This window comes from Panicum virgatum, chromosome 4N, assembly GCF_016808335.1.
Source record: "Panicum virgatum strain AP13 chromosome 4N, P.virgatum_v5, whole genome shotgun sequence".
NCBI lineage: Eukaryota > Viridiplantae > Streptophyta > Magnoliopsida > Poales > Poaceae > Panicum > Panicum virgatum.
This window is the reverse complement of record NC_053148.1, coordinates 23,841,890-23,986,068: the sequence shown is the minus strand read 5'-3', so window position 1 is coordinate 23,986,068 and position 144,179 is coordinate 23,841,890. Positions and strand designations below refer to the sequence as shown.

General features: G+C 47.0%; 3 protein-coding genes, 2 long non-coding RNA genes and 2 other non-coding genes across 10 annotated transcripts; 4 read left to right on the top strand and 3 right to left on the bottom strand.

Moving 5' to 3' along the window:
- The first annotated feature begins 23,334 nt into the window (after window positions 1-23,334).
- On the top strand, window positions 23,335-23,718 carry LOC120669244. The gene has a single exon (XM_039949025.1). It carries the CDS (start codon window positions 23,335-23,337, stop codon window positions 23,716-23,718), a length of 384 nt encoding a protein of 127 aa, XP_039804959.1.
- Window positions 23,719-47,761: 24,043 nt separating this feature from the next.
- LOC120669803 (elongation factor G, mitochondrial) lies at window positions 47,762-77,266 on the bottom strand. Of its 4 annotated transcripts, none has more exons than XM_039949643.1 (21): window positions 76,974-77,266; window positions 76,163-76,655; window positions 75,103-75,324; window positions 72,241-72,362; window positions 72,009-72,159; window positions 70,905-70,976; window positions 65,196-65,291; window positions 64,857-64,945; window positions 64,676-64,742; window positions 63,131-63,169; window positions 59,783-59,843; window positions 59,580-59,689; window positions 59,415-59,489; window positions 59,275-59,343; window positions 52,852-52,973; window positions 52,120-52,245; window positions 51,916-52,036; window positions 51,721-51,821; window positions 50,572-50,632; window positions 49,912-49,965; window positions 47,807-48,313 (listed from the first exon to the last, which is right to left on the bottom strand). In XM_039949643.1, exons 2-21 carry the CDS (start codon window positions 76,574-76,576, stop codon window positions 48,209-48,211), a joined length of 2,277 nt encoding a protein of 758 aa, XP_039805577.1. In that variant the 5' UTR covers window positions 76,577-76,655; window positions 76,974-77,266; the 3' UTR covers window positions 47,807-48,208. The 4 variants fall into 4 exon arrangements, with proteins under 4 accessions (XP_039805574.1, XP_039805577.1, XP_039805576.1 ...); XM_039949642.1 differs by having other exon boundaries at window positions 76,743-76,994; XM_039949641.1 differs by having other exon boundaries at window positions 76,739-76,985.
- A 2,069-nt stretch (window positions 77,267-79,335) lies between these two features.
- Window positions 79,336-81,257, bottom strand: LOC120669805. The gene is made up of 2 exons (XR_005672823.1): window positions 79,839-81,257; window positions 79,336-79,759 (listed from the first exon to the last, which is right to left on the bottom strand). It is a non-coding gene; the product is annotated as an uncharacterized LOC120669805 (long non-coding RNA).
- A 16,026-nt stretch (window positions 81,258-97,283) lies between these two features.
- Window positions 97,284-97,802, top strand: LOC120669243 (U1 small nuclear ribonucleoprotein C-like). Its single transcript, XM_039949024.1, has one exon. The coding sequence runs from the start codon at window positions 97,284-97,286 to the stop codon at window positions 97,800-97,802; it is 519 nt and encodes a 172-aa protein (XP_039804958.1).
- A 1,948-nt stretch (window positions 97,803-99,750) lies between these two features.
- LOC120668866 lies at window positions 99,751-100,489 on the top strand. The gene is made up of 2 exons (XR_005672603.1): window positions 99,751-99,931; window positions 100,018-100,489. It is a non-coding gene; the product is annotated as an uncharacterized LOC120668866 (long non-coding RNA).
- A 22,891-nt stretch (window positions 100,490-123,380) lies between these two features.
- On the top strand, window positions 123,381-123,484 carry LOC120671643. The gene has a single exon (XR_005673743.1). It is a non-coding gene; the product is annotated as a small nucleolar RNA R71 (small nucleolar RNA).
- Window positions 123,485-139,333: 15,849 nt separating this feature from the next.
- LOC120671774 lies at window positions 139,334-139,440 on the bottom strand. The gene has a single exon (XR_005673863.1). It is a non-coding gene; the product is annotated as a small nucleolar RNA R71 (small nucleolar RNA).
- Window positions 139,441-144,179: the final 4,739 nt, after the last annotated feature.

Genomic DNA, 144,179 nt, shown 5'->3' with positions numbered 1-144,179 from the left:
TGAAGAACGGGCAATGCCAGTGGTCGCTCACAGCCTGGAGCCTCCCCAGCGTTCTCCCCGCACGGTGCTCATACTCCTCCTCTTTCGATTCATACTGGCGATGCAACTTGTACTGATACTCGTATTTTTCAAGAAGCCGATTGGAAGCTGGGAGTTGAATGCGGATGTGACGCACTTGTTCTTCAGTAATATGTTGCTGCTCTGACTCATCTTCATCATGGGGCCATTTGCCAGAATCAGCCTCTCTAAACCTCTCTTGTCACGGTGGCATATGGGTCCCGCCATGTTAATCTGGAACGCAAAATTCTGGTCCTCAGGTCTAAGATCCGACAGCTCCACCACATTAGCCTGTGGGAACGGTTGACTGTCAACCTTCATCGTGTGTTCGGCCAGAATTAATCGGCCTTGCTCAATAGCCTATTGGATCTGCCGACGCAGGTCCTTGCAGTCATTCGTGGCATGGGTGAACGAGTGGTGCCACTTGCAGTACGGCCTCCCCTGCAGCTCTTGCGTCGTTGGCAGCTTGTGATTCTCTGGGAGCTTCAACTGCTTTTCCTTGAGCAGTAGATCAAATATCTGCTCTGCCTTGGCCACGTCAAAGTCGAAGCCCTTCACAAGCCCCTTCTGTTTGACCCACTTGCACGGGACGGAGTTTGCCCCCCGGGTCCATTCTGCCAAAGCCACTTCTTGTTTCCCACTAGAATCATCAGAATCATCTGCTTGGGCCATATTCACATGGCGTTTGAATTTTTCCTGGTACAGATCAGGGTGATAGTGTTCATACGTCGTGAGCTTTTGTACCATGTGCGCTAGAGAGGTGAATTCCAACTGAAAAGCCAGATCCTTGATCGGCTTAGCGAGCCCCAGAACTGCCAAATCGACTGCCTCCTTTTCTGTGATGCGCGATGAGTAGCATCGATTCTTAACCTCTCCGAAGCGCTGCACGTACTCCGACACACTTTCCCCTCGCTTCTGCTTGACTTGGGCGAGGTCGGCAATCCCGGCTTCAGCAGCCTCTGAGTGATACTGGGTGTGGAACTGATCTTCCAGCTGCCTCCAAGTGCGGATCGAATCTGGGGCCAATGATGTGTACAATCCAAAGGCTGAGCCCATGAGAGACTGGCAAAAGAACCAAACCCTCAGAGGATCCGATACTGAAATCATCCCGAGCTGCGTTAGGTATCAGCTCACATGCTCGATGGAGCAGGACCCTTCTGCCCGCTGAACTTGGTGAACTCCGGGAGCCTATACTTAGGTGGCAACGGGATCAAGTCGTAGTCGCATGGGTATGGCTTGGAATAGCCGATCGCCTTTCTCTTGGGCAGAATGCCGAACTGGTCCCTTAGTATTGCGCTAATCTACTCTACACTAAGAACTCCTGGGGCCGAGGGCTCAGAACTCGGCCCGGTGGCGTACTTCTCTAGCCATGCTTGTTTCTCTGCATCTGTCCCTAAAGCTCCTGTACTCACCAGCTGTCCCGCGCGTGTTGGGTTGATGTTGTCAGGTATGTACACGCACGTGTAGCCGTGTGGGATCTCCTTAGGCGACTCGCTCAGGAACTGTCCCTCCCCGGGATCACCGCCGATCCTGTAGATGACGTAGATCGGCGAACTCTGCGGCCCTGGAGTTGTGAGCGAGTATGGCAATGGTGGCCTAGACTGAAGTGGGGCCTCTCCCCTATGACTCCCCAGGATTGGTCTCGATGGGGAGTACTGGTTCTTGATCACCTGCTGGACGACGTGATGTGCCACATGCTCGAGCTCGTTCACCAGGCTTTCTGAGTGCCGATGAAGCGAGTGAGCCACCATGTAGTTCATCTCCTGGCGCAGGGCTCTGGTGCGCTCCTCTGACGGTACGGACAGGTCGACGTTATCAAGAGCACCTTCGGGTGAGAACCCCTTCCACCTGATGCCGTGGTTGCGGGTCCTCTCGAAAGAGCCGATGAGATCGGCTTCGAACTGAGCTTTGACCTCATCATACTTCTGCTGGTGTTCAGGGGTTAGCTCTTCATACGTGACAGGGTTGGTGGTCGGCGGAACCGGCGCTTGGTTCTGAGGTCCAGTCATCCCGGTGGTGGACGTTGTTGCTGATGAATGTCCCACCGGGCGTGTCAGAATGTGTTGTCGGTCAAAACCCACTGGCGAGTAGCGACAGGCAACACGAAGAGCCGGGAGGCTGCCGGGGTGCTGGCTGGCACCGGTCCCTCGGTCAACGGCCCAGATCCTGGCACACGTCGATGCTTTCGGAGATGCAGGGCGTGCCACCTGACCTATACCCGATCAGGAAGGTGCGAACGTGCTTTCGACGATTTGCCTGCATGCATAAACACGTGTAAATATTAGCCTGAGCCGTGGTCGGCTCCCCGGGACGACTCTTGCATCGGCTTTTAAAGAGCCGATCGAGTCCCGGTGTCAGATCAGATCTATATATATATCCAGATATTGACAGTTAAAACAGATAACAATAAAACTTGCTTTAATTAAATCTAGTTGATCCAATCCACGACGGTTAAAGCTTCACTACTAGATCGGATCATCCTACACGTAATTGGGCCTAATGAGCAAGATAGATGGCTAAACCCTAACCAGAACGGAGGCCTAAGAACTAGCAAGAGCCGATTCCCGGAACAAATCCCCATTAAGGCCAAAACAAAGCATCTGACATACCACCAGAACATCCAATCCGTTTGTAAGGCCTAATCTAGCAGATATTGAGCCAAATCTCATGGAACAAGAACAAACCGTAACAGATCGGATCTACTAAATGAAACAAAGCAAGGTATTATCTCCGCACGACTAACTCTATGTAGTGAGGATTAGTATAAGATTAGAACATGATCGTACAGAGATATCATGATGTTCACAGATGATAAACAAGTAAGTGCATAATGAATCTAATAAAACATGCTACGAAACATCAGGATAACTAGCATTACTCGCCATAAAAAATGCTTCAGCACGAGTAATACCAAGATAGAAGCAAGAACAATGGTGCCCTGATCGCGAGGGGCAATCAGGGCAGCATGGCACTTACTTGGATGAAATCCTAGAATTAGGGGCGGCGGTGCGCCGAGGTGTTGTTGCAAAACGTGATGATGTTCCTTCTTTACAAATGTCATAGGGTACATATTTATAGTCCGGAGACTTGGAAAACAATCTAAACTAATGTGTCCATATTGGACTCTATCTCTAACTCAAACTGAACTTAAACCTAAAGGTACATGGCCTAGGTGGCCCGAACGCCCACGCAGGAGCCGATTCGTAAGCCTCCTTTAACTTCTGCATTAAGCCCAACTCACTTGCGGCCCATTAATTAACCCTGTTAATTTATGGCGATAACACGTTCTCCAAAGTAGGGGGCATGGTAGCAGCCACTTGAGCTAGTTGAGTCTGAATCATCTTGTTGAAACTCAACTGATTCTTGATGGCAGTGGAGAATCCGTCCATCTTGGCATGGATGGTCTCCATAGATTTGTCTATAGCGGCCAACTTCTTCTGAAGGGACTCATTGATCTTCGCTTGGCCATAGACAAGATCTCTCAAGGTAGGCTGGTTAGGACCGAAACAATTCGAATTCCCATTACCTCCTTGGTAATATGGGTGTGGTTGATTCCACCCCTGACCTCCTTGTGGACGAAACCCATTGCTGCCATTGAGTAATAGAGCTTCTTCTTGGGTTTCTGGGCAATTGTTGCCTGAATGTCCAACATTCCCGTAGACCTCGCATGTCATCGGAGTTTCCAAGGCTTGAAGTGTTTGCATCTGAGCCTTATCATGGGAATAATCCTCAAATTTCTTGAGGAGGAGATCAATCTTCATAGCGAGAATGTCGGCCTCCTTGATGGAGTGCATACCTCGCTGGCGCAGTTGGAGGCGATCATCGCTCCAACCTTGGTTGGAAACCATCTTCTCGATCAATGATGTAGCTCTTTCAATGGTCAGCGAGAAGAAAGCTCCACCCGCAGCGGCATCCACATGATCACGGGATGACTGTCAACCCGTTGTAGAAGTTCTGTAGAATAAGCCAATTATCCATTCCATGGTGCGAACACGCCAGAATGTACTCCTGAAGCCTCTCCCAAGCTTCCGGAATTGACTCATTTGATGCCTACAGGAAGTTCGAAATCTGACCACGAAGAGCATTGGTTTTGCCTGTCGGGAAGAACTTCGAGAGGAACGCCTTGCACATTTGTCCCAAGTATCCACAGCAGCCTTGTTAGAATAAAACCATTGCTTCGCTCTCCCCAAGAGAGAGAACGGAAACAGACGAAGCCGGATTGCATCTTGCGATACACCCTTGATAACAAAAGTATTGCAGAGCTCTAGGAACTGCTGGAGATGAGCGCTGGCATCCTCATTGGTGTGGCGGAACCACCCAAACTAACTAGGCCCGGGTGCACTGATCTTCGTTGCTAGGCAACTCCGATCCAAATCGGCACGCACCGGTGGTTCCTCGAGTGAAGCCTCAATAAAAGCCACACTATTCCAGGATCGCACAGACAACACTCACACGAAGGTGAGCCCAGAGATTACAACACAGAACATCTCATACATCTCAGAGTGATTGCAGCGGAAAAATAAATTTATTACTAACCGGGTTCATAATGCCACTAAGTGTTGATCCTTACTTTCATATTTTACTTAGCCATATTCTAGTTGGATTAACCATTCTAAGTGTGCAACTATCTCTACTCAAATATGGTAGAGCAACCATTTAATCATACAGCAGTATTATCAACATTTGTTCCACTTGTTACTCTGTGTGACCGAAATCAGTAAGCAATCTCATGCCATGAGAGGCGGACGATTCTGAATCGAATTTCAACCTGGCCAGGGGAACCTAGACCACACGCATGGGGATCGACTTCGCTCCCGCCCACGCTACTTTTCCCCTTTCTTTCCAGGTCGTGGATCCGGCACCCCCCCCTACTACAGAGTCCGACCACTCTACACCCGTACGTCCGGACATAAAAATAAATCTACTTCTACCAAGGGGGTGTGAGATCGTTCCACTTGCTGGTCCAATCAGGTACTTAAGCTTACCGATTTCCATATTTCTCGGTATGTGGCTAGTACTATATAAATTTCAGCACCTAACCCTAAAGCATTTAATCATAATAATTCATGTAAGCAGATTACTCTAGTTACTTTACATTTTTGCACAGAAAGTTCATGTAAACAGAAAATTTGCAGATTTTATTTCCTTAAGCATCAGAGGTTATAAAATGGACAAAAATAGCAAGCTATTAACTAAGATTAATTTTACAGAGAGTTATACCAGGAATATGGTTCTCAAATGTTTACCAAAGCCTATATATGACCTAAACATGTTCCAAAAAAATTATCAAGCTTTATCTCAACCAGATAATATAATTATGCATTTAACTTTATATGAGTTATCATATTATTTCAAGGTTCAATCTGATCAGTACTGCATGTGAACTTTTTATTATAGCAAGCATATACTCTAACTAAGAACATGTCCAAAACTCATGATCAGATATGGTATAGTTTACTCAGAATAAAAATGGTAAATTTAATCAAGAGATTCTAAGCATGATTTTTATCTAAAGCAATATTCAGTAACTAGAGCTTAAACATTTTAGGCAAGCTTGTAGAACGAAAATGAGAGTTCAAAAATAAATATAGATTTTTCTAAGCATAAAAACTATATAATATGAATTAAGTTGATTAAACAAGCATTAATCATGGTATATAGCAATTCAACTCTAACAGTCCTAAAATTCATGGATTAGCATGGTTTCAGTTGCACATGCATGTAGGAAAAATTTCATAGCAATATCATGTACATGTTTTCCAGCATTAAATAGTGGAGTTCATTAACAAACTTGAGAATCTTGATTCTTCTAACAAGATAACAGTTTTAGTTGGGTGCCATCTTTTTACTATGAGCCTAACATTCCATCAGAAACAACATATCCAAAAATTATGGTCATTTGTTGAGTAGAACTTCCTGAACATGCATTGGTTGGTTTTCTTATTCTTTTTCATAGATTAAATTTGGTAGAGTTTCTACAGAATTGGTTGTTACAAAACTTGTAGATCTTATTACCAAGATTTCAGACCAGTTGAGTTTGCATTGTTACGATTTTTTTTGTGATTTGTTAAGCATTTTTGAAATTCACTGCCAAACCCTGGAAACCTTGCAAACACACCCTCGAAAGAGAAAACAAATTACAATTGGGTCCTTCGCCGGCCTTCTCCGCCGTTGCATCTTGCCGGTGGTGTTCTGCTAGGCAGGGATTACCGGGGCTGCAACGTGGAGGCGCATGTGAGAGAGGAGTTCGAGAACCCCCAACCAAGGTCGACGTTCGGATGAATAGTGGCCAGAAACGAGCTCGTCGGCATCGACGGCGGCGGTGGTGTTCGGGTCGTCGGCGGTGTAGGCGAAGGAGGGCTCGGGGTAGAGGAACGTCACACGCACGAGCATCGCGAGACTGTGAGGAAGCTCCTGGGGTAGCTGTCGTGCTCGGACTCCCTCGGATTTGGCCGGTTCGCGGTGAGCCCCGAGCTCGCCGGTGGCAGTGCGGAAGGGGAACGGCGACTGGGATGGGTTTTGGTGGGATTTCGCGTGCGTGTGAGCTTCACTGGAGTGTTGCGAGGCTGCTGGGGTGGTTGGATGAGGCAATGTGGGTCTGGGGTGCCCTGCCCGCGCGAGCTTGATCTCGCCGGCCATGGCTAACGGCGGAGGAAGGAAAGAAGAGGGGGTCGCGCGATGGCGGGGGCTCTGGTCCTATTTATAGGCTGGACGGCTTCGGGGCCAAGCAAGTGGCGCCTGGGGGAGGTCGGTCTGGCCTGGGACGGCTCGACGGCGAGGTGGCGAATGGAGCAGCAGCGGGTTGCACGGCTCGACTTTGATTTTCAATCAGCTTATGGGTGGTTTTTGGCTGAAAGCTCCAATTGAGCACATGTCATTTAAAGTAGCTCTTATGAGCCAAACTTATTTTTGTGCACATTTTTAAATTGGATTTTGAGTAGTTTTTCGCCCCTTTTTCTTTCTCCTTTTAATTTCTTTTGTTTAGTTTGACTTTTATTGGACCTTTCCTTTTTGAATTAATTTCCCACATTCTTCTTTTAAGTTTTATTTGGGTACAATGTTCTGCATTTAAGTGTACAGACACCTGAGGTGTCACAGCCTACCCACCTTAAAAAGAATCTTGACCCGAGATTGGATGATTGAATTGAGGTAGGGACATAAGATACCTGAGGTGAAGCTAAGAAAACTCGGATAATGTCGATTGAGATAATCTTCCGTCTCCCAAGTGGCCTCTTCTTCAGTGTGGTGTGACCACTGAATTTTATACATTTTTACTACTTTTCGATGGGTTGCTCTCTCTTTTTGATCCAAAATTCGGAGTGGATATTCAGTATAAGAGAGGTCGGGTTCAACCAATAATTCCTGTTGATCGATGATCTCAGTAGGAACTCGAATACATTTCTTGAGTTGAGATATGTGGAAAACATCATGGACGGTTGCGAGTCGTGAAGGAAGTCGCAGTCGATAAGCCACGGGTCCACATTCTTCAATGATTTCATATGGCCCGACATAGCAAGGTGCTAGTTTGCCTTTGACTTCGAAGCATTGAATGCCTCGAGTTGGTGAAACTCGTAAATAAACGTGATCGCCAACATTGAATTTCAAAGGTTTCCTCGGCTTGTCAAAGTAACTCTTTTGCCGGGATTGGGCAGCTCGGAGATTTGCTTGTATGATTTTTGCTTTCTCCTCGGCCTCGATCACTAGTTCGGGTCTGAATATTTTATGTTCTCCGGTCTGGGACCAACTCAAAGGAGTTCGACACCGTCGACCATATAAGGCTTCAAATGGTGCCATTTTCAGACTGGCCTGATAGCTATTGTTATAAGAAAACTCAGCTAAAGCCAAGCATTTGTCCCAATTTTTGTCATAATGAATGACACACGCTCGAAGCATGTCTTCCAGAATTTGATTCACCCTTTCGGTTTGCCCGTCAGTTTGTGGATGATAAGCTGAGCTTCGAATTAATTTGGTTCCGAGAGCCTCTTGTAGTTGCTCCCAAAACCTTGCCACAAACTGAGTACCACGGTCTGAGATAATGGTTTTTGGTACACCGTGTAGGCAGACAATTCGATCGATATAAATTTTAGCATACTTCTTGGCTCGATATTCCGTATGTACTAGAATAAAATGAGCGGTCTTTGTGAGCCTGTCAACAATAACCCAGATGGAATCATGGTGTTGAGAGGTGTTGGGTAAGCCCACAATGAAATCCATGCTGATGTCTTCCCACTTCCAGGATGGAATTGGCAAAGGTTGGAGAGTTCCAGCAACCTTCAAATGACTAGCTTTCACTCTCTAACATGTGTCACACTCTGCAATATATTTAGCAATTTCTCTCTTCATTCGAGTCCACCAAAAATTTTGCCTGAGATCTTGGTACATTTTGGTGCTACCCGGATGAATGGAAAACTTAGAGAGATATGCTTCATCCAAAATTTGTTTCCGCAGCTCTTGATTTTTAGGAACGACCAGGTGATCCTCGAACCACAAAATTCCTTTATTGTCCACACGGAAACACTTGTAATTATTTTCGCCCTCTAGCACTTTCTGTTTGATAATTCCAACACTTTTATCATGCAATTGTGCCATGATGACTTGGTCATGAAATGTCGGTTCCACAGAAATGTGAGTCAGTGAACCCTGAGGAATGATTTCCAAATTCAGCCGTTGCATTTCAGCACACAACGATTGGTTGTACATTTCTGCTGAAAGGCAGTTGCAGTGAACCTTGCGACTAAGCGCATCGGCGACGACATTGGACTTGCGTGGATGATAGTGAACCTCCAGGTCATAATCTTTGATTAATTCCAGCCATCTTCATTGCCTCATATTCAGTTCACTTTGAGTGAAGATATATTTGAGACTCTTATGATCAGTGAAGATGTTGCAATGAGTGCCCATAAGATAATGTCTCCAAATCTTGAGAGCATGAATGACTGCTGCTAGCTCAAGATCATGAGTGGGATAATTGAGTTCGTGTGGTCGAAGAGCTCGGGAAGCATATGCAATAACTCGATTATATTGCATTAGAACACAACCAAGACCAGTACTCGATGCATCACAATAAACATCGTAGGACTTGCTGTTGTCTGGTTGGGCCAAGACTGGTGCTGTGGTAAGGTGTGCTCTCAGTGTATGAAATGCTTCATCGCACTTCGCATCCCACTTAAATTTAACATCCTTCTTCAGCAGTTCCGTCATTGGTTTTGCTATTCTGGAGAAGTCCGGAATAAACCTGCGGTAATATCCCGCCAATCCAAGGAAACTGCGAATCTGATGAACAGAAGTAGGAGGCTTCTAGTCCATCACCTCTTGAACTTTGCTGGGGTCGACTGAAATACCTTCACTAGATATGGTGTGATCCAAAAATTTGACTGTGTTCAGCCAAAATTCACATTTAGAGAATTTTGCATATAGCTGATGATCGCGGAGGCGTTGGAGAACAATGCGCAGGTGTTTCTCATGTTCCACCTCATTTTTGGAATAGATCAAGATGTCGTCGATGAAAACCACGACGAACTTATCAAGTTCCGGCATGAATACCGAGTTCATAAGGTACATAAAGTAAGCGGGAGCATTTGTGAGACCAAAAAACATGACCAAATACTCATAAAGACCATATCTGGTTGAGAAGTCTGTCTTGGGTATATCACAAGGTCTGATTTTTATTTGATGATACCCCGAACGAAGATCGATCTTAGAGAAGATCTTTGCTCCAGCTAACTGATCGAACAGTACATCAATGCGGGGAAATGGATACTTATTTTTGATGGTTACCGCATTGAAGGGCCGGTAATCAACACACAACCTCAAACTGTCATTTTTCTTCTTTACGAACAATGCGGGACAGCCCCAAGGTGAAGCACTTGGGCGAATAAAACCTTTGTCCAGTAGTTCTTGCAATTGTATTTTTAGCTCCGCCAACTCTTTAGGTGGCATTCGGTACGGCCTTTTCGAGATAGGTGTGGTACCGGGCTGTAGTTCAATGACAAATTCGATATCCCGATCTGGCGGCATACTAGGTAAATCGTCCGGAAACACATCTACATATTCACGGACTACAGGAATATCTTCGAGGCGAATATCTTTCATGGCATAGGCACACGAAATGACATGCTCCGAATGAGGCAGATATAAAACCGAGTGGCCATGGGTGGGTGAATTAATTTCAACTGCTCGGGAAGAGATATCTAGCAGTACCCCATGTCTTTTCATCCAATCCATTCCCAGAATAATATCCATCCCTTCTAGTGGCAATAAGATTAAAGTGGTAGGAATGTTTCTACTACCCATCTTAAGTGGTGCATTATTAACGATTTGGTTTGATGCGACTTTACCACTCGGGGTAGATATCATGAATGATCCTTTAGTGTGACAAAAAATTAACCCAACCCTTGCTCCAAATTTAGAACTAATGAAGTTATGGGATGCACCAGAATCGAATAAGATAACTGCAGGTTGATGGTTTATAGAGAATGTACCCGACATAATCGGTGCTCCTTTCGGAAGCTCAGCAAGATTGGTGAAGTTAAGTCGGCCCTGCCTAAATTGAATAGTTTGCTTCTTGCCCTTATTCTGATCATTTCTGCGGGAAGCCTGCCCCTGATTTTGTCCCTCTTGCGGGCACATTTTGGCGAAGTGATTCGGGCTCCCGCACTTGAAGCAACGGTTGTTGTTGTCGGGGCGAGTGGGTTGCTGAAAATTCGGCCTAGGGCCGGTCGGCTGCTGCTGCGGTGGTGGAGCATAGCGAGTTTGCTGCTGCTGCTGAGGAGGTCGAATAACCCATCTCCCTGGCTGAGGGGCCTTCTGAGAGGGTGCAGCGGGGGCATTCTGCTCAATACGATACCTCGGTGCAGAAGCACTCGAGGGTCCAGTAGGTGCCTTGTGCTTCTTTTCAGTGCGGTGTGCAGAAATAAGATCGTCTTGGGTGATACCCAAATTCACCAATTCATTGAAAGAGTCCGCACAGACAAGATTCAGCCTTTCTTGTAACTTGGTACTAAGGCCTCGACGGAAGTGTTCACGCTTCTTAGCGTCGGTATCCGCGTGATGTCCAGCATATTGGCACAAATGATTGAAAGCCTGTGCATACTGCAACATAGTTCTAGTGCCTTGAGTTAATGCCAAAAACTCGTTGAGCTTACGGTCAAGAAGTCCAGCTGGAATATGATGAGCCCGAAAAGCAATCTTGAACTCATTCCAATTCACCACATGATCAGCCGGTAGCATCCCGTGGTAATGATCCCACCACATACGAGCTAATCCGCGAAGCTGCTGCGCGGCATAGCGAGTCTTGTTCGCTTCTGAACAAGGAGTAGTCAATAGAGAAAACTTGGACTCAATTGTGCGAATCCACGCGTCCGCGTCCAGAGGCTCATCCGCTTTAGTGAATAGCAGAGGCTGAGTACTGAGGAAATCTTCGTAGCTCGCTTCCTGCGCTTGATGAGCATGATGCCCACCCTGCGGTTGCTGCTGAGCTTGAACCAACTGCCGCAATATCTCAGTTTAGGCAGCAAGAACTTCGGCGATACCCATTGGTGGAGGAGGTGGAGGTGGATCGCCATTCCCTCTGGCTCCAAAACCACTAGGGGTACCTCAAGTTGATCCAACAATCTGAAATGTGAGTAATTTGCATTAGGCTCAACATTATCTTAATTTCAAATGGAACATACAACTCAAGATAATATGGAAGTAATAGGAATTGCTTAAATCATGTTGTGCAGAAAAACCGGTGAAATGAAAAGCGCATAACTGGAGTTCTGTACATGTTATAAACTTAAAATTTTTACAGGAGATAGATAATTTCATGAACTACAACTTTGGTAGTCAACGCAAAGTCAGATTCCCAGAGTAGTTTAGTCGAAAAATTCATTTACTCCTCTGGTTTTCTGCTCTTACAGAAAACATAGCTTCTGTAATATGCGATTATCTCCTGCTATACAAGTTCGTTTGAGCTGAAATTTTGTGACCATTTCAGTGATGAAATTTAGAACAACTTTGGTATTCAACTCAGGAGCTAATTCGGAAAGGAAATGAGGATAAAAATTCGAACTAGCTGCTGCGTTCAACTTTTCACAGATTACCGATATTTCACAGGAGTAGCATTAAGGGTTCATTACATCCATCACCTTCCCTTTTCAACTTGGTCCTCCCTAACATCTGTACTAGGAGTTACTCAACTCTAGGTTAGCCTAGTAGCCATGATCCAAAAGTAGGCTACACTAAGAGGAGTCTACAAAAGCTAAAAAAACAGCGCCTCGGTCTACATATTGACCGATGCCTCACTCGTCACGGGAGTGTGAACCTCAACCGGTGCAGGCTGTGGCACCTGGTCCTCAAAGTCCATCTCTGAAACACCCTGGATCTCCTGAGGCTCCTCCTCACCACCATCTACCTGCATCGGGCCGAGTGGTGCGGGCGGATCAACCTGCATCCGGTGGAGCTGAGCCTGAGCGTCGTCCAAGTCAAGCTGGAGGTCGTGAAACTGGTCCTCTAGGAAGGTGATCATAGCGTCACGATCCATAACTGTGTCCTGAAGCTCATGGATCTGGCCGTGGAGCTGGGTAATAAGAGCAGCCTGCTCTCGAGCTCGGCACTGGCCTCCTGAAGCTGCTCGTCCCTCAGCTGGACAGTCAGGTGCAAGGTCTGAGCCTGGTCCACCAACTGAGCGACGGCGTAACTCTGAAAGTTGTGAAGTCTGTAGAGACCATCTAAGAACAACGCTGTCATCCAGAGTGCCCCGACTGGGTCGAGGGTCGCGACTGCGTCCACGTGAGCCATCCGGTCTAGCCAAAGCGGGTCGGCCGGGTCGTGTGCAGGGAACAACCCACAAAGGGTGCAAGGAGCAGAATGTGGTTAGTGCCCTCATGGCGGTGAGCTCCCAAGTGTCCAGTAGATGATGTCCGACCACCTGAGTCACGATCAGCTCCCACCCATTGAGCGGGTGCTGCGGGATCACCATCGTCACACTGCAGTGATGAACTCCGTCCTCCACAAAGTCGTGGCCATCGTAGATCGGTGGCTGGAGGTAACCGGCTGCACTCAAAAGCTCCCAAAGACGGCGTGGAAGTCCATCCCAGTGCAAGAAAGCGGAGTACACGAGCCCCTACTCATCAACAAGCAACAGCTCATCCATCTGTCCCAACAAAAGACTGATGGATCAGCTGATGGCAGACAAAGAATAACTGATTCTGGACAGTGAAAGAAATTGATCAAAACGCTATATAACAAGCTCGGAAAATTCTCAAAAATTTACAGGAGATCCCTATGATAATAATGAACATTTCATATAATCATCACTAAGACAAATTCGGACACCAAGAGGGTGATATGCTCAGGTTTTCAGAGTGATGTCAACCAGGAAATCTGTGTGCCCAGAGAGGGTGTAATTTGACCATAACTACCAAAACATTTGACAAAGATAATTCAAATTTTTATAGTAAGTTTATCATTAAGTAATCTACAACTTTCGTGCTGAACGATTTTTCATTTGAGCAACTTAAGTAGGTCGAAAAATTAGGTTTGTGCAGACTGCTCAACATTGACAGATTTACAGAGGGTTGATCTAAATTCAAAAACCCCAATCTAAAAGGCTTAAAAAATTCTCAAATTTTTACAGGAGTTAGGTGACTTAGGTAGACTCATTTCATCTTGCTACCCCAAGTTGATTTGAGCAATTTATCATAGGGTTAAAATTCGTGGAAACAAATTTCCCTGAATTTGCAGACTATCTAGATGCTCCTTAGGATAGGGTTTTAGCCTTTTTGGATACGATTTCTTCCAAAGATTTCTTTGCTGATAATTTTGAGGATGAATGCAGAACCTATCCGTCCTCACCAAGGAAAAGAATTGCCAAGTAGTCATGGTCTTACGCAATTGACTTTGGTGGCATACATATTACGTCTCTCGCTATATAACTATTCGATATAGCTAGATAGCCTAAGATTCATTTTCGAGTTAGCGTACCTACAGAAAATTGACAGTATATAAAATGAACCTTTCGTGCCAGCACTCACGAAAGTGTTCCCATTCATTACCGATCACTATAGAACCGGCATCCATACACTTCCCGCCGTATGGACAACGTTAAGCATACGTTACTGGGATAACGTATTGACTGTGTACCGTCTTTGACGGGGAATTGAATTCCAATTTCAAACCATTACTCCCCATATAATCAACCGAAGTTGGTATATTGGCAGCAACTAAAGTAGGCCACTGCTTGAGCTCTAGCGTTCGGCTCGCATCACCGACGGAAAGGTCAGACTCCCTCAGCTGACTGAGTAAGCATATCTCCGCGGTGACGATGTAGTTGCTGAATTTAAATTCTGAATTTAAATATTGAAATGTAATGTGCTGGAAGTTAGCCATACAATATAAGCCACCTGATTATATACATAAGATCCCCTAGGGCTTTACGTTCTAGACTTGTCCTTGGAGATCCTAGACATCTTCAAAAACTTTAGTAGTTTTGAAGTCAAATTTTAGTTTGTTGTTTTGAAAACAGGGGTTGCCATCTCTAGTAGGTTGTCGGCGAGCTCTGATGCCAGCTGTGGCGGAACCACCCAAACTAACTGGGCCCGGGTGCACTGATCTTCATTGCTAGGCAACTCCGACCCAAATCGGCATGCACCAGTAGTTCATCGAGTGAAGCCTCGATAAAAGCCACGCTATTCCAGGATCGCACAGACAACACTCACACGAAGATGAGCCCAGAGATTACAACACAGAACATCTCATACATCTCAGAGTGATTGCAGTGGAAAAATAAATTTATTACAAACTGGGTTCAAAATAGTAAAGTACTACAGAGTTTCATCTACTCAATTATTCAAGTCTCATTGTTCAGCGGAAGCAGTAAAAGATAACTAACGAAATAACATGACGCATCAATAAAGCCCGTACGAAAGCGTTACTCAGCGGGAGGGTGGTCAGCACCGGCTGAAGGACCATCCCACTCAACAGACCAGCCCGGAGGCAAAGCACAAGGCCAAGTAAGACTCGCAATCAAATCCTCGAAGTTAGTACCAGAAAACAGTGCCAAAGCAAGGCTGAGTATACTAATACTCAGCAAGACTTACCCGTGACCGAATATAACCTAGTCCGATAACTAGACATGCAAGGCTTTTTGGTTTGTGGGGTTTGTTTGCCAAAAATGCCACTAAGTGTTAATCCTTACTTTCAAATTTTACTTAGCCATATTCTAGTTGGATTAACCATTCTAAGTTTGCAACTATCTCTACTCAAACATGGTAGAGCAACCATTTAATCATACAGCAATATTATCAACATTTGTTCCACTTGTTACTCTGTGTGACCGAAATCAGTAAGCAATCTCATGCCGTGAGAGGTGGACAATTCCAAATTGAATTTCAACCTGTCCAGGGGAACCTAGACCACACGCATGGGGATCGACTTCGCTCCCGCCCATGCTACTTTTCTCCTTTCTTTCCGGGTCGTGGATCCGACACACCCCCCCTCCCCCCCCCCCCCCCCCGACTACAGAATCCGACCACTCTGCACTCGTACGTCCGGACATAAAAATAAACCTACTTCTACCAAGGGGCTTGGCCCAGGTCTTGAGCTAAGTTAGTGCAGTTCAGATTAACCTCCTGAGCAAGAGAACCCGCGGGAACCAGCTCGTATTCACCGTCTGCAAGATTAACCGTTTCTATATGCAATGCAAGGTTATGAGTTACACATGAATAATGATTTCTTTCCTTCATGATAAAGTTGTAGTCTAACAAAATAACTTAGAGATGATCTTTGTAAACTTATTTACTGGGCAGTCATTCATGGAGTAGTACTAATTACTAGGTCTCTTCATAAATGAGTGTGGGGGTTGATTTTCATTTCCAACATTAAATATAGCATGTTTTCACAATTTCATAACAGTAAATCTACTCATAAGATAGTGATGAAAATTTAATATAGAACAGATCAGATACTTTAGCATCTACTATATAAATTTCAGCACCTAACCATAAATCATTTAATCATAATAATTCATGTAAGCAGATTACTCTAGTTACTTCACATTTTTGCACAGAAATTTTGACATGGCTTCTAGTGCTAAAATTTTTACTTAAGCATCTATATAGCATCTAATCAATACTGTAAAATTTTCAGATTTTATTTCCTTAAGAATCAGAGGTTATAAAATGGACAAAAATAGCAAGCTATTAATTAAGATTAATTTTACAGAGAGTTATACCAGGGATATGGTTCTCAAATTTTTACCAAAGTCTACATATGACCTAAACATGTTCCAGAAAAAGTTATCAAGCTTTATTTCTACCAGATAATTTAATTATGCATTTAACTTTATATGAGTTAGCATCTTATTTCAAGGTTCAATCTTATCAGTACTGCATGTGAACTTTTTATTATAGCAAGCATATATTCTAACTAAGAACATGTCTAAAACTCATGATCAGATATGGTCTAGTTTACTCAGAACAAAAATGGTAAATTTAATCAAGAGATTCTAAGCATGATTTTTATCTAAAGCAATATTCAGTAACTAGAGCTCAAACTTTTCAGCCATGCTTACGGAACCAAAATGAGACTTCAGAAATAAATATAGATTTGTCTGAGCATAACAACTATATAAGATGAATTAAGTTGATTAAACAAGCATTAATCATGGTATATAGCAATCCAACTCTAACAGTCCTGAAATTTATGGATCAGCATGGTTTCAGTTGCACATGCATGTAGGAAAAATTTTAGAGCAATATCATGTACATGCTTTCCAGCATTAAATAGTGGAGTTCATTAACAGATTTGAGAATCTTGATTCTTCTAACAAGATAAAATTTTTAGTTGGGTGCCATCTTTTTACTATGAGCCTAACATTCCATCAGAAGCAACATATCCAAAAATCATTGTCATTTCTTGAGTAGAACTTCCTGAACATGCATTGGTTGGTTTTCTTATTCTTTTTCATAGATTAAATTTGGTAAAGTTTCTGCAGATTTGGTTGTTACAAAACTTGTAGATCTTGTTACCAAGATTCTATATCAGTTGCGTTTGCATTTTTACGATTTTTTTGTGATTTGTTATGCATTTTTGAAGTTCACTACCAAACCCTAGAAAACTTGCAAACACACCCTCGAAAGAGAAAAACAAATTACAACCGGGTCCTTTGCCGGCCTTCTCCGCCGTTGCATCTTGCCGGTGGTATTCTGCTAGGCAGGGCTTACCGAGGCTGCAATGTGGAGGCGCGTGTGAGAGAGGAGTTCGAGAACCACCTACCCAGGTCGACGTTCGGGTGAATAGTGGCCGGAAACAAGCTCGTCGGCGTCGACGGCGGCGGTGGTGTTCGGGTCGTCGGCGGTGTAGGCGAAGGAGGGCTCGGGCAAGAGGAACGTCGCGCGCACGAGCACCACGAGAGTGTGAGGAAGCTCCTGGGGTAGCTGTCGTGCTCGGACTCCCTCGGATTTGGCCGGTCCGCGGTGAGCCCCGAGCTCGCCGGCGGCGGCACGGAAGGGGAACGGTGACTGGGATGGGTTTTGGTGGGATTTCACGCGCGTGTGAGCTTCACTGGAGTGTTGCGAGACTGTTGGGGTGGTTGGATGAGGCAATGCGGGTCTGGGGTGGCCTGCCCGCGCGAGCTAGATCTCGCCGGCCATGGCGGACGGCGGAGGAAGGGAAGAAGAGAGGGGGGTCGCGCGACGGCGGGGGCTCTGGTCCTAATTATAGGCTGGAGGGCTTCGGGGCGAAGCAAATAGCGCCTGGGGGAGGTCGGTCTGTCCCGGGACGGCTCGACGGCGAGGTGGCGGAGGGAGCAACGGCGGGTTGCATGGCGGGGCGGCGTGGCGCCTTGCCAGAAGGTCAGGGGCGCGTGGCAAGTGAAGGGAGAGCCAGCTAGCGTGCCAGGCGGCGAGTTTGAGGTCCACTAGGGGCCCAGATGTCTGTGGACGGCGTCCACCGTACGCCGGCGGCGGGTGGTGCGCCGCAGCAGAGAAACAGAGGAGGGGAGATGGAGGTAGGGGCTCATTTGTGAATTCTAAAAGTTCAGGGACCTCTCGGTAAACTAAAATTTTCTATACCTTCCGGGGCTCAAATGAAAAAGTGTTGAATACCAAATTTGCATAACTTTTCAAGATCTACAACTTTTGTTTTATGCAAATTTTCATTTGAAATCCATAATTTGAACTATTTTGAATTTCCTAATTTACACAAAAGGGCTTTGATTTTCAATCAGCTTTTGGGTGGTTTTTGGCTGAAAGCTCCAATTGAGCACATGTCATTTAAAGTAGCTCTTATGAGCCAAACTTATTTTTGTGCACATTTTTGAATTGGATTTTGAGTAGTTTTTCACCCCTTTTCTTTCTCCTTTTAATTTCTTTTGTGTTGTTTGACTTTTATTTGACCTTTCCTTTTTGAATGAATTTCCCACATTCTTCTTTTAAGTTTTATTTCGGTACAATGTTCTGTATTTAAGTGTACAGACACCTGAGGTGTCACAATTGGCCTTGCCACAGAATGGGTTGGCCTGCACCATCATAATGAGACCCATCTTGATCTCGAAATTTTCTCCTCCGGTGTTAACCTCGGGCCCGATGGGGACCTGGTTAGCAGATGGAGCAGAGTAATCACGGAGTGTCTTTTGGGCCATAGCTCTAGGAGCTGACGACGATGCGATGACTGGATCAACTGCCGAGAGTGATCTCCGAGGTGATACGAGACGAGCTCGCGTCCTCCTCAAAAGTGACTCTGGATCAGAATGAAAGTTTTACGGTAAGTCGAAACTGGTCATACACGACCCTGTTTTCATATCAACAAAGATAAGAAAACAAAGCCAAGTTAGCCTGTTTAGCAAGTGAATACCAATTTCGATTTTGTTCACAACTTTGTCTATATATTTCACTCTGTGCCTTCCCCGGCAACGGCGCCAAAAATGCTTGTTGGCGCCTACCAACATCACCAGCGATGACGCCCGCAGACGCCAATTTGGGGTGGGAGGATTTCATGAACCACGGATAAATCCGCAAGCGCACGGAATACCGCTGTAGCATTTTACCCGGTAGTATACCGGGGTGTCATTTATATTTCCGCAGGGAAGGCGATGAGTGAGAAGATATATAGATTAGTTGGTGAACTCTATTTAGATTGGATATTCTCATGCATAAACAGGGGTAAGATAATAATAAGGTAGGAGGTAGTGTGACACACACACAAACTACCCTCTTGGATAAATAAAAGATAAAAGAAAGATAAAAGATGCTTTAGGCCGAGAGCAAGGTAAAAGTCAGAGCTCAAGTCAGCTCTGCTAGGCTAGCTATATCTACACTTTCTCATTGGTTAGCTCGTCAGAGATTAAACTACACAACAGGGAGATCGGTATCGAAGTAACGGGAGGAGCCCGCACACCCCGGCGACTTTATGTACCTCCTACCCCCATATCGAACGTGGAGGATTACTAAAAGCTCGAACAGGGCTATGACCACCTATCGGTTACCTCTACAAACTGTGGGTATAGTTGAAATCCAGCAACTCTTAGCAAAACTAGACACCATGTCTACACTAGTAAGGGATACTCTAGTGTTCCGCGTGGAGCCCCCACCCTCCGGATGGACAGACATCACACTAGAGCAATCATACGTATACTGGAGCAGTTGATAGACTTCTATGAACAACAAACTAACCATCTCCAGCACAGGGCGATCATGCAATGCAAGTATTGAATAATAACGCAACCATGACAAGAAGCATATACTCGGTAACTCAGAATATACTTCAAGCAGATATCGGTAACCATAGTCTAATTCTATTACAAACGACCGAATATTACAAGCAGCTAGAGATGAACCCATACCAGACTCTCGAGCAACTCCGGCGACTCGATGACTCCTAGACTTCTCCTAAACTCCACTAAGCCTAAAGACTATGCAAGGAATGCAAGAGAGGAGATGAGAGGTGTGTGGTGTGTGTGTGTGTCCTATTCTCCAACCCCCCCCCCTTGTATTTATAGCAGGGAGCCATGGGGTGAAGCCTTCACAACCGACGTAGGAGACCAATGGGGAGACGCCACGTGCCCTGGTTGAGGCGGTGGGGCTCACAGGCCAGGGCGCCCGACCAGGTAGGTCGGTCGGCCTGCCCGGGCCACCAACCACCCCCAACTTCTTCTGGCAGGCTGTCTTGGGCCTCCTTGTCTGATCCACGTTGGGGTTGGCCTGTCCTGACTTGTTTGAATTGGGTTCTTGCGTCACTTTTGGTCCATCTGAGCCTGAATCGGTGCTCTGATAATTTCGGTGATTTTATGTCAGGTCAAAGTGTGCTTGTAACCTGCATATTAGCTTGAAAACACAACTTGCATATTCTAAAAGGTAAAGTGTGGTTTAGGGACTTTATTGGATAAGGATGCGTGTCATAAATGCAAACTCTCATGATTTTCTGATCAAGTTGACACCTGGAAATGGTCGTTAGTGAGCATCAACAGCCTCCCGACCGAGGACCCTCCGGGTCAGCGCCGTACCGAGCGACCCAGACCGTGCGCTCCAAGAATGCCGCCTAGTACAACAAGCGTGCTGGTCAAGCCAGCCCTCGTACGCCCGCACACGTTGCCCACTCCTTCCGCACGCTACGCTTGCACGATCCATAGGACCCCCTGACAGGGGCAAAGTGCAGGCTGTGTAGCCAGCACGACACAATGGATGGAAGATGGGGAGAGGGCGTCAACGAGCTCCATCCCGCACACCGTAATGATGGCTTCTGCTGAACGCCACTCCACTACACAAGCGACTACGACAGGGCAGCGCCGCCTGATTGTGGCAGGGCACCCCTCAACGGGCGTGCCATCCCTCGGTCAGAAGCCACGCAGGGAAGGACGAGCGGCAGCAATATGGACGGAGGCACCCATATAGACGGATAGAGAGAAGACGACCGCCGAGTGCCCGACCGAGTGGCAAAGCCACTCGGACTGACCAGACACGGGACAACAGCTTGACAACCCGTCACCCAAAAAAACCAACCTGACACAAGCCTCTCCACTCCTGACCGACCGGGCTAGGCCCACCGACTGACGAAGACGAAGGACCCGCGGGTGGACCAAGACACCACGATAGAAATATGTAAATAGGGGACCCACCTTGAAGTATAAAAGGGAAAGCCCCCCACGTAGGAGAGGGTTCGACTCCAAGAGATTCAAGCTCGAGCGAACATACTGCTTGAAAGCTTGTAAGCTCCCCTCTGAACTTTGACCACCTGGGCTCGAGCAATAGAGCAAGAGAACCACCCCCCATACTGGATGTAGGGCATTTTTCGGCCCGAACCAATCTAAATTCTCGAGTCATTGTGCGTTAGATCATATCCGATCCAACGCACGACACATTAGCAATTGAGTAGTTTGATAGTTGGCCATTTTTTGAGCCGACAGATTGGCACCGTCCATGGGGAGCGCTTCGTGCGTTCATTGCTTCATGCCTTCATCGATCAGATGGTTTCCATCTCCCCAATCGCCGCTCTGGTAGCGAGCCAGGGCGAGATAATCCACTTTGGCTCTCTAGAGTTCCCTGCATTCCCTCGTGACAGATTGTGGGCACCTCCACTGTTCCCACCTTCCCAGAGCTTCCACTTTGGGAGCCTGGAGTTTGTCACCAACCAGCTCGGTGCACTCCGCCTCCGCAAGGAGGAAGCCGCCCCGGCGGCCTCTGAGGAGTCCACTCCTCCTCCTAAGCTTCCTAGACTGAGGCGCCACTGGTCAATTTGCTAGCGCATCAGGAAGTGCAAGCCCTCGCAGCCTACCCGCGCGGTGCTCCGCCGCATCGCGCCCATTATGGCATCCAACCCGGCCGTCGAGGACGTCGACTTGGTCCTCTATTCCTTGGCCAACATTTCTCGGCAGCTCGTGGGTGGACCTCCGCTACCACTGCCATGCTCGTTCTCCGAGCGGCTCGCGATCGGCTTGCACAACTCCGCGGACACGTACGCCATGGAGACGCACAAGATCATGAGTGGGCGCCAGTTTATGCCCTAGTTCGTGGGCATGACAGGGAGCTACCCCGCCTCCATCCACGATGTCCTATGTGACGAGGATCCCCTAAGTGATGCCTCCAGCACGGGAGACAACTACCTGAAGGGAGCGTCAGCGCCGCCGCGCGTATGCGCCCTGGCCGCCGCTCTAAGCAAGCCGCCACTGCAAGCGGTGTCGTCCCAAGCAACGCACACCCCTTAGGATCATCGCGTGCAGGCTCACATCAAGGAACTTCGTCCCCAGCTCGAGCACACACCTCCACCGGCGAACCCACCTCCGCGTCTCACTCTGAGCCAAAGGGAGGGAACTCTGGTGGAGTCGTGCGGCAGCGTGCGCTTGGGGTCAACCATGACATCGACAACGATGCTCGCATGCGACTCCCACAAGAGTTCCGCGTGGGCCAAAACATCACGGCGGCAGCCATCCACCTGCAGACACTGCCCGAGCCGCAGGACCCAGCACAGAAGGATCTCCACCGCCAGATCATAAACCTGGTTGAAATCGCCGCCATCCAGTAAGCTGCAAGTTCCTCCCTACACCGCCACCAGGCCGCCTCATGCCCGGTTGGCGGCGCGGGCCACCCGGGTCGGGAGCCCTCCGAGGTGCATCACATCCCGCCGATGCCTCAAGCCGACGCCGGCGAAGCACCAGCCCCTGTGCCCGCACCGGCTCCTCTCCCGCCAAGACCACCGGTCCACTGCCGCGTCGGCCCCAATCACGACGCACGCAGCATGATCCGCGGTAGGCGGTAGGTGCGGCATGATGCCGATGTCGACTGCGCGGCCGCCCGCGCATAAGACGCGCAAGCATATGCTCCGAACCCGGAGCTCTTGCCATTTCGGCAAGAGGGACGCCCCTGCGACCCCAACATCGACCTCAACCGGAGCCCGAGCCTAGACCCTCCAGGACCGCGCGCCTGAACCAGGGCGATCCGCAGGGCGCACTTCCCCAGCGTTTCCGGCCACCGGCCAACGTCGTGAAGTACACCGGAGAAACAAACCCCGGTGTATGGCTGGAAGATTACCGGCTAGCGTGTCGGGCCAGGGGCGCTAACGACGACTAGTTCGTCATCCAATACCTCCCAATCTGCCTAGGGGAGAAAGTCCGCGTCTGGCTTGAGTTCTTGCCCGTCGACACTATCGGCAATTGGGCAGACCTTCGGAAAGTTTTCGTCGCAAATTTTCAGGGCACGTACGGTCAACCAGGCAACTCTTGGGACCTCAAGAGTTGCAAACAGGAGCTCGGCGAATCCTTACGGGACTACATCCGGCACTTAGAAACTGGTAGTTGATCAGGTCATGAAGGACTCCAACTGTGAGAGCCCTCTCATGGATGCATACTGCCAGGAAGTCCGAAAACTAGAAGGAAAGTTCCCGGGTTTGGAAAACCCCGACGCGGATGCTCTTGCAAAGATGGCCGCCGAGCGCAAGCCGGTCCCTAGTGGTGTTTTTGTCAATGACCCGAACATGCCATTGCTGCGAGAGAAGCCGCCAACTATGGACAAGACCCTCACGGAGAAAACAGAGCATGCACCCCCCGACCGGGCTCTCGAGGGACCACAATGCCCGGCCGCCGGTCAGCCCGACCCCAACCAAGCAAATGACACGGACTGGAGAGCCGACCTGCTGGCTTATCTCCTCCAGGAAGTCCTCCCCGAGGACCGAACACAGCTCGCCGGATAGCCAGGCGAGCTAAAACGTTAGTCGTAATCGATGACTAACACTACAAGCGCAGCCCCTCAGAAACTGGCATTCTCATGAAATGCATCTCTATAGCCCAGGGCAAGGAGCTCCTTCTTGAGATACACGCCGAAATATGTGGACACCACGGCCTTACGCAACGCGGAAGAAATTGTCCGCGCCTGCAAGGGCTGCCAGTTTTACGCGAAGCAAACCCACCAGCCAGCTCAGGCCCTTCAAACGATGCCCATTACGTGGCCTTTCAAGGTGTGGGGGGTGGATATGGTCGGGCCTCTGTGAAAGGCACCAGGGGGGTTCACGCACCTACATGTCGCAGTCGACAAGTTCACCAAATGGATAGAGGCGAAGTCGATCACTACAATTGATTCCAAGGAGGCCAAATTCAATCATCACCGACAACGGAACCAACTTCACGGGCATGTTCTTCCAGGATTTTGTGGAAGGATATGGATCCGGATCTATTGGGCCTCGGTCGGACACCCACGTATGAATGGGCAAGTGGAAAGAGCTAACGACTTAATCCTTCAAGGGCTCAAACCGCGAATCTTTGACCAGCTCAAAAAGTTTGCAGGCCATTGGGTGGAAGAACTACCGGCCGTACTCTGGAGCTTGCGCACCACACCTAACCGCTCCACAGGGTTAAACCCCTTCTTCCTAACGAATAGTTCCGAGGCAGTACTCCCTACCGACCTAGACTACAGCGCGCCGAGAGTCAAAGCCTTTGACTCAGCAATGGCAGCCGCAACCCAAAGGGGTGCCATGGACCTACTAGAGGAAGCTCGGTTAGAGACATTAAACCAATCGACACGTTACCAACAAAGTTTGCATAGGTACCACGAGACAAGGATACGAGAAAGGACGCTGCAAGTCAGAGATTTAGTGCTACGCCATGTCATGTCGATGAAGGACAAGCACAAGCTTTCGCGGCCGTGGGAGGGACCGTGCATGATCGCGGAGGTCATACGCCAAGGCACCTACAGACTAAAAGACTCCGACGATAACACTCTGACCAACATTTGGAATATAGAGCAGTTGCGTTGTTTCTTTCCGTAAAAGCACAACGGAGCGCTCTAGCGCCTGGACCCAGTCACTTACGGCTCGGAGCGCTCGGGGGCCCGACACCTGTCGATTTTTTTTCTCCCCACACAATACAGCAGCCCGTTCTGGTGCCCCGACCCGCTTACTTCCGGCTCGAAAGCGCTCGGGGGCCCGACACCTATCCTTTTCCTTTTTGCAACACACACTTTGTCTGGTTTCTAGCACCCCGACCCAACTACGCTTGGCTCGGAGCGCTCGGGGGCTGACCCATTTACTTATCGCTATTTCCACCTCTTTAGCCCCTTGACCAGAGTCCTCTCGGGCCAAGGTGCTCGGGGGCCCCACTGGGATGGACTACGTAGCACATACGCGTCATTCCTCCTATCACACGACACAACTTCTTTCTGTCGCGTCGCATCTTTTACCTCGCCCAAATATTTCTCCCGAACTAACCGATCGATCGAATCCGTGTAACGGTCTACGGTGACCAGCGACTAACGCCTCTGGGCCTACCTGTAACACCCTAATTTAAATTCCAGCATTTTATAATAAATTTAATTGGCTTTAATTATTTTTTTCTAAGGTTTATGGTGTTTAGAATGGCATTTAATCCATTTTTGTTCCTCAAGTAATTAAAATGTTATCATAGGTTTAAATTTGTTGTTGCATCATGCTGGAGCATTGTTTTAATTGTTTGAGTGCTAGAGTGAATTCAAATTCAAATTTGAATTCATTTGGTTTGAGTTTGAGTTAGAAATAGAAATAGGAAAATGGTTAGAAAAGAAAACCCAAAACTCAACCCAAACCCAACCCTCAGCCCAAAGTAGCCCAACCCGCGACCCCCCTTTCCCTCTCACCCAGCCCGGCCCGCTCTTTTCCTTGGGCCCACGCCTACGCATCCGGCCCAGCTCTCCCATCCTCTCTCACCGCGGGCCCAGCTTCCTCCCTCCTTTACCCCGCAGCAAGCAGCCCGCTCCCTCGCTCCGCGCTCGGCCTGCCTGTTCTCATTGCGCGTCGCCCGCGGCCCACTCACTCCCCACGCCGCGGCCCAGCTCACCGCGCGCACGACACCGCTCAGCCGCACGCCCGCGCGACCCCGCGTTCCCTAACGGCCCGGACCCACAGGTCAGAAGCTCCTTCCCCCTTTCCTTTTCGGCTTCGCGCAATCGTCGCCCGAGATCACCGGCGAGGCCGCCGGGATCTTTATCCCACAGCTCCACGCCGAGATTCTCGGCCTCTCTCCTTAAACCTCCACACCGCGGCCCTTGCGACCCATCCCCACCTCTGCAGCCCCTCGAACCCTAGCCGCCGCCGCCCTCCGAGCTCAGAGAAGAGCTCTGCGCCGCCGAAGACTCGCCACACCACCACATCCCAGCCACCGCCAACCGCTGCAGTAGCTCTGCCCCGTGCCCAGGACCTGCTCCGCACCCGCTGCCCTCAGTTTCCGCCTTGCACGTGCCGAGATTTCGCCCGGAGCTCAACTCAAGTGAGCCGCTCCACCCTGGAATTCCCTCGCCGCTGGTGGTCCTTGGCCCGCCCTGACCCACTGTCCAACCTCGCAGCACGACCCCGCATCGATCCGCGAGGTCCAGGCGCCCGGAGGAGCCCCGCCACGACTTGGTCCCGTGCGCAGCACCGTCCGCCGCCGCTCGCCATCGTCTCCGGCGCCGCTGCGTCACGCCCCACCAGTTTCAAACCCTCGGTGAGGACCCCTGCACCTTCCCGGTTGTTATGCGCTAGAGTTAGAGGCCCGTGAACCCTTTCAGAGGCCGGAACGGCGCTCGCCGGCGACGTTCCGCCATGCCCACCCGCCGCCGCCGATGCGCGCGCCGCCCCGGGCCATCCCGTGCCTCGCTAGAGCCACCACTGGTTCACGCGTGTCGCCTAGATGCGTCCCGACCCAATCCCCGCTTGAATCCACCCCGGGAAGGCCGAGATCGACCGTCGCCGGTGATCCCCCGCCGCGGGAGCACGCCGCCGGCGCGTTCCGCCGCCGCCCCGCGCCCAAACCCTCCTGAGCCGCCAGATCCCGCATAGACGCCCACGATTAGAACCCGATCCAGACAGATCTGGACCATCAGATCGAGATCCAACGGCCTAGAGCCTTAGATACCGGTTCGCCTGGCGTTTTTGTTAAAGAGCCCCTCGGCTTTCTTGAAATCAACCCGCGAACCCTGGTAGTTCAGAAATATTTCCAAACCGGCCCTGTTTTATTCACTTAGCCCCCTGAGCTCTTTAGAAATATAACCCGCCATCCAGAGCCGTCGGTTTTGCAGGTTAACCCCTGAAACTAAGGTTTATTTACGTTTAGGTCCTCGGTTTTTGCAGAAAACCCCCTGGAACTTATTTTTTCTCGCAGATAAGCCCCTAGAACTTGTTTGTGGCCTAGATTTTGCGTTCTAGCTCCGTTTTAGACGTTCTTTATATCCACGCGATTGTTATAACATGTAGAATAGTTTTAGACTAGTTTAGTGTGCTGTTTCTATGTATTGATGTACTGTTTCTTAGCTTTTGTTAGTGTTTGCTTGTATGCTTATTGTTGTGCCTTGTTTTGGCCATGTGTTCGTGAGTAGACGCTGATCCATCTGAGGAGCCCCAGTACCAGTACCCGGAGCAGCCATCTTCCGACCAGTTTGAGCAGCAGCAGGAGCAGTACGAGGAAGGCAAGTATAACATGAACACCGCCTATCACTTTAAATACATTTTCATACTGCATTTTAATTCTGTATGCCTATAAGAATTTTCCTAGCCACTTTATTATCTTATATATATCCTTTGGGTTGCATTTTGGTTAGTTGTGCTAGGTGCCGCGCTATAACACATAATGGTCCTTTTTAATTAATTTGATTAATGGTTTATGCAACTTAATTCTGGGAGTGGCCCTCTGTGCTTCGTGCTTGGGTGGCTCACATCTCGTTAAAATATGTTTTGTTAGAAAACTGGTTTAGGGGGCCAGCACGGTGCTTAGTGCTTGGTTGGCCACTCTCCATAAGGACCGGTTCATAGAGCGACAACCTGGGACAACAGCGCTACCACAAGGCTAGAATGGGATAGACTTGGCGTAATAATTAGGTCTTTTTGGTTTGGAGTAACTTACCTGCGGGGCAGGGGCGGTAAGCTTCTATGGCCCTCGTGCTGAGTGGCCTCGTCTGTGCTTCGTGTCTTGACGCCCACTAGACCTTCTCCATAGTCGCCGATCCACCCTCGCGGTTACTCCTTACCAACGAGATTCTTTGTAAAGGCCTCGTAGTGAGTTTGCTAGTCATCTCACCAAAGGAAGTGTGATGAACAACTAGCGTAGCTCACGACTTGTGGGTAAAGATGTGCAACCTCTGCAAAGTGTCAAACTGGTATACTAGCCGTGCTCATGGTCATGAGCGGCCCAGATCCTCCTTTTGATTAGTGGGGTTATCTCCTTCCGACGAGGGGGGTGCCTCTCGGGGTTACCTTGGTGGTTTCGGTTTGGTTTTCAGTAGTAACATGATTAATCTTGATTAATTATTATGTAACTGGGTTTATGGTAATTCGTCAACTTGTAGTCAATAGCTTTAATAAAATTTGCCAAGACTTAAAAGCTAATGCAGTCAGTCAGCCAACCTAGAGCCTCATAGTTTATGTTATACTTGTTGAGTACAAGTTGTGTACTCACTCTTGCCTCTTCTCTACTTTTTCCTCTTGGATACTCTACTGCTGCTCAGTTCCTGCCGACTCGAGGGAGTTCGCTCAGCGCTACCAGGACTACGAGGACTTCTAGGCGTTCGTCTCCCAGTCGACGTCCCTGTGGCGCCCTGCTCAGCTTCGGAGAGTTTTTATCGTATTTGTACTTCGCTTCCGCTGTATCAGACATTTTTGTCATTATTGTAATAAATAACATTCGTACTCGCTTTATTATATCTTTTTACGTGATATGTGCTGTGATATACTGTTCATTCTATTGTATATACGTGTGACTTGATCCTGGCACATATATGATTGCTCGGTTTATGTCCTTTTATAAACCAGGTGTTACACTACCCCCGGGCTATATGTTGCAACCTACGACCAGCACGCTGTTTCGAAAGATAGGATGCAGTGGGTGGAAGCATTCATGAGTAATTAGAAGGCGCGAGCAGTGGAACTCGTTTGGAAAAGCGAAAATCGCACTCGGCAGCCCGCGCGACGGCGAGCGCCGGGGGCAAACGGCAGCATAACATAGAAAATCAAAATCCAACAAAACCAAACGAAGACGAAAAGCGGAGTGAAAACGAAATATTAAACAAAGACAATAATAAGTTAAAAATGGTGCCGCACACACGGCGAGCGCCCGGTTGTTCACCCAAGCCGCACGAATGGCTTGGGACCCATCATTACAGCACAGACATTAAAACAAAACATGAAAGGAGGCCGGCGGCCGACCCCGTGCTCCGCCTCTACCCTATCAAGCCACTACAGACCATCCAGGGCCGGATCCTCGCCATGCTGCAGGATGTCGTCAATGTCCATCTCCACCGCGACAAACCTCCCGAACCCGGCGGATCGCCGCACTAGAAGTCGCCAGAAACCCAGGCTCGAGCCCTCCTAGGTGCATCCCAGAGCGAAGCTGAACCGAAGCCAACACGGCGGCACCACCACGACGAACCCCCAGCCTCACCACCGCGCAAATAATGTGGGGGAGGGCGTGGAGCTGGTCGACCAGCAAAGGCGCCCGCGGTTCCACCATGCGGAAGACGGCGAGCGCATCATCCTCCAGGGCTTCACTCCGGTCCTTGACCTCGCCGAGGCACTGTTGCAGATCTGTCACCTCGCGGCGCACCGTGTCCAGTTCCTCCTCCAGCCCTACGAACAAGGATCATGAAGTGCTGGAACATAGAGGAACGAGAACACGATCAAGAACGAAGCTTACCGATCGCTTCTTCCTCGGCCACGGCGCGCGCCACCTCGACGGCCCGTAGGCTCTCCTGCAGGTCGCGCGCCTGGTCGCAGTCGCGCACCAAGTCCACTTCCGGATTAACCTCCGGAGGATTGGACTCCGAGAATGTGGCGGACGACAGGGGAGAGCCTGGCGCAACAGCGACAGCGGCGGGCGGCACAGTGTTGCCCTACGCCGGGGGTGCAGTAAATGATGAAGCGGAGCCGGCAGCGGCTCCGGACGGCCCGGCACCGCCCTGTGCCAGGGGAGCGCCGGACGACGATTAGGGACCATAAACAGCGGTGGCAGCGGACGCCCCCCGCGCCGCCCTGTGCCGCGATCCACTCACGCGGACCCATTGACGCTACCTTATCATGAACACCATGCAGGAACTGTCAAGAAAGCAACAAGAGCAGGTGCAGAAAAACGAAAGAAAAAGGCGGCGATAGGTACCTCCCACGAAAGAACTCCCGGCGGAAGCGCGACAAGCCCCGTGGCGAAGCGCTGGATTCCTCGTCGCGCGGGCGTTTGCCATTGGCCATCGGGGAAGCGCAGCAACGGTGACGAAGGCGGGTGGCTTCTTCTTTCTTATTCTTCCTTTCGCTCCCTTGCTCTCACCGTCTTCCTCTCCTTTTGCAATCTGGTAGGCAGCAATGTCGACGAAGGAGAAGCGGTGAAAGGGGGTTAAAAAGGCATGAGCCATCACTCCGCGGCGGTTCCCGATCAAAGCGATGCCTTGGGGCATGAGCCAAGACATGCGGCCCACTCTGCGGCAGTCGGCGCGACGCTTCATCTTACGGGTGCGTCTCCCACGATTTCAACTAAAATCTCTTGCCGTCCATTTATTTCGAAATACAGGTAAAACAGCAAACCGTTTCAGTGCCTCAAACGAATCCTAACCGCACAATTCAATCCAAGGTTCAAAGGCCAGTCCGCTAAGGGCTCCGCGCCGCCTTGCGTAAAAGAGCCAGGGAAGAAAAACCGAGATGACCACCAGCGGACCAAGCCCGGCCTGCCCCAGCAGCAAACGGGTCATCTCAACATTTCTTGTCCGATCCAGCCTCTAGCATTCCCATAGAATCCCCACCAGGGGGGAGGCCAACTAGGCCCCCCGAGCTGGCAGACGGCTCGGGCATCTGCCAGGATGTGGGCCGTAGAGTAGTGGAGTGCTCCCAGCAGGCTTCGTCGACCCCGTCATCCGCGATGGGGGTTGTAACACCCTAGTTTAAATTTCAGCAATTTATAATAAATTTAATTGGCTCTATTTAATTTTCTAAGGTTTATTGTGTTAGACTTGCATTTAATCTAAAATTTTGTTCCTTAAGTAAGTAAAATTTTATCATAGGTTTAAATTTTGGTGTTGCATTCATGCTGGTGCATAGTTTTAATTATTTGAGTGTGGTTTGAATTCAAATTTGTATTTGAATTCAAACTTTGTTTGAATTAGAAATAGAAAAGAGGAAAGAAATAGAATAGAAAAGGAAAACCAGACCCAGCCCAACCCCTCTCCTAACTCAACCCAGCCCAGCCCGCTTCCCTTTTCCTTTTACCCCGGACGGCCCAACAAGCAGCCCAGTTGGCCCAACCACGCGGGCCCAGCTCACTTCCATTCCCAGCCACCTGCGCCGGCCCAGTCCGCAGCTTCCCGGCCCAGCCTCACTCCGCGCTCCCTCTCTCCCAGGCCGGCCCAACACCCCACACGCGCCCGCGCCCCCGCTTTCACCCACTCAGCAACGGCCCGCACGCGCCCCGTCCGGCCACCTGGGCCCGCACGACAGCGCGCTCGCACGCGTCCCGTTCGCCCGCGCAGCTCGCACCCCGCTGACAGCCCGGGCCCAGCTGCCAGTATCGTCTTCCCCTCCCCGCGCAACTGAACGCCGTGATGCTCGCCGAAGATTTCGCCGGCCTTCCAACCTCGGGCCCGCACGCCAAGGCGCTCCGCCGCCCTACAAATAGGAGCCCGTGCCCCCCTCCTCCTTCCATCCACCAGCGCGCCACCCAACCCTAGCCACCGCACGGAGTCGCCCCGCCGTGCCGCCGTTCCTCTGCGCCGCCGCGTCCACAACTGCTCCACCGCACCGGAGTCCCGGCCAGGGCGCGCAACAGCCCCGCCACGACCCCAGGAGCACCCAGAGGCCGCCATCCCCGACCCCGGACCTCGCCTGCCTCGGATTTCCACCGGAGTGCCGCCACGGTGAGTTTGCTCCTCACCGAAATTCCTCGCCGCCGGTCTAGCTCCGGTCCTCCTGACCTCCTTCCACCCCCGCAGTACCACGGCGCAGCGACTCGAGGGGATCCGAAGCTCGGAGGAGCACCCCCGCACCCGGACCGCGGAGCTCCCTCATCGCCGCTGCACGACCTCTTCGCCGACGACTCCCCTGCGCAGCTTCCCCGTCCAGTTCCGAGCTCGGTGAGCTACAACCAAAACCCTTCCTTCCTTTGTGCCAGTTCCCGTAGCCCGTAGCCCCTGGCATCGCCCAGAACACTCGCGCCGGCGAGCCTCCGCCGCGCAGACCCCCCCTGCCGCTGCGCGAGCCATCTTGTACCACGAAATCCCGCACGAACTGCACCGATGGATCACGCATCTCACGCTGAACCTTCCTGACCCAATCCCTGGTCGAATGGGCCCCTGGAACACCGGATTCGATCGACTCCGGTAAGCTGCCGCCGCTTGGCTCGCCGCCGGCGCTGCCAGCGCCGCCGCCCGCGCCCCAACCGCTTGTGGCCGTTAGATCCGGAGTCCACGGCCTAGATCAGATCGTGGCCCGATCCTTTTTGAACTGTTAGATCGAGATCCATCGGCTCCCAAGCGTAGATACCGGTTCGCCTGTCAATTTTGCATAAGAGCCCCTGTCTTTTATGGATATCAACCCGCGGTCCAGACCTTTTCAAAATTAATTCCAGTTAGGTCCCTGTTTTAACACTTTAGCCCCTGAGCTTTGTAGATTTCGAACCCGCCGTCCAGCACTAGTTCTTTTACGAGTTAGACCCCAGAGTTTTAGTTTAATTATGTTTTAGCCCTCAATTTTTGCAGAAAACCCCCTGGAACTTAGTTTTTCTCGCAGATAAGCCCCTAGATCTTGTTTTAGCTCTAGTTTATGAGTTTTAGCTCCGTTTTAGGCGTTCTTTATATCCACGCGATCGTTGTAACGCGTAGAATAGTTTTAGCTTCGGAGAGTTTTTATCGTATTTTGTACTTCGCTTCCGCTGTATCAGACATTTTTGTCATTAATATAATAAATAGCATTCGTATTCGCTTTATTATATCTTTTTACGTGATATGTGCTGTGATATACTGTTCATTCTGTTGTATATACGTGTGACTTGATCCTGGCACGTATATGATTGCTCGGTTTATGTCCTTTTATAAACCGGGTGTTACAGAGTGGTATCAGAGCCGTATCGACTGTAGGACGAAGCCTAGATAGAACTGGTCGAGTTGTAGGACTTCTTCTCTCCAATCCTTGCCTGCTGAAACTATTTTACTATTATACCCCTTGAATCCTATGACTTTTACCTATCTTGCCTTGATTTCTCTCTCTAAAGAATAGTTTTCGTAGATTTTGGCCTGAATCAGTCATCTGACCACCATGAGTATTAGCTAGGTGACCCTTTTATAATAATACGATAGCACGATCCGCGACGCGTTGTGTTAGTCGAGTCGTATGTTAAACTCGGCTAAGTCGTGAAAATTGTCTGCTTGTTATTATGCTACATGTTTGATTTGGATTTTTGAATGATTGCATAGCTTAGTAGTTTAAATTTGTTTATAGAAAATCACTCTTATGTTAAGTTAACTAATTAATAAAATGGATTAGATCGTTGGGGGTAAAACAGTCCACTCTATCCTGTCTACTTTATCATGGCTGAGTCTTTTTCCGCAAAGAGTTATCATATCCATCTGAATTTATTCCTGCAATATCCTTACTCGTGAAATCTTTTGTCCAAAATCAGATGGTGAACACCAGGCGTGGTTCTGACCAGCAGGGGCAGAACAACCAGGGTCAGAACACCCAGGGGACCGGGATCCCGATGCCTCCGCCTTTGACTCCGGAGCAGTACTTCCAGCTCCAGTTGCAGATGATGGCCACCCGGAACAACACTGTTCAGGCACTTCAGCAGGCTCACACTCAGCCTCCGCCTCCTCCACCGCCGCAACCTCGCGACAGGCGTGCTGAGTTCCTGAGGGGTCACCCGCCGACGTTTTCTCACACGTCCGACCCTCTTCAGGCTGACGACTGGCTCCATGCAGTGGAGCGCCAGCTGGACATCGCCCAGTGCGATGATCGTGAGCGCGTCTTGTACGCAACAGCACAGCTGCGAGGGGCAGCTTTGGACTGGTGGGAGTCCCACCCAGTTCAGGACCGCGAGGCTCTCACTTGGCTCCAGTTCCGGGAGCGGTTCCGCAGCCACAACGTCCCCGCAGGCGTTATGAAGATGAAGCAGAAGGAGTTCCTTGCACTGAAGCAGGTAATCTTAAATATAATCATTCAGCGGTTTCTTTTGAGCTAATGCCCCTTGTTCTATCCTTATGAATCTTGAGTTAATCTTTCGATATCTATCTGTCTTTGTCACTTCAGGGGACTATGTCGGTCACGGAGTATCGTGATCGCTTTCTGCAGCTTGCTCGCTACTCCCCTACCGATGTTGCGGATGACCGCAAGAAGCAGGAGCACTTCATGGAGGGTCTTGAGGACTACCTCCAGTACGCGCTGCTCAACCTCCGCTTCGACGACTTCAACCATCTGGTTGACAGCGCGCTCAACACTGAGCGCAAACACTTGGAGATGGAGGACAAGAAGAGGAAGATTGTCCCTGTTGCTTCCGGCAGCAACACTCGTCCTCGCCTCCAGCCGCCCCAGCAGTACCAGCAGAGGCCGCAGCAGTACCCGCCTCGACGGCAGCAGCAGGCAAGTCAGGGCCCAAGGTTACCGGCACCTCCGGCTCGTGCTCCACCAGCTCCGCCAGCACCTCAGGCTCCACGGCAGGCAGCTCCTCCTGCCGGACAGCAGGCTCAGGGACCCCCTCGCACCTGCTATCACTGCGGCCAGCCGGGGCACTACGCCAACACTTGCCCCCGAAGGCGCAGGCGGGACAGCAGGGGCGCCCAGCTCAGCCCAGGGCGCCACTTCAGGGCAGAGTGAACCACGTGACGGCCGAGTCAGCGGCCGAGGCTCCCAACGTGGTTATTGGTACGTTCATGGCTAATTCATATCCAGCTACAGTGCTTTTCGATACTGGTGCTACGCATTCCTTCATTACTCAGTCTTTTGTCGAGCATCATGGTATTCATACTAGCACATTAAAGAGGTGCCTGTTAGTATCTTCACCGGGAGGACAGTTGAGGTCTCACACTTACTACCCGAGAGTCAGTGTTTCCTTGCGGGGAGTAGAGTTCTGTACTGATCTAATGGTGCTAGACACCAAGGGCATTGATGTCATTCTGGGAATGGAGACTCTGGCCAAGTGGGGAGTCCGAATAGATTGTGCTCAGAGGACAGTCTTGCTATCAGCTTCCAGTGGCCAAGAGGTTGTTATCAGTGCAGTGGAGCCTTCGGGATTTCTTCATCAGATGAAGGCTAGACCCACGGACAGTATTCGCGTGGTGTCTGAATTCCCGGATGTCTTTCCGGATGATCTGCCAGGTATGCCGCCTGAACGCGCCATTGAGTTTTGTATTGATCTCTTGCCTGGCACAGCTCCTATTGCAAAGCGGCCCTACCGTATGGCACCTATAGAGCATGAAGAAGTCAAGAAAACTATTGATGAGTTGCTAGCCAAGGGCTATATCCGTCGCAGCTTCTCTCCTTAGGCTTTTCCATTGTTGCTGGTAGATAAGAAGGATGGCTCGAAGAGAATGTGTGTTGATTATCGGGAGCTGAATGCAGTTACTATCAAGAACAAGCATCCACTGCCCCGTATTGAGGATCTCTTCGATCTGCTTCGAGGTGCTCGTATATTCTCGAAGATTGATCTTCGCTCGGGTTATTTTCAGCTGAGGATCCGTCCTGGGGATATTCCGAAGACGGCATTCACATGCAAGTACGGGCTATATGAGTACACGGTCATGTCCTTCGGCTTGACTAATGCCCCGGCTTTCTTCATGCATCTGATGAACATGGTTTTCAGGGACTATCTGGATGTCTTCGTGGTGATCTTCATTGATGATATTCTGATCTTCTCCAAGACAGAGGAAGAGCATGAAGAGCATTTGAGGCTCGTGTTGCAGAGATTGAGAGAGCATCAGTTGTATGCTAAGTTCAGCAAGTGCGAGTTCTGGATTGACGAGGTTCCATTCCTCGGTCATGTTATCTCTCAGGGGGGCATTGCTGTTGATCCGATCAAGGTGAAGGATGTGCTAGAGTGGGAGACACCGCAGACAGTAAAGGAAGTCAGGTCATTCTTGGGCTTAGCTGGATATTATTGGAGGTTCATTGAGAATTTCTCCAAGATCGCGAAGCCTTTGACTTCTTTGCTAGAGAAAAATGTGGCATTCATATGGACAGATGAGCGTCAGATGGCCTTTGATGAGCTGAAGAAGAGGTTGACTACGGCGCCAGTCCTGACTCTGCCAGACCAGACGAAGAGGTTCACGGTGTATTGTGATGCTTCGAAGGATGGTCTAGGGTGTGTTCTGATGCAGGAAGGCAGAGTGATTGCTTATGCTTCACGGCAGCTATGTCGGCATGAGCTGAACTATCCCACTCATGATCTTTAGTTAGCCGCAGTTGTGCATGCTCTGAAGATTTGGAGGCATTACTTGTATGGACAGCGGTGTGATATCTACACTGATCACAAGAGCCTCAAGTACATTTTCACGCAGAATGAGCTGAACATGCGGCAGAGAAGATGGCTAGAGTTAGTCAAGGACTATGACCTGGAGATTCACTATCATCCGGGCAAGGTCAATGTTGTAGCAGATGCTTTGAGCAGGAGAAGCTATGTCAACATGGCCGTGGTTTTCCAGATGCCTCAGGAGTTATGTGAGGAGTTTGAGCAGTTGAGTCTGGGTTTCTTGCATCATACCTCCAGTGCAGCGTTTGAGGCAGTACCGACTCTAGAGTCAGAGATCAGGCAGCATCAGAAGGAAGATGAGAAGCTGCAGGAGATCCGCGAGTTGCTCAAGAAGGGCAAGGCTCCACACTTCAGAGAGGATGATCAGGGTACTTTGTGGTACAAGAACCGGATCTGTGTGCCAGATGTGAATGATCTCCGGAAGTTGAATCTGAGTGAGGCCCATGATACAGCTTACTCTATTCATCCGGGCAGCACGAAGATGTATTATGATCTGAAGGAACGTTTCTGGTGGTATGGGATGAAGCGTTCGGTGGCAGAGTACGTGGCTATTTGTGACACCTGTCAGCGTGTCAAGGCTGAGCATCAGAGGCCAGCAGGTCTATTGCAGCCTTTGAAGATTCCAGAGTGGAAATGGGACGAAATCACTATGGACTTCATTGTTGGATTGCCTCATACTCAGAAAGGGTACAACTCCATATGGGTAGTAGTGGATCGTATGACGAAGGTTGCTCACTTCATTCCAGTGAACACTACTTACTCCGGTGCTAGACTTGCTGAGTTGTACATCTCTCGGATTGTCTGCTTGCATGGTGTGCCCAAGAAGATCATATCTGACAGAGGGTCTCAGTTCACTTCTCGATTCTGGGAGCAGCTCCATGATTCGTTGGATACGAAGCTGCATTTCAGTACGGCTTATCACCCTCAGGCAGATGGGCAGACGGAGAGAACCAACCAAGTGTTGGAGGATATGCTGAGAGCCTGTGCCATTCAGTACGGTACTAGTTGGGATAAGTGCCTGTCATATGCTGAGTTCTCATATAACAACAGCTATCAGGCTAGTCTGAAGAAGTCCCCCTTCGAGGCATTGTTTGGCAGAAAGTGCAGGACTCCTCTCTATTGGGATCAGATTGGTGAGAAGCAACTCTTTGGCCCTGAGATCATAGATGATGCAGAGCAGATTGTTCAGGCTGTGCGAGAAAATCTGAGGATTGCACAGAGCAGACAGAAGAGCTATGCAGATGGCAAACGAAGAGACCTGACTTTCAGTGTTGGTGATCATGTATATCTGAAGGTGTCTCCGATGAGAGGAATCCGCAGGTTTAATGTCAAAGGGAAGTTAGCACCTCGGTATGTTGGTCCATTCACCCCAGCAGCAAACGGGTCATCTCAACATTTCTTGTCTGATCCAGCCTCTAGCATTCCCACAGAATCCCCACCAGGGGGGAGGCCAACTAGGCCCCCCGATCTGGCAGACGGCTCGGGCATCTGCCAGGATGTGGGCCGTAGAGTAGTGGAGTGCTCCCAGCAGGCTTCGTCGACCCCGTCGTCCGCGATGGGGGCTGTAACACCCTAGTTTAAATTTCAGCAATTTATAATAAATTTAATTGGCTCTATTTAATTTTCTAAGGTTTATTGTGTTAGACTTGCATTTAATCTAAAATTTTGTTCCTTAAGTAAGTAAAATTTTATCATAGGTTTAAATTTTGGTGTTGCATTCATGCTGGTGCATAGTTTTAATTATTTGAGTGTGGTTTGAATTCAAATTTGTATTTGAATTCAAACTTTGTTTGAATTAGAAATAGAAAAGAGGAAAGAAATAGAATAGAAAAGGAAAACCAGACCCAGCCCAACACTTCTCACCCGCTCAGCAACGGCCCGCACGCGCCCCGTCCGGCCACCTGGGCCCGCACGACAGCGCGCTCGCACGCGTCCTGTTCGCCCGCGCAGCTCGCACCCCGCTGACAGCCCGGGCCCAGCTGCCAGTATCTTCTTCCCCTCCCCGTGCAACCGAACGCCGTGATGCTCGCCGAAGATTTCGCCGGCCTTCCAACCTCGGGGCCGCACGCCAAGGCGCTCCGCCGCCCTACAAATAGGAGCCCGTGCCCCCCTCCTCCTTCCATCCACCAGCGCGCCACCCAACCCTAGCCGCCGCACGGAGTCGCCCCGCCGTGCCACCGTTCCTCTGCGCCGCCGCATCCACAACTGCTCCACCGCACCGGAGTCCCGGCCAGGCCGCGCAACAGCCCCGCCACGACCCCAGGAGCACCCCAAAGGCCGCCATCCCTGACCCCGGACCTCGCCTGCCTCGGATTTCCACCGGAGCGCCGCCACGGTGAGTTTGCTCCTCACCGAAATTCCTCGCCGCCGGTCCAGCTCCGGTCCAACTGACCTCCTTCCACCCCTGCAGTACCACGGCGCAGCGACTCGAGGGGATCCGAAGCTCGGAGGAGCACCCCCGCACCCGGACCGCGGAGCTCCCTCATCGCCGCCGCACGACCTCTTCGCCAACGACCCCCCTGCGCCGCTTCCCTGACTAGTTCTGAGCCCGGTGAGCTACAACCCAAACCCCTCCTTCCTTTGCGCCAGTTCCCGTAGCCCGTTGCCCCTGGCATCGCCCAGAACACTCGCGCCGGTGAGCCTCCGCCGCGCAGACCCGCCCCTGCCGCTGCGCGAGCCATCTTGTACCACGAAATCCTGCACGAACTGCACCGGTGGATCACGCATCTCATGCTGAACCTTCCTGACCCAATCCCTGGTCGAATGGGCCCCTGGAACACCGGATTCGATCGACTCCGGCAAGCTGCCGCCGCTTGGCTCGCCGCCGGCGCTGCCAGCGCCGCCGCCCGCGCCCCAACCGCCTATGGCCGTAAGATCCGGAGTCCACGGCCTAGATCAGATCGTGGCCCGATCCTTTTTGAACTGTTAGATCGAGATCCATCGGCTCCCAAGTGTAGAAACCGGTTCGCCTGTCAATTTTGCATAAGAGCCCCTGTCTTTTATGGATATCAACCTGCGGTCCAGACCTTTTCAAAATTAATTCCAGTTAGGTCCCTGTTTTAACACTTTAGCCCCTGAGCTTTGTAGATTTCGAACCCGCCGTCCAGCACTAGTTCTTTTACGAGTTAGACCCCAGAGTTTTAGTTTAATTACGTTTTAGCCCTCAGTTTTTGCAGAAAACCCCCTGGAACTTAGTTTTTCTCGCAGATAAGCCCCTAGATCTTGTTTTAGCTCTAGTTTATGCGTTTTAGCTCCGTTTTAGGCGTTCTTTATATCCATGCGATTGTTGTAACGCGTAGAATAGTTTTAGACTAGTTTAGTGTGCTGTTTTTATGTATTGATGTACTGTTTCTTAGCTTTTGTTAGTGTTTGCTTGTATGCTTATAGTTGTGCTTTGTTTTGGCCATGTGCTCGTGAGTAGACGCTGATCCATCTGAGGAGCCCCAGTACCAGTACCCGGAGCAGTCATCTTCCGACCACTTTGAGCAGCAGCAGGAGCAGTACGAGGAAGGCTAGTATAACATGAACAACCTATCACTTTTAAGTACACTTTCATACTACATTTTAATACTGTATGCCTATAAGGATTTCCTAGCCACTTTATATCCTTTATATATATCCTTTGGGTTGCATTTTGGTTAGTTGTGCTAGGTGCCGTGCTATAACACACTTGGTCCTTTTTAATTAATTTGATTAATGGTATATGCAACTTAATTCTGAGAGTGGCCCTCTGTGTGGCTTGAGTGGCTCACCTCTCGTTAAAATTGGTTTTGTTAGAAACATGGTTTAGGGGGCCAGCATGGTGCTTAATGCTTGGTTGGCCACTCTCCATAAGGACCGGTTCATAGAGCGACAACCTGGGACAACAGCGCTACCACAAGACTGGAATGGGACGGTCTTGGCTTACTAATTAGATCTTTTTGGTTTGGAGTAACTTACCTGCGGGGCAAGGGTGGTAAGCTTCAATGGTCCTTGCTCCTCCGGCTTGGTCTGTGCTACGTGCTTGTACCCCTGGAGGTGGGCCCCATCGTCGCCGATCTAAACTCTTCGCGGTTATGCCTTACCAACGAGATTCTTTGTAACGGCCTCGTAGTGAGTTTGCTAGTCATCTCACCTAAGGAAGTGTGATGAACAACTGACGTAGCTCACGACTTGTGGGTAAAGATGTGCAACCTCTGCAGAGTGTCAAACTGGTATACTAGCCGTGCTCACGGTCATGAGCGGCCCAGATCCTCCTTTTGATTAGTGGGGTTATCTCCTTCCGACAAGGGAGGTGCCTCTCCGGGTTACCTTGGTGGTTTCGGTTTGGTTCTCAGTAGTAACATGATTAATCTTGATTAATTACTATGTAACTGGGTTTATGGTAATTCATCAACTTGTAGTAAATAGCTTTAATAAAATTTTGCCAATACTTAAAAGCTAATGCAGTTGAGTCAGCCAACCTTAGAGCCTCATAGTTTGTGTTATACTTGTTGAGTACAAGTTGTGTACTCACTCTGGCCTCTTCTCTACTTTTTCCTCTTGGATACTCTACTGTTGCTCAGTTCCTGCCGACACGAGGGAGTTCGCTCAGCGCTACCAGGACTACGAGGACTTCTAGGCGTTCGTCTCCCAGTCGACGTCCCTGTGGCGCCCTGCTCAGCTTCGGAGAGTTTTAATCGTATTTTGTACTTCGCTTCCGCTGTATCAGACATTTTGTCATTAATATAATAAATAACATTCATATTCGCTTTATTATATCTTTTTACGTGATATGTGCTGTCATATACTGTTCATTCTGTTGTATATACATGTGACTTGATCCTGGCACGTATATGATTGCTCGGTTTATGTCCTTTTATAAACCGGGTGTTACAGGGGCGGACTTCACTCGGATTGTCCTTAATTGGGGTACCCATTAGCGAGCTCACCGAACCTCCCATTCTGGGCCAACGAGGTCAATTGGCAAGGGTTTACCTCCTCCAATCCCAGTGATCGCGGATGGAGGCTCCTAAATCATTAAGGCACGACAACGGCGACATCACGATAAGCGTACAAGCACACAAACAACATTGCGGAAAACATACAAACAAAATGAAAATGCCTCCGAGCGAAATGATTCATTTTCTTCTCAAGACAATCGACCAAGAGCCCTTACAACAAACACAAGCTAGTTGCTTCCACTCGGGAGAGCACTTTGTACAATGGATCAAATGCTGTTACCCCCACATGGGGAGCAACAAAAGGGGGCTAAGGCATCGGCTGCTACAAGTGCAGGCGGAAGACATGGCTAAAGAATGTCGCAAGACTTCTTCTAGCACCTCGCAAGCCTTCTCCTAGCATCAGCCGCGCCTAGAGACCTCAACGGCGGAGGAGGCACGCAACGTTGTCGAGGAGGGTCTTCGGTACCGATGCAGGCCCGAACTCCCCGCCAATGTAGCTTCCTGTTATCCTCCTCAGGATGTGGAAGACGGCCCAAGGCATTATTGCCCGAGCCGTTGACTTCCCAGTCGCCCCCGAAAATCCGCCCGCCTCCGGCCGGAGACGCGGAGACCCATCCTGGATGCAAGACCAGTCTGCCAGCAGAGCGAGGAGCTCCTGCCCGTATCCCACCGCTATTAAGCGCAGTGCCAAACCGCGCCGCCTTCCCGATGGAGCTGGAAGATGAGGCAGCGGGTCCACAGCTCCGCACCAGCGCCGCGTGATGCATCCATCCGCAGCCACGGAGGAGCGGCACCAGCAAGTGGGACGGACAGGGGCAACCCCCGTGGCAGACCAGGTCCACGGCCGCCGGGCCACCTGTCCAATGCCAAGGAGAGACCAAGAAGGCCACCAGCGAGGCATGGCACACCTCTGCCTGCTTGGCAAGGGAGCAGGCAGAACAGTGGCCTGGCTTGCCTAACTCCAGCAAGAAGCCTTCGCACTCCTTAGCTCCGGCCAGCGGTTGGAGGGAGGAACACAGTGATGTGCCCCCTCCTGAGGAGAATCCTCTGCCGCTCGCATGCATTCTTCTAGCACCGGAGATGTAGATCAAATCCGCCCTCACTTGCAGGACGGGCATGGGGTCTGAGGAAGAAAACTACTAGAAAAATCTCCATGGGAAACTATGATGTGGAACTCTGGATCCACGATGTCCCTATTTATAGGCAAACGCGGGCACGGACGGCCGCGGCACCCAATGGACCGGACAAACTTAACACACCGAAAGTCCTCGTGAAACCGCACACCCTTCTTCAATGCTAAAGGACCGGGCCCAGCATGCCGAGCAACTGTCGTGTCGGTTGGGGTTCCGCCGCCGTACGACCCACCAACGGGAGACGGCCTCCAATGGGGGGAAGCCGATGTGTCCACGACCAGGCGACGTGAAGTGCCGGCAGACCTCGAGATTCTGCAGAGCCAGTCCTCCGGCCGGTCATTGAGACCGGCGCGCCTCCGTCACGCCAGGCCTGCAACCCACCGAAAGCTAAGAGCACGAACATATGGATGGGACGCTCCGACTGGAACCATTGAACCGAGTCCAGCGGCTTCACGATTACTAAAATCGCAAAGCCACTCGGGGGCCTCTGATGGGGGCGTAAACCAGGGTCCCTAGCGGGCCTGACTTAAAATTGTATCAGCCCAACATCCTATTGGGTGCTTTCCAACAAAGCCCATGAAGCATACAGGCGAACGCCAAACTTCAGAGCCCAGCCTGGCCAAACTGCCGGGCCTCTGAGGGACACGTGGAGGCCTCCCGACCGAAGACCCTCCGGGTCAGCGCCGTACCGAGCGACCCGGATCGTGCGCTCCAAGAACGCCACCTAGTACAATGGCGTGCTGGTCAAGCCAGCCCCCGTATGCCCGCACACGTTGCCCACTCCTTCTGCACACTACGCCTGCACAATCCACAAGACCCCCAGACAGGGGCACAGTGTAGGCCGTGCAGCCAGCACGACACAACGGATGGGAGACGGGAGAGGGCATCAACGAGCTCTGTTCCGCACACCATAATGATGGCTTCTCCTGAACGCCACTCCATTACGCCAGCGACTGCGATAGGGCAGCGCCGCCTGACTGTGGTAGGGCACCCCTTAATGGGCGTGCCATCCCTCGGTCAAAAGCCACACAGGGAAGGAGGAGTGGCAGCAATACGGACGTACAGAGAGAAGATGACCGCCGACCGCCCGACCGAGTGGCAAAGCCACTCGGACTGACCAGACACGGGACAGCAGATTGACAACCCGTCGCCCAAGAAAACCAACCTGACACAAGCCTCTCCACTGCCAACCGACCGGGCCGGGCCCACCGACTGATGAAGACGAAAGACCCCCGGGCGGACCAAGACACCATGATAGAAATATGTAAATACGGGGCCCCACCTTGAAGTATAAAAGGGAAAGTCCCCCACGTAGGAGAGGGTTCGACTCCGAGAGATTCAAGCTCGAGAGAACATACTGCTTGAAAGCTTGTAAGCTCCCCTTTGAACATTGAGCACCTGGGCTCGAACAATAGAGCAAGAGAACCACCCCCATACTGGACGTAGGGCATTTTCCGGCCCGAACCGGTCTAAATTCTCAAGTCATTATGTGCTAGACCATATCCGATCGACACAATAACAATCAAGTAGTTTGATAGTTGGCCATTTTTTGAGCCGACATTTATAGAGGGGGTACATGATGCTTTCGGCTAGGGAATGAGGTGCAGTCACCTGGAACAGATATTGTGAGCAAATGAGGAGCTGCCACGTCGAAGACTGAAGGTCGGTTGTGCCGACACATGGTTCGCCGACCGGGGTAGTCGGCCGATCAGGTTCTGGCCCGAACCGGACTATTTTCGGTTGAGAGACTAATAGGTGGGTCCTAAGGTCGGTTATGCATGATTCCCTGCTGTCCTAGGTCGGTAAATTGCTCTGGTGGGCCCTCGAATCCATGTGAACGCGCCTGATTGGTCGAGTGGGTGTTGCTTTGGATTGAGGAATGCGTTTTCATGCTCTTAAGGTGTGTTTTCTCCCTTATTACACCTGCATACAAATATTTACCAACACTTTTGATGGTTAGTAATAGACCCCTATCACTAGGTTGATGCTCATCTTTTACGCATTTGTGCAGGATTTGATGGTCTAATATTGGTACTTAAGAACCGCTAACACAAATCCACTCAATGTCTCCTTTAGGAGAGCTCTAGTTGGTAACAAATTAATTGAGTGGCATAGTCATGTTTGGAAACAAGTACATGTTAACTTAAATGAGGGCATGGATTTATTTATGTGGAATCTCCATAAGAAAGGTTTAATAACAGTTAAGTCAATGTATAAGCACCTAGTGAATAACAACATTAAAGTTACATAAGAAATTTGTCATATGAAGATTCCTCTCAAAATAAAGATTTTCATGTGGTTTGTTAAAATGGGAGTGATCTTAATGAAAGAAAATTTAGTTTAGAGAAATTGGAAAGGAAGTAAAACTTGTTGCTTTTGCAGTAAACCAAAAACCATCCAACATTTATGTTTTGAAAGTCATTATGCCAAATTTTTACGGCGTGCCGTACATATTGTGTTTGGGCTTTCACCACCACAAAGTACCACTGATTTGTTTAATGGTTGGTCAAAATATGGTAATCATAATCACAATTTAATGCTATTGACAGGGGCTGCTTCTTTGTGTTGGGCAATATGGCTCACAAGGAATGAAACTGTGTTTGACAAATGCAGACCGAAAACTTTTTTGCAGGTTCTTTTCGGAGGGACGCATTGGCTGCGGTTTTGGCCTCTTTTGCAGCACACTAATGATAGAAAGGATGAGATTGTTAAAGCATGCCAGGGTCTAGAGTCAAGATCCATTGAGTTTTTCCCATACCATGGATGGCCATTTATTTTATGCATTGGTCAATAATGATGGACCATTATGCGTTTTAAATTTGTATGCGATGTAATAATTTTAGACCGATGCCCCTTCTATGAAGACGTTTAAAGCCGGATATTTTCCATTATCTAAAAAAAGCCATAATTTTAACTCTTAACACGTTCACCATAATATATAAAAGCAATGCTTTGAAAAGAAACTAAACAAATGAGAATATAAGGCCACAAGGCTACATCACCACTACATGACCAAAACAATATTCTACTCCCTCCATCCAAATTATAAAGTATTTGACTATTACAAATATGTGTCTAGACATAATATATATTTATATGCATAACAAAAGCTATATATCTGAAAATCCAAAATAACATATAATTAGATGGAGGGAGTAAATGACTGTTTGTGAAAAATAAAAGGTACCATGGCAACTCAAGGTATGCAACAATAAAAAAATTCAACCGATGGGGGAAGAACCGCCCCTACAGCATCGCCATTAAAAAGGCATTGTATGACTAGGGATGAAAATGGGCGGGAATGGGTGGAAAAACCCCTCAACCATTTCCGTTTCTATATTTTATTACGGGAAACTGGCTTGAGAGCGGAAAAGGAATATACAAGTTATGGAAATAGGCAGGAAATGGACGGAAACTGGAAACTTTACCAGAATGCATTATTGTTTAATCGTCATTCACCTTGCATGAATATAACACTGCACACTCTTTTATGCAAGCTATTTTTTCAAAATATGATTAAGGCTTCATGTTTCATATGTTTAAACTCGTGAAGTGCACCGCTTGATGTTGATGAACAAGAGAGGATATATGGTGTGTTTAATAGATCTTTTCTAGATTTTATAAATACAGGATCATCCCGGATAAACACGGGAAACCGCAAATACGGGCGAGATACACCCCTTCCCACTTCCCACTTCCCATCCCATTTTCATATTTTCCCGTAAATACAGAAACAAATGTGATAAATGTAGAAATGCAGGCGGGACGGGACATGATTTTTTCCATCTGTTTTAATCGTTATGTATGACCTATGGCTACACCTCCCGAACCCCAGCCTATGCCCATATATAGGCCAAACCCAACTTGTCCCGGCATATACCGTTACCTAGGCCGGTGCAGTACCGGAAATGCACCACAGCCACAAGCCAGCGAGGGGGGTTTTGGGAAAATCATATCCATCTTCCACTAGATTTTTAGTCCATACATCTTCCAGTGTTTGAGATTTGTACCGTGGCTATGATCACATATGAATAGACCAGCACGTGGGCGATGGGAGCCGACTAGTAGTGATGGGATGTCCACGTGTCTATGCAAGTGGAGGGAGAGGTAGGAAGTTAAACAGATTCGAAACTTCAATCGATCTTTTCTCTTCAACCATACATCCAGGAAAAAACTGTTTGAACCATAATATTCGTTGAAATTAATGCAAGAAAATAAGATCCAATATGCTATTTTTATTTTTTATGTAACAGTTCAATATTTTGATATACTAGTTCAACAATTTAATTTATGATTTAACATTTGTAACATATTGTTTCAACATTTTTTTAGAAAAATGTTGAATTAATTTTTTAGAAAAATGTTGAATTAATTTTTTAAGTTTTGAATTAGTTTTTCTAGAATGTTGACTCCATTTGTCAATAATGTTGACTCCATTAAAAGAGTTATGTAAAAAAATAAAATACTAGACTAGTCTATTAGGTATTAGCTTTTGCACTGGATGATAAAAATACCGTCACGGAGTGTCTGCTGACTGCTGCTTCTATTCAGCCATCACAATATACCCTCTCCCACTGTCTCTTTATTCGCTCTGGGCTGTGCGTTACTCAGCAGGTGGGCCGAGTTGGGCTGTCCGATAAGTTGCTTAACGATCTTATTGACGATATGGACATTTGGGTATTTTTGGGTGCAATACCGTTCGAACCATGGTCAGTGGGCACGACCACAACTAGCCACACCACTGAGCTATTGCTCGACCCTGTTTGGCTGCAAAGACCTCATTAGATTTGAGATTTGTCTCGCGAAATAGCTCAGAGGTTGTGAAGTTAATTTTATAAACTACCTTTATTTAATACCCTTAATTATTGGTTAAAGTTTGTGCTACATGTGCTATGAGCAAATTCCGACATTTGCTAATGGATGTTTGTATAATTGTACCAAGGGATTGCAGGCTATAGCAGCATGCTTAGGGATGGCAACGGATCTAAACCCATCGGGTTTTGCCGTCCCCAAACCCAAACCCATGAAAAATATTTAAACCCATTAAAAAACCCATACCCGTGACGGGTTTGGAATTTTGCCCAAAACCAAACCCATCAGGTTAGCTTGTACCCACGGGTCACCCGTGGGTCTACACTTTACTATACAATTTTTTCACATGATCAATAAGTTTAATATCGTAAATATCATTGTAGCGTATTATGAGCAAGACATCTATGTTTACTAAAAATTCCAAAATAAAATAAATATATAAATAACAAACTCTATATTTAAATGATCGAAACACCATAAAATGTTACAAATCCATCATATGCATATATAAACAATAAGGTGAAGTAAGAATTGTAGGAAAGAGATGTTAAATTTGTTATAATCTCACAAAATAAAATGACAATTGCTCTATGTTGGATCGGGTTTAAAAAACCCATGGGTTCACGAATTTGGGTATTATAGGAACAAACCCATGCCCATAAACCCAACGGGTAGGACTTTGTGCCCATTAACAAACTCACGGGTCTAAAAGTTGACTCAAACCCGTACCCTAATGGAGCAAAAATCCGTCGGGTTTCGGATTTCGGGTACCCATTGCCATCCCTAAGCATGCTTGTATATTTGCTTCAAACCATTTAGTATGAATCATTGCAAATTAACATATAAACTGTAAACAAAATTTGTTCCTCTGTAATCCAGAAGAGTCACTCTGTGCCCTTGGCCGCCTTGTATGAATTCACTAATTGCATCTGTACATCTTGCGAGACAATATTGTGCTCTAGATACTCCATTGTAAATTCTCCTTTCCCCTGCAGGACATGCAAAAAAAACAAATAAACTAAATAGGAAAGCTGAACATTTTTCTCCAGAATTTACAAACACTATTGTGCTACTGTGCAGGGGTTGAAAGGTGAACTTAAGGATATGGAAGTGGCATGTGCTGGACAACGGCTGGGAATGACAGGCACATGTCAGGACATTGAAAGAACCCAGCACCGCACATTTCACAGCAAGCTATTCTGAATGGAAATATAACTCAACATGACACTCGAGCAAACACTACAAAACCAGTGCCATTTTTAGTGATATTAAGTGAAACAATTTGGCTTGTATGGGAGATCGGGTGCCTTAATGATCTGAGTCGATATCACGAGCAAAAGAATAGTGTTTTGGCCATCGTTAGTTGCATGCTATGATGATTCAAGTCCTGATTGTATCCTGTTTTCACAAGTGATAAGGCTGTTGTTAGATGTTATCTCTAGACTATGCAACCTGCTTTAGGACTTTGTTACATCGAAGGTATGGTTTCCATTTTGTTAAATGGAATTCTTACTATGTTCTTATGGCGGCACTTGTCAGGTGTAATAACCCATAGTTTTTGCTCCATAAGTGCGAGCTAAAAACTACAGCCAATAAATTTCTCTTGTATCTAAGAATCCTAAAAGTGCTAAAGTTGTCTTGGTGAAAATTGTGGAGAGCCGTAGAGTCAGCTTCTCCATAAAACTAGCTTGTGGGGGAGTGGTGTGCTCAAAGAGATTTGACTTTTTATGTACTAATAAAGAAAAAAGTCACCAATACGAATGTCATATGTGGGAGCACACTTTACTCGTTTCATCATTGAAAGACCTAAAAGAAGCAGAACAGTATACTGTAAATTAATTGGTGTCTTTCAGCATGCTTGACGGTTTGGCAGACATCTACATGATTAAATCGATCCTGGTCTGTTCTTTGTCCTGCAACTTCCACTCATGATACTAACAAAATTCTGATAGTTTTGTAGAGCAAAAGAGATAAACATCCAACACGATGCATCAGTAATAACCATCATTTTTATCACTCCGTGAAACATACTGCACAGAGGAATTTAATGAAAAATTTTGGACATGTGTGCTATATCTCATGAAATAATCTCTTTTTATTTTTAACTATTGTGAATTGTGATGCAGTAGATTATATATTTATATACTTTTCTGAAATGCAGGTATGTGGTTATCCATTTGAGTAGCAAACTTGTAAATCATAGTTAACAGATTAGATGCATGAGCTGAGTTCAACAGACACTGTAAAACTAATAACAATATCAAAATAAGTTAACCGTTATACACCCTCCATTCCAAAATGTAGGTTTTTCGTTTTGTCCTTGGTCAAACTACTATAACTTTGATAAAAGTTTATAGAAAAACAATACCAAACAAATGAACTAGCAAGACATATTTCATGGTGCTATGGTGGACTTATTGGAACCAATCTGATGTTGTAGATGTGGATGCATTTTTCTATAAACTTGGTCAAAGTGGAGAAGTTTTACTTAGGACAAAACTAAAACAACCTGCATTTTGTAACAGAGAGTATAATCTTTTATAAGAACATAAAAATCGGGTAGAAATTTGAGAAAAAGAATATTGACCTGAGTCACTGATCGAATCGCTGTTGCGTATCCAAACATATTGTTTAGAGGAACCTGAAAGAGAGCAGGACATGATAAGTTTGTGAAAGTTGTCAGCATAGAATATGCACCAATATTATGAATCACAAAAGGTATGTTCCGAGTCAAGCCAGCTGTCACACCCTGTCCTGACTAAGATAAACATGATACAGGTTTCAAAATGACACCTATGGTCCCAAATTGTACATGACCACATTTACATTTAAGACTGTAACAGACGCCCATAGGGTATTGTGGGGTACTTCGTCAGTTCTTATCCCCGACACGATTGAAGCAGAACATACGAAATCAAAATCAACTCCTTGTTAACTTCTCCATCAGTTCAAAACACATGTCGTAATACATCAACATGGCCTACAAGGTGAAGCTTTGACTAACAATTCTATGAAAACATGACATTCTCAAGATAGTGGACAGAGAAATTTCTTCATAAAGATCAACAAACAGACTGTAAAAAAACCATTATTTGCTAATGATGAAATTAATCATAAAAAATTTGCAAGAAACAATTATTCCAAGCTTTGATTAGGATAACATGAAAAGCAAAAGGAAAAAACAACTGATTTCAAAAAGAAGAAAATATGAAACTGGAAGTCAGGAAGGAACCAGGCATTCACATACATGGCAAACTACAATTGTGTCGTCACCTTCCTGCTCATTTCCAACTATGATCCCTTTTCTCCTGTTTTGACATGAATAAAAAATGATCCGCATTGCAGGCATTGAAGAATGAAACAATAGAAGAAAAAATAATACTGGAGATAATCGCAGTAACAGTCTGCCAAATACAACTGAGGATTGTCATTAACAAGTGGAACTAGGGCTGGATAACGAGCCAGCTTGGCTTGGCTCGAGCCCGTTTACATAACGAGCTGACTCGGCTCGACGCAGCGAGCAGCGAGCAGCTCCGCTGGCTCATTTAGCTCGCAAGCTCGACCGCACAAGGGGGTGCCTACCACAATGCTTGGCTGTAGCCTGTGTACGAGGATGACAGAGTCATTATCTCAACCATGCATGTCTACCCCTTATTCAGAACTTTGGGGCGGTTAATCTTGCTCGCACTCCTTGTCCTCCATGGGCCATGGATGGCAAAGAATTCCCACCAGGGAAACAGGGGTCGGGGTCACATTGCCATCCCTATTTGCGTGTGGTAAGGTGACTGGTGGATCCGGAGATGTGGAGGGCCGAGGTGGCTGAAACATTGGAGCCTGAGATGTGAAGCTGACCCCGCCAGGGAAACCGGAATCGGGGTCACATTGTCATCCCTATTAAGAACTTTGGAGATGTGGAGGTGCCATCCCTAACCTTTTTTTTTCTGAGGACCAACAGGGTCATCTTGGGCTATTCACGGGCTTATCCCTGTTGGCCCAGCTTGGACTTGTGTGGCTGCTGAGCTGCTGGCCTGCTGATTGCTGTGTATTGTTTGCTCGTTTGTGTCGCAAGCAGCCCAAGACAACTCATTAATTTTGCTGAGGCAACTTGTTAGCAAAAGACAACAAGCTGAGCTGAGCCAACAGCAAGCCAAGGGAGCTAACAATTCACAAGCTTTTCATCCATCCCAAAGGGGAAGAAGGCCCAATCCACCTAGTTATCATAACAGAAAATGACCCTCTAGTGAAGCGTGATTTGATTGGCGGTAAAGAACCAAATCACCCCTAAGGAAACAGTAGATAAATAGCTGCATTTCTTAAGAATAAGAAGAATACTAATGCATGATGTGCTGGCCATGATTCAGCATAGATGCATAGCTTGTTGGAATAAAGAACTCACTTGTTCATGTCGCCAGTTACTGTTCCCTGGAACTCGGTCGGAAATTTCAGTTCAACCTTCATCACAGGTTCTAATATTACAGGTTTGGCAGCAGTGTAACACTGAAAAGGAAAAACAAATATTATAAAACACTTGACACTCATGTCCCAGGAGTTCACTAGAAACTGTGTTGTCCATGTCCAAGATATGGCTCACCTGTCTAAAAGCATAGATAGCAGCTAGCTTAAAAGCAAGTTCACTGGAATCCACTTGATGTGAAGCCCCATCAGTCAGTACAATTCTGATATTTTCAACAGGATGCCCAATCAATGAACCCCTACAGTATGTAGGATATACATTAATGTTATCACTCTGTGAGGAAAAGGAAATGCTTAAAAAAAGGCTAAGACATTGACTCACGAATTACAAGCTTCCCTAAAACCCTTCTCTATTGCTGGTATAAAGTTTGAAGGAATTGCTTGTCCGATAATCATGTTGTCAAATTCAAATTTACCACCAGAACCTGATGGAAGAGGTTCAACGTACCTGCATATTGTTTCTTGCCAATTTGTCATTACATTACAAAAAGAACTCAACAAAATATGCAACATAGCTATTTGGACAAAAGATCTCAGGAAGATATTGCATGAGGTCAGGTATTTGCTTGCCCTCTGAGCACATAACTATAAAATATATTATGTATCATAGACCCTAGAGATGGGAGCGATTCTCCAACACTCTTACAATACCATTATACAAAAAAAGGGAAGGAAAGATACAATTAATGCATCTACTTATAGATTGCTCCCTCCAGTCACAAACACTTGGTGTTTTGCAAAACGACACCGACTCAATCCTCAACTACCATTTTCTATGGGAAAATATGACATCCAATAAAGTTATGGGATCACGATGCATTTCAAGATAAACTGACAGACGTGATTTTCATATTCCCAGTGGATAAACTGACAGACGTGATTTTCATATTCCCAGTGGATCTATGTGAAAAATATTGGTCAGAGTTTCCCAGAGCTACCCCCATATGGCCATAATATATTAATCAGAAAGCATTATCATTTTGATGTATACAAACTAAAGATAAAAGCAAGTGATGTAAGCAGACTGTCAACGATTTGAGTAATATGAACTCACCCACAAACTCGTCCATATTGACCTTGACCACCAGATTGCTTTTTGTGCAAGTAATCAAATTCAGCGCGCTGAGTGATAGTTTCCCTGAAGTTAACACGAGGTTTTCCTACCTTCGCATCCACCTGTGTAAGTTTCAAAATTCCAACATTCATTACAGGAATGTGACGCACTGGGAGAAATTTCTAGTCATACAAGTATAAGAGCAGAAGCTCAATAATGCCAGCAGACAACAGTTCTTATGAATTATTAACATGCAGTGCCAAGTAGCACCAAGATCTGTACCAATGCCATGTTGTGAACACTAAAACCCCCTAACCAGCTATATCTTAGATGGTTTTGTTGTGGAGTTTCTGTTGGAGTATATTGAGCCCATGTGTATAGAGGCCCATCTAGAGGCTCATGTGTAGGTACTATATATACCCACCCTTCTAGGGTTGGAGGAATACAACAATTATTCTCTCCATCATGGTATCATTAGCCTAGGGTTAGCCTCTCTCTCCTCTCCCAGCCGCTGCCGCTGCCGCCGCCGGCAGCCATGGCCGGCCGTAGGGGCCCCCTCCTCTCTCCTCCTTCCCTTCCCTCACCTCCTCCTCTGCTGCCGCCGCCGGGCCGGCCGCTGGCTCCCCTGTAGCCGCCGCCGCCTGGATGGCCCCAGGCGGTGCCGCCTGGCGCCCTGCCGCCGCGTGGACCCGATCCGCCGCCGCCCTTCCAGGGCCGGGATCCGCCCAGGGTGCGGGCGCTGCGGGCTCTGGATCCGCCGCCGCCGCCCCTGCGGTGGTCCTTGCCGCCGTGCTCGGGCCGGATGCGGACGCAGCCGCCGCCGCAAGGGTCCTGGACGCCGCCCCCCTGCTCCAGGCGCGGGTCATGCCCCGGGCGGTCCCCTACAGCCGGCCCTGCCTCTGCAGCAAGCCCTGGAGCCGCCTCCCGTGGTGGAGCAGCCCGTGGAGGCCGCCACTGCCGCCGCAGGTGCCGATCTGGCCGCCCTGCGAGCCGCAGCACAACTGCTGCAGGCCGCGGGCGCCGATCCGGCGGTCCTGCAAGCCACAGCCCAGCTCCTGCACGCCGCGGGGGCTGCTCCAGAGGACGCGGCCGCCGATCCCGCCGCTGCTGCTGCCCACCGCGCCTGATGCCGCGTGGACCGGGCTCGGGATGTCACCTGCGGATGCACCGCTCTCCGCCGCCGCCCTCCGCGGGCCGCAGACCGACGCCGCCCTCGCCGCGGCCCTCCTCGCCGCCAAGTCGGAGGCTTCGGCGGCCCAGGAGCGTGTCCGCGTGGCTGCCCTCGCCTGGGAGCGCGAGCGCGCCGCGGCCGACGCCTCCGCTCTCCGGGTAGCCGAGGCGAAGCGTTTCCTCCGCGCCTCCTCCGGCCAGCTGCTCGTCGACCCCGAGCCAGGCACCTCTTCTTCCCGCAGTGCCCCGTCCGCTGGATCTGGAGCCCGGTACGACCCGACCGACCCCATGGTCGCCCAGCTCCACCTCCAGGCCGCCGAGGTCCAGAACATCAAGGCTCTGGTCTCCGTCCTCCTCGACCCCGCGTCCTCCTCCTACGGCCACTGGCGGAACCAAGTTTTGCTCGCCCTCCGCCGCTACGCCCTCGACGACCACGTCCTCGTCGACTTGCCGATCGAGGCGCGGGACGTGGCGTGGCTGCGCCTCGACAGCGTCGCCATGTCCTGGATCTTCGGGGCCATCTCCCTAGATCTTCAGGACCTCGTCAGGGTCCACGGCGGCACCGCGCGGCAGGCCTGGGTGGCGCTCGAGGGCCAGTTCCTCGGCAACGCCGAGTCCGGCGCCCTCCAGCTCGACACCACCTTCCGTACCTTCGAGCAGGGGGACCTCTCCGTCGGTGAGTACTGCCGGCGGATGAAGAGCATGGCCGATGCTCTTCACGACCTCGGGGATCCAGTGTCCGATCTGGTCTTGGTGCTCAATGTCCTGCAGGGCCTGAGCAGCACCTACGACCACCTGAAGGGCTGGATCGCCCGTCAGAGGCCCTTCCCCACCTTCCTGCAGGTCCGGGATGATCTCGCCCTCGAGATCACCAGGGGTCTCGCACCCGGATCGTCCTCGCCCACCCCCTCCGCGCTTGTTGCTGCTCCTGCCACCTCCCTGCTCTGTGCTGCTCCCGCCGGGCAGACCGGAGGAGGGGGGGCGTGGACGTTGCCGCCGAGGGAGAAGTGGTGACGGTGGTGGCACTGGTGGCCCTGTTTCTAGGGGTACCAGTATCGGTGGGGGCTGTCGGGGCGCGACACCGGCTCCGGCTCCCGCCCCCGCCCCTGCCCCTGGAGGTACGCTCTGGCCATCCTTCAGCAACCCATGGTCAGGGCGCATCTCGATGTGGCCATTCCAGGGTCCGGGAGGGGGGCCTCGTCCTCAGCTCCAGCCGACGGCCATGTTCACTGGCGCTGCTCCTCTCTTCGCGCCGTCCTGGACTCCGCCCGCTCAGCCCAGCCAACAGCCGACCTGGCCTGGGGGTGGGACCAGGCCGCACTGGCGCAGTCCTTCAGCACCATGGGACTGACGCCGCCGGCCAGCACCGAGTGGATCGCCGACTCGGGTGCCTCGTTCCACACCACTCCAGATGCTGATATTCTCTCTTCTTTCCGACCCCCACACCCCGCTTGTCCTTCTTCTATCATGGTTGGTGATGGGTCTTGCCTTCCTGTCACCGCCGTGGGTTCTACTCCTCGTCTTCCTAATGTTCTTGTTGCTCCTCAAATGGTTCACAACCTTCTTTCTATTCGCCAGTTTACTGCTGACAACTCTTGTTCTATCGAATTTGACTCCTCTGGTCTTACTGTGAAGGATTCGGCTTCCCGGCGTCCGCTCCTCCGATGTGACAGCCCGGGTCCCCTTTACACTCTTCGGCTTCCTGCTTCCGCTGCCTCGCCTTCGTCTTCTTCGTCTACTGCTTTTGCCGTGACGCCTTCTTCCACCACCTGGCACCGCCGGCTTGGCCACCCCGGCCGCGACGTTTTGGCTCAGCTCAGCCGTAGTACCGATGTTCCATGTACTAGGGCTCCTGCTGAGCACCTGTCATGCGTGCCAGTTAGGTCGTCATATTAGACTTCCATTTTCCTTTTCTTCTTCGCATGCTGCGCATGCTTTTGATCTCATTCACTGTGACCTGTGGACATCTCCTGTACTCAGCATGTCTGGCTATAGATATTATCTGGTCATTGTTGATGATTTTTCTCATTACTCTTGGACTTTCCCTTTGCGCGCCAAGTCTGAGACCTTCCCCACCCTCCTCCACTTCTTTGCCTGGGTGTCCACTCAGTTCGGCCTCACCGTTAAGGCCGTCCAGTGTGACAACGGGCGGGAGTTCGATAACTCCACCTCCCGGTCTTTCTTCCTGTCACGGGGTGTTCAGCTGCGTATGTCTTGTCCGTATACCTCTCCTCAAAACGGCAAGGCTGAGCAGATGATTCGCACGACGAACGACATTGTGCGCACCCTTCTGATCCAGGCTTCTCTCCCCCCGCGCTTCTGGCCTGAGAGCCTCCACACCGCCACCTACCTGCTTAACCGCCTTCCGTCCACTGCTTCTCCTGCTCCCACTCCACACCACGCTCTTTTCGGTACCCCTCCTCGCTACGACCACCTTCGAGTCTTCGGGTGTGCGTGTTACCCTAACACCTCCGCCACCGCTTCTCACAAGCTGGCGCCACGCTCGACTCGTTGTGTGTTCCTCGGGTACTCCCCTGACCATAAGGGGTACCGATGCTTTGACCTCACCTCTCGCCGCGTTCTGATCTCCCGACACGTCGTCTTCGACGAATCGGATTTCCCCTACTCCACCTCCTCCACGCCTTCTTCTGATCCCGAGCTGGCGTCTCTGTTTCCGACTGACCCGATGGTTCAACCACCGTTACCTGTCTGTCATTTTCCTGCAGGTTTTCCCGGCGCACTGGCACCACTTCCGGAGATCCCTGCTGCGCCGAGCGCGGCCCCGGTGCCCGCGGTCGGGCCACGCGCGGCACCCAGACCTCCGGTCGTGACGCGCGCGGACCCGGTGTCTCCCACTGCGCCACGCGCGGCCCCGGTGCCTTCCCCTGCACCTGAGCAGTATGCTCAGCCGGTGCAGGTGGACCGGCGTCGCTCGGCGCCGACCCCGGCGCCGCAGCGGTACTCTGAGCCGGTGCAGGTGTACCGGCGTCGTTCGGCGTCGACACCGGCGCCGCCTCCTGCTCTAGAGGCTCCTGCGACGCCGACACCGGAGCAGTCGCCGTCGCCGCCGCCGCCGCCTCCGGCTCCCTCTCGAGCCGAACCGGAGGTGTACCACCCGCAAGTCATCCATCGGGATCCTCGGTATATCCATCCCATGGTGACTCGGCGGATGGCGTCCCAGGCCGCGACTCTCCGCCACTGAGGGAGAGCCGCGGGTCTCTCCGGTACCCTCCTCTGTCCACGACGCCTTGGCGGATCCTCACTGGCGTCGCGCGATGGAAGAGGAGTACGCGGCTCTTCTTGCCAACCAGACATGGGACCTCGTGCCACGTCCGTTTGGTTGCAATGTGGTGACTAGCAAGTGGATCTGGACGCATAAGCGTCGAGCTGATGGCACACTAGAGCGCTACAAGGCTCGCTGGGTTCTCCGGGGGTTCACTCAGCGGCCTGTTGTGGACTATGATGAGACCTTCAGCCCGGTTGTGAAGCCCGCTACGGTGCGCACGGTCCTCTCGCTTGCGCTCTCGCGCTCTTGGCCAGTGCACCAGCTGGACGTGAAGAATGCGTTTCTTCACGGCACCTTGTCAGAGACTGTCTACTGCTCTCAGACAGCGGGATTTGTGGACTCGAGTCGTCCGGATATGGTCTGCCGGCTCAACAAGTCTGTCTATGGTCTGAAGCAGGCTCCTCAGGCTTGGTACTCTCGGTTCGCCACGTTCTTGCTGACATTGGGGTTCACCGAGGCCAAGTCTGACACGTCTCTCTTCGTCTACCGTCGTGGGGATGAGACTGCCTATCTGCTGCTATACGTCGACGACATTGTGCTCACAGCCTCCAGTCAGCAATTACTTCATAGTGTCATCTCCTCTCTACAGCAGGAGTTCGCTATGAAGGATCTCGGTCAGCTCCACTTCTTGGGCGTCACTGTTGAGCCTCGCCCGTCTGGTCTTCTCCTTCACCAGCGGCAGTACGCCCTCGATATCCTGGAGCGGGCTGGGATGACTAATTGCAAGCCCTGCTCCACTCCTGTCGACACTCAGGCGAAGCTGTCTGCTGATCTGGGTGATCCGGTGGCTGATCCTACTGCCTACCGGAGTCTGGCCAGCGCTTTGCAGTACCTCACCTTCACCAGGCCGGACCTCACCTACGCTGTTCAGCAGGTCTGTCTCCATATGCATGATCCCAGGGAGTCACACATTGCTGCGCTGAAGCGTCTCCTCCGGTACGTCTGTGGCACTGTGGACCTCGGCCTGGTGCTTCACCGCTCGTCCTCTGCTGAGCTGGTGGTCTACACCGACGTTGACTGGGCTGGCTGCCCGGACACTCGTCGCTCCACTTCCGGCTACGCCGTCTTCCTGGGCGGCAACCTGGTCTCCTGGTCGTCCAAGCGACAGCTGGTTGTCTCCCGCTCCAGTGACGAGGCGGAGTACCGGGCTATCGCTAACGGCGTGGCGAAGGCGTCCTGGCTACGACAGCTCTTGGCGGAGCTCCACAGCCCGCTCGCCAAGAGCACGCTCGTCTACTGCGACAACGTCAACGCCGTGTATCTCTCCACCAACCCCGTCCAGCATCAGCGGACGAAGCACGTGGAGATCGACCTACACTTCGTGCGCGACATAGTCGCCATCGGCGATGTTCGGGTACTCCATGTCCCGACTACCTCCCAGTTTGCTGACATCTTCACCAAGGGGCTGCCCTCGTCGACCTTCTCGGAGTTTCGATCCAGCCTCAACGTAGCCGGTGGCTAGTTGTGGCTGTGGGGGGTGTTAGCTCTTTGTACTCTACTTGTACTCTCATCTTGTCCAGTCTTGAACACCGCTGCGTCGGTTGTTCAGACTGCGGGGGGTGTTAGCTTTCTTGTTGTCCAGTCTTGAACACCGCTGCGCCGGTAGTTCAGACTGCGGGGGGGTGTCGGAGTATATTGAGCCCATGTGTATAGAGGCCCATCTAGAGCCCCATGTGTAGGTACTATATATACCCACCCTTCTAGGGTTGGAGGAATACAACAATTATTCTCTCCATCAGTTTCTATGGTTTGATCAAGTTTTCAATCAGCCTCCATACTTTGAAGATGACTATAACAACCAGTTGCACTCGTGTTCGAGAAAAAAAAACAGTTGCACTCTCCACAATACAGAAGATGAGTATAAATCCTCCATAGATTCAGGTAGGAAGCACCCATCAATATATGAAGCTATTTCACCCAAATAGTCAAGGAACTAAAGTATGCCTATAAAATAAATGTTTCCATACCTTGTACTCTCTCTTAATACGTTCAACATATATATCCAAATGCAGCTCACCCATCCCTGAAATAATTGTCTACAAGCAAATTTTATGTATTACAAGCTTCACAAGAATATAAACTGAAAATGAAATGCATTATGACAAACCTGTCCACTCTCCGGATCCAAACCGACACGGAAAGTAGGATCCTCCTTTTGGAAGCGATTAAGAGCTTTTGAAAACTGAAAGTAAAACGTGTTTTTGAATTTAGGACATCTAAGACATCAATCTAAATATAGCAATGTTATTCTTTTGATTAAAAAATGATATACTTGTCCTCCAGAATCTTTAGATATAGGCGAAACTGCCAAAGACATCACAGGTTCAGGGACATTCATTGAAGTCATAGTATATTTCACTGTTCCATCAGTAAATGTATCGCCTATTGACAAAAGAAGTGGAAAATCAGATGCAGAACAAATGAAGCAAACAGAACTGCAGAAAGTAATATCATTTGCATCATCCATCTACGTACCTGATGCACAATCAACACCAAAAACAGCAACAATTTGGCCAGCATGTGCTTCTTGAATATCCTATATTGTATGAAAATAACATAAACACTAACCCCATTATTTAGATGTTAATAAAACAAGATCACTCGGCTCCTTCCTTAACTATCTCTATCCTGAATACACAAGTATATGAGTGATAACACAAATAGCTAGTAACTGTAACTTTGTACTGCATTGATCATATAACTACACACCACAAGCTTGCTGATCGCCTGCAGAAAAGAGGACTCCGCTGCCCGCAGTGTGACCAAGAGGAGACAATCCAACATTTGCTCACTACTTGTGTGTTTGCACGCCAGTTCTGGTTCAGCCAACCACTGAACCTGTCCCGGTTGACTCCTGGACGTATGTCTAGTTCATTCTCAGATTGGTGGAAGAAGTCTTGGAAGAAATTGCAGAGACAACTACGAAAGGGATTTAATTCTCTTGTAATCCTTGGAGCCTGGATCCTCTAGAAACATAGGAATTCCTGCGTATTCGATGGAGCTGCTCCTAATTTACAGGAAGCTCTTCAGGCCTTTAAGAATGAGTTTCATCTTTGGCAAATCTGGGGCGCCAAAGGGCTTTCTGCCTTGAGCCTAGAAGGATTTGTAGCTGCTGGTTAGAGGAGTTCTAGTGGTGGTCAGGTCCCAGTTTCCCTTCTTTGCTTGTAATAGTCTCTGTTTTCTAATTCTGCTACATCACCTACTCTAGTCCAAGGTAAGGTGATGAATTTGTAATTGGACTTCTTTCCTCTCTTAATACAAAGATGCGCAGCTCTCCTGCGTGTTCGAGAAAAAAACTACACACCACAAGCTTACACAACTCACTTGATCAAGCACTACTAGCTTACATAAATCACACTAGCTTACACTACTAGATTCCTGCACCCAAGAACACAAATATATGCTATCTTCTTAGAAGATGGGGTACATGTCCTTTAATGGGAGCTACAAACCAACATGCACAAACATATCTAAGTAACATGGCAGCTCATGTTACCTTACTTGCTAACCAAGCAAACTACTTTCACAGCTAGAAGTACTGTTCCTTCTATTTGCTTCCATACATACACAGCATGCTATTGATCAGTTTAAAACTCTAAGTTGACTATCTATAGTAACAGCTAACACTAGAAACTAGATGCTGCTGAATTGCTAATTTCACTTCCCAGCATTGTTAGCCCAAATGAATTCTATTTCTCTCAACCCTTTTGCTATCACAAGGCGAAGCTCGATGTTCCCATCCAACAGGAATAGAGCCAGCTCGACCTCATCGTACGTGTCACGAACCAGGCCACATCGCATCGCCTACAGGCACAGTCCTAGGCAGTCCTTGAACACGGCTTGGACGAAAGGGGAGCGGTGTTGGCCAGGGTGCCGTTCCAAGCAGTGAGGCCCTGTATCGGCTCCAGAGTAGACACCGAGTGCGCCAAGTGAGAACTCGTCTTGTCGTAGTCCAGGCCACGCGAGCCCGAGCTCAGCGTGCCTCCGCTCCATGCGCATCTTGTCTGCACCTCTAGCTTGGGAGTCGACTTGGGAGTCGAAGTCAGGACCGAGGTCAGAGTTGCGGTCAGGATCCAACCGCCGGTTAGCAGTGACCGAGGTCAGAGTTGCGGTCAGGATCCAACCGCCGGTTAGCAGTTCAACTGACGCTGCCGAGTGTGATCCAGCTCCATGCGCCGTTGATCGACCTCCAGCTCACGGTGCTCTTCTACCAGCAACTCACGATGCGCTGCCGTGAGCCGCGGGACCAGAGTCTCGAAAACCTGTTGCTCCTTGATGGGGAGCATGTGATACGCCTCCTCGACCTTGCGGAGCTTGCCAGTCTTCACCAGTCGTCCGATCTTGGTGAGGGGTACCCACTCCTTGCTGTCGTGGAGCCTGCTGTGGTCGCTTCATCCAACGCAGCCGAAACCATGACCAAAGCATCCATGCTCGGCTTCGTGGTCCTGGGCAGCAGTCACCTTGCGTTGGGGCTGCTCGCCTCCGCGGACCCGTGCAAAGTCGAGGTCAGAGTCGCAGTCGCGGTCCAACCGCCGGTGCCGGCCAGCGTGGTCCAACCGCCGGTGACGGCCAGCGCAATCCAACCGCCGCTGCCAGGCGCACTCCACCTCTAGGCTCCGATCGTCCTCAGCCTCACGAGCGCCACCCGAGACGGTCGAGATCACCCCAGGGAGGCTATACCTAGCCCTATCTATATAGATAGATATATGAACGCACAAATGTGAGACGTATCTAATGTTCTCCACCTAAGTCTCACATAGTGGTTCAAGTCATGCGGAGGTCGTCGTGGGCGTTGGTGGAGAACCCGCCGGAGGTGGTGAAGAACTCGACGGAGTAGGCAGGCTCGATGTAGAAGAGCTACCGACTCCCTCGGATGCTTCAAGGTGGATGCAGTCGATGACGAAGCATTGTGTCGTCAAAGTGGAAGGGAGCGGTGGTGATCGTCGTGTGAGGAGAGAAATTCAATCCTTTCTCTACCCCTTTTGCCGTCACCGAGCTGGCTCTATTCCTATTCGACGAGAACATCGAGCTTCGCCCGGTGATGGCAAAAGGGGGAGAGAAGGATCGGACTTCTCTCTCGACGAGAGACCACCACCACTCCCTTCCACTTTGATGACCCAATGCTTCGTCGTCGACTACATTCACCTTGAAGCATTTGGGGGAGTCGGCAGCTCTTCTACACCGAGACCGCCTACACCAGCATCCGAGTCACCATCAACCCCGCCAAGTTCTTCACCACCTCTGACGGGTTCTCCCGCAACGCCCACAACGACCTCCGTGTGACTCCGACCACTATATGAGACTTAGGGGGAGAATGTTAGATAAGTCTCACATTTGTGCGTCCATGTATCTATCTGTATTACTAGATAGGGCTAGGTATAGCCTCCCCGGGGTGATCTTGACCATCGATGGGAACACACGGTGGTAAACTAGCCTCCTATGGCCGCTTAGGAAGAACCATGGTTAAAGAGGTGACTTGGCTAAGTCCCCCGCCCCTATATATGTAACCCAATACCCATTGGGCCAAGTGGTTGAATGAAATCAGATCCATTTGGGCCAACAAGCATGTCCAGCTCACCCGCAGCAAGCTGACATCTCCTCTGCCAACTTCATGCAGCTCTCTCATGCATGCAATGGCCTAGTAATTTAAGCAGCTAGACGGAGCTTGAAATCTTCAAGTGATCACTAGCGCAATATACTAATCAGGCACCTATACATACATGTTAACACTAACACTTCCATGACAAGATTATTTCCAACATGATATTCATCTGATTGAAAAATACTATTGAACAGCAAGCTTCAATAATCTGATGAACATACCTCCATCTCATTGGAGTGCATCCTTACCAAGCGAGGAACCTAGAAAGATGTAACAATAATTACAACAGGGATTTAGATAAGGCAACACTCTTATAAGTATTTAGTAGTAATGCCCTCGTGCACCAACCAAATGTTAAGGGGTAAAAAACATATGTGTATGTGTAATGATCATAAAAATCAGACATCCAAATGTGTTTTCCTGATACACTGCTCGTTTTCATCAATGCTATTTAGCACAATCAGTGGTTGCATGGTAATGCCACACTACTACCCAACAAAAAATGATAACTAGGGTCATACGGAGCGCAGCACTTTAAAAAAAATGTCAACTACACAGAATTTAGCGTTCTACAAAACACTGAACACACACACACAAAAAAGAAGATTACCAAAAGATTAGTATTCTCAAATATCAAATGCAAATAGGGGTGTGCTTCTTTAAGTTATAAAATATAAAATACAAACAAATGAGAATGAATTTTGGATGCATGAATGTACATACTACAAATTAAAAATAGCTTGAAATATTCAACTTTCAATTCCATATAAAACTCTTATAAAAATTATGAATGCATATATCATACTGAACTTTAATTGTAAGTTATAAAATGTAAGATTGTATTTGCCTAAACTGTTGGCAATAGAATAGAGGAGGTAGGAGCTCTACTACGGGGGGGTCTATTCATCTCGCGCGCGATTTCCGACCAACACGTCGCAGAAGCGGCGGCGGAGGCGGAGGCAGCGGTTGTGGAGGGCGGCGGGAGCGGCGAGTGCGGTGGTGGAGGGCGGAGCGAGCAGCGCCAGAGCCGGGGAGGTCGGGGAGCGGAGGCAGAGGCGGATGCAGCGGGAGCATCGGCGGAGGCTATGGGAGCAGCGGTGGAAGAGGCGGGAGCGGCGCCGACGCCGGAGGAGGCGAGGGAGCAGCGCTTCTGCGCCCCCCCCCCCCCCCCTACTCAGGGACCTAGAACACAGGTACTTTTTGGAGCTGTTAAACTACTCATGCATTGCATATAGGCATTCATATCGAACTCTACACTACTAAGCAAAAACAAAAGTGTCGGTATCTATTTGCTGTAAGAGAACATTTGCTAGCTTTACTTACTAAGGAAATATACTAGATATTAGCTGATCTATAATACTTCTAGAAGGCAATTAAGTACTAACACAAGGATTACTTACTAAAATAACAAGAAGCATACTATCAATACGTTATACTATTACTACTAGCTCTGTCATGAAATGGCCGTCATTTCGACTCAACTACCACTGATAGCAGTTATTTGCTGTAAAAACGTGCATTTGTCTATAGAGTAGAATTTTAAGGGCTCCAAAGCCGACACTTTAAAATGCCTCCCTTTTGTCTATACAGTAAGCCCCTTTTATATTCCTCATAGCATATTGAACCAACAATCTTTTATGGTCCTTTAAGTTGAAAATGTTGCTATATCCAATTGTTAAAGCCTTTAAAGGTCCCTGCTCAAATAATAATAGAAAGCAATGGCTCAACTGCCTTGCTGGGACATGGAAGTTGGAATTAAGCCTCACTTTGATTTTCTTCCCTGTATTGACATTGTATATGAAGTCACCCTTCCGAATCACACCATCATAGATTCTAGAAAGAAACAGTAAGAATAAAGTAGTTAGGTAAATATCATAGAATTGTCTTCCACTACAGAGATAATCAGCAAGAAAACAATAGATCAGTAACTAGAAGAACAAGAATCACCTTAGATATGTCAGCTGACCAAAACGGCCTTCTTCTAGCTTAAATGCTAATGCCACAAGTGGCTCAGCTGGAGTCCCAGCCAATAATACCTAAGACCAAGACAAAAGGTGTAACTCAATGCAAACAATAACAGTATGAAATTTGTCGCTAAATATAACGGAGGGCTACAGTGGAAATGCTCCACAGTTACAAACAAGCTTCCCAACCTTCTTATATTATATACATACCACCTCATCATTTCCATTAGTAGGATGAGTGGGACAAGATGGGAAGTGTTAAAAAGGGCGAAGAAAAGATTTGACCTATTGTTATAATATAATTGTTGAAATCCCTTAGTACCTTCTCTTCCGAATTGTTTTGATCAAGGGCGTAGTTGTCAACCTCCAATGGGCATGGTAGATAGTCCAGCACACCATCAAGAAGTGGTTGAACACCCTATAAAACAAATTAAACATTTCACTGTTAGAATTAACATTATAACTGCCAACAATGTATCGCAGCTGCTTGTATACAAGTTCTCATCCTAGAGCGGTTACAAATCTTCAAAGACTTACCTTCACCAAAGTTTGATAATCAGCCAATACCCACAGTTATGGGTGATTGTTATTGACTTAAACAATCCTAAAGCATTAATGCTTGGAGGACAAAACACGGAGCAAAGCAGATGCTTATCCAATGCAATTACTCTATTATTCCTTTGAGTCAGATCACTCTTGAATGTCGTGAACAAATGGATTGTACAATAGCAGTGTTAATATACAACATAAAGCTATTGGGCTTCAACAAAAATCTGTTTCAAAATTCCACAACAGCCTACTCAGATGCTTAGCTCCTAGTAGATATTAGTCATGTTTGTTATTTGTAGCTTTGTGCTTGATTGTGGGTCTACAGAAGATCTTAAATTGCAAGCACCTAAGATATCCAAAGATGGTTGATGGCATAAACATATTTTCAGTGCAACATATAATAAGTTAAAAAACAGGTTTGTTTGCATATGGTTCATACAGATAGCTAGAACATTCGGCGCACTTTGCGCACCCTATCATGGCTTTAACATTAAATATCTGATACTTCCTCCGTTTTTATTTATACGTCGTATTAGATTTGTCTTAAGTCAAACTTAGCTAACTTTAACAAACTCTATAGGAAAAATAAGAGCAACAAACCTAAACCCTAAACCCTATCAACATATGCACTATCAACATATGCACTAGCAACATCTATTTTATGGTGAATTGACTGAATTCAATGAAACAATTTTGGTATTGTAAATGTTATTATTTCTTTCTATGAATTTGATCAAAATTGGCCAAATTTGACTTAAGGCAAACCTAATGTGACATGTAAATAAAAATAGAGGGAGTAATTAATTACCAAATATAACTGTAAAATAGAAGCACAAAGTACCGAGAAATGTCATGTGGTGGGCCTTGGAGAAGCACAAAGTCCCAACTAAGTACATTACCCTCATCAAGGATATGTACAAGGATGCAACGACGTTTGTCCGGACATGTGATGGCGACACCACTGACTTTCCTATTAACATAGGCCTACACCAGGGGTCAGCTTTGAGCCCTTATTTATTTGCTTTAGTGCTGGATGAGGTCACAAGGGATATACAAGGTGAGATCACTTGGTGTATGCTCTTTGCTGATGATGTGGTGCTAGTTGACGAGAGTAGGACAGGGGTTAATAGGAAGTTAGAGCTATGGAGGCGCACGTTAGAGTCGAAAGAGTTTAGACTTAGTAGGACCAAGACCGAGTACATGATGTGTGATTTCAGCGCGACTAGGCATGAGGGGGGAGACGTTAGTCTAGATGGGCAAGTGGTGGCCCAGAAGGATACTTTTCGGTATTTAGGATCGGTGCTACAAAAGGATGGCGATATTAATGAAGATGTTAAACATAGAATTTCAGTTGGCTGGTTGAAATGGCGTCAAGCTTCTGGCATCCTTTGTGACAAAAGGGTGCCACAAAAGCTAAAAGACAAGTTCTATAGGACAGCAATTCGCCTGGCGATGTTATACGGTGCTAAATGTTAGCCTACAAAAAGGCGACATGTCCAGCAACTGAGTGTAGCAGAGATGCGGATGTTGCGGTGGTTTTGCGGGCACACAAGGAGGGATAGAGTCCGAAACGAAGCTATTCGGGATAGGGTCGGGGTGGTACCAATTGAGGAGAAACTTACCCAACATCGGCTGAGATGGTTTGGACATGTCCAACGGAGGCCTCCTGAGGCGCCGGTGCGTAGTGGGGTTCTTGAGCGGGTCGATACTATAAAGAGGGGTAAAGGTAGACCTAAACTGACTTGGGATGAGTCGGTTAAGTGAGACCTTAAGGATTGAAATATCTCTAAAGACAGCTTTGGATAGAAGCGCTTGGAGACTAGCTATCAATGTGCCTGAACCATGACCTTTATTTTTTTTGGGTTTCATCTCTAGCCTACCCCAACTTGCTTGGGATTAAAAGACTTTGTTGATGTTGATGTTGATGTTTCATCTCTAGCCTACCCCAACTTGCTTGGGAAAAAAGGCTATGTTGTTGTTGTTGTTGTAACTGTAAAATAGAGCTAACCGGTTAAGACAAGGAAAATATAATCTGCTTGCTCTAAACCATCCAACCAGCATAGCAAATGAAAACCCAGAAGAAACTTATGAACCGCTTGCTCAGTCCATTGTGAATGCATATCGAGCATAGAAAGAGCCTATTTGGCAGGGCTTCGGCTCCTCCGAAAACAGCTTCAGCTCCGGCTCTAGTGGAGTGGCTTCTCTGGTGGAGCTGAAGCCATTTTGAAAATCGTTTGGCAAAACAGCTTCACCTATTTTTCATGAATAGATTGAAGAGATCATATGATCAATATACCCTTAGCTATTTAACGTGTTTGTGCAGTTGATTTTTATTTGCACTCATTTTACAATTTTAATTTATATGAAAATAAAGGAATAGAAATATTGGTTAACTAAATATCATTGCTTCTCATATTAATAGAGCAATTTCTTAGAAAAAGAAGTCAATCCCCACATAATACCCTTATTTCCATAATTTTTTGGGTAAAGTCCATTTTTGGCCATCGAACTATTGCCCGAGTTTGGTTTTGGCCATCGAACTCCAAAACCGGGTATCCTTAACCACTCAACTCTCAAAACCGTTCATTTTTAGCCATCGGACGGTTTTGGTGAGTGGTTTTGCTGATGTGGACACCACGTGGCGGTGGGGCCCACATGTCAGCTTAATTTTTTTCTCTCTCTTGTTTCTCTCTTTCTTCCCTGCTCTCTCTCTCTTCCCCGCTCTCTCTCCCCGGCGGCGCCGCCCTCCCTGGCTCCCTGCCCGTCCCCACCTCTCTCTCCAAGGCCATCGCGCGCGGAGCAGAAGCCTGCGGGCGGGGGAGCTCCACGCCGCCGCGGCCTTGGGCGGGCGAGCGCCGCCGCGGCCCGTGGGCAGGGGAGCTCTGCTGGCGGGCCTCCTCCCCAACTCAACTGCAGGGGTGGCGGGGCGCGGCCGCGGCCCCGGCGGTCTGGCGAGAGCACAGCGAACGCGCCCCGGCAGCCGCGTGGTTGAACGGAGGCACGGAGGGAGTAGGCGGAGCACGGCGCGCGCGGGGGCCCGCGGGACGGCAGCGAGTGCGCGGCTCGGCGTCGAGCGAGTGGCGCGGCCGCGGCGAGCTCGCGCGGTGCCGCGGGACGGCCGTTCGTCGGGCCATCCTCCCCCGCCGGGCCGCCCCTCCTGCTGCGGCGGATCAGGAGCTCGAGCTCCGCCGCGCCTCCCTTGGCGGTCGAGCTCCGTGGAGACTCGGCGGCGACGGCGAGCTCCGCCGGCCTCCCTCCTTCCTCCTCTGTCCTCGTCCCCTCGGGGTGCCGCCGCCGGATCACCTCGCCGCGCCGCAGCTCCCTCCTCGGCGTCGCGCCGCAGCTCTGCTCCCTCTGCCGGCAAGCGGAGCTTGACGTGGCACCAGGAGGCGCCGCGGCCCCTCGCGCGGAGCTCGGTTGCGGCCCCCTGGCGGCGCGGCGGGCGGATCTCGGCGCGGACCCAGGCGACGCTGTGGACGGAGACCGGGCGGAGCAGGCCGTCATCGTAAGTGCCCATCTCCCCGCCGCCGCCGTACGGCTCGCCGCCGGCGGGAACACGCCGGGCGAGCTCCGCCATGAGCCAGAGCTGCCGGCCGGGTGAGCTGGAGAGGCGTGCGCGGGAAGGGCGGCGGCCGACGCAGGGTCAGGAGAGTTGGATAGGAGAGAGGAGAGGTAGAGGGAGAGAGAAGAGGAGAGAGGAGGGAGAGGAGGGGCTGACAGGTGGGTCCCACCGCCACGTGGCGTCCAACTCAGCAAAACCACTCAGCAAAACAGCTTGATGGCCAAACATGAATGGTTTTGAGAGTTGGATGGCTGTGGATGTCCGGTTTTAGAGTTGCATTGCCAAATCCGAATGCAGTCGATAGTTGGATGGTCAAAAATGGACTTTACTCTAATTTTTTTCTTCCTATTTCCTTTTCTTCACAATTTTTCCCTTCCTCCCCAAGTTCGGCTAGGCGCCAATTAATCGGCGATTCGGCGCGATTACTCGCTAGGCGAAGCCCGTCGCGTCGTTTTGGCCCTAGGTCTAGGCGTCCGGCGGCGACGAGGCAGCGCGGAAGTGGGCGGATGCGCCAAGGGAGGCGCGAAAAAATCGCCTCTCCACCTTATCGATTCTTCTGGTCACCTCCTGATCCCGATCCACATCCACCCACGCCACCTCACTTGCGCGCCACCCGCCTGAACGGCCGTCACCGGCCACCTTGGCACCCTGCGACGACCACCGCTCGACCTCCCGCACAACATGGCCCGACCTTCCGCGTAGCCGGCAGCCGGCCCTACCCGCTGCGCCGCCGCTACCCGCCTCCCATAGTCGGCCGCACCCGCCACCGGCCGGGCTCTCGCTGCCGCAAGAAGGCGGACCGTACGAAGTGACCGGTGCCACGCGTGAGGAGGCGAGCGCAAGCAGAACCTAGGGCAAAACTGACAGTCGTGAATGAGGAGCTGGAAGAGCCGTGCGGAACTACGTTTTCGTGGCTCCACCTCCTATGTGGAAGCCGCAAGGGGCTCCAAATGCGGCTCCTGGTTCGGAGCTGCTAGATTTTGAACCATTTGGCAAGGCTTCAAGTGGAGCCGGTTTTGGAGCTGGTTTTTGAGCCCTACCAAATGGGCTTAAAGTATTTATCACAAAGAAACAATTAAGGTAACTTATTGTTTTTAAATAGCTGGCTATAGTGGTGCTATTGCGGTGCCTAAAGCGATTTCACGGAGCAGCCACTATAACCAATGCAGTACAAAATAGCGCGCTATAACAGGAAATAGCAGCGCTTAGTAGCAGTTTGAGAATCTGCCACTAAATCCTATAGCCAGCTATTTAAATTATTAAGGTCACTAAAACTCAGCTACTCAAGCAGCTATCCCCAATAGACTACCACACCATGATTAAATTAGATTCGTCTGTGCCTTATCCACTCCAGTCTACGGTCATGGTGTTCTGGTACCTAAAACTGTGCAGTATTTATTGGTCACAGCCTCGCAGGCTTTCATCGTTGGAGCGGTAGAACTCGCGCCGGATGCCACGCATAATAAAAGATCGGTGCATAGTTTCAGTTTTTAATTTGCTACCTGTATTTGTAGCATTAGGAAAATAGCATATATGACTTAATTTAGTCTGTATTACATTTTGGCTTTCAATACAGCCTTAGTGTGACTTGCCACCTGTACTTTTAAGGGCTTACTCTTACCACTAGTAGAAATATTATACTTGAAAAGTTTTAGATATATATCATACTACATGTCATGCATTGAAGTTCTGAAATACAAAATCAGCAAGGCCCATTCAATTACTGCTGCTTGTTTTAAATTTGCAATTCAGCTATTTGGTAAGCAAAATCAGTAACAATAAATCCTAGAGCTGTTTCAAAACCTTTAGGAACACAGGTTTAGCAACCATTTTCATTATCAACCAAGATGATATGGGTCTTTTAAAACCATTTGCAAAAGAAACAAAAAAATAAATAGGTCAAAAAGTACAGCAACAAACCTTATTTTTGAATGCACTTCCCATGTAGACTGGTATGAACTTCCGTGCCACTGTTGCTCTTCGAATAGCCGCCTGATCAAGAATATAACATCAAGCAGCATGACAACAATTTTGGAAGAACTAACAGGTCATCAATTTATCAATATCATGCATTTTTAAAACATGGTATAGTCAGAAATAGAAAAGAAGCAAACAAATGTAGATTTTGACTATACACTTAATGCTGTTGTGAACTCAAATATCAATCAGAAAAACATCATCAGCATATCTTGAACATAAAGATTTAATTACAAATTCTAAATGGTTCGCTTTCAGCTCATACAAATGCATAAAAAATATTTGCTATGGTATAGGTCCCAAGACTTCAAATCATTATTTTCTTCTTAATGTAATGATGTGCAGCTCTCCTGCGCGTTCGAGAAAAAAAAAAGATAAAAGACTTCAAAGCATTATACATATCACGAACAAACAAGGGTTACAGATTTGCAGGACATACTTTTTTTCCTTAACAGAGCATAATTGTGTAAACCATTTGTCATAGCATATGATCAAAAACATCAAAAGGTGTGGATTTATAACCCCAACCAATGAGGCCCAAGGACATCACATCCTTTCAAAAATCACTTTTACATCTAGAGGAATTAATTATTTAATTAGACGATTACTGTAAACATTTATGCATGTATAATTGCATTTCTCTCTTGGTTTTGCTGGACAGTCAATTTTGATCATGGGCTTATGTTAACAAATTTGAGAAACACCTTGCCATAAATAACAGGTCTCAAATTCAAAAGGAAGTTAGGCTTGTTTTTAGCTTAATTACAGAAAAAATTCAAATAATCATATTCCACCATACAAATTACATGTTCTACTAACAAATTAAGAAAGCAGAGGCACTATGAATATGGAGCAATAAGCCAGACTCATTTTTTCAGATGAATTGTATGCTTATATATATTCTATATGAACAATTCCATGTAAAATATATAGCTGCATGAGAATCAAGTAACAGAAGAATAACAATAATGGAGATAGTAGACTATATTTTTTTTGGGGAGGGGGGGGGGTCATATAAAACGTTTTTTAAGGTCAAGTTGAACAAACCTTAAGCTGATTAGCTGTTATTGGCTCATCGTTGAGAAAAGCTTCAGCAAGTTGATCGTCTACTTCGGAAACAACTTCAATAAGTTCACGTCGCTTCTCATTGACTAAATCTGCCATGTTCGATGGGACATCATATGCAGTGACATTCTGGCTGCACATTAGAAATAGATGTGCCATCTAAGATTCCAAAAAAAGAAAGCCTTATGGAAAATCTCTAGAGAATAAGACTCACCCACTAGAACCCTCGAACTTATAAGCCTTCATTTCTACAAGATCAACAAGACCCTCGAACTCCTCTTCTAATCCTATGGGTACTTGTACAGCTGCATTGTGGTGCCGGAGCTTGGAACGTGCCTTTACACAGAAAGAATGAAAGCAATAATCAGCTGGAGAAACTGGTTCCAACATATAACCTCAAGATGTCATAACCAGAACATCAGTAGAAGTAAATATACTAAAGCAACAAAAAAATGTTAAAGCAAATGGGGATAGGATGGAACACAACACTAGAGATATATAGCATAGATGATGATCCGGTGGTCTCGACCAAAAGCCACCATAGCAACAAAATGTAAGCCTCATTTACCTGTAGGTAACAAAACTGCAAGTAATAAGGCTATCTAAAATTGAAGCTTATTTACCTTTAGGTAACAAAACTGCAAGATACTAATAAGGCTATCTACAATAGAAGATAAAGAGTAAAAAAGTTATCATTGCAAAAATAACAAATACTGATTTGAAATTTTCCCAAAAACAAGTTGCATGTTCACCTAAAAACGACAAATGTCAATAAAAATATGTGACAACTTTGACAGAAGACATTCCATAAGAGATGGTATCTTCCCTTCCGAATAATAGTTTCTTGAGGGGAAAAGGATCGCATTTACCAATAATGTAGTCAACATTCAGAGCAGTAGCTTATTTCAAAAGGAAAAGTTCATATTACACCACCAACCATTAAACCACACAAAAACATTTCTCATCCATCACCTAACAAGATTTTTAAATCGTCGCCTTGCCGTCCAGGCGGAATTCCAATCCTAGAATCACAGTCGCCGCGCCCTCCCCGTGTATGGCGTCCAAAGTCGTCGCCTAGGCGTGATTGGCGTCGTTTTTCTGCCCAAGGGATGCTGCAAGAGCCAAATCGATTCGGCGCGCGGAAGCCTAAAGAATCGCGCGCGGGAGAAATGGCGGAAGCAGCGTGTGTGCGTGCAGGAATCACACGCCTACACCTCCCTGAGCGACCCCATCTATGCCGCGCACGGATTCAGAGAGAGGGAAGGAGAAACGAAAGAAGATGGTGGCGGCTCTCGGAATCCTCATTGGCGCGCGGTGCCTCAATCCAGCTGTGCCCGCACCTCGGTCCAGTAGCTCCCATCCCTTCTGCTACGACCAATCCAGTCCGCCTAGATCTACATCCAGGCGCTCGTCAGCTCCTGCCCCATCTGCTATGTCCTCCACTCCGCCTCCTCATCCTCCCGGTCTGCTCGTAGTGCACGTACCTCTTCTCTCCTCCCGGTCTGCTCGTAATGCACGTACCTCTTCTCTCCCTTCCTATGCTCTATTTCTTATGCTATGTTAGCCTGGACATGGATATACTCTGCTCTGTTGTGCTTCCTGCAGTAGGAGGCAAACAGCATTGGCTGCTCTGCTCCATTGTATGTATTATATAACAGCTAGCTTTTTGTGAATGTGTGCCTGATGACTGATTCATGTGACTGTACCTTACTGCATTTTCCTTAGTTTTGCTACTCTCTGCTTTGGAATTGACAGAAACAAAGTATGTTTACGCTGCTTCAACCTAGATTAGGATATGAGTATGGTATCGCCTCGCCGCGTGTCTTACTTGCCTAGGCGTCTGGAAGGGGGTGGATCGCCATGGCTCACCTTACCACCTCAAAAACCATGTCATCTAATTTGAAGAGTGATTTTAAAAGTATAAGAAAGAAGTGGTGTGAACAAAAGAAAAGAAATCAAAAAGAACTCAGGAAGTATATTTCTTTTCCAAAAAACATTTATATACATGGTAATTCGAACGAAGCCATCAGTGACAATATTTTAAAACATAAATACTTCTGGTGCAAGACTATGTATTTTTGTGCACTTCACATGCACTTTTCCCCTAATATCCTACAAGTAGGAAATGTGAAATAAATAAACAAATAAAATCGAGAAATTTATTTTAGTTAGTTGTTCCAACCATATCCGTTCTTTCAATTAAGATTATATTAAAAAAAAGTGTACTTATTAATTAAAAAAAGATCACACAAGCAAAGGGCAATTGTTCGGAGCAACTTTCATGAGTGGGCTACAGGACCACGGAATGGCCTAAGGAGGGCAATCTGTTTTGTAACTTTATTAACCACACGTTAAGTGCAGGGATAGAGAAGCAAATGTAAACTAGCGGTACTAGAGGGAAGTATAAATCTTCAATGGAGACAAGGCCAAATGCTAACATTCAGTAATGTGGAGCATCTCCCTAGAAATAGTGGATATAAGTTTCTAAATCAAGTTGGAGTCGTAATGAATGAGATCACTAACCATGCAGCAACAGGCTCAACTAATATTATATTAGTAAGCCAGCACAGATGTGTGGGGTTCATTGGTACATTTTTTGACTAATTGTTGTAGTGCTGATTTCTTTTTTCTTTTCTTTTTTTTAAATGTAACTTCATTAGGATTTGGGTGAGATCATGGTGATCCAATTTATAGTAATGAGCGTCCCTCTAGTTGGACACTAATGATAGTTCTCTGGATGGGATGAAAAGAAAATACATCAGTCATCAAATACTTCATTTTTTGTCTCCTGAACTAGCCTATGCGCTGTGCTTTTTGCTGATTAGTAAAGCATTGAGAATGATTTCTTCAGATGCATAGGAATGTTCATTATCATACAATGTTCTCCATTACAATGATAGCATCATACTGTAGCTAATGATATGATACTATCATGGCAATTTCTTAAGTTTGTCTTCTCAGTGCAAAATTCTCCAACATATTGAATACATGGAATAAGGCAGAATTTAATGAACTGAGAGAGGAATTATTTTTTTTAGAACTAAAGCACTATCTGTAAAATCAGATTGATGCTCACCTGGTTAAGAACCTTCCATGGATCAGCTCCCATACGGTCCAACTTGTTAATGAACGCAACCCTTGGAATTTCATATCTTCTCATTTGCCGATCAACAGTGATCGACTGACTTTGTACGCCACCAACACTACATAGCACAAGTATAGCACCATCAAGAACACGGAGTGCCCTTTCAACCTCAATGGTGAAATCCACATGACCTGGAGTATCAATAATATTAACCTGCATCCACATTATAAAGTGAGTTTTCAATCCCAATAAAAAGAACAATGTAATGTGGGTTCAAAAAAAAGATTCATTTGGATGATCTAACACTTTAATCATTCTTCATGAACTGCCTCAGCCAGTCAGAATGACCCAAAGCCACAGGCCCTGGCCCGAAGACATTAATGCAATATAAAATCAGTAATTACTAATCAGTTCACCCAATCTAATAAGTCAATATTTTCCATGAAAAATGTATGGATGAAAAGCACACTTGTCCAATAGTGCACAGCAAACAACCACTACCCCACTAACAAAGCCACGAATATGTCATGAAACACCCAAGGCATATTGGCATCCACTCCAAAACTACTGTGCAAAAATTCATAAAATTGTTACGTTCTCCTCTCTGGTGGATGGCAGCTCCACTGAGATCTTACACATATCTAGTAATTTGTCAATTCCTCCACTACCCACCACAGTTTTTTACCCTGCAGTATTACCCACCACAGTTTTTTCTCCCTGTAGTATGTCTGTGGCCTTAACAATCCTCAATTCCCCATTTCCCCATGTTGCAATCACATTTTCATCCTTTGTCCCTCCACTTTTCTTTTCTATAAATAAATAAATAAAATAGCAATCTTTCTTAAATTTACAAAGTTCTTAATACATTTTCCGTTTATTACTGTTAGAAAAACTAAACAAGTCAACCTAGCTACGAACCCAACCTTAACCTCCCTCCTTCGCAACTTCTCCTTCAACTAGCAACGAAATCGCGGTCACACGGGATCCATAATCAAAACGAAATGGATCAAGCAGAATTAGATTAAAAGAGGATGAAACAAAACAAACGGACCTGGTACCCCTTCCAGGTGCAGTAGGTGGCAGCGGACTGGATGGTGATTCCCTTTTCGCGCTCGAGGTCCATGGAATCCATCTTGGCGCCAACACCGTCGCGCCCGCGAACCTCGTGAATCTCGTGGATCCGGCCGGTGTAGTAGAGGACCCGCTCTGTCAGCGTCGTCTTCCCGGAGTCGATGTGCGCGGAGATGCCGATGTTCCGCATCCGGTCCATCGACTCCCGCCACCGCGCCGCGTCCTTCTCGTCCCGCGCCCGCAGGGCCGACGCCGACGACAGAGCCCGCCGAGCTGAGGCCACCGCGGCCGAGGCCGCCGGCGAAGGGGCATCAGCGAGGGGCGGCTGGAGGAGGAGGGAGAAAGGGCGGAAGGAGGAGAGGAGATGGGAGCCTGAACGCCGGGCCATGGCCATCGCCGCGGATTTCTCGGCGGTAGCGGCACTGGCGGCGGCGCGATGAGACGTGGGGTTTTGGAATTTTGGGGGACTTGTTCTGTTACAACAACAAAAAAAAACAACCTAGTCCGTCAGTCCGTGTACCAAAAACGAGTGAGGCAGCAGCGGGTATTCCTCGACCTACAGCCCCCGCCAGATCTAGCCGCCGCCGGCACTTGGGAAGAGGGCCGGCGCGGTTCCTGGGCGGCAGAGGGGCCGGCGCGGTTCCTGGGCGGCGGCGTACTCCAGGGCAGGGGTGAGGCACGCCGCCACGCCGGAGCCCGAGCAGAGGCGGCGCAGGGAGAGGGACGGCGGGGAAGGGGCGCAGGGGACTGGCGTCGGGAGAGAGGGCAGTTGGGGGAAATAGCTTGATTACCAGGTACGCGAGATAATCGGGTCCTCCGTTGTTCCGAGGATTACTAGAAATGCTAGCGGCGTTGCCGCATTTGGCCAGTGTGCGGGCTGCATCCGCTGTGGATGGCCCCTGATTTTCTGTTGGCTATGGTGAGTTTAGGTAGCTATGGGTAGGATTTGTACTGAAGCTTCTTATATGTTGCAGTATAGGTAAGACAAATCTGTTGTTTCATTGTTTTCACGTAGGTGTCATGATTTGCAGCCTGTTTTTGCATTTGGTATATATTTGGACTTCATATTGTAATTGTATATATTTCCATTTTTAATTTGATCTACAATTATTTTTAGTATTTAAATTTTTTATCATATTTCATTTTGGACAACTTTTGATTTTAGTGTGTTTTGGTGTTTAAATTGAACATATAATGTTTATTTTATGAACAGGTTGTGGTTTGATTTAATTAAAATCCGAGCATTTTTGTAAAGCAACTATATATTGAGTGAGGATCAAGACTGTTGGTTGATTTTATGAAAATCTAAGATTTCTTTACAAATTTCCATGAACAGGAAAGGTTAGGCTGCGGGTTAAATTTTAAAAATATTGAGTTTCTTTTAATTATTTGGGAGAGAAGGCAAGACTGCGTGTGGCGAGTGGAGGGACCATTTGAGTTGTACATGAATTATTTTTTGTATTACATGTATTTATTTTGTTTCTTATTTTAGTATGCATTCTTGTTTTGGCATCTACGTATCTCTTCGGCACTTGTCATGTTGTTGGGGTTCTCTTTAACTACAGAGACAATTAAGGTTGAGCTTCAAATTGTCAAATAAAATTAAATATTTGTTGCTGTATAGTTTTTGCAACTGTTCTGCTGGCTGCGCTATGTTAGGCTGTCCGTACTTGTAATACTCTAAATTCATCGTCTAAAAGAAATATTCTATCGTGGTCATCGAGATTCTCTTCTTTATATCTAGTTCTTCTGCACCCATCCATACTCTATATCTCGCTCTGTACCGACTACCACATATTTTATTAAACCATTTGGAACTACCATCTCCTCTCGTTTTTTTTTTCCATTTTACAGTAGTTTAATAACATAATTTTTTAATCGAATAAAATAGTTTTCCTCATTTGTTCTCTCTTTTTTCTTTTTTTCTCCTTTTCTGTTGTTTTCTCTTTTTCTTTCCCCTTTTCCTTTTGGTCTCCACCACCCTCTTCGCTCCCCATCCACACCCTTCCCTCTGTCGCTCTCGCTCACTGATGGGCAAGTGTGCCACTTTGTGATGGGGTACAAGCATATTATGCTTATTTATGTACTTACAATCTTGCAGTGGATATGCAGTTGCTGATTAAATAGTTGGAGCATACAAGAGTTTCAGATATAGATATACTACTTAGCATACCACTTTTGATAGATTCATTTTTAATCTTTCATCCCTGGTCACACAAATAAAATTTCACAATTGAAGAGGTTGCTTCATAGAAAATCATGAGAATTCTTCGAATAATTCAATGCAAGACGCGGATTAGAGTTGTGCACTATATGTCGACCTAACAAAAAGAACCCAGGATTAATCATTCTTCATTCCTTGATTGATATAACAGTATCAGTTTCCTAAATATTGTATTAAAATCAAGTAGCAAGTAGAATTTACATCATTAGTAAATTATGTATTGAAGACGTTGCTCTTGATCCTTTTATATATTTTTCTTTTTGCTTTCTTGTTTTTGATACAAATAGGTCTTCTTGCTCGTCTTGCACCTTTTTCGTATTGGTTTTCCATCGTCCACAAGTGTAAACACTCGAAACAATCAAGTTGTGATAAGTTGCCATCCACTAATAGTAAGCTCCAATATGGCTTCAAAAAAATAGTAAGCTCCAATACCATCCTCACTGCAGAATACGAAACACAGATTGCAAAGTGAATCTGAGTGGTCAATGTTTAGAGGAGAAAATGTTGTCAGATTCAGTAAGATGAGTATCTTAGTTTTTAAGGCAGGCAGGGGAAGTAACTCCTATTAATTAGAGCATAAATTTGGTTTTGTAAGCTCTGCTACATGGCAAGAAGCACAAAAAAATTACCAGCGTGTTTGTTCACAGTGCTAGCTGCTTACACATTGCAGGTTGCAATGGATGAGTGGTCAGTGTGGTTAGATTAAATGTGGTACCATAACACGAATAGGCAGAGGAACCAGATCATGCTCATATCTTGGTCTAGTGGTTATCAAGTGAATCTCAAAATAACTTTACATTTCTGTTCTTTATCTATCATATGTAACCATCAAGGAGCCAGAGAAATCAATCTGTAACACCAGGATTGAAAAATGAAATTTTTTTGACGCCATTTGCAGGATAGGAATAGAAGAAAAATAGATACCTTCACAAAGTAAGTATGCTATACGCCTGGGAGCTTGGCATTTTGTCGAACACCTTGTTGGCAGTGGAGGTAATGTCGACTATGGCCATTGGAGGGATGGTACAGTAAATAAAATAAGACCTATGCAGAGGTTTCTTAATACTGAGAAATCTATAGGAATATGTAGTCTAAGCAAACATATCAGTAGCTAACTGGCGCTACAAGTGGTAGCTCCACAACAGAAAATTTAAGGCTCCACAACAGAAACAGAGAAAAACAGAGCTTGACACCTTGCTAGGAGCTGCTATGACATGCAAGATGAAGATGCTGTAAAAGAAATGTTTTTCCTCCACTGTGAAATCCAATAAGCACATGTCGCTAGCTAATCAAGTTCTTCACAATCAAGCACGATCAAATGTTTGTGTTGCCAATTGCTTGTCACCTGAGTCCCTGTAAATGTAGAGGTCAAACTATTAGTTATCCCCTGGTACAAGCAGAAATTAATAACCTGTTGCTTTCACAGCAATACCTTCTGCTTCGAAGCCAGATCACTTGATACTGAACCCAATGTAACCTAGAAATCTTTATTAAGTGGTTCCACTATCAAGACACCCAATGACAATTTCTTTGGTAGAGTCCCTATTGTACAGCAAAGGAAAATAGAATACTTTCAGCCAGAATATATAAAACCAGTTGAAAAGGTATGTTGTGCCTGAATAAAAGAGTGCTGCTTCGAAGGCCGATCACTTGATACTGAACCCAATGTAACCCAGAAATCTTTATTAAGTGCTTCCACTATCAAGGCACCCAATGAATACATATCTACTATAAGTTATATTAGTATTAAGGAGAAATCATTAATTTATCGCTGCAACCTTCTATTTCTGGTAGAGCAGTCCCAAGAGATAAGCTGCTGAACTTTAGTTAGAATATCCCTGATGATTGTTGCGATAAAAAAGGTGCTTCTGTTAGCTGCACGGTATGGACCCAGTAAATAGCAAGGATCCTCGAATAAGTTGCAACTATGATTGAGCAGATCATGCATATCCTACTTGATCTAATAACAGCATCTAATTTTTTGCACTGCATCTTCACTACTTCCAACATGTGCAGCCACTATTTTTTTTTAAGTTAACATGTGCATCCACTATAGTTTCATTTATTCAAGGGCGATAGAAAAAGGAGCGCATTTCAATATACTTATGGGCAGGTACATTTTATCTACACCATCGATGGAACGTACGGGGGTACGTACCTATTGCTGTGTGGCTCTCATGCTGCCAGCTTTGCCGTGCCCACCGTTGAGCTGGCTAGCCAGGAAATATAACTTTGTTGGCATAGAATAAAATTACAGGGGTGAAGGATTGTGATGCTTCCTGTGTTAGGACATGCACATTTTGTCGAACATCTTGCAGACAGTGGAGGCAACGGGTGGAGATGTACCTACATTGGAGGCTATGACTGGAGCTGCTGATTGCGTTGGCATTACGTCGATCTGCAGCCGTGCGAGCTGCTATCCGTGGTCACCTTCGTTGTTGCACTCTGGGAGCTCCGGAAGTCTCCAGTGGGAGGTCTGTCAAAGGGAGGCCAGTAGGAGCTCATGCGTCGCATCGTTTTGCAGCTCGTGCGAGCTGCATATGGGGCCTCCAATGCCTGGATTGCTACCCACATCAAAGTAGAGGGGGATGGGACTGGGAGGGGAGAGGAGGGGGAGGTAGCTGACGACGATGGCCCTGCGGTGGCGGGCGGCACCCGCCGAATTGGAGGCCGACCACGCGGCGGCTGTGGCAAGGCCACAGTGGGAAGGGAGTCGGCGCCAGGAAGATGATGTCGGTGGGTTGCCTGGCAGGAGGACAACGGCGGGTGCTACAAGTGGAGGGAGGCGCTGGCGACGCAGTAGGCGAAGGGCGGCGGGGCAGGCGGAGAGGCAGAGGCAAGCCGGAAGCGGAGGCGGCTGAGCGGGTTCGCGACGATTCGCGAGCGCCGCAGATTCATGGGTTAATGGGCGCGAGAGCCGCGCCCACCCTGATCCAATGGTTGATATTACGATTTTGCGAGATCCAACGGCTAGAGGATTAGCGGGCGACGTGGCACGATGGTTTCGCCCGGTTTGGTGCAGGAATCGTATTTAGAGATGTGGGAAGCGGCGATCGACAGAATCGAAAAATAACGTTTGGGTGGGATTTTGGCTTATTTCCATCTATAATCAGATTATAAACAGAAACAAACAGGGCCTTGGTCTCCTCTCCTCTAAAGTGGCCTCGCCGCCGATAGTTGGAGAAGTTAGGATCCATTCTTTCATGACAAAATTGGATCTATATCTATATCTATATATATATCTATCTATACTATAAAGATTGAAAATAATTAAAAATATTTGTCACCCAAACTGGCTCCGCCGTACCCCTCACGCCGGACCCGCGTGTCAGGGTCGAATGAGGTGGGAGGGGGTGGAGACCCATAAAAATTAGAGGTTAGGAGATGTTTCTGCCTAATCTATATATATACTATATAGATCGAAAACAATTGAAAACGTTTGTCACCCAAACTGGGTCTACCGTACCCCTCACGTCGGACCCGCGTGTCAGGGTCGAAGGAGGTGGGAGGAGGTGGAGACCCATAAATATTAAGGGTTAGGGGATGTTTCTACCTAATCTATATTTTTTTTTGTCACCGCGCACTCCCACATACCCGCCGCTGCACCCGTGCCCTCAGAGTCAGGATCTTGTCCGGGTTCACGTGGCACACGGACTGGCGTTCAACATCGACCCTGAATTCAACCTGCTAGTGGTTTGGCACCCCCAAACCATTACTGAACCGAACCATTTCATAATATATATTATAACACTCCAAACCACCCCACTCTACTATCTTCCAAAATTAAATTAAATCAAAATGCATACAACATCTCATCCAAATTAGACCAGCCCACCTCCGACCCCACAGTTTCAACCCACCTCCAAACCCACCGTTTCAACCCAACTCAACCAAGCTTGAGGATGTTCAGTGCCGGACCTTGCCGAGGATGGCCATTTCCGCCACCATCACCCGCGCCGCGTTGCCCTTCCACAGCCGCTTCACGAGCAGCAAACGGTGTAATAATACCAACAATGATTATCTTAATGATCTGTTCTATCTAGCAGGCAGCTGAGCAGCAAGCATCGCAGCGCAGTAGTAGAGCAGCCACCAGCGAAGCGCAGCAAAGCAGAGCAGCCACCATGTTATCGCCATAAATTAACAGGGCCGAGAGTGAGTTGGGCTTAATGAAGAGATTGAAGAAGGCTTACGAATCGGCTCCTGCGTGAGCATTTGGGCCATGTGGGCCATGTATCTTTAGATTTAGTTCGATAGAGTTAGAGATAGAGTCCGATATGGACACATTAGTTTAGATTGTTTCTCAAGTCTCCGGACTATAAATATGTACCCTATGTTATTCGTAAAAAGAAGAACGTCATCACGTCTCGCAAACAACAACTCTCGGCGCACCGCCACCCCTAATCTTAGGGTTTCATCCAAGTAAGCGCCATGCTGCCCTGATCGCTTTTTGCGATCAGGGCAGTGTTGTTCTTGCTTTTACCTTGGTATTACTCGTACTGAAGCGTTTTTTATGGCGAGTAATGCTAGTTATCTTGGTGTTCGTAGCATGGCTTTTAGTAGATTCATCGTGCTTTCATTGCATACCATCTACGAATATCATGTTGTTTCTGTGCAGTCACGTTTCAATCTTATGCTAATTCTTGTTACATAGAGTTAGTTGCATGGAGACAACACCCTGCTTCTTTTCCATCTAGTAGATCTAATCTGTTACGGTTTGTTCTTATACTTAAGAATTGGCGTAATATCTGTCAGATTAGGCCTTGCAAACGGGTTGGATGATCCGGTGATGTAGTAGATGCTTTATTTTAGCTTTGATAGGGATTGTTCCGGGAATCGGATCTTGCTAGTTCTTAGGCCTCTGTTTTGGTTATGGTTCAGTTATCTGTTACGTTCATTAGGCCCAATCACGTGTAGGATGTTCCGATCTAACAGTGAAGATTTTACCGTTGTGGATTAGATTAACTAGATTTAATTGAAGCAGTTTTACAGTTATTTGCTTTATTTATTGATATCCGGATGCAAGCAGATCTAATCTGACACCGGGACTCGATCGGCTCTTTAAAGTCGATGCAAGAGTCGTCCCGGGGAGCCGACCACGGCTCGGACTTATGTTTCCACGTGTTTGTGTATGCAGGCAAATCGTTGCAAGCACGTTCGCACCTTCCTGATCGGGTATAGGTCAGGTGGCACGCCCTGCGTCTTCACAAGCCGCGGCGTGTGCTGGAATTGCGGGCCGTTGACGAGGGAGCAGTGCCTGGCAGCACCCTGGCGACCTCCCGGCTCTTCGTGTTGCCTGTCGCTACTCGCCGGTGGGTTTTGACCGACAACACATTCTGGCACACCCGGTGGGACCTTCATCAACAACAACGCCCGTCGCAGAGATGATAGGAGCTCAGGACCAAGCATCGGTTCCGCCGGTCACTAAGCCTGTGACGTATGAAGAGCTGACTCCAGAACACAAGCAAAATTACGATGAGGTCAAAGATCAGTTCGAAGCCGATCTCATCGGCTCTTTTGAGAGGACCCGCAACCACGGCATCAGGTGGAAGGGGTTCTCACCAGAGGGCGCTCTCGACAATGTTGACCTGTCCGTGCCATCAGAGGAGCGCACCAGAGCCTTACGCCAGGAGATGAACTACATGGTGGCTCACGCGCTTCATCGGCACTCAGAGAGCCTCGTGAATGAGCTTGAGCGCGTGGCACATCGCGTTGTCCAGGAGGTGATCAAGAACCAGTACTCCCCGTCAGGACCAATCCTGGGGAGCCATAGGGGCGAAGTTGCATTGCAATCTAGGCCGCCAGTATCGTACTCACTTGCGGCAGCAGGGCAGCAGAGTTCGCCGATCTACGTCGTCTACAAGATCGGCGGTGACTCTGGAGAAGGACAGTTCCTGAGCGAGCCGCCCAAAGAGATCCCACACGGCTACACGTGCGTGTACATACCTGACAATATCAACCCAACACGCACGGTCCAGCTGGTGGGTACAGCAGCTGCAGGAGCAGACACAGAGAATCAGGCATGGCTGGCAAAGTACGCTACCGGGCTGAGTGCTGAACCCTCGGCCCCAGGAGTTATTAGCGTGGAGCAGGTCAGTGCAATACTGATGGATCAGTTTAGCATCCTGCCCAAGAGAAAGGCGATCGGCTATTCCAAGCCGTATCCAAGTGACTACGATTTGATCCCATTGCCACCCAAATATCGGCTTCCGGAGTTCACCAAATTCAGTGGATCAGAAGGAGCCAGCTCTATCGAGCATGTGAGCCGATACCTGACACAGCTTGGGATGATCTCAGTATCGGATCCTCTGAGGGTCCGTTTCTTTTCCCAGTCTCTCACGGGTTCAGCCTTCGGATGGTATACATCACTGCCTCCAGATTCGATCCGGACTTGGAGGCAGCTGGAAGATCAGTTTCACACCTAGTATCATTCAGAAACTGCTGAAGCCGGGATTGCCGACCTTGCCCAAGTCAGGCAGAGGCGAGGTGAAAATGTCTCAGAATATGTGCAGCGCTTCCGAGAGGTCAAGAACCGATGCTACTCATCGCGCATCACAGAGAAGGAGGCAATTGATTTGGCTGTTCTGGGACTCGCTAAGCCGATCAAGGATCTGGCTTTCCAGTTGGAATTTTCCTCGCTGACACACATGGTGCAGAAGCTCACGGCGTATGAACACTATCATCCGGACCTGTACTAGGAAAAATTCAAGCGCCATGTAAACATGGCCCAAGCAGAGGATTCCGATGATTCTGGCGGGGAACAAGAAGTGGCTGTGGCAGAGTGGACCCGGGGGGCAAACCCCATCCCGTGCAAGTGGGTCAGACATCAGGGGCTTGTGAAGGGCTTTGACTTTGACGTGGCCAAGGCGGAGCAGATATTCGATCTACTGCTCAAGGAAAAGCAGTTGAAGCTCCCAGAAAACCACAAGCTGCCGACGGCACAAGAGCTGCAGGGAAGGCTGTACTGCAAGTGGCACCACTCGTTCACCCACGCCACGAATGACTGCAAGGAGCTGCGTCGGCAGATCCAATCAGCAATCGAGTAGGGCCGATTAATTCTGGCCCAACACACAATGAAAGTGGACAGTCAACCGTTCCCACAGGCTAACGTGGTGAAGCTGTCAGATTTTGGACCTGAGAGTCAGAATTTGGCGTTTCAGATCAACATGGCGGGACCCGTACGCCGCCGTGACGAGCAGAGGAAAGAGGCCGTTTCTGGCAAACGGCCGCAGGATGAACATGAGCTGGAACAGCAACATGTGACTGAGGAGCAAGTGTGTCACATCCGCAATCAGCTCACAGCCTCTAATCGGCTTCTGGAAAAGTACCAGTACAAGTTGCGCCACCGATACGAATCGGAAGAGGATGAATACGAGCACCGCACAGGGAGGACGCTGGGGAGACGTCAGGCCATACGCGACCACTGGCATTGCCTGTTCTTCAGGTACTGTTGGAATTCCGGCATGAGCCGATTGCCTACTATAGATGATTGCTTGGAGTGCAGGCCTCGGGGACGCCAGCACGACGAAACATCGGTGTTCCAGCGCTTAGGACCCAGAACACGATGACCGTGTGAGGCGGCCATCCAGGGATGATCTCGAGTCAGAGGAAGAAGACAAGTACCACCGTCCACGGTGGTGTCCTGATGGGCTCAGCCGATCACAGAAGCGCAGAGTGCAGCGCCTACGTAATCTCGAAGAGGCGGAAGCAAAGTACCTTGACGTGCTGAGGAAGGCGCGTCCAGACCTCGCGGAGCAAGTTAGACACCCGCGAAGGGTGGAAAGGCACCCTCCAAGGAAGGAGTGGCGCCCCAAGTAGCCAAGAGCCGATGACAAGCCATCGGCTGATGTAAACATGGTGTTCGTGCTCCCGTCGGAGTTTCGGGCGCCCCAACCAGAGGAATTGGCCATCGCGCAGTTGGATCTCGGCCCGCAGCCGATCATCTTCGAGAAGCCCAAGGAGAAAAACTACAAGCACCTGAAGGGATTGTATCTCAAGGGCTTCATCGACGGCAAACCTGTGAACAGGATGTTGGTCGACATTGGCGCCGCAGTCAACTTGATGCCGTACTCAGTGCTGCGCCGATTGGGTCGTTCTACTGCTGATCTCATCAAGACCAACGTTATGCTCAATTATTTCAACGGTCAGCCGTCGGAGGCACAGGGTGTCCTCAACGTAGAGTTGACAGTTGGCCGCAAGACCATCCCAACCTCTTTCTTCATCGTCAACAGCAAGAGTACGTACACAGTGCTGCTTGGGAGGGATTGGATTCACGCCAATTGTTGTGTCCCTTCCACGATGCACTAGTGTTTGGTCTAGTGGGATGGCGATGAAGTGGAGGTGGTCCGTGCAGATGACTCCAGCGAGGTTTCGCTCGCAGACATGAACGCCTGGGACGCGGAAGGGCAAGAGCCGATCTCAGGGATCGCGCTGGAAGATTGTGATCGGATCGAAGCGACAAAAAACGGGCTGAGGCTGGTCTTATCCACTGGCCTCATAGAGTAAAAATATCCTGGCAAGCTACGAAATCCAGTAAGATTAGAGAGGCCGGTCCCAGCGACCGGCCCCGAAAAATGATGAGTAATATATGTTTGGAGTTAAAGTTGTTACATCATGTACAAACAATGGCCTGTTCCGTTAGCTGGCCAGTTAATGTGCATTTAGTACCAAAGATTAATCTAGAAACGGCCGACCCGTGCGGTCGGCCGAAAATTTTCTTTTGTCATCTCCCCGTGTTCGCTGTCGACGTGGCAGATGATGACGAGTCGCGTGCGTCCACAGTCGACTTAACAAGCGATGGCAAGTTGGGGTACGGGTTTACATCAGCTGATGATTTAGAGGAAGTCGATATTGGTCCTGGGGATAAGCCGCGACCAACATTTATCAGCAAGAAGCTAGACCCGAGTCTGCGTGAGCCGATGATTGCACTCCTGAGGGAATACCGGGATTGTTTCGCATGGGACTATACTGAGATGCCCGGTCTGGACAGAAGCATCGTTGAACATCGGCTCCCGCTTAAGAAAGGATTTCGGCCGTTTCAACAACGAGCAAGGCAGTTGAAGGCTGAAGTCCTAGAGGAGGTCAAGAAAGAGGTGCAAAAGATGTTGGACGCAGGGTTCATCAGGCCATGCAGATACGCAGAATGGATCTCTAGTGTGGTCCCTGTACAGAAGAAGGATGGCCGATGGAGAGTCTGTGTGGACTTCAGAGACCTTAACAGAGCAACGCCAAAGGACGAATATCCGATGCCCGTGGCAGAAACATTGATCAACGCCGCTGCTGGTCACAAAATGCTCATCTTCATGGATGGTAATGCTGGCTACAACCAGATCTTCATGGCTCTAGAAGACATAAGCAAGATTGCGTTCAGAGTACTAGGTGCCGTCGGCTTGTTCGAGTACTTGGTTATGACCTTTGGATTGAAAAATGCCGGTGCAACGTATCAACGAGCCATGAATTACATTTTTCATGATCTCATCGTCAAGCTGGTAGAAATCTACATTGATGATGTTGTGGTCAAATCCATGTCAGCTGGGGGACATCTGGAAGATCTGCGTAAGGTTTTGGAGCGAACTCGGAAGTTGTTGGCGCTCCTTAAGTACCCATTTTACTATATGATTAGGAGTTGTTTTGGTAAATTCTTCGGGATGATTCATGTACTAACCCACCACTTGGCACCCGAACTTGACCGTTTTCGATTTTGTCCTGGATTTTGGAGCATGTTGCATTTTGACAGGAAATTGGACAATTTCGGAGATGTTTTGACGCATAGTTACAACTAGGCTAAGATGAGGAATAAGAGGAAGATTCAACACGCGAAAGATGGGACCGAAAGGGGCCAGAAAAGGCCCAGGCCGGTCGGCCTGGAGTCCTTGGGCCGGCCGGCCTAGCCCTTTTCGGAGCCTAATCGATCTCGATTTTCTTCAGCACGAAGTATGCGTCAACCCTAATCTGTGTTTTACCAAAACCGCCGACTATATCTGCCTATAAATACCCCGAAGCCGCCGTCAATCAAAAGGACGTTCAGAGAGGATCCAGAGAAGAGCATCCAGAGACACAAGAGAAAGGCGACACCGTTTGCCTCATCATCCCTCGGCGCCGCTGCAAGTTGGAGGACAGCAAGGGATCCATCCCTTGCCGGAGATTTCACCACCATGATCGACTGCGCTTCGCTTAGCTTTATGGGGTAAAGTCCTCGTTTGTTCATGGGGTTGTAAGGAGATCTTGAGTTGTAATTGCCGAATCCTTTATGAGATTTATCTGTCACGATTCTTGTTGATGATGCTTTAATGCCTAATAGTTCGCGACTTGGCTTTGGGTTTGCTTTGCTTTTGCCTGGTTTACTTAGATTACATCAACTATCGTGTTCTTGTCGATTCGTTACCGATTATCCTCGTGTAGTGACAGTATGCGGGAGGGAAAGGTTTTGATCTTGGAACACACCTTTGGTAGATTAGATCTGTTCTTCGTTGCTTGGCGATTACATCTCTAGTGATCCTAGTCCCTATGGACAAATACTCTTCATATCTTGTGCACACATCTATCATTGCTCACTAGTCTAGATTAGATTAGATTGGTTAGATTAGATCTATTTCGCACTCAATCACTCAATATAGATCTTTTACCAACATCATTAGTGCTTAGTTAAGCATAGTAATACACTTGTTCCGTGGATTGATAAACCTTGGGGGAATACTCTAAGGGAAAAGCTACACGATCCGTGCGCTTGCGGTACGTAAATTGACGCTTTAAGAAGTGTCAACAGAAGTTTGGGCTCAAAATGAACCCAAAGAAATGTGCCTTTGGCGTGTCAGCCGGTCAGTTCTTAGGATTCCTGGTGCATGAACGGGGAATCGAGATCGGCTTGAAAAGTCAAGAAGCGGTAAAAACAATGAAACCGCCCACTACGAAGAAGGAACTACAGAAACTCATCGGCAAAATCAACTTTGTCAAACGATTTATATCCAATCTGTCTGGGTGTATCGAGCCGTTCATGGGTCTGGTGAAGATCAAGTCGGATGATGAATTTCACTGGGGGGCAGAGCAGCAGCAAGCTTTCGACGAAATCAAGGAATATTTGTCGAAGCCTCCAGTTTTGGTTCCTCCACGGCAAGACAGGCCTTTCTACGTGTACTTGTCCGTGGGTGACACTTCCATCACCTCGGTTCTGATACAGGAGCATGACGACCAGGAGAGGGTTGTCTTCTACCTCAGCAGGCGCATGTTGGATGCCGAGACCAGGTATCTTGAGATCGAAAAGCTTTGTCTTTGTTTGTTCTTTACATGTACAAAGCTTCGACATATTTTGCTCTCGGCAGAAACAATTGTCATAAGTAAATCGGATGTCATCAAGCATATGTTGTCGGCTCCTATTCTGAAAGGCCGACTTGGAAAATGGATGTTTGCATTGTCAGAATTCGATATCCGATATCAACCTGCAAAGGCAGTCAAGGCACAGGCACTGGCGGATCTCATTACAGACAGAGTCAACACTGACGTGTCTGCACTTTTTGTACGTGCCTGGGCCATGTTCTTTGACGGATCGGCTTGTGATGATGGGTGCGGCGTGGAAATTCTGTTGGTATTGCCTCGTGGGGCGACATATTCTTTTTCCATCAGAATGACTACTCCATGTACCAATAATTTAGAAGAATATGAAGCCGTCCGCAAGGGAATGGAATTACTCTTGGAAGCTGGTGCAGAAGTAGTGGAAATATTTGGGGATTCGAAGCTTGTGATTTCTCAGCTCACGGAAGAATATAAATGTGAGAGCGAGGCTCTTTTTCCGATATGGATGCAATGCCGTGAGTTGATGTCACAATTCAGGTACATTAATTTCCACTAGATACGGAGGACTTTGAACAGTGAAGCCAATGATTTGGCACAAATGGCTTCTGGAAACAAGGAAACAGCCGATTGAGTCGATGTGGAGGTTCAGTTTCTAGAACATAGAGACTGGAGAGCCGATATCTTCAATTATTTGAAGGATTCGGCTCGGGGTGCACCCAGAAGGATAAGACTCAAGGCTATGAAGTATGTTCTGATAGGAGACAACATGTTCTACAGAACTTTGGAAGGATTGCTACTTAAATGTTTGGGGCCTTCGGAGTCGAATCGGCTCTTGCATGAGGTTCATAAAGGAGCCTGCGGTACTCATCAATCGGCTCATAAGATGAAGTGGCTGATTAGGCGATCGGGATATTACTGGCCTACCATGCTTGAAGATTGCTTCAAATATTACAAGGGATGTCAGGCATGTCAGAAATTCGGCAAGATTCAGATGGTGCCGGCTTCAGTAATGAATCCTATTATTAAGCCATGGCCGTTCAGGGGTTGGGCCATGGATATGATTGGCCAGATTAACCCACCATCTAGCAAAGGTCACCAATGGGTGCTAGCTGTCACGGATTATTTCACAAAATGGGTGGAAGCAGTACCCATGAGGTCGGTGGCATCGAAAGATGTGATCAGTTTTGTTAAAGAACACATCATCCATAGGTTTGGGATCCCTCAGACCATTACGACCGATGGAGGTTCGGTCTTTATATCAGAGGAATTCAGGAAATTCGCCGATGACACGGGGTTCAAGCTGATCAGATCATCTCCATATTATGCCCAGGCTAATGGACAAGCTGAAGCATCCAACCAGAGCCTGATCAAGCTGATCAAGAGGAAGATCGATGAATATCCTAGGCGCTGGTATGATGTGTTGTCAGAGGCTTTGTGGGCATATTGTATTTCGTGTCACGGATCCATCAAGACGTCACCATACCATTTGGTCTACGGCCAAGATGCTGTGTTACCTTGGGAGATCACGGCCGGATCAAGGCGTATTGAGTTTCAGAACGACCTATCGACTGAATAGTATGCAACCTTGATGAGCGATAATGTGGAGGATCTTACAGAGCTAAGACTTTGGTCGTTGGAGAAGATTAAGGAAAATAAGGCTAAAGTCGCTCGTGCAATGGTCATGCCGAAAGAATTCCAAGTTGGAGATTTAGTTTGGGAGGCAGTGTTACCATTGGGAACCAAAGATAGAAAATATGGCAAGTGGTCTCCAACTTGGCACGGACCGTACAAGGTTGATCAGGTTTTGCCTAGAAATTCCTACATGCTTGAAGAGTTGGATGGTGTCAAGTTTTCTATTGCTGTCAATGGCCAACACCTCAAGAAGTATTTCCCGAGCATGTGGGAAGGCGATTGACAAGAGCCGACGAGATCCGTCTGGCTATAGTGTAATAGGCCAGCACGTTGAGTTGGCCGGTAAAAAAAAAATCATGAGAGGCCAACACGTTGAGTTGGCTAGTAAAAAAAAAGGGATAAAAGTTTCAGGTTAAATGAGAGCCGATGTGTGACCATGGACTTAAGATGTTTTAAATGAGTACAAGTTTCAGGTTTAACAGGCAACATCAAATGTTTTCTGAATGGTTTTACTAGTTCAGGAATCCTTCTATGGCATGGATGGCTTTTGCACGTACATCGTCAGCTCTTGCAATGATTTCTTCATCGTCCTTGTCATCGCCTGATATTATCTGTCGACTCAAGGTGCTTATCTCTGCAAACTCTGCCTGTATTTATTCAGTCATTTCTTGGGCTTCCTGCTTGGAGTTTGCGATCGAAGCTTTCTCCTCTTGGATTAGTCTTTGGGTATTGCGGACCTTTTCTTTGAGTTCCATCAGTTCCTTTTCCAAGAGGTTGAGTCGTCTTGTGCTCTCGGAGATATCAGCTTTAGCATCCAGAGTTGCCTTCTTTTGGTTGAGTAGTTTGCACTTCTGAGCGATGTCGGCTTTCAGAGAGATTTGAGAATGACGCAGTTCTAGTCTCTGTTGTGCTGCCTTCACCTCTGCCCGAAAGAAAGGAAGATGGCCGGCTGGCCAAAGTTTGACTCGAAGTGATTCTGGAAGCTGGGATTCTATCTGCTCAAGAATTTCTTTTATCTTGCTGGAATCATCAACTAGAGTAATGATCGGAGCAGATAGTAGATCTTTGATGAGATGAAACTGATTTGCCAAGTTAGCCGATTGCTGCAAAGATGGTGTTTTTGCTCCAGGGGCAGTCAAACCCATTGATGCCGGGTCAAAGGAAAGCAAACCTGAAATGTCAAAGCCCTATGGACATATCTGAAATTAGAGCAAGGTGCATTTATGAAGCTATCGGCTAGTTCAGAATTGGTTCTTGTGATGTTACCTGTTCTGAAGAAGAAGCGTTGGGCGGTTCAAGAGCGATCGTCCTAATAGAGCTTGTGTCGACATCAAGAACATTGACTGTGTCAGCTTGCCCCTCGCTTGCCTCTATCAGTACATTAGGATTTGCAGTCATCTCGTGTTGTACTGGGCTTTCTGCATTAGAGGTGTCTTCAGCCATGTCCTGAAAATAAAATTACGGTCAACCAGAATATATGTGCATAAGGAAGAAGTTTCAGAAAAGATGAATCACCTGGTTAGAGTTAGTATCTGATGGACTTGGGGAAGATTGGACAATTTTCTTAATAATCCTTTTTGTAATCATCTTCCTCTTTTTGGTTGGAATTCGGGGGGCAACAATTGCAGAGACTTGTCTTCGTTTGGAAGCCGACTGAAGTAGGTCTGGCTGAATAGTCATTATCACTTTCTTCGTTGATGGTGACCCCTTGCAGAAGAGGACATCAGGGGCAGTTGGAAGAAAGTGGAATGACTCCCCGTTGCTGGTCATAGGTTCTGGACCATCTTGTTGCTGCAAACAGGGTGAGCAGGATTAGCTAAAGGGAAAAATAGAGGACTTAGAAAGAATGAATGCATTAATTCAGTACCTCTTCTTCGGGGATTACGTATTCAGGGTCAATTTGCTGCAGACGAGGACCTAGAGCTTTCATGAATACATGTGTTTTCCACATTCCCCACCATGCGCTAAAATCGATTGATGAAGGATCAAAGGACAGATCGGCTGGTATTGGAATGTGGAGATCCTCGAACATGCTGTAGCATCTTGAACTGGTGAGACCGTCAGGCAGATCGGCTCTACTCTCCACCAAGTGGTGAATTTGGAAGTGGGGAGGGAATTGTCCTAAGCCAAATTGCCGAGCTGCTATGACTGGTTGGTAGGTTTCATAGCCTGATTTGATAATTCTATTGGAAGTACTCATGCCAACAGGGAGGAAACCAGGCCGAATCATCAGGGAATATAGATGCCGAGTGCTGTCATCATCGGCAAAACTATCTAGTCTGAAGGCAGTTGGGTTCTCAAAAGCTTCAGATTTAGTGAATGGGAAATAAAGGGGATTGTCTAAACCTTTGTAGAAAATTCTGAACCAGTTTGCTGCATATGTTGGATTCAGTCTGCTGCCAGGAAGACTAAATAAAGCTTGGCCATAGCTAGTACATCTAATTGGTTTGCCACTCTCATCAGGAAAAGAGTTCTTGGTCAGGCCTTGGAAGTTTGGGATCTGGTGCTGAAAGTACAGTTGTGCCCACAACTGAATAAACCACCAAGGGCCTCCAGTTCTCAGTTTCTTTTGGTTAAGAAAGTTAGATGTCATCAAATGGAGATATCTGTAGGTTTCTCTAAGGAAAAGTTTACCTAGGCCAGTGCGGTTGCCATGGGCCAGGTGGTAGGCCAAGGGAAGATAATTCTTAGTTGGAGCTAAAGAAGGGACACAGAAGATGAAGTGCTCCAGCCAAAGGTTTAAGAAGGCTGTGTGTTCTTTTTCAGTCACTGGACCTTTTGTTCTCATGTGCTGGTTCATGTAAGTGCCCCAATTTGTGCAGTTTGCCTTGGAAGAGAGTTTAAAGGGGACTTCTGCCATTTTGTGGGCAGCTGGATTAGGAGATCCAATGTCTAGGCCAGTGATCATGGTGACATCTAGCAAAGTAGGGGTCATGGGACTGTGGCCAAAGAAGAAATAGTTCAGGGCATCAGACCAGAAATAGCCGATGGTTTTCAGAAGATTTTCATCTTTGTCAAGAGGAGATAATGATAAGCTAAGTGCATCGGCTATGTTTAATTCCTGCCACAAGGGCATATAAGCTTTTGCTACTCTGTTGTACCATGTAGTCCAGCTCTCAGGGGGGTTAGGCCAGGCTCTTAAGCAGTCTGCCCAGAGGTTCAAATCAATGTTTTGACTTACGAAAGGGATCCTGTTTGCTTCACAAGAGATCAAATCTATGATGTTTTCATAGGTTCGTGGGCCAAGAAAGAAAGATTTTGGATTGGAAGGATGCGGCAGAAGAATGTCTGACACCTGAAGTTCAGAAATTCAGAAGTATGCATGTGGTGTCAGGTTTCGGAGTTTAATGTTTTAGAGGCTTAGTAAACTAAGGACAACCAAAAGAATTAGGCTGAATATTACCTTCAGGCCGCAGGTTGCCGCATCATCGATTGCAGAGTTTGTTGTCTGAGCTGCAGAGTCTGCCATGATTCAGATCTGTTGACTTAGGGTTTGGTTGCTGTGGGCTCTGATTCGAATTCTGGATGCTTAGAGAGTTCTTGCTCGAATTTGTAGAGCTGGGTTTTCGAATTACGCTCGGATTTGAGAGTTTATTTCGAGTTCGGTTCAAGGTGAAAGTGATACTCTACTCTTGTGCGGGTTGCTTCTAGTTTGAATTTCGTCGGCTCTTGGATATTTATAGAAGCCTGATGCGTTGCCATCGGCTTTTTGGAAAACAAATCAAACACGTAGAATTTAAGGAAATTGACTTCATTAAAAGGAAAGGTTTTTTACAGAGGAAAGCCGATTTGACAAAGGAGTAATCCTTCGGCTTTACAATCCTATTCCTACAGTACTACTTCTACTGCTCATAGGTACCTAGTTACCTACAGCGTTTGGGGCTCCGGGCCGGCGCATCTCCGCCGTCGTCGCTGTCGTCGTCGTCGTCGTCGCTGCCGAAGGCGCTGCTGCCGCCCTCGGACCCGAAGTCATCGCTCCGGCCGCCGCCGCCGCTGCTTTCTTCCTCGCTGTCCTCCTCGGAGGACCCGAGGAACCGGAAGGGCTTTCCGCCCATCGGCTCGTCGTCGCCAGAGGAGGAGTCAATCTCCTCTTCTGAGGAGGGATCGACTCCGTCCCAGGAGAACTTGCCGTCGCTGCTGCTCTCCAGTTCCTCCTGGAACAGGAACTGGAGGTCTTCCCCCTCGGTCTCGGGCTCGTTCTCCTCGGAGATGACCCCGAAGTCGAACTCCTCTGCATCCCAGTGCAGAGGAGCCAGCGCCTCGTTGGCTGCTGTCGGGTCCCACTCGGGAGTCGGCTCCCGACTCTCTGGGATAGAGTCGATGGAAGAAGCGCAGAGGAAAGAAGAAGAAGGAGAAGAGGAGGAGGAAGAGTCTCCGAAGGAGTTGGAGCCGGAGGAGGAAGAGATTGCCATGGCTACTGGCTGATGATGGAGGTGGGGTTTCTGCGCTATTGGTTTTGGAGGAAGATGAGTTTGTAGTGAAGAGAGCCGATTCGGGTTGAGGTTAAATAGTAAAAGATGGAAGACGAATCGGCAGTTTCACGTTCTACGAGGAGCCAGTTGCAGAGACGTTGCGTCTTCCTTGGTGGTTGCAGCAGTTTTAATGATCATTAATGGGAAGATGAAGCGACGGAGTGGTTTTGAAATTATCATTGCCAAAACCAGGGGGGCATGTGTTATCGCCAGGGTTAATTTATGGGCCGAGAGTGAGTTGGGCTTAATGAAGAGATTGAAGAAGGCTTACGAATTGGCTCCTGCGTGAGCATTTGGGCCATGTGGGCCATGTATCTTTAGATTTAGTTCAGATAGAGTTAGAGATAGAGTCCGATATGGACACATTAGTTTAGATTGTTTCCCAAGTCTCCGGACTATAAATATGTACCCTATGTTATTCGTAAAAAGAAGAACGTCATCACGTCTCGCAAACAACAACTCTCGGCGCACCGCCACCCCTAATCTTAGGGTTTCATCCAAGTAAGCGCCATGCTGCCCTGATCGCTTCTTGCGATCAGGGCAGCGTTGTTCTTGCTTTTACCTTGGTATTACTCGTACTGAAGCGTTTTTGATGACGAATAATGCTAGTTATCTTGGTGTTCGTAGCATGGCTTTTAGTAGATTCATCGTGCTTTCATTGCATACCATCTACGAATATCATGTTGTTTCTGTGCAGTCACGTTTCAATCTTATGCTAATTCTTGTTGCATAGAGTTAGTTGCACGGAGACAATACCCTGCTTCTTTTCCATCTAGTAGATCTAATCTGTTACGGTTTGTTCTTATACTTAAGAATTGGCGTAATATCTGTCAGATTAGGCCTTGCAAACGGGTTGGATGATCCGGTGATGTAGTAGATGCTTTATTTTAGCCTTGATAGGGATTGTTCCGGGAATCGGCTCTTGCTAGTTCTCAGGCCTCTGATTTGGTTATGGTTCAGTTATCTGTTACATTCATTAGGCCCAATCACGTGTAGGATGTTCCGATCTAACAGTGAAGCTTTTACCGTCGTGGATTAGATTAACTAGATTTAATTGAAGCAGCTTTACAGTTATTTGCTTTATTTATTGATATCCGGATGCAAGCAGATCCAATCTGACACCGGGACTCGATCGGCTCTTTAAAGCCGATGCAAGAGTCGTCCCGGGGAGCCGACCACGGCTCGGACTTATGTTTCCACGTGTTTGTTTATGCAGGCAAATCGTTGCAAGCACATTCGCACCTTCCTGATCGGGTATAGGTCAGGTGGCACGCCCTGTGTTTTCACAAGCCGCTGCGTGTGCTCGAATTGCGGGCCGTTGACGAGGGAGCAGTGCCTGCTAGCGCCCCGGCGACCTCCCGGCTCTTCGTGTTGCCTGTCGATACTCGCCGGTGGGTTTTGACCAACAACACCACCAGCTATTGGCGGAGAAAAGGCAGGCAAGCAACTCGTGGGCCCGTATCAAGCCGACCACGCCGGCCACATCGATGGGCGGGGCGCCTCCGGCCCCCTCCGCGCGGGCTTGGACGGGTGTCGGGCGGGTCGCTGTTGCCCACGTCGAGCACAGGCCGATCGTGCCGGCCCCTCGCGCGACCTCGGGCAGGTGCCCGCCGGCCAATGCGAGCGCAGGGCCGCGGCCGCGAGGCGGGACACCGCCGGCCCCCTACGGCGCGGATCTGCGCCCCGCCGCCGCCGCAAGCTCACAAGCTCCAGTAGCCGCCGCCGCAGTCACAGCTTTCCCCAGCCGCTTCTTGTCCTCCTCCTTGCCGGCGCTGGTCCTGCCGCCTCCGCCCCTGCCCGAGGGGAATCCGTTCGCCGCGCTCCTCTCCTCTGACCCTCCGCCGCCGCAGCCTCTTCGCCTGGTGCTCGCCACAGGCGACGTCCGCTCTGCGTTCCGCGGCCTCCCGGGCCTCGCGCGCCAGCTCAGCTCTTCCGGTGGCGGAGGCCACCCCGCGAGTCTTCCAGCGCACCGCCCACGAACGGATAAGGGCGACAGGGATAGATGATGGGGATCCACGAGCCAAACTAGATTGATCCATCTAAATTGGCAGTCCAAACCGAACCAACCCACTAGCTATCGCAGTCCGGTTACCACCAAACTATATTGGCCCAAACACAAAAACCAGACCACAAAGACTGGTTTGAGCCCAAACCACTAGCAGGTTGACCCTGAATCCCCAATCTCGGGTGCTTGGAGAACATCGTGTCGTGCGGCATCGCCGGCAAAGGGGTCACGTCGCTGCGGTGGGAGGTGCCGGACGGAGTGGAGCTTCCGGCTGACGAGGTCATTCTGACCAGCTTGTCCGGTGCCTGGGGAGAACTTTGGGCTTCACCGATGTGGAATTTAAGGACGATTATGAGTGTGGAGGCATGATTGGTGCTGCTCAAGATGCAGCTTCACAATCCTGATGCGCAGTTCAATCTGTATACACTGCAATCGCATCCTTCAGAATGTCTTCAGATCAATTTTTGGAATATTTTTTCATCTCTTTACACAGCAGTCAGTCATGAAGATGGTGGGTCGAGGAATTTGGAGCGCCACCACGGGGTCATCGAGCGAGGGAGGAGGCGGAAGCTCGCCTACGCCGCCAGTTCTGCGGAGCTTCCTCGCTCCGGAACGCTCGCACGCTGGTGGCGGCGTGCCGGCGTAGCATCTCATGGAGCTTGAGGCTACTGTCCGGAGCGCCCGCATGCTGCCGCCGACGGAGCTCCTGGCTCTATAAACTTTCTGAAAATCGGGTCTCAGAGCCTGGAACTTGGATGGGCGGCCATGCCCAGCGACGTATGCGGGTTCACGATGACAACCAAGTCTAGCCCCGCGCGGCGCATGATTCTTGTGCGGAGGCAAACGGCACCACCCGACTCATCGCCGCCGCGCACGACACTCGTTTGACTTAATGCCCCGCTACACCAGGACGCCTGGCGCCATATCCTTCCTTGCGTCCGGTCGTGGTCGCCTCCTCCGGGAGCTCTCAGGGCCATTCTTTGGGTATTCAGTGGATACCCAAAGGGCCGTGGGCTACCTCAAGAAGGAGTACTTGCACCAATCCTGATGAACATATATCTTGACAGTTTTGACCATGAGGTGTTTAAGAGTTGCTTGAAACATGAAGGCCTTGGTTCAGACGCAACAATTGTTTCAGAGGACCATGGGTCAAATTTGCGAGGCGGGTTCCGGAGTCAACTTAAGGGGGACGAAGAAAATAGTGAAGATCAAACAGATTGTCAGAATAAGATAAAAGCTATATGCTTGTAGATATATGGACGAGGTTTTTGTTGCAGTTTCTGGATCAAGAGCTGTTGCAGAAGATATGAAATCTGAAATTGTCACTTACTTAAGAAAATCACTGTACTTGGAAGTTGACGATAGGTTGCGTCTTCTGCCTGTCGAAAGGAATATGAAGGAGTTCCAGTTTTGTGGTGTTTTCATCAGGGTGGAAACAAAAGGACACCGCTAAATTGAAAACTGTGCATAAGCTTAAGGAGAAGATTAGTTTGGGGGTAAGAAAGATTTAAGCTAGACTAATCTTTGTATAGTTTAGCATAGAAAAATTGTCATCTGATTCATGTTTCCTTTACCATAATGATCTACTTATAGATTTGAATGTTTGAATAATGGTTCATATTTTGCTGAAATAAACATAACTGATTATAGGCATGATGGATCCACAACTCTCGAAGATTTTTCAAAACACATGCGATTTTCCAAAACACGTGCGTGTCGCACGTACATTTTACTAGTACCACTAAAAGAATCAATCTTTAGATATATACCATTAAAAGATCTATATGTAGATATATACCATTAAAAGATCCATGTGTAGATATATACCATAAAAAGATGGGAAGTTATAACTATGTACCATTCTGTTTGTGTACGTTACCTTCATCCGTTAGTTTTATTTTTCTTTTGCCAAATACAGATAATGAAGTTACAGTTTTGCCCTTAGCCATTCCATCAGAACCCTCACGCAAGCACGGAAGGCAGGCCGCATGGTCGGAAGCCCTAGGCGGCCCTTTCCTCAACTTGCCCCCGCGCGAAGGACTGGCGACCGGCGGCGACCTCCCAGGCGGCACCTCTCCTCAGCGGCGCGCTCTTCCAGTGGTGGTCGCCTCCTCCGTCCTCTCCAATACAGTGCGTATCCTAGTTTGCTCTGTTCTGAATCTTCTCAATTTTGTTTGCAATTCATACCTAGTTTGCTGTTTTGTGGGGAGGTGCAGCTGGAGCACGCACAGCGGAGCTTGCCGCCGCCCGTGCGCTGCTCTCCGTGGAGGCCGCCGCCGCGTCCTCCCTGACCTCCTGCGCCGTCGATTACCCCTCCGCGCAGCTTGCGGCGGCGGCACCCATCAGCGCGCGCTGTACGTTGTCGACGGCAGCAGCAGCTTGCAGCTGCAGGCCAGCCCCGTCATCGCCTAGGCGTGGGAGTGAGCGGCGGCCGACGACGGGCGGGCAGGGGAGCGAGCAGTAGCGTGCAAACGGAGGATCGAGCGGCGGCGCGTGGGCGAGGGAGTGAGCAGCAGCCGTCGGGCGGGCGGCGCATGGGCAGCAAGGGTAAAATGGTCATAGTTAACTTGGAGTTAACTTAGAGTTAACGGAATGGTATATAGTTGTAGCATTCAATCTTTTGATGGTATATATCTATACATAGATCTTTTAATGGTATATATCTAAAGTTTGATTCTTTTAATGGTATGGATCCAATTTTGCCTTCTTTCATAGATCTATTTAATTATCTTTATAATTTGATTCTTCAGCGACATTAATGAAGTAGTGGCGACAATGATACTTTGAAATACGGTCTCTCCGGCCTTTCCCTACCTCGATGATGTTCGTTCCGGCTCCGATGATGGTCACGTGAGAGTTAGTTCTGCTGAAGGTTCTCTTCAGATCTTTACAGTTGGTGTGTCCATCAGGAAATGCAGTTGGATGTCTTGTGTTGTGGCGACTTCGACCTCTTCTTTCAATTTATTCTACGTCAAGATTAGGTGTCTTCGATTCTCTGTTTTGTGGTGAAGGATTGCAAGCCTATGTTGCTTGGAGTGTTCCTCCAGCCGATGTTTTTTCTGCGGCTGCTAGATCTCATTGTAAGCAGCTAGTGGTTTTTGCGGTCTTCAAAGCATTGTGCGGCGATGACGTTTGCAGGTCTCTTTCCCTTACTACCGTTTCAGTGAATTTTTCAAGTTTCGGTGGACGACGAACAATCGAATGAAGAAGACGACTAGAAATATCTTCGATGTAATTTTATTTTTTTTATGTGGTCTTGTATCAAGTTGTCCTTCTATTGTAGTACCAGTTGTTTTTATTGATATGAATCAGATATGAGATACCTTTTTGGTGTCTTCCTAAAAAACCAAGTGAGGCGGCATCACATGCAAGATCTAGATGTGTGTCACAGCCGATGGACCTAAGGAAGTAGCCAACACCATCATGTTGGCAAGTTATCATTTAAATTTTATACTATTTACATTAGTCAAGTTTGTTTGTTGGTAGTCAAGTTGTAATCTCGCCGTATCGACAATGAGATCTAGATTTAGGCTATAAATAACAGATTTTCAACATTTGTTAGTGTGACACCCTAGGTGTTCAAATTGCTAAAATAGTGTTATTAGCAAAATCATATGACTTAATGTGAGAGCAAGTTAAATAAAAGACACCAAAAAAGCTAAATTGAATTGGAACCCAAAATGTGGGGATATAATTGGTGATAAAAAGGAAGAATAATTGCAACTCTTATATCATGATTAAACATCCCTGAAATTTTATAGGCTAAATCCTAGTGCCATTAGTAGCACGTGTTAAATAGAACTCTAGTAAAAAATCAGCTGAAATTTGCATGAAATATGAAGTCCTTTACTGAAATGTTTGGAAATTAAAATTAGTTCATAAACCATTGCTCAAATGAAAAATTATCTAAAACAAAAGTTGTAGATCTTGAAAAACCGCACAAAATTGGTATTCAAAATTTTTTCATTTGAAGCTAGGAAGATGGAGAAACTTCTAGTTTACAGATTTGCCCCTGAATTTTTCACAAATTGCAAATAGATCCTCAGTCTCTCTCCTTCCACTCCCTCTCTCTCCCTCACGGCATTCGTACTTCGCCGGCGTTGGAGGACGGCGAACTGCCCGCCAAATGGGGTAGCTCGCCCCCGGTTTCGCCCAAACCGGCCCCTCGGGCCACGCGCGCATGGGACATGCGTCTCAGTCCACCTTGCCGGGTGCCATGCCACCCCGACGGCTGCCAGCGCCGCCAGCCGTCGGCATCGGCGTCGAGCCCTCTCCCGGCCCTGTTAAACCATCCCCAAATGTCGATTACTTAGTCCCGTCACTCCTCGACCTTGTCACCTATAAAACCAGCCCCTTCCCTCTCTGCCCCGCGCACGAATCGCCGTCATTCACCTCCACCATCGCCAGCGAGCTTTGCTCCATGGCCGACAGCCCCTCTCCGCCCCTACATTGCCCAAGCCCGATATCCTGCCACCTTCCTGTTGACATTTCTTAGCGCAATCACTAGGAATGGTTAATCCTTAGCAACAGCGCTAGAAATGCCTGTTGGCAGTCCTTAGTGCAATCACTAGAAATGAGGGTGCCGAACCCATCCTAGCAACTGCACCCAAGGGGTGCCACTCTCGTGGTATAATCAATACGATTATAGATAGATCCGCAAGCGCACGGATATAGCGTTGTAGCATTTCACCCGGAGAGTAAGGGTATCGTCATTTATTTGTGTCCCAAAGGACGGCAGCGGCAAAGGTATTATACTCAACATTAACCATGACATTGTGCCTCAAGTAATAGGTAATGCTCTAACAGGGGTAAGTACAAATAAAGAATAAGCAAGGGTAATGCGACACGGCACACATCCACACTCCAAGAGGAAGGAATAAAGGAGAGAGACTTTAAAACAAAGAGCTACTCTATCCTATGTCAAGTCAGCTGGAGCTTAGGCTAGGTTAGGTGTCCTAATGATTCTATCCAAAGCTGGGGTCATGTTAGATCATGGTTAGGACTGCAGGTGCCAGGAAAATGGGATAGCGGGGAGAAGGTCCCGTACCGGAGTATATCCAGTCCCGTTACCTCTTTACATGAACTCCTACACCGAACCCGAACGTCGGGGAGTATGCTAAATGCAACACCGCTGTTATGCCGGACGGACAGGGCTGTCACCACCTGCCGTCTACCCCAGTCACACCATGGAGCATGGTCATATCCGAAGGATCCCGCATACCCGAGCACCACGCTCATGTATGAAGTCACTACTCTAGTGCCCCTAGGTCTCCCACCCTTCGGATGGACGAGTAAAACACTAGAGCAAGCCCGAAAGCACAACGAACCTCTATCCGTACCCGGATCATCTGGCCTAACCAAGACCGTAGAATAACTTATGAACGATCTAAGCATAGATTGATAAACTATCAAGATAGTAAAGCAACCATGGCAGAACTCTATATTATGAATAGAAGTCTGACAAGTTGGATACAAAGCCATACCAGGAGCCGGGGATTGCTCAACGACTCCGATGACGACTTGCTCGCTAAAGAGAACTAGCCTAGCTCCACTACCTAGCTAAGAGAGCAAGAGAGAGGAGAGCCTTTGTGGCGGAACCACCCAAAACTACTGGGCCCGGGTGCACTGATCTTTGTTGCTAAGCAACTCTGACCCAAATTGGCACTCACCGGTAGTTCCTCGAGTGAAGCCTCGATAAAAGCCACGCTATTCCAGGATCAACAGACAACACTCACACGAAGGTGAGCCCAGAGATTACAACACAGAACATTTCATACATTTCAGAGTTTGCAGCGGAAAAGAAATTTATTACAACCATGTTCAGAGTAGCGAAGGACTACAGAGTTCCATCTACTCAAATTATTCAAGTGTCATAGTTCAGCGGAAGCATTAAAAGGTAACTAGCGAAATAACATGACGCATCGATAAAGCCCGTACGAAAGCGTCACTCAGCGGGAGGGTGGTCAGCACCAGCTGAAGGACCATCCCACTCAAAAGACCAGCCCGGATGCAAGGTACACGGCCAAGCAAGACTTGCAAACAGATCTTCGAAGTTAGTACCTGAAAAACAGTGCCACAAGCAAGGCTGAGTATACTAATACTCAGCAAGACTGACCCGTCTCCGGATATATCATAGTCCGATAACTAGACATGCAAGGCTTTTTGGTTGGTGGGGTTTGTTTTGCCAAAAATGCCACTAAATGTTGATCCTTATTTTCAGATTTTATTTAGCCATCTTCCAGTTGGATTAACCATTCTAAGTTTGCATCCAACTCTACACAAACATGGTAGAGCAATCATTTAATCAACCAGCAGTATTATCATCATCATGTTCCACTTGTTACTCTGTGTGACCGAAAACATTAAGCAGTCTCATGCCGTGAGAGGCGGACGATTCTGAATCGGATTTCAACCTGGCCAGGGGAACCTAGACCACACGTATGGGAACCAAGTCACCCACACAACATTTCCCCTTTCTTTCCAGTCCGTGGATCCGGCACACCCTCCCCGACTACAGAGCCCGACGTCTCTGCACCCGTACGTCCGGACAAAAATAAAACCTACTTCTACCAAGAGGGTGCGAGATCGTTCCACTCGCTGGTCCAATCAGGTACTTCAGCTTACCGATTACCATATTTCTCGGCATGTGGCTAGTACTTTCAAACGCTTAACGAAATGAGCCACACCCCGCGACCTTAGCCATTTTTTACTACACCAGCGGGGTATCACAACTACACAACCCCGCCCGTTGTCCTTACATTTCAGCAGGAATTAAAGTCAGTACAATTCCTATTATCTCGCGAAAGGCAGGAAACCTCTCGACTTTTACCGTACCTAGTTAGCGGGGCAACTAGTCGAGAAAAAGATCCGGATAACAAACATAGGTACTTAGGGATAATGCACCTAAGGTTTTCGATCAACTCCTAGAAAACGTAAATGCACAATAAAATTATTACAACATATACAAAAATAGTAAGATGAATATAATGCGTAAAATAATGGGATTATGCACCGGGGCTTGCCTTCTTGGGCACTGTTCAAAAGTAGCATTGGGCTCTTCCGAACATTAGTTCGGGTCTTGATTCAAGTCAGTATAATTAAGAGAGACACCCTCCAGAGTGGTATTATTCGCGGCACCAACTCGTAATCACCGTCGAGTAGATTTACCGTTTCTATATGCATGCAGAAATGATATTGTTACAACATAACATAAATATATTTCTTTCCTTCACTATAAAGTTGTAGTCCAGAATAGCACGTGTTTGTTGTGGTGGTCTTAGTTAACTTTATTTTCTGGGCAATCGTTTATAGAGTAGTTCTTAATTTCACTTTACTTCATAAAAGAGCTGTGTGTTTTGATTTTTATTCTTATCATTAAAACATAGCAGACTTTCACTATTTCATAGGAACAAATCTACTCATGAGCTAGTGATGAAAAATTAATGTAACACAGATCCGAATTTAAGCATTCATGTATAAATTTCAGCATCTAACCATAAAGCAATTACCACTACTAACTCATGTAGGTAGATTACTCTAGTTGCTTCACCTTTTTGCACAGAAGGTTTGACATGGGTTCTGGTGCTACAAATTTTATGGGAGCATCTACCAAGCATCTACTCAGTACTGTAATTTTTCCAGATTTTATTCACTTATACAGCTGAGGTAATAAAAGAACAAAAACAACAAGCCATTAACTAAGATTAATTCTCCAAAGAGTTGTGCTAGGGATATGATTCTCAAATTTTTACCAGAGCCTAAAAATGGACTAAGCATGCTTCAGTAAAATTTTTAGGCATTATTTTTAGAAGATGAATTACTCATGCATTAAACTAGATATGAACATGCATATTCATTTGGACTTTAACATGACTAGTACTGCATATGAAACTTTTACCATAGCTACTTATCATTATAACTAGTAACATGTCCAAAGTTGAAGGCCAAAAATGACATATTTCTTCCAGAACAAAAATAGCAAAACTAAACATGATATCTCAAGCATGGATTATAACTGTAATACTATTCAGTAAATGGTGCTCAAACTTTGTAGGAATGTTTATATGACTAAACCAAGGTTTCAGAAATAAACCTAGATTTTTCTAAGCACAGAAACTATATATCACAAATAAAGCCTACTTATCAAGCATTAACTCAAATATATAGTTAATTAGTTCAATAATTTCTCAAACTTGCACAACAGTAATGATTTAGTAACATTCATACACAGAAAAAGTTTCATACATAGATCACTAACATTTCTACCAGAATTAATATATGAGCAATACTAGTAGATTTAGGAATCTTGATCATTTGAGCAAGCAAACAACTTCAAAAAGAGCCCATATTTTTACCAGGTTCTTCTAACAGTACTAAGTTCAACATATCCAAAAATCAAGCATAGTTGCTGAACCAAACTCCTAGAACATTTAAGTGCCATTTACTTTAATCTTTTTCATAGATTAAAATGTGAGCAAAATATGAACATGTGACTGTAACAAAAGTTGTAGTTCTTGTTCTAAGGATTCCAGAACAGTTGAGTTTGCATTTTTACGATTTTTCTACGATTTTCTAGGAATTTTTGAAGTTTGCTGTTTTGAGGTTCATGGACATTTTGCAGTTGGACCCCTGGAAATTTTGGTTCTTCTCAAACAAGGTCCCTGGCGGAAGTTCACAGAACAGGGGAGGTTTGGCGCGGCGTTTCCCGGCGAGGAGGTTGGCCGGCGGCGAGGGGAAAGTGGGGGAAAAGGATGAGGAGCTCGAGAGCTACCTTTGGGTGGCCGTGGCTCGTCGGGAGAGGGTCTGAGGAGGCGGGTCCACGGTGAGGGGCGGCCGGCGGAGGTTCTGGTCGCCGGTGGCGCCACTCCGGCGAGGGAAAGACGGCGGGGCTGGGCCGGTGAGGTGCAGGGCGGTGAGAGGAACCCGTTCAGGGGCTCTATTGGAGCCGAGGAGGGGCGGAACGGCGGCTCCACGGAGCTCCGGCGGTGTCCGGCAATGGTGGCGAGGGCCGGCGGCCTTGCTGGGCACACGCGAGGGGCTGGGGCTCGTTTTATAGGCGGCAAGGAGAGGGAGGGCGAACTGGGGAGGGAGCAGCCGGGGCAGGGCGCGAAGCCAGGGGAGGACGCGGGCTCGGCGCGTGGCGCGGCGGCCATCCTCGTGGCGCGCGCAGGAGAGGAAAGGGGGGGCGTGGCGAGCTCAGGGGCGCCCGAGAAGGTGGGTTGGGGCAATACCAGGGGCGCGGGAGCGGTTTTGGGCGGAGGCGCGACGCGTGGGGCGGCCAGGTGGCCGGCGCCGGCGTACGGCGTCGCCGTGGGCACGGTGCAGGGAAGCTGGAGGTAGGAGAAGACGGCAGGGGCAGTTTCGTAAATAAACCGAAGTTCAAAACTCCATTCTGTAATTTTAATTTTTCTCCCTCTTCTTGGCTCCAAATGAAAAAGTGTTGAATACCACTTTTGCTCAGTTTTTCGAGATCTACAACTTTCGTGTTATGCACTTTTTCATTAGAGCAAAGGTTTGAGAGTTATTTAATTATTTTCAAAAACTACCATTTAAAGTACTTATCATTTCATGTGAATTTTGGCACTTTTACTCCTAGGCCTCAACTAGGTTTTTGTTTATCATGACATGGTGAATATGTCTATTTATTTTCATATGCATGTTTGCATTGGTTTGAAGTTATTTTAACTTCCTTAACACTAGAAATAGAACTCCTATTTATTTGATTTGTTTAAATCTTGAATTTGCCAAAACGTCTTTTAAATTTAAACTATGTGTCACAAAAATATGAATGTGTCTTTTAACTACATTGTTATGACAAGTTTAGCTTGAAAGTTTTGAGAATATTAAAGTAACAAGTTTTCTATCCACACATACTCCTATACAAGGATGCATTAGTGTTTTTTTTTTTATAAATCTTTGTTATCATGAGCCAAGGAATGTTTAACCTTTTGTTCGAATTTTTATTTTGTTTAAACTAGTAGCTCTTCATAAATCAAATAATGGTTCTATTGATCTTTGTATTTGAGGGCTTTCCGGTTTGGATTTGATTTGCACAGCAAGTTTATAGCTCATTATGAGAAGTATATTTATTTTTTTTTATTTTTGCCTTATTTACCACACATGTCAAGTCAAGTTTAAAAGGGTACCAATTATTGTGTTTCAAACACATTGCACTCAAACACATGCACACATACATTTACACACAGGTTTGCAAGAACTAGATATAGGGTTCTTATTTAAGTTTTCTTAGCTCATTTGTGTGTGAAGTTATGTTAATTGCCTAGCTTTGGTTAAACTGACACCAGCGGTGTCACAGCCTACCCCCCTTAAAAAGAATCTCGCCCCGAGATTCAGGTGAATAAACTAAGTGTGGACAGTGTACGTGCCTTTGGTTGGTGAAACCAGAAGGTAGACATTATTACCGACTTCGAGTTGCAAAGATTTTCTTCTTTTTATCCAAATAACTCATTTGGCTAGAGTGGTCAGCTCGAAGATTTGCTTGTATTACCTTTGGTTGTTATTCTGCCTAATGATCAAGTCTGGTCCAAATATTTAGTGGTCTTCGGTTTGTGACAAACCCAGTGGAGTTTGACACCTTTGTCCAAACGAGGCTTTAAATAGTGCCATTTTCAAGCTTGCTTGATAGCTGGGTGAGAACTCTGCTAAAAACAGGCGTTTGTGTTCATGGTTGTCATAATGAATGATGTAAGATCTTAACATGTCTTTTAAGATTCGGTCCACTTTTCAGTTTGGCCGTCGGTTCGAGGATGATAAGCTGAACTTAGGATCAGTTTGGTGACAGGAGAAGATTGCAAGGGATTTCCCAAAAAGTGTGCTAGGAGTTGAGCACTATTATTGAATTTAATTGTATGTGGTGTGATATGTAGACCACAATATGATCAAGAGGAATACTGGCTCACTTCTTGGTAGTATGAATAGGGTGTAATTGAAGAAAAGGTGTTGGTTGTCGATGATGATCCATATGGAATCAGGCCTTGGAGAGGTGCTTAGCAAACCAATCATGAAATCCATAATCGGCAAAAAGTTGGAGTGTAACGGGTGTTTATAAGTGGTCTCGGTATAGCATTATGAGATATATTTAGCGAGAAATTTTGCCTAGGGTCTTGATATATTTCATTAATACCCAAGTGATTGGAAAGCTTTGGAAAAAGGTGACCTATCAAGAATTGGTTTTCAGAGATCACGATTCAGTTGATCCACTATAGAGATTCAAACCATACAACTCTATCCTTGTCGCAGTAAAACATTTAGGCTTCTCCATTCTTTAGAAGAGCTTGTACTTGATGATTTTCGCAGGACATATTCTAGTAGCTGATAAAATTTAGCATAACTGCAGGACATATTCTGGGTAGCTGATAAAATTTAGCATAACTGATGAATCCAAGGTCGAAAAATTCTCAAATTTTTACTGGGGGTGCCTAAGATAATTGTGATCATTTCCTCTAGTCAACTCCAACTCAGAAACAGAGCTTAAGATAGTCAAATCCTTAAGTGTTTGCAGGAAGGTTGACCCAGATTTCAGACTGAACAGAGGGCTAGTATTTTGACTGTAAGTACCAAACCACTTGAAAAAAAAATTCTCAAAATTTTTCAGTAGCTTTTAGACTCAGTTATACACAACATTAATGTTGAACGTTTTCTCAGGAAAGGCATTTAAGTGGGTCGAAAAATTCATGTGGCCAGACTGCTACAAGTTGACAGAATCATAGGGGTTTACCAAAAGACTGAATTTTGAGGGTTACAATTCTCCAAAAATTTTCAAAATTTTACAGCAGTAAGGAGATTTGTTTTACTACATTTGGTTCCACAGGGTCAACATATTTTGAGGTAGTTGGCCAGGTCTAAAAATTTGGATTTCTCTTTTGTACCTGCCGGTCCGCTTACATTTGACTGCGTTCTAGGATGGAGATTGCAATGTGGCAATGCAGATATGTGGTTAAATGAGTGAAAGCACCCATGGGAGATAAGTTTGTGTCGACCCATACTCCTAAGAAATATGCCCATGGATTGGTGCATTTGTCCTGAGGTAAGCTAGTGGATGTGCGGTTCATGGTGTGATGGTACACATGGTTTATGCACATAATGTGGTACACACAAGTGTGCTGAGTATGTGCCTGGGCATGCGTTGCACATGTTGCAATGCAGTGTACTGACCAAGAAAGTTATGCAAGTTCTTTATATTTCTGTTGACCTTCATGAATTTCTTCAAGAGTGGTGAAATTGATCCTTCCTTGTTCGACCTGATCAGCCTGTTTCTTGCGCTCATCCCACAATCTTTTGCGCATGCTTTTATTTGTTTGGCTAGAACCTTGGTCCTGATTTTGCTGTGTGGCTTGAGGACATCTTCGAGCGAAGTGGGTAGGACTTCTACAGATGAAACAACGGTTCGTCTCACTCGGACCATTGTGCTGTTTGCATCGTAAGGATGTCATCACTGGCATATCTACTGAACTATTCTCGGGTATAGTGCACCTAGTTGGGTCCATGGTTTCACGGACAGACGAGCGAGTTCTTGCTCTTAGGACTGTGTTGGCAGCAATAGCATTGCGGGTTTGCCTTTTACCACGGGGAACGAAATTTGTGCATGTAATTTCCCATCCAGTCAAGTCTATATTGCTTGAGCCATGCTTGGGGGCCAGACACTTTCCTTGGTCATCCTTAAGTTTCATCGAAAGTTGTGATGGTGGCATTAGGGAGTCTGAGTGAACATCCTTCATTTCTTGTGTGTCTTCATGGAGCTCTTGATAGTCTACAACTGGAGATTGGTGGACCTTGTGACCATCTAGTTGAAATTGTTGTTGCTGCAGAAAATGAGAAATCGCTTGCTGTCCCTGAACAAGTTGTCGAAGCAACTCATTTTGGGTGGCAAGTAATTCTTCAAGGCCGGGTGGTGGTGGCTGCGATCTGCTACCACTGGCACCGAAATTATCTAGAGTACTATGGGTTGTTCTCACCATCTGAAATATATGAGTTCAAGCATCAGCGATATGATTCGTATAGCTTCCAAGATGCAATGAACAAGTGCGCAACACAATAGAACACAACAAATGCTGTGTAACCAGTTTGTGCAGCGTTAGTCGTTACAAAGAAATTTGTAACTTTCTTTTGGTTCATCGAAACTTTCTGAAATTTTGACAGCAACTAGATAATTTGACGTGCTACACCTTTTGTAGTCAACTCAAAGGCTAATTCTAAGAATAAGATGGTTGAAATTGTCCATTACTACACCTCTGGTTTTCTGAACAGAATCTCTGTATTTAGACCATAACTCCTACTGTATACATCTAATGAAGTTGAAATTTTGTAGGCATGTAGCTTAGAATGTTTGGAGCAACTTTGGTATTCAACCCCAAGGCTAAAACAGTGGTTAAGATGGGTGAAATATTCGGTCTTTGCTTCTCTGTTCTGGCTGTTTTCAGCAGGCCGGGCAATAGGGTTTTGCCTATAGCTCGTAGTATACTAGTCCCACGAAGCTGAAAATTGGTGAGAATCTAGATCAGGGAATTTGTGACCACTTTGTTATTCAACTCATAGCCAAGAAGAGTCATATACAAGGGTGAAAATTTCAGCAATATCCCGTAGGATACAAATTGGACAATGAGATTTCAATTGTACCGGAAGCAAGTTTAGAGTTTCGTAACTCAAAATTTAGGGGTCCCAAAAAATTTTGAATTTTTTTTAGGACATGTATTTAGTAATTGTGCACAACTTTTCTAGTTAAGGCTAGGTCTAATTAAAACTTTATGATGGTCTTTTCCTTAAAAGTTTTCCTCACTGGATGTCCAAGAAATTCAGCAAACAGAGGGTTAGTCTTTTCTTCACCAAGGACAATATACTTGGTCAAAAATTCTCAAAATTTTACAAAAGATGCCCAAGGTAGTGTGGAACATTTCATCTAGTCAACACTAAGGCCAGTTCAGAAACTAACAAGGTGATATGCTCAAGGTTTGGAAGTGATGTCAAACCAGAAAACAGATTGTCCAGAGAGTGAGTAAATTGACCATATCTCCCAAACCATTAGGCAAAGATAATTCAAAATTTTACAGTGGGTTCTATATTAAGTCACCTACAACTTTTGTGTTGAACGATTTTTCAGATGAGCAACTTAAGATGGTCGAAAAATTCACTTTAGACAGATTGCTCTAATTTGACAGATTTGCAGAAGGTTACTCTAAATTCGAAAACACTAAGGTAGAGAACTTCAACAATTCTCATATTTTTACAGAAGCTTGGAATTTAGCGTAGATACATTTCATCTTACAGAACAAACTCATTTTGAGGTAATTTACATATTTTCAAAATTCGAGGAATCCAGAATTTTAGATTTTTACAGATTACCTAGATGATCCTTAATGATGGATTTGTAACCTTTTTGATTGGGATTTCTTTTAAACATTTCTTTGCTGAAGGTTTAGGGATGAATGCAGAACATATTCGTCCTCACCAAGGAAAATAATTGCCAAGTAACCTTGGTCTTACGTGGTTAGTTTCGGTGGCATACATAATACGTCTCTCACTATGTAGCTACTCGATATAGCTAGATAGCCTAAAATTCGATTTCGGGTTAGCGTACCTGCAGAAGAGTGACAGTATATAAAATGAACCTTTCGTGCCAGCACTCACGAAAGCGTTCCCATACATTACCGATCACTATAGAACCGGCATCCATACAATTACCGCCGTATGGACAACGTTAAACATACGTTATCGAAACAACGTATTGACTGAGTACCGTCTTTGACGGGGAATTGAATTCCAATTTCGAACCATTACTCCCCATATAATCAACCGAAGTTGGTATATGGGCAGCAGCTCAAGTAGGCCACTGCTTGAGCTCCAGCGTTCGGCTCGCATCACCGACGGGAAGGTCAGACTCGCTCAGCTGACTGAGTAAGCATACCTCCGCGGCGACGTGTAGTTGCAGAATTTAAATTACAGAATTTAATTACTGAAAAGTAATGTGCTGGAAGTTAGCCATACAAAATAAGCCACCTGATTATACCCATAAGATTCCCTAGGGCTTTACGTCCTAGACTTGTCCTTGGAGATCCTAAACTTTTTCAAAGACTTAAATAGTTTTTAAGTCAAGTTTTAAGTTTGTTGTTAGAAAACAAGGTTGTCATCTCTGGTAGGCTGTCTGCGAGCTCTGATGCCAGCTGTGGCGGAACCACCCAAAACTACTGGGCCCGGGTGCACTGATCTTTGTTGCTAAGCAACTCTGACCCAAATTGGCACTCACCGGTAGTTCCTCGAGTGAAGCCTCGATAAAAGCCACGCTATTCCAGGATCAACAGACAACACTCACACGAAGGTGAGCCCAGAGATTACAACACAGAACATTTCATACATTTCAGAGTTTGCAGCGGAAAAGAAATTTATTACAACCATGTTCAGAGTAGCGAAGGACTACAGAGTTCCATCTACTCAAATTATTCAAGTGTCATAGTTCAGCGGAAGCATTAAAAGGTAACTAGCGAAATAACATGACGCATCGATAAAGCCCGTACGAAAGCGTCACTCAGCGGGAGGGTGGTCAGCACCAGCTGAAGGACCATCCCACTCAAAAGACCAGCCCGGATGCAAGGTACACGGCCAAGCAAGACTTGCAAACAGATCTTCGAAGTTAGTACCTGAAAAACAGTGCCACAAGCAAGGCTGAGTATACTAATACTCAGCAAGACTGACCCGTCTCCGGATATATCATAGTCCGATAACTAGACATGCAAGGCTTTTTGGTTGGTGGGGTTTGTTTTGCCAAAAATGCCACTAAATGTTGATCCTTATTTTCAGATTTTATTTAGCCATCTTCCAGTTGGATTAACCATTCTAAGTTTGCATCCAACTCTACACAAACATGGTAGAGCAATCATTTAATCAACCAGCAGTATTATCATCATCATGTTCCACTTGTTACTCTGTGTGACCGAAAACATTAAGCAGTCTCATGCCGTGAGAGGCGGACGATTCTGAATCGGATTTCAACCTGGCCAGGGGAACCTAGACCACACGTATGGGAACCAAGTCACCCACACAACATTTCCCCTTTCTTTCCAGTCCGTGGATCCGGCACACCCTCCCCGACTACAGAGCCCGACGTCTCTGCACCCGTACGTCCGGACAAAAATAAAACCTACTTCTACCAAGAGGGTGCGAGATCGTTCCACTCGCTGGTCCAATCAGGTACTTCAGCTTACCGATTACCATATTTCTCGGCATGTGGCTAGTACTTTCAAACGCTTAACGAAATGAGCCACACCCCGCGACCTTAGCCATTTTTTACTACACCAGCGGGGTATCACAACTACACAACCCCGCCCGTTGTCCTTACATTTCAGCAGGAATTAAAGTCAGTACAATTCCTATTATCTCGCGAAAGGCAGGAAACCTCTCGACTTTTACCGTACCTAGTTAGCGGGGCAACTAGTCGAGAAAAAGATCCGGATAACAAACATAGGTACCTAGGGATAATGCACCTAAGGTTTTCGATCAACTCCTAGAAAACGTAAATGCACAATAAAATTATTACAACATATACAAAAATAGTAAGATGAATATAATGCGTAAAATAATGGGATTATGCACCGGGGCTTGCCTTCTTGGGCACTGTTCAAAAGTAGCATTGGGCTCTTCCGAACATTAGTTCGGGTCTTGATTCAAGTCAGTATAATTAAGAGAGACACCCTCCAGAGTGGTATTATTCGCGGCACCAACTCGTAATCACCGTCGAGTAGATTTACCGTTTCTATATGCATGCAGAAATGATATTGTTACAACATAACATAAATATATTTCTTTCCTTCACTATAAAGTTGTAGTCCAGAATAGCACGTGTTTGTTGTGGTGGTCTTAGTTAACTTTATTTTCTGGGCAATCGTTTATAGAGTAGTTCTTAATTTCACTTTACTTCATAAAAGAGCTGTGTGTTTTGATTTTTATTCTTATCATTAAAACATAGCAGACTTTCACTATTTCATAGGAACAAATCTACTCATGAGCTAGTGATGAAAAATTAATGTAACACAGATCCGAATTTAAGCATTCATGTATAAATTTCAGCATCTAACCATAAAGCAATTACCACTACTAACTCATGTAGGTAGATTACTCTAGTTGCTTCACCTTTTTGCACAGAAGGTTTGACATGGGTTCTGGTGCTACAAATTTTATGGGAGCATCTACCAAGCATCTACTCAGTACTGTAATTTTTCCAGATTTTATTCACTTATACAGCTGAGGTAATAAAAGAACAAAAACAACAAGCCATTAACTAAGATTAATTCTCCAAAGAGTTGTGCTAGGGATATGATTCTCAAATTTTTACCAGAGCCTAAAAATGGACTAAGCATGCTTCAGTAAAATTTTTAGGCATTATTTTTAGAAGATGAATTACTCATGCATTAAACTAGATATGAACATGCATATTCATTTGGACTTTAACATGACTAGTACTGCATATGAAACTTTTACCATAGCTACTTATCATTATAACTAGTAACATGTCCAAAGTTGAAGGCCAAAAATGACATATTTCTTCCAGAACAAAAATAGCAAAACTAAACATGATATCTCAAGCATGGATTATAACTGTAATACTATTCAGTAAATGGTGCTCAAACTTTGTAGGAATGTTTATATGACTAAACCAAGGTTTCAGAAATAAACCTAGATTTTTCTAAGCACAGAAACTATATATCACAAATAAAGCCTACTTATCAAGCATTAACTCAAATATATAGTTAATTAGTTCAATAATTTCTCAAACTTGCACAACAGTAATGATTTAGTAACATTCATACACAGAAAAAGTTTCATACATAGATCACTAACATTTCTACCAGAATTAATATATGAGCAATACTAGTAGATTTAGGAATCTTGATCATTTGAGCAAGCAAACAACTTCAAAAAGAGCCCATATTTTTACCAGGTTCTTCTAACAGTACTAAGTTCAACATATCCAAAAATCAAGCATAGTTGCTGAACCAAACTCCTAGAACATTTAAGTGCCATTTACTTTAATCTTTTTCATAGATTAAAATGTGAGCAAAATATGAACATGTGACTGTAACAAAAGTTGTAGTTATTGTTCTAAGGATTCCAGAACAGTTGAGTTTGCATTTTTACGATTTTTCTACGATTTTCTAGGAATTTTTGAAGTTTGCTGTTTTGAGGTTCATGGACATTTTGCAGTTGGACCCCTGGAAATTTTGGTTCTTCTCAAACAAGGTCCCTGGCGGAAGTTCACAGAACAGGGGAGGTTTGGCGCGGCGTTTCCCGGCGAGGAGGTTGGCCGGCGGCGAGGGGAAAGTGGGGGAAAAGGATGAGGAGCTCGAGAGCTACCTTTGGGTGGCCGTGGCTCGTCGGGAGAGGGTCTGAGGAGGCGGGTCCACGGTGAGGGGCGGCCGGCGGAGGTTCTGGTCGCCGGTGGCGCCACTCCGGCGAGGGAAAGACGGCGGGGCTGGGCCGGTGAGGTGCAGGGCGGTGAGAGGAACCCGTTCAGGGGCTCTATTGGAGCCGAGGAGGGGCGGAACGGCGGCTCCACGGAGCTCCGGCGGTGTCCGGCAATGGTGGCGAGGGCCGGCGGCCTTGCTGGGCACACGCGAGGGGCTGGGGCTCGTTTTATAGGCGGCAAGGAGAGGGAGGGCGAACTGGGGAGGGAGCAGCCGGGGCAGGGCGCGAAGCCAGGGGAGGACGCGGGCTCGGCGCGTGGCGCGGCGGCCATCCTCGTGGCGCGCGCAGGAGAGGAAAGGGGGGGCGTGGCGAGCTCAGGGGCGCCCGAGAAGGTGGGTTGGGGCAATACCAGGGGCGCGGGAGCGGTTTTGGGCGGAGGCGCGACGCGTGGGGCGGCCAGGTGGCCGGCGCCGGCGTACGGCGTCGCCGTGGGCACGGTGCAGGGAAGCTGGAGGTAGGAGAAGACGGCAGGGGCAGTTTCGTAAATAAACCGAAGTTCAAAACTCCATTCTGTAATTTTAATTTTTCTCCCTCTTCTTGGCTCCAAATGAAAAAGTGTTGAATACCACTTTTGCTCAGTTTTTCGAGATCTACAACTTTCGTGTTATGCACTTTTTCATTAGAGCAAAGGTTTGAGAGTTATTTAATTATTTTCAAAAACTACCATTTAAAGTACTTATCATTTCATGTGAATTTTGGCACTTTTACTCCTAGGCCTCAACTAGGTTTTTGTTTATCATGACATGGTGAATATGTCTATTTATTTTCATATGCATGTTTGCATTGGTTTGAAGTTATTTTAACTTCCTTAACACTAGAAATAGAACTCCTATTTATTTGATTTGTTTAAATCTTGAATTTGCCAAAACGTCTTTTAAATTTAAACTATGTGTCACAAAAATATGAATGTGTCTTTTAACTACATTGTTATGACAAGTTTAGCTTGAAAGTTTTGAGAATATTAAAGTAACAAGTTTTCTATCCACACATACTCCTATACAAGGATGCATTAGTGTTTTTTTTTTATAAATCTTTGTTATCATGAGCCAAGGAATGTTTAACCTTTTGTTCGAATTTTTATTTTGTTTAAACTAGTAGCTCTTCATAAATCAAATAATGGTTCTATTGATCTTTGTATTTGAGGGCTTTCCGGTTTGGATTTGATTTGCACAGCAAGTTTATAGCTCATTATGAGAAGTATATTTATTTTTTTTTATTTTTGCCTTATTTACCACACATGTCAAGTCAAGTTTAAAAGGGTACCAATTATTGTGTTTCAAACACATTGCACTCAAACACATGCACACATACATTTACACACAGGTTTGCAAGAACTAGATATAGGGTTCTTATTTAAGTTTTCTTAGCTCATTTGTGTGTGAAGTTATGTTAATTGCCTAGCTTTGGTTAAACTGACACCAGCGGTGTCACAGCCTTCTTGAAGAGAATGGAATGAAGTGTGTGTGTGTGTGTGTGTGTGTTAATAGGGGGGAGAGAGGCCCTATTTATACTACTTGGAGGTCGGTTTCCCGCCAACGCATATATGGAAGGTGATCAGGTGCCTTGGCCGTGACACCTCCTCGAGATGCACCTAGACGTGTTGCAGGCCAGGTTCGGCCGACCCTGCTTGTCAGCCGTTCGTGCTGATCCTTTGCTGGGTGGTTGATTCGTTGGATCTTATCCTTATCCTCTAGTGCATCTTGCATGGAGGCCCCGTTTCCTCTGACATGTGGGCCCTCTTTGTAAGGGTGTGACGCCGGATGCGATATTCTGCGTAGTTATGTGGCGTCTGAAATGTACAAAACTCAAAAACAACTGTGGAGCGAGGTTAGTGATACAAATATGTGAGTAAGGCATATAGTTTTCCTTTATTATTGAGTATAGTTGACGGGTGTAAATGGCACTTAAGCACCGCCAACAACTCCCCCAAGCTAGCCCTTTGCTCATCCCGAGCAAAGTTTTAGACTTAGATTGTTGATCAGGAGTTGCTACAATGTCGCATTCCTAACTTATGCCCAAGGCACAACTGAGTGTTCTTACCTTTATTCTGAATAAGTTGGCCTTGTTCGCACCTTTTACCTTACTCCTGTGGGGCTTATAGCATCATCCTCATCTTTGGCGGTTGAGGGTCAGAACAGCTTGTAGAGTACCACTTACCACTCCTTTGTTCAACCGTCAATCCGGAGGTTTTTTTATAAAGTTTTTGAAAAGAAATATTGTAGTTCCTCGGGTGATCTCTCGGATCGCTCAAATTTGTTTCATTCCTCACCAAGGCCTTTTTATGTGCCTTTGTTTTTCCATTCTACTTTTAATGGCTCTTTTTGGTGGATATGTAGGTATGGAGGATAAAATGGCAAACTTGCTTCTCATATTTCGCTAAGTCAAAGACCGGATCCAAAGGAGAAACAAGTCATAAGACTTGATCAAGATGTGCAAGTGCGTGGATATTTTTGGTGGATGGTGGATGAAACTCCTTTATATGATTTCTCTCTCCCTTGTAATATTTTTAGTATGGGCTATATTTTCTTTTTCTCTTTTTTTTGACACACCTTGTGGGTGTGTGGCACACCTTCTTTGGGTATGCATCTTTTCTCTCTTTTTTTTTAACATGCCTTGTGGGCATGTGGCATACCTTCTTTGGGTATGCATCTTTTATTTCTTTTTGTATAGCCCATACATCATGATGATAACTTTGGAGAGAGATAAACATGGTACAACATGGAGTTTTATTTGTGGATGAATGGGGGATGTACTTGCTATCTTCCAGGTGTAGAAGTATAGCATGTGAGTGGACGTGTACGTGATCTTGATCATGGGCGTATGAAATGATTCTCACAAAGGGTCACAACAATTTGACAAAGCTCAATGAGAAGACAAGTTGCATATGTAGAAAAGGCTTTTCAAACTTGTAACTCATATGGCTCTAGATAGGAATTGCATATCACCGAGAAACTTTATTCTATTTTTGTATTTTTGAAAAGAAATACTCCGGATATCAAGCATCACGTAGGAGAAGATCATAGCAACTCTTTTCAGCCATATCATAACCCATAACAACCTAGATTCGAATTCTGCTTTTCGCTACCCACAAGTTTCAAGCTTAAGGTTTGAACATCTAGCCACCAAACTCAGAACTTAGGGAGAGCACAAGGTTGTAACTAGACATATGAAAGGAACTAACAGAGCAACTATTCATCATCTCAACAAGGAAAAACTACACATGCTTACTACACATACTGGAAAGCAAGTAAATATTTTTGAGTTTTTAAAGGTTTTGTTAATTTTTATTTGATTTTAGTTATGCAAATTTTTATGGATTTTTAGAATTTTGCAAATTTTTGTTTGGTTTCATGCAAGGTTTTGGAAAGCGGTAAAGGTAGAGTTTGATACAAGGTACCTCTCATGGGGGTCCTCCCCCAAGCTAGCTTCAGGCTCACTGCTACTGGTTGGGATTAAACCCAGCCCAACGGTAGTAGGCCCTCCACTCCTCCTGGGATTGCTACTGTTGCTGCTCCAGGTTGCGGATCCTCTCGCCTGTGTATCACTGCCAGTTCTGTGTTGACTCGATGTGCTGGCCCAGCGACTCATCGATGTTGGTGGTGCGCACGTTCAGCTCGCCCATCTGCCGAGTCAGAGTGGCGAAGCCTCTGAACGAAGCTGTACGTCACGGGGGTCCGCTGGAACTGGAACTGGTGGACCGGTGCCCTGAGACCCATCGTGCCCACTCAGTGGAGCTGGCACTCTGCCATGACGAACCTCCAGCCTCATATTGCTGTGGTTGAGGCTGAGGTTGCTGCTGTATGAACTCCTCCCTTCTGGCCCTGCTTCTTGTAACCCAGCCAGGAAGACCAGAAACACTATGCCGGCGGCTCTCCTCTTGTGGAACAAGAGGGATGGTTAGCGAACGACAGTTATACAAATGATACCCTGCATTTGGCAATGGGATTTCATTTGCATAACCAAGCGAAAAGAAAATCAAGGAGTCATCCGGGCCTTTCTTGAGCATGTGGCCTTGAACCAAGTATGCCTCATCGATCATAATACGGGGCTCCTCAATGAAAGGAACGGGGTTCCCGTCTAAGATTCCCATGTTTGATGCGATGCGGGTAACCCAAAAAGTGCATTCAATAGGACCTGTCATCCGAAAATTTGTGAGCCATTGCTTAACCATTGCTTGTGCGGGGGAGATTTGGATCTTGTTGACCATGGCGTATAATATCATCAACTCATCGTTGCGCACTGGTTGCGGATCATCTCTTGGAAAGAGAGTGATAGCCATCCACTTGTGCATCAAACGAAGAGTCGGCTTTTGAATGTCATTGCACCGAGGTGCAAACTTGCCATGAACAACTTGACTCGAAATCAAACCCCAAAACTCATGTCGATCAAAACCGCGGCAAGCTTTTGCAAGGGAAACTAGCAAGTGCGTGCTAAAACCAAGGAGGTGACTGAAATTTCTCCAATTAAAATAGCATTCAACTCCAAAAAGTCGGAAATAAACACCATCATCCACCTCCCAAAGAGTGCAAAGAAACTAGATGGTGAGGAGACGAGAACCATTCTCCTCAACGGGCACAAAACCATCCCATCCAACCGCATGCCAAACACGAGCGAAGTCAACGTCCATACCTGATTTTTTGAGAAGGTTCGGATCGAAGGCTCTAGTATGACCAAAGCTTCGATTCTTGATCATGGCGTAGGATTGACGCTCACGGTCGTCTTGCAAGTCGAGGTGCGGTGCATCATCGTCATCTGTTTCCATGTCCTCGGCTTGCGGTTCTGCAGCTTGCTCCTCGAATAGTTCTTCTTGTTCGTCTTGCTCATAGTCCATCGTGGTCGGTGTTGGTGTAGGTTCGGGGGAATGACGGGAGCTCGACCCACCCCGTGAACAAGATGAGCTTAACACTGTCGTCTTCTTGATAGCTCCGGAAAGTTTCCGACCTACACCCTTCATGCTTGCAAAAAGAACGAACAAGAACGAACGAGAACAACTCGATTCGGGTTACGTTAGTGAAATGAAAATGAAACTCTTACCCGAAAGTTGTTCCTCCAATTATGTGATCAATCTTGCCGCAAAGAATTGAGAGAGAGAGTATTCTTGCAATCAAACTTGAGCCAAAATCCAAAAGAAACCCGAGCAAGAATGTGTGAGAAGGAGTGCGAGTGGAGAGAGTGAGCATGAGAGCTCATCACCCCTCTCTCGGCCTCTATTTGAAGGAAACTGGGCGAGTGCACCCAAGGAGGAGCCAGGCACAACGGTCAGGAAGCCGTTGGAGAAGGTGGGGCCCAAGAGCCGTTGGCCCTGGGGCCGGCCGACCTGGGTGGGCCCCCTGGTGCCCCCCTTTGGCCAGGTGATTCCTCAACGGTCATATACTTCGAAAATATGGTGCTCGGCCAAAAGTTTGCTCGAAAAGATGTCCAAATTATTTTTCCCAAAGGATTTTAAAATTCAAAAAATATTTTTGGTCTTTTTGTAAAAAGGGAAAAATGCTAGAAAAATTCCAGCATGCAGAAAACAATTTTAAAAATTTCAAACATGCAGTGGAGCAAAACAAATAATGTGCAAAGAAAATGTTGAAAAGCGGAGAAAGCAAATATGAGATAAATACCAATTTACCTTTGGCAAGGGCGCGTCGTTTAAAGTCCGACGTGCACGACTTTTCTCCATCATTGTTACCATTCGTCGGCTTGTCCTGGAGAACTGGACGAGGCCGAACTCTCGACCTTCTGCCACACCTTCTTTTCCTTCTTCTTTCTTTTAGGTGCGGAGGGTCATTGTTCTGGCTGGGGTTCTGGTGCACCCCAGAGTGCTTGCCCTTCACTGTCTTGTTGGATCATGAAGCGCTGCTCTTCCTTCTTCTTGAACATAAAAAACATATCCTCCCTTCTGACATGGAAACGGATTTCTCCCTTTCCGACATCGATCCTTGCCTTGGCAGACCTTAGAAAAGGTCGCCCAAGTACGAGGTCGACTCCGAGGTCGCCCTCCATATCCATTACCACAAAGTTGGCAAGGATGAAGGGGTCTCATACTCGTACAAAAACGTGTTCGGCTATCCCTTCGGGATACCGAATGGTTGAATCTGCAAGCTGTACGAGCATAGTTGTTGGGGAAAGAGTAGGATATTCAAGTGCTTCATATATTACCTTGTGTATTATATTCACACTTGCCCCCAGATTGCATAGGCATCGCTCGAAGTGTTTGATGTAGATCGAGCAGCTGATCATGGGGACCCCTGGATCCTCTTGCACCGCTGCAACCATGCCATCCCAAATGTCGTTCCTTGGGGGATAGTACCTACCTACATGGTTATTGCGTGGTGGCCTCCGGGACGAGTTATCTCGTCCGGTAGACACCATGCTGACATTTTCAACGGGAGACTCGGGTTGCCCCGAGATCTTCCCACTCTCAACAGCAGGTAACGAAGCAGCAATTTGTGCAAGCTGGGTTAACATCATTTTGTTGAAACTTAACTGGTTTTTAAGAGTTGAAGACAAAGTTTCAAGCTTGACACTTAAACTTTCCAGGGATTTATCATTGGCCAAAAGCTTTTTATTTATATTTTCATTGATTTTAACATGGCCAAGAACAAGTTCTCTCAAGGGAGGTTGGTTTGAATTGAAATTGGAATTGAAAGAAGAGTTGTAATTATTACCTCCCTGAAATGGTGGACGTGGCTGGTTCCACCCCTGGACTCCTTATTGTGGACGGTACCCGTTATTGTTGTTGAGGTAGGCGCAGTCTTCACGGGTTTCAGGGCAGTTGTTCCCCGAGTGTCCATCATTACCACAGACTTCGCACGTGAAGTGCGAACCCATGGCGTAAACGGGAGCATGGATCGGTTGTTTGCTCCCTTCCTCCATCTTCTTGATTAGGAGGTCCAGCTTCGCGGTAATCATATCCGTCTCTTTGACGGTATGCATGCCTTTGGTGCGGGGTTGGAGTCGTTCATCGCTCCACCCCTGATTGGAGACCATCTTCTCGACCAATGCTTTGGATTTGGCTATGGTCAGGTCGAGGAAGGCTCCTCCAGCAGCGGCATCAATATTGGCTCGAGATGTTGTTGTGAGCCCGTTGTAGAAGCTTTGCAGGACAAGCCACTCATCCATGCTGTGATGAGGACAGGCCAGGATGTATTCCTGCAGCCTCTCCCAAGCTTCTGGGATGGATTCCATCCCCGTCTGCTGGAAACTTGAAATTTTCCCGCGCAGGGCATTTGTTTTGCCCAGCGGGAAGAATTTTGCAAGGAACGCCTTGGAGCATTTGGCCCAGGTGTCGATGTCCTTTTCTTTATAAAACCACTGTTTCGCCTATCCCAGGAGGGAAAAGGGAAATAGACGAAGCTTGACAACGTCGGCGGCGACACCCCGTATGACAACGGTGTCGCAGAGCTCCAGAAAGTTCTGCAAATGTGCATTTGCGTCCTCGTTCGGCTTGCCACAGAATGGGCTAGCCTGCACCATGTTGATGAGGCTTGATTTGATCTCGAAGTTCACGTCCCCGACATTGATGTTGGGGTCAATGGCCACATTATCGGTGGAGGGGATGGAGAACTCGCGGAGAGTCTTTTCAGCCATAGCCTCAAGAACGAGTGGTGCTTCCGAAATGGGTTCCTGTGCCGGGAGGATAGCGAGAGGACGAACGACGCGAGGTCATGCCCTTCTCACGAGCCTCTCTGGATTGTCTGTGTAGTTTTTCGGGAGGGAGAAACCGGACATACACTACCCCTGTCTTCTTTCAAATCAAAAATAAAAGAAGACATAAAGTGACATTAGCCTGAAAGAGTAAACACTATATCCTGAGTACAAGGTCTAAGTTAATATTAGCACAATAGCTTTGTTCACATGCCGTCCCCGGCAACAACGCCAGAAATGCTTGTTGACATTTCTTAGCGCAATCACTAGGAATGGTTAATCCTTAGCAACAGCGCCAGAAATGCCTGTTGGCAGTCCTTAGTGCAATCACTAGAAATGAGGGCGCCGAACCCATCCTAGCAACTGCACCCAAGGGGTGCCACTCTCGTGGTATAATCAATACGATTACAGATGGATCCGCATGCGCACGGATATACCATTGTAGCATTTCACTCGGAGAGTAAGGGTATCGTCATTTATTTGTGTCCCAAAGGACGGCAGCGGCAAAGGTATTGTACTCAACATTAACCATGACATTGTGCCTCAAGTAATAGGCAATGCTCTAACAGGGGTAAGTACAAATAAAGAATAAGTAAGGGTAATGCAACACAGCACACATCCACACTCCAAGAGGAAGGAATAAAGGAGAGAAACTATAAAACAAAGAACTACTCTATCCTACTTCAAGTCAGCTGGAGCTTAGGCTAGGTTAGGTGTCCTAATACTTCTATCCAAAGCTAGGGTCATGTTAGATCATGGTTAGGACTGCAGGTGCCAGGAAAATGGGATAGCGGGGAGAAGGTCCCGTACCGGAGTACATCCAGTCCCGTTACCTCTTTGCATGAACTCCTACACCGAACACGAATGTCGGGGAGTACGCTAAATGCAACACCGCTGTTATGCCGGACGGACAGGGCTGTCACCACCTGCCGTCTACCCCAGTCACACCGTGGAGCACGGTCGTATCCGAAGGATCCCGCATACCCGAGCACCACGCTCATGTATGAAGTCACTACTCTAGTGCCCCCAAGTCTCCCACCCTTCGGATGGACGAGTAAAACACTAGAGCAAGCCCGAAAGCACAACGAACCTCTATCCGTACCCAGATCATCTGGCCTAACCAAGACCGTAGCATAACTTATGAACGATCTAAGCATGGATTGATAAACTATCAAGATAGGAAAGCAACCATGGCAGAACTCTATATTATGAATAGAAGTCTGACAAGTTGCATACAAAGCCATACGAGGAGCCGAGGATTGCTCGACGACTCCGATGACGACTTGCTCGCTAAAGAGAACTAGCCTAGCTCCACTACCTAGCTAAGAGAGCAAGAGAGAGGAGAGCCTTCTTGGAGAGAATGGAATGAAATGTGTGTGTGTTGAGAGGGGGGGGGGAGAGAGGCCCTATAACTTATTTCTTATGCGAGTACTCGTTACCTTTGGAACTTATTACATGATAGGATCACTTGAACTTTTGTTTATTGACCCTCATGATATATTGAAATGAGAGACATGTTCTTTCTAATTCGACGTCTTGGAGTGTTTCTTTAAAAAGCTAAAAAGAGGCAACTCTCATTCACTTTCAACCATATAAAGTCCTATCCAGAGCCATACATGAATTGAATTGAAACTAAATAGCTATCTTTTGACATTTTGAGCTTGATCAAACATCATTGCCTTTCGAGAAATGTCATGATCATTGAGTAATTTGGTCAGCCACTGTGCACGTTCATCAATAAAGTCCATCAAAAGTGGTTCACTAGAAGCTCTCCATCCCCCTGAAAAGAAAAGAAAAAGAGACAAAAGTGAGTGAGCCTACAATCTTACTCGAGCAAAAAAAAAAGAGGACAAAGGGGAAAGATGGAGAAGCCAAAGTCAAACACCACACAAAGGGACATTCATCCCTCACATACACATGCACATAACCAAGTTCTAAAGATGACATGATCTCTCAAAGACAAGAACTTTGATCTTGCAAAATAAATGAGGAAGATATGCAAGTTTATCCCTACCTTGAGCCACACAAAAGCCTATTTAAACGTAGGAGAGGTTTTCTCTAAAGACCTTAGTGAGATTCAAACACAAATGAGAGACTAAGAGTGGGTTGAAAGAGATGAGAGCATGCCACATGTTTTGAAAAGCTTGCAAAACCTCCAAGTATAGAGAAAAGGAAGTGAATCATGTTCTCCATTGAGTTGTTCTGGGGATCAATATTCGAAGGTGAAGGTGTTAGCCACCCGGAATCCAAGGTATGAGGAAAGTTTAGAAATAAATCTTATGCATTCTTTGAGTTCATGAAACCAAGCTTCACTCTTTTTTGACCTTATTGCTCGGGGCGAGCAAAGTCTGGCTGTGGGGGTGTGTTGGCGGTCGATATCGGTGATTTTCGCCGCCAACGCTCCGCCTGATTTAATGAAACAAAATCCATAATCATGCCAAATTCACTTATATTAACGAGTTCCACAAGTTTTGGTGAGTATTTGAATGCAGGAACAATATGTACAAAAATTGGCCAAAATGGGAGAAAACCCAGGCCAGGCCGGCCGGCCTATCCACCTGGCACTTCAGGCTCATCTTTGGCCAGAGTGCTCATGAGTGCAAATACAAGCAAACCCAATGTGGTTTAATACAAAATGCACAAACCAAGACCAAAAGGCTTTAGCCATGACAAGTCGGGTCCACCTGCAGTGAACAAACTCAGAACCAAGTCCTAAACCGACTTGAGGAGGAAAATACAAGCGTTGATCGACACGTCGGTGGAACAGAGGGCCGAGGGGGGACAACCCCAGGCCGGCCGGCCTAGGCCGGGCCACCCGGCCCCTAACTGCCTCGGTTCAGACCAAGCCAATGCAACCGACATCTACAAGTGATCAGGAGCATCCACAGAAAGGCGGCACAAAATTGACGGAGATCCTAGGCCGGCCGGCCTGCCCTAGGCTGGCCGGCCGGCCTGCCCTAGGCTGGCCGGCCTAGCCTTTGCGCGCCACGTGTGCAGCCTTCTAGAGGGAGTTTCAACTGTCATGTGTGCAGCCCATAAGTGGAGGTTACAACCGCCATGCATGCATGGGCAGCTTTGCTTTCAAGCCAAGCTAAGCATAGCTTAGCTTACAAGCTAAGCCACCTTAGCCTTGCTTACAAGCTAAGCAACCCACCTTGGAGGCCTATAAAAGGGAGCCCCCACCCCTCATTTCAGCACACACCATTTGGAGAAAAGAAGAGTCCAAGATGTAGTCCACTTAGTAGAATAGGGAGAGTGTGAGGTGAGAGTCTTGGCGAAAGCCAAAGTAAAGAAGCGGTGCCGAGCTCTCTCGGCCTTACTCCACTTTGTAAGCCACCTCGTAGGAATGGAATATCTTCAGAGTGAAGTTTCTTGTCTCTCATCGGTATCTCGCTAGTCTTTCTCTTTACTTTAGTTACTTGTTTACTTTCTGTCATTGATCTGCGGGATCCCTAGTCTGCGTAAGTAGCATGTTCTACTTATCTGAGCGTGCTTTCTGTCTTGCCGGGAGGCAGGAGTGCGTAACACGATAGTGTTAGGCGTAGTACCTAGACTTGGTTAGTTACATAGGGTTGTGTTCCACCCCACGGAACCGTTGTGGTAGTCGGTAGGTGGTGACAGCCCTGTCCGTCCTTTGTAGTCCACCACATTTGGGTTTTTTCATAGCAGTAGTTGCAGGTTGCCATTGGACTCCCCTCTCACCCCTTTCTGAAGTCCTTCCTCTTCCAGCTGCCGAAGCAGATCAAGATAATTTAGTTGCAAGTCTTCTGGGTAATAAGTTGGCTAACCAACGTTAGACCCTCTACCCACTTATCTCTCTTCTCCTGGTGGGTCCGGTTGAACCAATTCTAGGTTTGGTCGAAGCTTTATCGTTCCTTGTATTCGATATCCCAGGTATACTCCCTGGTGAAAGCTACATCGGTCTCTGTGCACTTGCGGAGTAATTCGTATAGGCTAAGGAGTGCCAACAGTCACCAAAAGGTTCAAAGTGACCTCCTTAGTTTTTTCCACCCCCTTGCCCTTGCCGCCGGCGACGAGCCTCGCCGGAATCCGGCCAGAACCCGCCGAGCCCCCACGGCCAGAGACTCCACCGGCCAGAACCCGCCGAGCCCCCACGGCCAGAGACTCCATTGCAAGAACCACAATCTTTCTAGGGTCCTCTATGCAAGATTCTACGGGCCTCACTGAAAAAATGACTAGAACTCTTTGATTTAAATCAGTAAACTTTGAAAATGCATATCAATTCGTAGAAAAATCCTAAAAATGCCGGGGTGTCGACACTCTTCTCCCAGCTTGTACCTCTACGGATGCTGCTACATTCTTCGGTTCTTAGTAAGCTTTCGTGGTTCCTATCTCTAGTATTTTACTTGGAATAGTATTTACTAGTTGTATTTGTAGTTGATTGAGATCAGTTCTCTTACTTGCGGGTTCAGCGCTTCGTATTTATACGAAATGTTGTAGTTTGCTACGAAACGTCATACATAGTTAGACAGTAGTAGTAATCAATAGCATAGATGTGCTGTTGAGGCTAGGGTTATCCTTCATTTGCCTTAATTATGTACCGCGGTTTTTTAGGAGTAGGCCGTAGGTGGTGACAACCCTATTGGTCCATTGTAATCCTCTATGTTCGGATATAGCATAGAGCTATTGGCCGGAGTCGCCTGGCAGATCTAGTGTACGCCGATGCCCAAAGTAAGTATTGTGCCCGAGAGATCAACCTTTAACTTAGCTATAGTGCTATATTTGGAATCCTCTCTACCCTTGCCACCTAAGGTGTATCCTTAAACCGAATAGAATAAGAATTTGTGCACAAAAGTCCCATTGGATTCGATAACCTTTATAATACTTTGAGGTGAAAACTACAACAGTATTCGTGCGCTTGTGGATTTATTGATGTCGCTAAAATACCCAACGCTAAGAGTGTTGTGATGCAATGCTTGACATGCTTATACCCGTGCACTAAGTTTTTTACCACAAATTATCAACATTTGTTTAGATCTTGGTAGGTTAATCCATTTAATCTAGTTTGTTTGAAGTTTTTATCTTAAGATATCCAGCTTAGATCTATCTTGATTGGCTACCTCCCGTGATCTGATCACCCAGCCCGATTTCGACATGGATCTAGGTGTTGTTCGCAAGCTACATTGCTTTAAGCGTAGCTTACCCTCCCTCGATCGGCTGCACGATAGCCTATTGCTGGCATCATCAGTATCGGCTGGCTAGCCGATAGCCTCCGTTCTTCAAGCCACCAGTGTTTCCATCTATGGGGACTCCGGTACAGATGACACCAACCTCCACCGTTAGTTCGCCGTCAATGGCTGCATTGGCCTAGAGGAACTTATTCAGCACTCCACATAGATATGTTCCTCCAATGTATCTCAGGATGCCTCCTGAGATGGTGGTTTCTTTTGGACCGAGTACTTCTAACTCTGGGGGGGCACCATTCGTCGTACAACAGTCACCCCAGATCACTAGACCGATGGTCATATCCCAGCAACCATCATCGCCACAACTTCCGCAGCAGGGGGGCACCCGATACCAGCATCACCTACCCAGGCAATGGCACTGTTGTAACACCCGGTTTATAAAAGGACATAAACCGAGCAGTCATTTACGTGCCAGGATCAAGTCACACGTATATACAACAGAATGAACAATATATCACAGCACATATCACGTAAAAAGATATAATAAAGCGAGTACGAATGTTATTTATTACATTAATGACAAAAATGTCTGATACAGCGGAAGCGTAGAATACATATACGAAGTCTCTCGGAAGCAGGGCGCCACAGGGACGTCGACTGGGAGATGAACGCCTAGAAGTCCTCGTAGTCCTGGTAGCGCTGAGCGAACTCCCTCGCGTCGGCAGGAATTGAGCAGCAGTAGAGTATAAAAGAGGAAAAAGTAGAGAAGAGGCAAGAGTGAGTACACAACTTGTACTCAACAAGTATAACACAAACTATGAGGCTCTAGGTTGGCTGACTGATTGCATTAGCTTTTAAGTCTTGGCAAAATTTTATTAAAGCTATTTACTACAAGTTGATGAATTACCATAAACCCAGTTACATAGTAATTAATCAAAATTAATCATGTTACTACTGAGATTGCTGTCATTTTGGATCCTAGATACAAGCTTCAATATTTGGTATTTTGCTTGGAACTTATGTATGGACCAGATGAAGGCAAAGAACTAGCTGAGAAAATTAAATCAGCTCTTAATGAATTGTTTGGTTTCTATGTTGAATCTGTTAATGCCTCTTCTTCTAGAAATAGAGGTTCAAATCAATATCCAGTGCACATCAATGTAGATGAGGAGGATGAAGAGAACCCCTGGGATATGCTAGCATCTCAATTTGAGCGACACATGGAGGAGGTTGAGACGGAACCAAATGATTCAGAGTTGTCTAGATATGTAGCTGATAAGCGAGAGAAGAGAACTAAAGAGTTCGACATTTTGGATTATTGGAAAGTGAGCTCGAATAAGTATCATGTACTATCCCATTTAGCAAAGGATGTGCTTGCTGTTCCGGCATCCACGGTTCCTTCGGAGTTAGCTTTTAGCACGGGTGGACATGTTATAGATCCTCTTCGCTGCAATCTATCAACTAGCACAGTTGAAGCTTTGATTTGCACTCAAAGTTGGCTACACACATCTAAAGATAAAGTGAGTGCAAGAGAGGCTGCTGAAGACATTCAAACCCATGAGGAGATTAGAGAAAGTATAGTTCTTTACTTCTTCTAGTTGAGTAGAATTGCTGCCTTAAGTGTGTCACAATTGCTAACAATGTTCTTTTCTTTTTATTCAGAATTTCTTTCAAAGGACTGTGTAGATAACCAACAATAGATCGGTATGTCCCTTGTTGTATCAGTGAACTGAACTTTGGTGATTCAGTTTTCTCTAACATTCTTGGTAGCTTTGTGCTAAATCTGAATTTGTTTTTTTTTGTTTCAGATTTCACTGATTTTGAAGGATAGCAATTTCTAACAAGGCGCGTATTTTGTTTTTGACAAGGTAAGGTGATTGATTATATAGGGTCCAAATCTGAAACATTGGAGTGAACCATGTATAGTTATTCAATAACACTATTTTGGTTTCTAATGAAACTCACTGGATACTTAAATGATTTGGATTGTTCATGTTCATGCTCCTTACTATTTCAAGTTTTGATTTCGCACATAATTTATTTTTCCAGTTCTCTCAGCCTGAGATGAAGTTTTGTAGTGTGTATATGATGCATGTGTCTTGGACTCAATGCTGTGTGGGAAGTTGGAATTTTTCATAGAGGCTTCGTTTTTCCAAAATAAAAAGTGCCTTTTGTTCTTGTTTATTTCTTTGAGCTGACTTCTTTTCCTGTACCCATTATCGGAATGTTCATTGACTTGCTCACTCACACTCAGTTTCTAGGCTAATCTTAATGATTCTATGTTTGGAACTCAGGTGGGGAGCACAGGCAGCCATAGAGGCACCTTTTGAATCTTTGGCATATGCAAGACTGGTTTACTGGTTTCTTTCCAAATGTTGTCAGACTAGTTTACTGGTTTACGGTCGTTAAGTGCAAAATATGACCGTAACCTATACTCATAAAAGAAGGAAAACCATACCTCTTACTGACATATTTGTATCACTAACCTAGCTCCACAGTTGTTTTCGAAGATTTATGTTTTCAGGAGCACAAGTCCGAAATAAGAAGAAAACACGAAGAATACGCAGACAAAGTCGCAGAAGATCGCGTCTTGCGTAACACATGCAACAGAGGACCACAAACCAGACCAAACCGACCAAGAAAATCACGGCACTGGCTTACCAACATCAGGGCCCACCAGGCAGTGTACCAGAGAAAGGCGGTGGCCGGAGCCATCAAAGTGGGGCTGGCCGAACCCATGGTTCGGCCGAACCTGGACAAGCGTTTGTCCAGGTGCACTTTGGCTGGAAAATCACTCTGATTCTCCAGAAGGCAGTTGCGACTGTTTCCATGTTTATCTTGGCGGGAACCGACCTCAAGGAGCTATAAAAGGGGCCTCCCTCCACACACTCCACACACACCACTTGAAGGCCTCTCTCTCACACTCTCTTGTGACTTGTACTCCTTAGGGTAGTGGAGCTAGGCTAGTACTTCATCTCTTTAGCGAATCCAGTCATCCTCGGGGTTGGTGAGCAATCCTCGGCCTCTGGTATGGCTTTGTATTCTGAATCTTGTTATGCTATTCATACTGAGTTCGTTCTTGGTTATCTTGCTATGTTCTTAGCTTGCTTAGCCTTGATCTGTGCTTTATCAAGTTATACTAGTTGCTTGCTTAGACCAGATGATCTGGGTAAGGATATCGGTTCGTTGTGCTTTCGGGCTTACCTTAGCATCTTGACTGTCCATCCGAAGGGTGGGGGAACCGGGGGTGCTGAGGTAGTGACCTCATATGCGGGCATGGTGCTCGGGTATGCGGGATCCCTCGGATATGACGGTGCTCCACATTTTGACTGGGGTAGACCGCAGGGGGTGACAACCCTGTCGGTCCACCGGGAAGCTGCTTCTCGGTTAGCGTACTCCCCGACGTTCGGGTATCGTGTAGGAGTTCATGCAAAGATGAAACGGGACTGGATGTTCTCCAGTGCGGGTCATTCTCCCTCATGTCCCTAATATCCCGGCACCTGCTGCTCTAAGCATGTGGTTAACGTAACTTATATGCTAACATGAATAGTATACTAGGATCTGTTTGTCTATGCTCCCACTAACCTTAGGTGTGCTTGTCTATTCTTTATTCATGAGAGTTGGTTGTTCTGTGTGTGTCACATTACCCCTGATTATCCTTTATTTATCACTTACCCGTATATAATCAGCAGTCTGCACCTTATTTCATAAAGTCATGGTTATGTAACTAGTAAACATCTTTACACAACCTCGCCATCCCTTGAGAAAATATAAATAAAGATACCCTGAATTCTTTCGAGTGAAATGCTACAATGGTATATCCGTGCGCTTGTGGATCTTTCTGTAAATGTTAAGACATACCAACCCAGCATTTCTAGAACCGTTGCCAGGGACGAGCTTAACAACCCCGTTCCTATTGATTGCGCTAAGAAATGCCAACAAGCATTTCTAGCGTCATTGCTGTTGGCGTTTCTTATGCCCAATAGAATAGATATTCCACAAACACACAGAATCACCGCTGTAGCACTTCACCTTGGAGTATTCTAGGGTATCGTATTTTTCCTCAGGGAAGCACTATGGTAAAGAGTATCGTAAATCGAGTGATAACCGTACTAGCTTAATCAACTGACTAACTAGACGGGGGTAAGCCAGATAGATAAGTAAGACAAATGGCCAATTGATGACCGAGTGACACACGGAGGTTCAACTCCTTAGAGAGGTAGCAACTGGGAGGACAACGAGCGAGATAAGACATCTGATACACTTCTGAACTATCGAGCTAGCCTCTCTAGATCAGACTAAAAACCTAACTAGTTCTCGGGAAAGCAGAACTTACTTCGGCGGCTGGAAGAGGAAGGACTTCAGAAAGGGATGAGAGGGGAGTCCAACGGCAACCTGCACTACTGCTATGAAAATACCCGAACGTGGTGGACTACAAAGGACGGATAGGGCTGTCACCACCTACTGACTACCACAACGGTTCCGTGGGGTGGAACACACTTTCTAGCTAACGCTAAGGTCAGACACCACGTCTGCACTCGCTGCTAGGATTTCTCTCGAGGCCTTCGAGAGAAATCCCCCTCAACCTAGAGCACTAACTTGAGATACTCTAGTCTGGGTGAGAAAACCCGTAAGATAAGATCCCGATTTCTAGAGAGATAACTTAGCCTAAGCTAAAGGAAAGCTTCCACGCTCGAGCTGAATACTTAGACTCGAGAAGATAAAAGACAATGGAAAGTAAAGCTGACTCAGAAAAGTAAAGAAGATAACTTATATTGATAATGTCAAAAGAAAGATACAAGAGCTATACCAGACTTCCGACGACTCCGGAATCTCAAGCAAGCTCGACTCGACTCTAGCTCCCAAGCTACTAACCTACTCTAGAAAGTAAAAGTGAAGAGAATAAAGCTCCAATGGTGTGTGTTACAAGTGATGGATGGGTTCTCTATTTATAGGCTTCCAAGGTCGGTTTCTGGCCGGTATAATAATTGGTGTCAGAGGTAAGTAGTTATGGCAGTTGAGCTTAACTTCCATGCCAAGACCCAGCCTGAGAGGCTTCCAAGTGGGGCCGGCCGGCCTCTCCTAGGCCGGCTAGCCTAGGATCGTGGCCACCTGGCCACCGCCTTCTCCTGGATGCTTCTGATCTCCTCCTAGGGTCGGTCTTCGTTGCGTGGCTTCAACACGCGAGGTTGTAGGCCGGCCGGCCTAGGAGAGGCCGGCCGGCCTCCCTTTGGCCCATCTCGGCGCTCTGTTGTGCCGATGTTTCACTCCACGCTTGTGATTTGTCCAGGGAGGTGGATGTGGTAGAACCATCTGAATTATCCCAGCTCAAGTGTGCTGGCCATCACCCTAAAGGCAACACCGGCTCAAACACACTTCAAACGGAACAATTCTTGGTCTATCGGGTAACGTCCCGATACAACCACCGGTTCTCGGATCGAACAAGCATACCCCGCACGATGGCGAGTCCAGAGATATTACAACCATAATTTTACAACACAGGCATAACAGTTATTACAATAAGTTTAAAACATTATTACAGATCCAAACTTAGTAAAACATTATACAAGACATAAGTTTAAAGTTCAGAGTTTAAAGCAGCGGAAATAAAACACGACGGCTACAACACCTCGCAAAAGGACACCAAGCTATCCCAAGCAAGGTATCACTCATCGGGGTCATTGCCAGTCGAAGACGGATCCCACTCTACGGACCAGCTAGGAGGCAAAGAGTAGGGCCAAGTCATACTAGCGATCTGGTCCTCAAGACTCATACCTGAAAAAGGTTTCAACAGCAAGGCTGAGTGTTCTAATACTCAGCAAGACTTAACCGTCAACGGATATACTTAGTCCACCTAGCTAGACTATGTAGGGTTTTGTAGGCTCTGGTTTTTCTTTTGCTGAAAAGCAATAAAGAGTAGTTCCTTAATTTCACATTTTAGCTTTCAATATTCTAGTTGATTATCCATTCTATGTAAGCAACTAACTCTACTCAACCATGGTAGAACTTTAGTCAAACATCAAGATTGATCAAATAATGTTACTCTTATTACTCTGTGTGGCAAAGGGATCAAGCAGTCTCAATATCCGCGAGAGACGGACGATTCGAATCGGATTTCCAACCTTGCAAGGTAAACCTAACACACAAGTTTGGAACACCGTCGAGTCGTTCCCAAACAACCGTTAACCTTTCATTCCGGCCTGTGGATAGGGTCACTCTCCCTGACTATAGGGCACCAACTTCCTCCCTGCACCCGTGGTGTTGTGCAACATAAACATAAATAAAAACCTATCTCTAAGAGAGAGTGAAAGGTATATCCACTCACCGGTCCGATCAGCTACTAGGCTTACCGCGTACCATATTTACGGCATGTGGCTAGTACTTTCAAACACTTAACCACCGCTACCACACACCGCGACCTTAGCAGAATTCATCAACACAGACGGGGTCTCACCCAAGGTCATGATATCGAACACGACCCCGTCCGTCGTCCTTATAGTTATTGCAGAAAGTAAACAAGCAACTCCTATAGAGCTCGCGAGTGACAGGAAATCACTCGACTTTTATCGGTCCTATTAGCATAGCAATTAATCGAACTCAAGTCTAGTGTTCAGTACATAGGTTCCTTGGATCATGCATCTAGGGTTTCAATTCAAATCCTAAGAACTGTAAATGCACAAGTAAGTAGTATATAAAGTGCATAATTTGAAATATTGGGTTTATGTCCGGGGCTTGCCTTCGCGGTAGTCGCTAACTAGATCAGCCTTGGGCTCTTCAGGACTTTGGTCCGGGTCTTCAGTCAATATGGCTGCATTCACTTGCGCTTCTTGATCAACTCCTTTGGACTCTGAGATCAGCTCGTACGTCCCGTCCGCTAGAACAGTCGTATCTATATGTGATGCAAGAGATGACATTACCACATACATATTTCACGATAAAGTTGTAGTCTAACACTAAGCAAACATACTTATCATCTAGGCAAGCGTTTATAGAGTAGTTATCTAATAACTATTACTACACAAAACAACATGATCAACCTCATAAAACAATTTGATTATACTTACAAAGTAAGTGTTAGTTAGTTTATAAAGCATGTAAATCATGATTTGCTAAGAAATGAGTAACTCAACCTACAAACAGCATTTAAATTCAGCCAAATTACCTCAAACAGGAAGTACAAAGAGCAATCTACCCTATAAGTTTCATACCATTTTATGCAGCCAAATAATCAGAATAAATCATTTATTCAGACAGCACCTAGAACAAGATTAAATTCTACAGAACAAACGACAACACTTATGAAGCTCAAACATTTTCAGAACATACCTCATATGCTTATGAACGTTCCATAATTTTTTCAGAATTTATGTAGACATAAAACAGGAGTAATAAATCGAGTAAAATACACCACATATGGTAAAACTAATTAGCACAGAAAGTTCTATAATATTTCTGGATCCTAAATTTTACAGAAATGAACATATGACCAAAATAGAGTTCCTCAAATTTTCTCAGATTTTTCTAAGCAAGGAAACTATTTATCAAAATTAAAGCCTACTTAACAAGCATTAAATCAAAGATATAGTTAAACAGCTCTAAAATTTTCCAAACTTGGGCATCAGCAAGGTTTTAATAACATGCATGCGTGGAAAAAGTTTCACACTCAAGACTTTAATATTTTTATCAACACAAATACATTAGCAGAACTAGTAGATTTAGGAATCTTGAAACTTTGACCTAGTTAATGATGTCAAAAAGGTTTCAAATTTTTACCAGGCACGAGTAACACAGTAAGACACAAGCTAACCAAAAACCAAATACAGTTACTGAGTAGAACTCATAGAACAAATAAAGCGTAATTATTCAATTCTTTTTCTTTGATTAAAATACAAACCAAAACTGAAGATGTGCATGTAACAACACTTGTAGTTCTTTTAACAAGGATTCCAAAACATTTGGATTTCCATTTTTCTTATATTTCTACGAATTTCTAGGCATTTTCAAAGTTCAGCCTAAAAACAAAAGGAAAAGAATAGAAGACTTGCAACCATGCCCCTAGAAGATTTCAAATCCTAGCAAAAAGGTCCCTGGCTGGAGTCAGAGCGAGGGGGAGGTGTTGACCGGCCGATTCCGGCGGCTCTGGTTGCCGGCGGCGAGGGTGGAGAGGCGTGGGAGCTTCAGGGTGCCAAGCGCTATCTTCTGGTGGGGTCAGGTCGAGGAGGAGGCGGCCGGAGGTGGGTCGTCGACGGCGAGCAGCGGCGGTCGGAGCACGGGGAACGGCGGCGAGGGTGCTCCGGTGGGTACTGGGCGAGTAGGAGATGTCTGTGAGCTGCGCGAGGATTAGGCGGAGCTAGAGGTAGGGTCTGCGTGGGCAGAGGAGGGCTAGAGTGGCTGGTCAATGGTGAGGTCGAGCTCGTCGGTGCTCGGGTGGGCGGCGGCGGTGTTCTGGAGGTTTGGGGTAGGGAGCTGGCGAAAGAGTGAGCGGAATAGGATGCGGGGGTGCTCTGGGTGCTGAGGCGCGCGAGAGATGGGGGTCCGGGGCACGGCAGCGAGGTGGCCACGGCGACGGCGAGGTGGCGGCCGCGGAGCTCGGTCGGGATGGCGTGGCAAGGGGAGGAGGGGTCCAGCGCGAGGGGAGTGGGGCCAAGGGGTCGCGGAGGTGCCGCGTGTGGCGGTGGGGAAGCAGGAGCTGGCCTGCGGCCCTCCTTGGTGGCGGGCGGCGCCGCTCTGCGCCGGCGCGCAGAGAAGCAGAGAGGAGAGAGGAGGAAGAAGGAGGCTGGACTGGTTTGCAAATTCTGAAAAGTTCAAGGGTCCCACTGTAAAACTAAAATAACTTCTAAACTAGGGTTCAAATGAAAAAGTGCCCAACATGAAAGTTGTTCAACGTTTCAAGATCTACAACTTTGATGTTGTGCAAAAATTGATTTGACCAAAGGTTGGAGAGTTATTTTTAAAACATAGAAGGGAATTTGAATTTAATGGACTTTTGTCTTTTCTAAAGCAAATTCACCTTAATTTTAGACTAAAAAGTAAAACTTTCTGCCAAGTAATGATTACACTGAATTTTGCAAATAAACCGTCCACAAAAGCAACATTTGCACATCCTATTCAAGTTAATTTATAGGAAAGACCTTGTATTAATTCATATTTACACAATTAACCTTATATTTTTAAAATAAGACCCTTGTTCAAGCAATTAAGCACATGATGCATAAAATAAATACAGTTCTATTGTGCAGACACCTAGGGTGTCATAGTGGATCACTGATTTACAATTGATATTGGGCTATCTTGTAGGTCTTTGAATCAATGCCAATGCCTTTCGGTCCATCTGATTAAACCGAGACCCAATCCTTGACTAAGGGCATTATGAGTGTGTCACATTGCCACTTGATCGAAGCCGGGGCCGTGTGTTCAGAGGTGCCAGGCCGGCCGGCCTAGTAGAGGCCGCCCGGCCTGGAATTTTGCCCAGTTCTGTCAATTTTTGGTACACTTGTTCCTGAAATCAAAGCTCATCCAAAACTCGTGGAACTCGTTAGAAGTAAAGAAAATATGAATGGAACATAGTGTAAAGCTCATTTTATTTCCGAGAAGTTGACGGCTAGAATGTGAATTTATGGCCATCAACAGTTGCCGGGGATGGCACTAGGTGTAAAGATTTTACTAAGCACATAAACTTGGCAATATGAGTAAGTGGTAGCTACTGTTTATACAGGCTAATGTGTTTATCATTTTGTCTTCTCCTGATTGGATGAAAATAGGGTAGTGTATGTTTGGTTTCTCCTTGCCGACAAACTTCGTTGAAAATCCTGAGAAGCTCGTGAGAAGGGTCCGACATCGCGTCGTCTCTCCTCCGCTCTCACAGTCGACAAGCGAGCCAGCTTCCCAAGCACCATCAACAATCACCGAACCCATGGCTGAGAAGACTCTCCGCGACTTCTCCATCCCCTCAGCTGCCAATGTGGCAACTAGACCCAATGTTGATGTTGGGGACATGAACTTTGAGATGAATTCTAGCCTCATAAACATGGTGCAGGCTAGCCCATTCTATGGCAAGCCAAATGAGGACGCCAACGCCCATCTCCAGAACTTTCTGGAGCTTTGCAAGACCGTAACCATACGGGGCATTACGGCTGACACCATTAGGCTCTGCCTGTTTCCTTTCTCCCTCCTAGGGAAGGCGAAATAGTGGTTTTATCAGAACAAGGAAGCCGTCAGCACGTGGGACAAGTGTTCCATGGCGTTCCACGCCAAATTCTTTCCATTAGGCAAAACAAATGCCCTACATGGAAGAATTTCAAGTTTCCAGCAGACAGGGATGGAATCCATCCCGAAAGCTTGGGAGAGACTCCAAGAATATATACTCTCTTGTCCTCATCATGGGATGGACGAGTGGTTCGTTCTCCAAAGCTTCTACAATGGTCTAACAACAACATCAAGAGCCCACCTTGATGCCGCTGCTGGAGGAGCCTATCTGGACCTCATAATTGCCAATGCTGTGGCCTTAATTGAAAAGATGGTCTCCAACCAGGGCTGGAACGAGGAGCGTTCCCAGCCCAGAACTAAGGGCGGAATGCATACCGTCAAGGAGAAGGATATGCTCGCCGCCAAGTTGGATCTCCTATTGCAGAAACTCGATGAAGGGAACCGGCAACAGATGCCCATTTCCATCCATGCCATGAACTCGTACTCAATGTGCGAGGTTTGTGGTGACGGTGGACACTCGGGGAATGACTGCCCCGAGATCCGTGAAGAAGCAGCCTACATCAACAACAACAACAACAACGGGTTCCGTCCACAAGGAGGCCAAGGGTGGGGTCAAGCACGCCCACCATTCGAAGCAACCCTCCTTGAGAGATCTAGTCTTTGGCCAAGCTAAAATCAACAAATCTTTAAACAAAAAGCTTGCTGCCAATAATAAAATTTTGGAAAGTATAAATGCTAAAATTGAAACTCTTTCTTCTGCAATTAAAATCAATTAAGTTTCAACAAAATGATAGAAACACAACTTGCGCAAATTGCTGCTTCTATTCCTGTTTCTATGTCCGGGATGATTCCAGGGCAACCGAATCCCCTATTGAAACTATAAATATGGTGTCTACCGAGTGGGGCAACCTTCCCCGGCAGACCTCTCGCACTAACCATGCAGGAAGAACCACGCACCTAAGGATGAATGCGTGGGGCGGGCTGACAGCGAAACTACATGGAGATCCAAGGGTGCCCATGATTAGCTGTTCCATCTTCGATCAATCCTATAGATGGGCCCTCTGCGACCTTGGGTCAAGCATAAGCATCATGCCCAAGGTAATCTTTGAACAATTACAGTATCCTTCTCTTTCCCAGACCTGTGTGTTCGTATAGCTTGCAGATTGCACAGTCCGACATCCCGAGGGGATAGTCGAAAACATCTACGTATGAATCAGGAACTGCTTTGTCCTCGCCGACTTTGTCGTCCTCAACCTGGAGGGGACTTGGGTCTAGATCTTATTCTCGGACGCCCTTTCCTGAGCAGTGTGAAAGCTAGGATTGATGTTAGATCCGGAGAAGTCCAGTTCCCTATCGGGGTCGACAACATATTCTTTAAATTCGTCTACAGGAAGGAGCAGAAGTTCGGGATCCAGCAGGCTCACGATGGGAGTCCACTCTGGGGTGCACCAGAATCCCAACTACCAAGACCTACGACCACACGATCAAAGAGAAGACATGCGAGGAAGATGTGGCGTAAGGACGCAAGTTCGTCATTGTCCAATTCTCTAGGACGAGCCGAACAGTGGAAAGCAAAGCAGGAGAAATGTCCCGCTCGTCAGACTCAAAACGACGAGCCCTTGCCGAAGGTAAATCGGTACGTATCTCATATTTACTTTTCACTATTTTACTTTTCTCAACTTTTCTGATTTTTCCGACTGCATATTTGAATTTTCAAAACACATGTGCATGCTAGACACTTTTCTATCACTTTTTTGTTTTCACAAAAATCCAAAAATATTTCCAAGCATTAAAATCCTTTGAAAAATAATTTTGAACATCTTTCGAGACAAAGTTTGGCCGGGCACCCAATTCTTCAAAACATAGAGCCGTTGGGGAACACCTGGGCCATGGATGTCAGCCAGGGGCCCCTCAGGGGGGCCGGTCGAACCCTAGGGTCGGCCGACCCCACCTGTCAGCGTCTCCCTGTCAGCTTTCTCCAACGGCTACTAGCCGTTGTGCCCATCTTCTAGCCATTGTGCCCGGGCTGCTGCTGTTTAAATAGAGGCCGAGAGGTGGGTGTTGAGCTCTCACACTCAACTGTCACTCACTCACTCCCTCTCAAACTCTCTCAAACTTTGCTATTGGGTTTTCATTGGATTTTTGCTAAAAATTTGATTTTGAGAAACCTCTCTCTCTCATTTTCTTTGCTGCAAGAAAGACGGAGCAACTCGCGGGTAAAAACGTTCGTTTCGGTTTCACTAACTTAACCCATTTTGAGTTGTACATGTCTGTTTTGCTCCATCATGAAAGGCTTAGGGCAGAACCGCAGAAGGTCTCCGGCACATTCAAGAAGATGACGGGTGGAAGTTCATCTCGTTCTCGGGGTGGCTCAAACTCGTACACTCCCGAACCTACACCTACACCAAGCACGATGGACTATGAGGAAGAAGAACAATACGAAGAGATGCAAGCCGAACCGCAAACCACGACCATAGAAATCAACGCAGAAGATGCCCCTACCTCGACTAGCAAGATGATCGTGAACGACAAGGCTACGCCATCCTCAAGAACTGAAGCTTCGTCCACACCCGAGCTTTCAATTCGGATCTCGTCATCAAAACATGTATGTACGAAGGCTTCTCTAACGTTTGGCATGAAATTGAATGGGATAACTTCATTCCCGTTGAGGAGTATGGTTCTCGACTCCTCACCATCTAATTTCTTTGCACTCGTCGAGAGGTGGAAAAAGGGGTTTATTTTTGACTTTTCGGGAAAGAGTATTTGCTTTCTTGGAAAACTTTCACCAGCCACTTCAATTTCAACAAACACTGGCCAATTTCTCTTGAGCAAGCTTGCCACAGTTTTAATCGTCATGAATTTTGGGGCCAGATTTCGGGTCAACTTGTCCATGGCAAGTTTGCACCTCGGTGCAATGATATTCATAATCTGACTCTTCAGTTGATGCACAAGTGGTTAGCCATCACTCTCTTTCCTAGAGATGATGCCCGACCCATGCACAACGATGAGTTGCCTCATACTATATGCCATGGTCAAAAAGATCAAAATCTCCCCCGCGCAAGCTTTGGTTAAACAATGGCTTTCAAATTTCAAGATGACGGGACCTATTGAGTGCACTTCTTTGATTACTCGTATCGCTACACGTGTCGGTGCCTTAGAGGGGAATTTCATTCCTTTCAATTAGGGCGACCGTGTGTATATCGACGAGGCTTATCTAGTTACACACTCAATAAAGGCCCGGATGACTCTTTGATTTTCTTCTACTTGGGCTTTACAAATGAAATTCTGCTGCCCAATGCGGAGTTCCATTTGTATAATTGCCATTCACTAACCATCCCTCTCATTCCACGAGAAGGGGCTCATAGGCATAGATCTTCTGGTTTGCCTGGCAGGATGACAAGAAGCAGGACCAGAAGGGAAGCAGAACTGACACCACCGCCTCAGCAGCCACAGCACTCACATCAGCATGAGGCCAGTGGTTCATCATGGCATAGTGCCAACAGTGAGGAGTGGGCACGGCAGGCACCAGGCCGCCGGTCCACCAGTTCCAGCTCCAGCGGAGCCCCGAACCTCATTAGACGGACGGCCTCGTCCCAAGGTTTCAGCGCCATCACCCAGCAGCTAGGTGAGCTACTGGTGCAGAGCGACAACACACAAGAGACGCATCACCAACACATCGATACATCCCAAGCATGGCAGTGTCACACTGGCGAGAGACTCCACGACATGGAGCAGTTGCAGTTGCAGCGACAGGAGGAGTGGAGGGCGTACTGCCGCTGGACGGGTTTCAACCGTAGTGAGCCTGAAGGCTTGGGGGAGGACCCCCCGCGAGAGGTAACTTGTATCATCTATCCTTACTGCTTTCATAACCTTGCATGAAATCCATAAAAAATTTCAAAATCTTGAAAATCCATAAAAAATTGCATAACTAAAAACAAGTAAAAATTTGCAAAACTTAGAAAATACCAAAACTATTTCTTTAATATGTGTAGTAAGCATGGTGCAAGTTTTCCTTGTTGAGATGATGAGTAGTTGCTCTGTTAGTTTCCTTCATATGCTTAGTTACAACTTTATACTCTACGTAGTTTTGGGTTTGTTGGCTTAAAAGTTCAAACCTTAAACTTGAAGCTTGTGGGTAGCAAAAAGCATGATCCAAATCTAAGTTTTTATGAGCTATGATATGGTTAAGTAGAGCTGCTATGATCTTTTCTTATGTGACACTTGATATTCGAAGTATTTAATTTTGAAAACACAAAAATATAATAAAGTTCCTCGATGATAAGAAATTCCTATCCAAAGCCATATGTTGTTTTCATTGCAAAACCTCCCACATATGCAACTTGCTATCTCATTGAGCTTTGTCAAATTGTTGTGACCCTTATTCAGATTCATTTCATACTCCCATGATCAAGATCACGTACACGGTTCCACCACATGCTATGCTTCTACACTAGAAGTAAGCAAACATCCATCCATCCACAAATAAAACTCCAAGTCCATCTATGACACCTCTCTCTCAAAAACATATCAAGGATATGGGGCTATGCAAAAAGAAAATAAAAGATGCATACCCAAAGAAGGTATGCCACATGCTTCGGCATGTCAAAAAGAAAGAAAGAAAGAAAAGATGCATACCCAAAGAAGGTATGCCACATGCTTAAGCATGTCAAAAAAAAGAAAAGAAAAGATAGCCCCTTATCCAAAAAGAAAGAAAAAGAGAGATGGTGCATACAAAGGAGTTCATACACCATACACCAAAAATGTCCACACACTTGCACATCTTGATCAAGGTTTATGACTTGTTTCTCCTATGGATCCGGTTTTTGACTTAGCAAAATATGAGAAGCAGGTATGCCTTCAATCCTCCATACCTACAGCCCCACAAAAACAGCCATTAGAGATAGGTTGAGGAAGAAAGA

Excerpts from the sequence above, each read along its gene's own strand:
- LOC120669244 (XM_039949025.1), top strand. The coding sequence starts at position 23,335 with ATGAAGGACTCCAACTGTGAGAGCCCTCTCATGGATGCATACTGCCAG.
- LOC120669803 (XM_039949643.1), bottom strand. The coding sequence starts at position 76,576 with ATGGCCATGGCCCGGCGTTCAGGCTCCCATCTCCTCTCCTCCTTCCGC. Across the intron at positions 70,977-72,008 it reads TAACAGCTAATCAGCTTAAG|GCGGCTATTCGAAGAGCAAC; the intron begins GTTTGTTCAACT and ends ATTCTTGATCAG. Across the intron at positions 59,490-59,579 it reads CTAAAGATTCTGGAGGACAA|TTTTCAAAAGCTCTTAATCG; the intron begins GTATATCATTTT and ends TTTTACTTTCAG.
- LOC120669243 (XM_039949024.1), top strand. The coding sequence starts at position 97,284 with ATGGGCGGGGCGCCTCCGGCCCCCTCCGCGCGGGCTTGGACGGGTGTC.